The sequence below is a fragment of the Heptranchias perlo genome, chromosome 33, assembly GCF_035084215.1.
Source record: "Heptranchias perlo isolate sHepPer1 chromosome 33, sHepPer1.hap1, whole genome shotgun sequence".
Classification (NCBI taxonomy): domain Eukaryota; kingdom Metazoa; phylum Chordata; class Chondrichthyes; order Hexanchiformes; family Hexanchidae; genus Heptranchias; species Heptranchias perlo.
The window spans coordinates 4370636-4495028 of record NC_090357.1 but is presented as its reverse complement, the minus strand read 5'-3'; the positions used below and the strand labels follow the sequence as shown (position 1 = coordinate 4495028).

The 124393-nt window shown below is 45.0% G+C and overlaps 2 protein-coding genes and 1 long non-coding RNA gene across 12 annotated transcripts; 1 reads left to right on the top strand and 2 right to left on the bottom strand.

Moving 5' to 3' along the window:
- Positions 1-13519: 13519 nt before the first annotated feature.
- On the bottom strand, positions 13520-69522 carry ube4a (ubiquitination factor E4A (UFD2 homolog, yeast)). Of its 7 annotated transcripts, XM_067970887.1 has the most exons (23): positions 69430-69522; positions 67896-68025; positions 66750-66956; positions 63935-64020; positions 59160-59321; positions 54498-54680; positions 53036-53148; positions 47335-47487; positions 46716-46875; positions 45456-45658; positions 43514-43705; positions 40754-41087; positions 38413-38539; positions 37203-37510; positions 35769-35901; positions 32916-33103; positions 25626-25726; positions 24006-24119; positions 23058-23232; positions 19971-20151; positions 18954-19101; positions 17160-17317; positions 13520-17016 (listed from the first exon to the last, which is right to left on the bottom strand). In XM_067970887.1, the coding sequence occupies exons 5-23, from the start codon at positions 59281-59283 to the stop codon at positions 16884-16886; spliced, it is 3228 nt and encodes a 1075-aa protein (XP_067826988.1). In that variant the 5' UTR covers positions 59284-59321; positions 63935-64020; positions 66750-66956; positions 67896-68025; positions 69430-69522; the 3' UTR covers positions 13520-16883. The 7 variants fall into 7 exon arrangements, with proteins under 7 accessions (XP_067826988.1, XP_067826987.1, XP_067826983.1 ...); XM_067970886.1 differs by lacking the exon at positions 63935-64020; XM_067970882.1 differs by lacking the exons at positions 63935-64020; positions 66750-66956.
- Positions 69523-69771: 249 nt separating this feature from the next.
- On the top strand, positions 69772-70649 carry LOC137301401 (uncharacterized). Its single transcript, XR_010958285.1, has 2 exons — positions 69772-69932; positions 70467-70649. It is a non-coding gene; the product is annotated as an uncharacterized lncRNA (long non-coding RNA).
- Positions 70650-72340: 1691 nt separating this feature from the next.
- LOC137301399 (Na(+)/H(+) exchange regulatory cofactor NHE-RF3-like) lies at positions 72341-109680 on the bottom strand. Of its 4 annotated transcripts, XM_067970878.1 has the most exons (13): positions 109390-109666; positions 109013-109106; positions 107648-107725; positions 96047-96074; positions 93175-93239; positions 91049-91260; positions 85303-85504; positions 84230-84366; positions 80738-80942; positions 78694-78890; positions 75774-76022; positions 74584-74916; positions 72341-73520 (listed from the first exon to the last, which is right to left on the bottom strand). In XM_067970878.1, exons 2-13 carry the CDS (start codon positions 109095-109097, stop codon positions 73485-73487), a joined length of 1827 nt encoding a protein of 608 aa, XP_067826979.1. In that variant the 5' UTR covers positions 109098-109106; positions 109390-109666; the 3' UTR covers positions 72341-73484. The 4 variants fall into 4 exon arrangements, with proteins under 4 accessions (XP_067826979.1, XP_067826980.1, XP_067826982.1 ...); XM_067970879.1 differs by lacking the exon at positions 109013-109106 and having other exon boundaries at positions 109390-109664; XM_067970881.1 differs by lacking the exons at positions 78694-78890; positions 80738-80942 and having other exon boundaries at positions 109390-109680.
- Positions 109681-124393: the final 14713 nt, after the last annotated feature.

Here is a 124393-nt window from a genome sequence, read left to right as displayed (position 1 = left end):
CAGCAGGTTAGGCCGCATGTAGATCTGGTTTTTCTGAATTCAGCTGCTCAGGAAAATCTTGTTTGCACATGCAATGGGCACTGCACACCTCTTTTGATGCCTATACCAGTATGATGGGTGGCTCACCTCCGGCTCAGAACGTGCACGTGAACGCCACCCACCATATTGGGTGCTTTGGCACTTGTGTTACGCTTGTAAAATGGGCTCAGCATCATCGAGTTTCTAGGCCGCTCTCACGGGGCTTTCAGCATCTGAGAGCTACCAATGGACCAGCCATCCCGCTAGTCACTGGGGATAAGGATCCAGGGCCCCGTGGAATGGGGAATGGTGGAATCGACTTGCCCAATTGTCATCTCCCAGGATAGCAGCACATGCCAGGTCCCTGGCTACCCCCTCGGAGCACCACCAGTGGAACCTGGAAGATGAGACTAGGCTGCCCAGGAACAACAACAACAACTTGCACTTATATAGCGCCTTTAATGTAGTAAAATGGCCCAAGGCGCTTCACAGGAGCATTAACAAAATTTGACACTGAGCCACGCAAGGAGATATCAGGACAGGTGACCAAAAGCTTGGTCAAAGAGATAGGTTTTAAGGAGTGTCTTAAAGGAGGAGGGGCATAGAGGCGGAGAGGTTTAGGGAGGGAATTCCAGAGCTTAGGGCCCAGGCAGCTGAGGACACGGCCGCCAACGGTGGGGCAATGAAAACTGGGGATGCGCAAGAGGTCAGAATTTGAGGAGTGCAGAGATGTTGGAGGGTTGTAGGTCTGGAGGAGGTTAAAGAGATAGGGAGGGGCGAGGCCATGGAGGGATTTGAAAACCTGGATGAGAATTTTTTAAATCAAGGCGTTGCCGGATTGGGAGCCAATGTAGGTCAGAACACAGGAGTGATGAGTGAACGGGACTTCCAGAGATCCAGCCTCCATGAGAGGAAGGTCACCTCAGTCCGATGACCCTTTTGTGGAGTATGAGCAACCAAACACCTCTCACGACACAGTCCTCATGTTGCACTAATGGGTGAAAGAAAGCAACGTGTAGCTAGCCAGGCGAAGCACAGTGTTAGGAAAGAGTAGATTGAGTTGTGTTCACTTTGGACTTTATTGTAATGAAATAGAATGTGCACTGATGTTGCACTTTGTTATTCATGGAGTTCTTGGATAAATACTTGAAGGGGAAAAATTTGCAGGGCGATGGGGAAAGAGCAGGGGAATGGGACTAATTGGATAGCTCTTTCAAAGAGCCGGCACAGGCACAATGGGAACATAGGAACAGGAGTAGGCCATTCAGCCCCTCGAGCCCGCTCCGCCATTTGATAAGATCGTGGCTGATCTGTGACCTAACTCCATATACCTGCTTTTGGCCCATATCCCTTAATACCTTTGGTTGCCAAAAAGCTATCTATCTCAGATTTAAATGTAGCAATTGAGCTAGTATCAATTGCCGTTTGCAGAAGAGAGTTCCAAACTTCTACCACCCTTTGTGTGTAGAAGTGTTTTCTAATCTAACTCCTGAAAGGTCTGGCTCTAATTTTTAGACTGTGCCCCCTACTCCTAAAATCCCCAACCAGCAGAAATAGTTTCTCTCTATCCACCCTATCCGTTCCCCTTAATATCTTATAAACTTCAATCAGATCACCCCTTAACCTTCTAAACTTTAGAGAATACAACCCCAATTTGTGTAATCTCTCCTCGTAACTTAACCCTTGAAGTCCGGGTATCGTTCTAGTAAACCTATGCTGCACTCCCTCCAAGGCCAATATGTCCTTCCGAAGGTGCAGTTCCCAGAACTGCTCACAGTACTCCAGGTGCGGTCTAACCAGGGTTTTGTATAGCTGCAGCATAACTTCTGCCCCCTTGTACTCCAGTCCTCTTGATATGAAGGCCAGCATTCCATTAGCCTTATTGATTATTTTCTTCACCTGTTCATGACACTTCAATGATCTATGTACCTGAACCCCTAAGTCCCTTTGGACATCCACTGTTTTTAACTTTTTACCATTTAGAAAGTACCCTGTTCTATCCTTTTTTGGTCCAAAGTGGATGACCTCACATTTGTCTACATTGAATTCCATTTGCCACAGTTTTGCCCATTCACCTAATCTATCAATATCGCTTTGTAATTTTATGTTCTCATCTACACTGCTTACAATGCCACTAATCTTTGTGTCATCGGCAAACTTAGATATGAGACTTTCTATGCCTTCATCTAAGTCGTTCATAAATATTGTGAATAATTGAAGCCCCAAGACAGATCCCTGCGGGACTCCACTAGTCACATCCTGCCAATGTGAGTACCTTCCCATTATCCCTACTCTCTGTCGCCTTTCGCTCAGCCAACCTCCTAACCAAGTCCGTACTTTTCCCTTAATTCCATGAGCTTCTTTCTTAGCTAATAGTCTCTTATGTGGGACCTTATCAAATGCCTTCTGGAAGTCCATATAAATAACATCCATTGACATTCCCCTGTCCATTACTTTAGTCACCTCTTCAAAAAATTGAATCAGGTTTGTCCGGCATGACCTACCTTTCACAAATCGATGCTGGCTCTCTCTGATTAACTGAAAATTTTTGAGGTGTTCAGTCACCCTATCCTTAATTATAGACTCCAGCATTTTCCCCATAACAGATGTTAAGCTAACTGGTCTATAATTCTCTGGTTTCCCTCTCTCTCCTTTCTTAAAAAGCAGAGTGACATGTGCAATTTTCCAATCTGGAGGGACAGTTCCTGAATCTAGAGAACTTTGAAAGACTATAGTTAGGGCATCTGCAATGTGCTCACCTACTTCCTTTAAAGCCCTGGGATGGAAACCATCTGGTCCTGGGGATTTGTCACTCTTTAGTGCTATTATTTTCTTCATTACTGTTGTTTTACTTATGTTAATTTTATTGAGTCCCTGTCCCCGATTCAATATTAGTTTTCTTGGGATTTCCGGCATGCTATCCTCTTTTTCTACTGTAAATGCTGATGCAAAGTAATTGTTCAACATGTCTGCCATTTCCCCACTTTCAGTTTTTAAGGGGCCAACACTGCTCCTGACCACCCTCTTTTTCCTATTATAACCATAAAAGTTCTTCGTATTGGTTTTGATATCCCTTGCGAGTTTCTTTTCATACTCTCTTTTTGTAGCCCTTACTATCTGTTTGTGACCCTTTGTTGATCTTTGTATCTTTCCCCATTCACCAGGATCTATGCCATTTTTTGCCTTTTTGTATGCCCTTTCCTTATGTCTTATACTGTCCCTTACCTCTTCAGTTGTTCATGGCTGTTTTTTTTGGCAAGTAGAGCCCTTGCCCCTCAGGGGTATAAACCGGTTCTGTCATCAGTCGTTTTACCCATTAACAGATTTACCCAGTTTACTGTGGACTGTCTCTGTCTCTTCCCATTGAAGTCGGCCTTACCCAAGTCTAGAATCTTAGCAGCTGATTCACTTTTTTCCCTTTCAAACACTACATTGAACTCGATCACGTTATGATCGCTATTGGATAGATGTTCACGCACAGTTAAGCTGTTAATGAAATCTGGTTCATTACTCATTACTAAATCTAGTATGGCTTGCCCCCTTGTTGCCTCTAGGACATACTGCTGTAGAAAACTATCCCGGACACACTCAAGAAATTCACTACCTTTCTGACAGTTGCTAGTCTGCTTTTCCCAATCTATGTGAAGATTAAAGTCCCCCATTAAGACCACTATGCCTTTCTTACACGCTTGTCTAATCTCTGCATTTATTCAATCTAGCATTTCAGAGCTGCTGCCAGGGGTCCTATACACAATTCCCACTGTAGTCTTGGATCCTTTCCTATTTCTCAATTCAACCCATAAGGTCACTGTTGGCTGCTTACCTCTCGTTATATCCTCCTTTATCATTGAAGTGATTTCATCTCTAATCACGAAGGCTACTCCTCCCCCTCTTCCATTTTCCCTATCTCTCCTGTAGACCTTATAACCTGGTATATTTAGTTCCCAATCCTGACCATCCTGCAGCCATGTCTCAGTAATAGCTATCATGTCATACCCTCCAATTTGAATTTGTGCCTGCAGTTCATTTAATTTATTCCTTATACTCCATGCATTCGTATATAGAACTCTTAGTTGGGCCACACACCCGAGCCTGACCTTCAGCTTTGATGCTGGGTTAATCGCCTTACGCCTTCTAGTTTTCACTTTATCTGTAGTGCCTAAAGTACACTCTTTCTGCTGCTCTACGCTTTCCCCTTTCACTTGTTCTTGAACAACTATTTGTATCGTAAATTTCCCCTGGGTCTTCCCCTCTCTTGCTGCTTTCAACTTTACTCTCTTCTGACTCCCCGCTCAGGTTCCCATCCCCCTGCCACTCTAGTTTAAACCCTCCCCAACAGCTGTAGCAAATCCCCCTGCGAGGATATTAGTCCCGGATCTGTTGAGGTGCAACCCGTCCGGCTTGTACAGGTCCCACCTTTCCCAGAATCAGTCCCAATTCCTCAGGAATCTAAATCCCTCCCTCCTGCACCAACCCTCCAGCCATGCATTCATCTGGTCTATTCTTCTATTCCTATACTCACTAGCACGTGGCACTGGGAGTAATCCTGCGATTACTACCCTTGAGGTCCTGCTTTTTAACTTATTTCCTAACTCCTTATATTCTGCTTGCAGGACCACATCCCTCTTTTTACCTATGTCGTTGGTACCGATATGGACCATGACCTCTGACTGTTCACCCTCCCCCTTCAGAATGTCCTGCATTGGGCCGAAAGGCTTTCCTCTGTGCAATATAATTCTGATGCTTTGAGTTTAGAGTCATACATGAAAAGGTGCACTCATTTAGTGCTGATTTATTCAATCATGTGATTACTAACCCAGTCAGATAGGAGCAAACATGTGGCAGCATGTTGTAGGATGAGTAGTGGGTTGGGGGAATGTTCCTTTATTGAGAAGTGGGGAAAGGAGCTGAAACTGTGGTGTCAAAGATAGACTGTGTTAAACAGAGGAGAGCTCAAAATCAGAGCCAGGCCGTTCAGGGGTGATGTCAGGAAGCAGTTCTTCACACAAAGGGGAGTGGAAATCTGGGACTCTCTCCCCCAAAAGCTGTTGAGGCTGGGGGTCAATTGAAGATTTCAAAGCTGAGATTGATAGATTTTTGTTAGGAACATAGGAACAAGAGTAGGCCATTCAGCCCCTCGTGCCTGCTCCGCCATTTGATAAGATCATGGCTGATCTGTGATCTAACTCCATATACCTGCCTTTGACCCATATCCCTTAATACCTTTGGTTGCCAAAAAGCTATCTATCTCAGATTTAAAATTAGCAATTGAGCTAGCGTCAATTGCTGTTTGCAGAAGAGAGTTCCAAACTTCTACCACCCTTTGTGTGTAGAAATGTTTTCTAATCTCACTCCTGAAAGGTCTGGCTCTAATTTTTAGACTGTGCCCCCTACTCCTAGAATCCCCAACCAGCGGAAATAGTTTCTCTCTATCCACCCTATCTGTCCCCCTTAATATCTTATAAACTTCGATCAGATCGCCCTTTAACTTCTAAACTTTAGAGAATACAACCCCAATTTGTGTAATCTCTCCTCGTAACTTAACCCTTGAAGTCCAGGTATCATTCGAGTAAACCTACGCTGCACTCCTTCCAAGGCCAATATGTCCTTCCGAAGGTGCGGTGCCCAGAACTGCTCACCGTACTCCAGGTGCGGTCTAACCAGAGTTTTGTATAGCTGCAGCATAACTTCTGCCCCCTTGTACTCTAGTCCTCTGGATATAAAGGCCAGCATTCCATTAGCCTTATTGATTATTTTCTGCACCTGTTCAAGACACTTCAATGATCTATGTACCTGAACCCCTAAGTCCCTTTGGACATCCACTGTTTTTAACTTTTTACCATTTAGAAAGTACCCTGTTCTATCCTTTTTTGGTCCAAAGTGGATAACCTCACATTTGTCTACATTGAATTCCATTTGCCACAGTTTTGCCCATTCACCTAATCTATCAATATCGCTTTGTAATTTTATGTTCTCATCTACATTGCTTACAATGCCACCAATCTTTGTCATCGGCAAACTTAGAAATGAGACTTTCTATGCCTTCATCTAAGTCGTTCATAAATATTGTGAATAATTGAGGCCCCAAGACAGATCCCTGCAGGACTCCACTAGTCATATCCTGCCAATGTGAGTACCTACCCATTATCCCTACTCTCTGTCGCCTTTCGCTCAGCCAACCTCCTAACCAAGTCCGTACTTTTCCCTTGATTCCATGAGCTTCTTTCTTAGCTAACAGTCTCTTATGTGGGACCTTATCAAATGCCTTCTGGAAGTCCATATAAATAACATCCATTGACATTCCCCTGTCCACTACTTTAGTCACCTCTTCAAAAAATTCAATCAGGTTTGTCAGGCACGACCTACCTTTCACAAATCCATGCTGGCTCTCTCTGATTAACTGAAAATTCTCGAGGTGTTCAGTCCCCTATCCTTAATTATAGATTCCAGCATTTTCCCCACAACAGATGTTAGGCTAACTGGTCTATAATTCTCTGGTTTCCCTCTCTCTCCTTTCTTAAAAAGCAGAGTGACATGTGCAATTTTCCAATCTCGAGGGACAGTTCCTGAATCTAGAGAACTTTGAAAAATTATAGTTAGGGCATCTGCAATGTGCTCACCTACTTCCTTTAAAACCCTGGGATGGAAACCATCTGGTCCTGGGAATTTATCACTCTTTAGTGCTATTATTTTCTTCATTACTGTTGTTTTACTTATGTTAATTTTATTGAGTCCCTGTCCGCGGTTCAATATTAGTTTTCTTGGGATTTCCAGCATGCTATCCTCTTTTTCTACTGTAAATACTGACGCAAAGTAATTGTTCAACATGTACGTCATATCCCCATTGTCAATGACTATATCCCCACTTTCAGTTTTTAAGGGGCCAACACTGCTTCTGACCACCCTCTTTTTCTTAATGTAACTATAAAAGTTCTTTGTATTGGTTTTGATTTGCTAAGGGTATTAAGGGTTATGGAACCAAGGTGGGTTAATGGAGTTGAGATACAGGTCAGCCATGATCTATTTGAATGGCAGAACAGACACGAGGGGCTGAATGTCCTACTCCTGTTCCTATGTTCCAGTGATGAGGTGTGCCCTCATTCCTCTTGCAGTAAATGTTGTCCGAGTCTCCTTTGCTACATTCTGTGCTCCTCCTCCATGATAATGGCATATAAATACCGAGTGCCATACCTGTTCCTGAGAAGCCCTCCCTGTGGGTCGAGGGCGGGGCGAATCTCCCAGTCAGAAGCAAAAAAAAAATTGCCGCAGAGTGGTTCCCAGCTGCATAAAACTCCCCACACTCTTTGGGCTCAGAAATTTCTCAATGCGGCTTGTCTCAGATGATGTAGCTGCACCTTAAAGATCTCACTCCTGGTTAGCCCAAGTTAGCTGTGTGAGTGTAGAAGCAGGAAACTGAGAGTCACAGCAGCATGGGCCCTCGTTATCATATACTTAAACAAGGTCTCTGTGGGGCTCAGTGGGAGGATTGCAGGAGGGTCCAAAAAGTTCAGGGTGGGGGAAGAGAGCGATTTTGGGGGTGGAAAACAGGTGCAAACCACCACAGAAAGTTATTTGCTCCACTTATATGCTGGTGTGGAAATTCATCCCCAACGCCTTTAATATAGAAAACATTACAGAGAGCAAGGGAATAGAGATTGGGAGAGGTGAACTCCCAAACTTGAGATTGGGAACTTGGCCAAAAAGATGAAATTTGAGAATTGTTTTAAAGGTGGAGAGGGAGCTGGAGAAGGAGGCTAGACGTTTTGGGGCAGAGAAGTTTTGGGGGGGGGGGGAAGGAAAGAGAGGTTTAGGGGGAAAAAAGAGGTTCTGGGTTGTGGGGAAGAGAGGGGAGAGGTTTGGGGGAGGGGAGAAGAGGTTAAGGGTGGAGTCGAGGTGTTTGACAGTTCTGGCACGCTGGTCTTTTCAGTTGATGCAATCCTACAGAGAAATCTATCAGACCAGGAAGGTTCAAGGGTCAATCCACAATCTGTGCAGTTAGTTAATCTCAGCAACTGATGGACTGCATCTGCACGAGACTCACAAACAAGCAGTTGCAGGCACTACAACTGGCTTCAGTGGCCCTGCATTAAAGTGAAGGGAAGGGGGGAAGCTGCAAATCCAGCTCCTCTCCACTGACCCCTGCTGGAAAGTGTGGTGAGTAGTTGAAGACAGGGTCAGACCCACCTGCGCTACCCCCTTGAAATCTTGCAATATTACGCCCACCCGACACCTGCGAAGATAGAGCCAGACCATGATGGCAATATGGCTGCTGGGTGGATTTGAATGAATTGGAGGCTACAAGAGCTGTTTGCCAAGCACCTGATAGGAAAGCCAACTCATCTAGCTTTCAATGCGTTGTGTGCAGCCGTGTTTGTCTGTGTCTGGGATTGGGCTCCTGCCATCCACACACCCACAATGGAACACATCCGTCAACTCAACGGGAGACTCTATCAAATACTGTTTAGGGTCACACATGAAGACCACAGGGTGAGGTATCATACAGCTTCCAATGCCGATGGAGCCATATCCCAGCCTGAGTTGAGGAAAGAACTTGCATTTATACAGCACCTTTCATCACCGCAGGATGTACCAAGGTGCTCCACAGCCAATGAGGTATTTATTGAAGTGCAGTCGCTATTGAGTTTACACCTTCAGGAGAGATGGTGAGGAAACAAAAAAAAACGAGGCAGGGTTATTCTAATCCTGCTGGAGTAATAAATACTGCCATGAAAGCACGGGTTAGGATGCCTACCAGATAAAGTGGTGAGCTATCAAAAACCACCCAGGAAGCAATTTCAGGAGAGCAAGTGGGCCTACCTGCGTGGCAGAAGGATAAAAATCATTTGATTTCTCTCACCACCAATTTTTTAAAAACAAAAAGCTAAGATTCTGAAACAGGTAATTAGATTGAAAAAGAACAAAAGAATTTCCAGTTCCATTGAAAGGCCCACAATTTAAACATTAACTCTTCTGTTCCACCACAGATGCTGATCGACTTGCTGTGCTTCCAGCATTTTCTTGTTTTCTTTTGATTAACTTGAATTTATACAGCGCCTTTCGTGACCTCAGGGTGTCCCAAAGCGCTTTACTGCCAATGAAACACTTTTGAAGTGCAGCCACTGTTGTAACGTAGGAAACGCCTGATCATATCACTCAGGACGTCAGAAAGAACTTCACATCTAATAAATTTGTTTTTTTGAAGCAAACTCGCGGTTGGGTAGGGAAACAACCGCCATTTTACACACAGCAAGGTCCCGCAAACAGCAATGAGATAAATGACAAGATTAGTCTGTTTTCGGTGGTGCTGGTTGAGGGAGTAAATGTTCGCCAGGACATCAAAAAAACACTGTTGTTCTTCAAATAGGCTCTTTTACAGCCACCGGATCCGGCAAAGTACAGCACTTCTGACCGTGCGGCACTCCCTCAGTGCTGCACTGGAGCGGCAGCCCAGAGTGTGCGGTCAGGACTGGAGTGCAGCTCAAGCGGGCAACCTGCTGACTCACGGGTGAGAAGTGCTGCCAGCTGAGGTAAAAGTATAGAAAGGACATTCTATTGTGCTGCCGACACTATACCCCAGTATCCTTGGAAATGGGTTGGTGACATTCCATAGCAATACATCACTAATAAAGACTTACATTTATATTGTACCTTTCATGACTTCAGGATGTCCCAAAGCGTTTTACAACCAATGAAGTACTTTTGAAGTGTAGTCACCGCTGTAACGTAAGAAATGGAGCAGCTAATCTGCGCACAGCAAGCTCCCACAGATAGCATCGAAAGAAATTACCAGATTATGTGTCTTAGTTGTTGTTTGAGGGATAAATGGCAGTCAGGACCCGGGGAGAACTCTGCTGCTCTTCTTCAAAATAGTGCCGTTGGATCTTTTACATCCACCCGAGGCGGCAGGCGGGGCCTCGGTTTAATGTCTCATGCAAAAGATGGCAACTCCAACTGTGCAGGATTCCCTCAGTACTGCACTGGGAGTGTCAGCCTAGATTATGGGCTCAATTCTCTTGAGTGGGACTTGAATCCACAATCAATGCAGTCTGCTAAATTTAAGCCATTTTGATGGGGTTCCTGAATGTTCATCCATCCCCACAGATTGGGACGGCCCAGTGAACAAATCCCGAAGCAGGGAATCAGGACTTGGGGCACCATCCACTCTTCTGAAAGACACCAACTCCACTCCACAGGCATCAAAATGCACAGTAGCCATTTTAATGTTGTTTCTGACTATCTTTAATATGTATTTATTTTCTGGTATAAACAGCAGATTACAGGGCTGCTGCAGCTAATGCATAGTGCACTGCATCACAGCTCTGTGGGGAAAGCAAATAATTTTCTCATTTAAACCAATCAATAATTTAACCATAGAAAACTATCTTACATTATTTGACAATCACGCAAGCCTAACAAGACTAAGTCACTCATGTATCGAAACACACCACTCGATGCACATTTCACCTTCTATTACAGGGGGAAGAGGGTTAGGAATGACTCTCGTTTATGGGCAAATCTGGTTTGCAGAGGAACGCTGCTGGATCCATGGTTCCAAGCACATATTCAGGGTGTGCACACAATACAGCACCAGAGCTTCACTGATGTCAACCTGTCAGGGCTGAGAGCAAAACTACAGACCAGTGGTGCATGCTCAACCCAAAATGACCCATTTCAGATGCGGAATTTTAGGGACAAATCAGGAAATGGTTCAGACCTGAGCTTAATGCAGTATTTATTTATTATTTTTTTTATTATTTTTAAAACTTGATACAGTTTAACATCAAAGCCCAGGTTTATTACCTACTTCTCTGGTCTTCACAGCCGTTCCTAAACCAGATTATTAAACAGGTGCAGCATTAGAAATCAGCGTGGAATGCTAATTGTGTTCGGAATCTTGCATTCCATCTCTGTGTTTGGCTAGCCTTGTCCGCCCAGAGAGAAAATCCCATCCACACTCAAGGACAGGTCCACTGATCACTAATCATCCAACCCAGCCCTATTCAAGAACGATCCACTAAATAATCATTAAAACGCTATTGCAAAAACAGCTTTCAGTTAGAATCTCCCTCTTACAGGTCCTGTAAAACTTTGAGACGATCTTGAGAGATCTGTGCCATGCCCAGTTTGGATCACTACGATGCAAGAGAGGTGTTCAGCATAATGAAAGGAGCATCGAGGCTGATTCTTAGTGTCGGAGAATTGCACAACGAGGAAGCTCTTGAAAAACTTAGGAATTTCAATCGTAAGTTGGCAATTGTGAAAAATCTCAGATAGGTATACAAGATATATAGGAAGCAAACTGCTCGGAGGTTTATGCCATTCGCTACAAGATGCAGAACAGCTGGAGTTGGCTTGTCCTCAAACCCTTTGGGAGAATCGCAGGTGCCTACTGTAGGCTGCACCTCATTAATACACCAACATATTGAGTTTCCAGGTTTCCCACTTGTCAGAATTTAAAAGCAAAATACTGTGGATGCTGAAAATCTGAAATAAAAACAGAAAATGCTGGAAACCCTCAGCAGGTCAGGCAGCATCTGTGGAGAGTGAAACAGAGTTAACGTTTCAGGTCGATGACCTTTCTTCAGAACTGCCTTTGCTTTTGATTTAGTGTTTAATTCACTGCCACTTCTCTTCCCGGAATGCTCACCTTGAAGAAGTTCTGCTCTTCTCTCCAACACCACTTCTGACGAAACCTGAAACGTTACCTCAGTGTCTTTCTCCACAGCTGCTGCCTGACTTGCTGAGTATTTCCAGCATTTTCTGTTTTTGTCAGAATTCAACCTACTGGTATGCACCTGTACCTTCCCTTAATATATAAAAGCACAGAATATTCTCAGCGTCTATAACCCCCAGTTTCTATGGAAATCTTTTCTACCTATTCAGGCTCCCTGGTTCTGCATATTGGGTGTTGCTGTACTCTGCCAGGGTCACTTGCAAGCAAGGAATTCCCAAACTCTTCACTGGTCTCATGGTCAGTAGGAGCTAATCCTTGCCAAGTCCTGTCACAGAAGTGCTGCAGTGGTTCCAGTTGTGCAGGGTTACATGCCTGAAGCTGCATTAAGTTGCACTAAATGCTGGCCTCGCCAGCGACGCCCACATCCCGTGAACGAATAAAAAAAAAGTTCAAGAGGAGCCTTAAAATTACCCAGAATGTGGCAAGATCAATTAATGACAGCATCGTGATTATAAATGCTGCTTCACATCAGTTTTTGAAGAAGAAAGTTTTGAGGGTTAGCACTCCCCTACTGGATATCTCATCCCCCACCCTAGTTTTAAAAAATAAATCCCCAGCTCCCTCTGATGGCTCAGAGCTAATTACTCCACTTGGTGCTGTACTATGAGCTTCGATACTTTATGGGGGTAATTTTGGCGATTGTGTAAATCGAGCGATATCGGATCAGCCGCCCATTATACACCTCTCTCGATCGGGAGACACGTATAACGGGCGGCTGGTCTGATATTGCCTGTTTTACATGATCGGCCAAAGTCAAAATTACCACAACCCCCCCCCCCCCCCCCCCCCCAATCAATGCTGAGTTAACTGATGGTGGGGGGGAGTGGTGCGCTACAATTGACTACAGCATTCCCAGGCATTTGGAAAGAGGACTGAGGCGAGAGAGAGAACAAAATACAAAAAAAAGTTCCTACTCTTAACTGTGAAAATGCAGTGTGTGGATGCCAAGTGAAGCCAGCGCTGGGCTTAGCTGCAGTTGAGTAACCCCCACCCCGCCATGACATCAGCTACAAGGTTCCTTTTGCAGTGCACCCTGTTTCTTACAATAGTCAGTAGTTTGTTTGGTCCATTTTCAGTTGGGCTGCAAGGTTAAAGTTACATGTGTGCATTTATCTTGCAATCTGATAACACAAAGGTCAAGTTATTACTTCACTTAGCACAAATACTGTTAAAAGAAGCTAAGTGTCCTTCTTCAAGATAAACCACCTTAGCATCACCAGCACTTTTAACACAACACACGCAATAACTTCAGTGGCCCACAGAATGGAACTCAACGGGACTCGAAGAGACAAATACCTGGGATGCAGTTACCCTGACACGTTACCTTGCTCTAATAGGTAGAAACTGTTAAGGAGCTTTGAACTCCCAATGCTTTGCATCCGGCTATAAAAGATGGGCCACTTAATAAAACATAAAATAATTAGTAGCACGTTTCTGATGAATCTAAAACTTGTTTTAATGAACACAAGTAAAAAGACCCGACTGGGAGTTCAGCTCAGCTTGTAGACAGGTCACTCCCCAGTAAATCAGGTGTGGGCAGAAATCATTCCACGTTTCAAATGCTTGAACCTTCTCAGCTACCGTACGTTTCAGCAATTTGCTCATGGAATGGTTTTCCAATGGAGCCAAGTGAGGAGAAGCACGGTGAGACGTACTAAGGAGAAGATTCAGCAGGGACAGAACATGCCATCAGTCCATATCCCCAGTCAAGGAGATGAGTAGTACTTAGGGTGGGACAGGAAGAATAAATAGAGGCACACAGAAAAATAGTTTTAAAAAAAGGATAACACTGAACTCCTCTGGAGTTTTAATTTTGAATCAAGTTTTTTTGATGTACACTGCTTTCAATTTATGAATTCTTTCCAAGTACACAGGCAAAATTAAAAGCATCTATGTGCAAGTGCCCCAACATTCCCAAAGGAATCGGGAGTGTTAGATTTACCGAAATGCTGAATATCCCTTCCCTCCTGAATAATCAATGTAGTGCCCCTCACAGAAGCATGAAAATTATCAACAGTGACAAATTATTCAGCCCAACAGCCCTCTTGCATCCCACATTCAGTACCTGCTCTCTCAAGACTTTATGGAGAAATAGGATATCATAACTTCGAAGTTTAGACACTAGCGTAGCCAAGTGACTACAACTCTAGAGCACTGGATTCACATCTGGAGTTTAATCCCATTCCTCAATTCAGTGGCTCAAGGCTCATCAGTGCCAGACCCCTGAGGACAGCTGGGATGCAGAACAAAGGGGAAAGCCAAGAGAAAGTTTAGCTCACCCCTCTCTGTGCAATTCAGACCTTCAAACTAGCAACTTCTTACAATTTGTGAATAAACTTCCTCTGAAATGTCTTCAAGTCTGTTCAAGTCCAAACAAGTGGAGTCACAAGCATTTCGTACCATGGTCACGAGTAATTTAAAAAAAATACTCGACATCCATTGTCACAGAGTGACACTATGAAAGGACATAGCACAAAGCTTTGAACGGTAGACGGAAAGGGGATTCATGCCTAGTTAACTTGTCGATTAAGTTGTGAGTGCGGATTTGAACGATCAACTACATCGGTTCCATGTTATAGCTCTGCCGTTTCCAGTTTGGGAAGTATAAAATGAGATCAAGTTCACTGACAAGATAGTATTAAACAGCTGACTTACCTTCAAGTCTTTTAGACAATTGCCATATCTTAATCCTACACTAAGCAAGAGTTCCTACGTCTGAAAATAGCAGCAAATCAAATGTTCACATTCTATGCCTCTTCCCTCCCTTGCCTCCCCAACAACAATTAGTATCTCTCTGCAAATTCCTGTGGAAAAACAGAAAAAAACGTAAACCTCTTGGGAGGCAAAGTGAAAGGGTACAGAGCTCATGGAAAATCCCCAATAGTCTTTCTTTGATGGCCCACAAATGGGGAGAGTGGTGTGTTCCCACTCAACGGAACATGAGGCCCGTAGCAGCCCATAGCCAGTAAGGTACTGTATGGAGATAGATGGGGCAGTGGGTTTAAAACATGCATGTACAAATTTGTACAAGAGATGAACAGTCCTAAAGGTGTCAAAATTAAACTTGATGCAAATGGCCAGAGAGGACACTCACTCAAAGACCCAGTGAACAGGACGGGACCAAAGGCTTTTGAAGCCTGTGGAATCAATAACATTGCTCTGACACTGCCTCAACAAACTTCACTGTACACCACCCAAGTACCAGTCCATTCACAAACTTAGTTTTTTAAAAAAATTGCTTATTAAAAGTGCTATTATTTGGTGGCACTCTCATGAGATAAAAATTTAAAGCATGTCTCAGAATACAAAGAACACAATGTATGAAGTGACCATCACCATTCCTTTAGATTCACTGCTCATGGGTTATAGTTGAGTTGCTGTTTATTTGAAAAAAATAAATTCAACAACTATCCCTCACATAGACTTAAGTACTTCGCAGTTGCTACAGGTTACTAAGTTTCCATAAACTTGGGCGTCCATATCCCTGACACCATACTTTACATCAACCCAGTACAATTTAGGTATTGTTTGCTCACCCCAATACAAAGTACATAACCAAATATCTAGTATCCATTCTCATCTGCATCAGGAGAAGGTGGTAAGGAGTCAACCCAAGACTTGGGAATACATGGGCCACTGACAGTACAATCTTTTAGATCAGTGATCTGAAGGATAGGAAAAGAAGGTATCTGCAAAAATCATTCCCTTGTACACAAACAGTACTTTCTACAAAGAAAACTATAAGAAAACTGAGATGCTTTTACAGACACACAGTAATCCTTTACCCTTTTTATATTGCTGTCTTTGGGAGTTCCAGTAAAGGCATCTTATACTGGAGAGATTTTATAAGGCAGCCACAGCCAACACAAGTTGGTTGAAGTTTTCTGGTACAGCACATAGGTTCCCAAACTGGGATCTGCAAGGGGATTCCAGGGGTGCCGCAAGGTCACTGGGTTTTTGTCGGTCAGGGTTTGGGGTACAGTTTTTTGTTGGTGAGGATTCTGCATTCTATACTTCACTATTTACTAGTATATTAGTTCGGCTGCTGTAAACTAATAAGAAATAAAAACTGTCCTGCAATAGTCTGTATTCCTTTAGGTCGCTGACAGGAGTTGAGAAGGGGTTCCCAAGGGTGTGGCAAGACTTGCAGGAGAGGTCATGGAACATGTCAACGTTTGCAGGGAGTCCCCCACACAACAGGTGTCGTGGACAGCACCTCAAAAGGGGTTCTTAGTGTACCAGATTTCCCAGAAGCTGCTCCATGCGAATCCTGGCATACAAGTTTCAATACCAGTTGATTCCTTACCAATTAAGTGACACAACAAAGGTTACTTTTTCTTCTCTTCAGGACTCATTGCAGAGTAACGTTACAGCAACAACACAATGGTTCTGGTCTTGGCGCATGCACAATAACTATGGAGATCAAGCTCACTAATGCAGCAGTGTAACCATTAGTTGCTTCGCACTTTACACAGGACCTCGAAAACCCTTCTAGCCAGGCAGCTAAGTGAACATTAGTGTCCAGGCAGAGCCTCCAAAAAAAGTGGTTCTGATGGGTTAAAGAACAAAACACACAGGCCTGGAAATGATGCTGTGCTATAGTAGCATGCAAAATTCCTTTGTCTGCTATTTAAGTAGAGTCCTTACCCCGTTTAAAATAAGCAAGTTAACGTGCCCGTTAAAACAGCAGAAAAAAGGAACTTCAGAGAAGCACATTGAGTGCTCGTACATTAATACTGCACAGCATAATTTCAAAGCCACTAAATGTCTACCAACTTTAAAACAAGCATAGTTAGTCATGAACTCCTTACTCGGTAGACTTATTTTACAGGTCGTCTCACAGTTCTGATTTCCAGTCAGCTACATCGATAGGGAAATACCGAATACTAGGTGCTAATGTTGGCAGCTGGCTGCTTAAGAGCAAAATGGGACTGCGCTGGACCAACCTCCTGCACAGTTACGACAAGAACGTTCGGTTACATTAATCGGTAATGAACAGGGATTGTGACGATGGATTAAGATATGCCGTTTAAGTACAGTCCCTGCATAGTCCCTGGTTCAGCAGGCAGGTATCAACAGCAGTGAATGTTCCATAACTGTATGCTTTTGTTTGTTTTTTTTTGGTTTTTCACTATGTCTGCCCGTTTTGATCCTTCTGTCGTTTCCTTTCTGCCAACCACTGCTGAATTTTCTCTCTTATTTCTGAGTTTGCTTTGATCTGATCCATAGTGAGTGGGCTACGATTGAATGGGTCAGTTTGGTCACTGAAACAAAACAGAACAAAAAAGTGCTGAGAGTGGATTTAAAATACAAGAGGGTAAAGAACGCAAATGAAATTCACTTCCTTAAAATTCTGCAACAGCGGTGCACTGTAATTAACTTGCTTCTTTGCACCCGAATCCCTTACCTGAGGAGGTGCCTAGCTATAGTTGACCTGTCGACTGTCACCCGGGAAGAGGGCAGTATAACGGGATCAGTCATCACTGTGCTCATTATCGGATCCAAGAATTCATCTGGTGCATCTACGAACGTCTCCTCCTCCTGCTGCTGCAGGTCTGCAAGAGACTGAGGCAGAGAGCATCACTGTTACCAGTGGTCAAGAATGGCATCGCAGGAAGAGGCAGCAGTCACCGAACACACACACTGCCCAAATATAGCTTTGTTTGGAGCTACAGACTCTGAGGACATGGAGAAAAGACCAATGGCAGCAAGAGAACAACAGCGCCAACCTGTTCACAGGATATCAAACTGCAAGCGTGATTTATGAATCTCAAACCCTTGACCAGAGGCCCACAAAACTTTTTTTTTTCAGTTAAATTAGTACTTGGTCTTATCTCAGAGGAGCTTTACAGCAACCAGCATAAAACAAAAACCACCATACACAACTCATTTTAACCGTTCCTCAGGTAGCTTCTTGTACAGTTGAGACACCACACCTACCAGTTCAGTTCATTGTTTTGGTGTTTGGGGGGGGGGGGGGGGGGCGGGGGGGAGTCTGGGAGGGGGTGGGGGCTGAAGTCTGTTTCCGTGCCTCTGAACACCTGCAGCTCTGCTTATTGAGGCTTATTTTACTTAAAAGGTGACTAAATAGTACAGTCAGCTTTCAAAAGCAGAATGGCAGTACAGGAGGCTGCTTTTCGGAAAAAAAATAACTGAAACTAAGTTGAATAAAGGTAGAATTTCTAGCCAGCAGAATCGTTGCATTGGGTGCAGTAACGTTAAGATTAGTGGCAGTCATGCTTTCACCAACACCAGCTGCATTGTGCTCCAGTTTTAGCTCCATTGCAGTACTAAGGGTGCAAATGTATGGCAGCATTCAGGGTCACAAGAATGAGACAGGTCAGGAAGGCCATTCGACTGATTTTGGCTCTGCCCCATAAATAGTGAAACACTCAAGCCATTCATGTGATCACCAAGTTTAGGAATATTATACATCAGGACTAAAAACACAAATTAGTGAACTTTGTCAAAAAAAACCTGCAGTTTCTAAGTCACAAAAAAGGATCTCGAGAAAGATCATTGTCTATATACATAGCCATGATGTGGAGATGCCGGTGATGGACTGGGGTGGACAAATGTAAGGAATCTTACAACACCAGGTTATAGTCCAACAATAACCTGGTGTTGTAAGATTCCTTACATATATACATAGCGACAGAGGAAACTACTCTCATTAAAATCCAGGGTCTAGATGACAAATATATAATGCTCCGACTTTGCACCTGAACCTCTGCCAACTCTCATAGGAATTAAAGTTTTGCAGTTCAATTATCCTCTACTTAGCATTTCCTCCAGTGAGGTGCACACTATTCTCTTCTCCCAACCCTTTAATAGTCCTTCCCGGGCCTGGCATCTTGTACGGCAAGAGGCAACCTCCAACGTCAATCGTGGGCATCCAAAAGAAGACACCGATTCACTTTACAACCTTCTCCTTCTTCCCACAGGGAGGGTTGCTAATGTCCACCAATATCCACTTACAGTAGGACAGTTAATTAAGAATGCAACAGAGTGGAGAATTCAAAGCACTATCCCATTGCTGCATGGTATTGTCATGTCAACCTCAACGAGGCCCCAAAAAGGCTCTTCATCCATTAGACTTCGTACCTTCTGAAGACTTCTGTACCTTTGCTGCCCAGCGACAGTCAAGCCAATAAATTACCTGCGTGACTAGTTGAAGACACATGATATTCCTGTGACCTACCTTTATTTTATCAGCCAGTTCACTGAAGGCCATGATCATGTTGCCAGGCTTCTTGATCTTCTTCAGCACCCTCACAGTCTGTGCAAATAGCATTGGGGAATAGGAGCGCCCATCCTTTGGCACAGTAGCACGGAAACACTCTTTCACTCTGGTGGAGGAAGAGGAGGGGAGAGTTAAGAATTAGAAGCTTAGGCAACTGAATCATTTTTAAATGTTTTGCTTGGCTTCAACTCCAAATACTACGGCAGGCCAAGCAAAGCTTGCTGTATTTGCATTCTCGCCCACTAATTAAAACAAAAATTAGGATGTGGAGTGTTATAGCATGCAAGTTAGTGCATTTAAACATAGGAGATCCCATCAACAGAATCAAAATTATGACTACAGCAGAAAATCCAGCCAGTGTCATGGAGACCGGGCCCTTCTTTTTGAAGAAGTCAATTCCAAAGGAGATCTTGTGTGTTTGATGATAGTCATTCTGTGTTGTTTCCTACATGCCTTCTGCTGGCTGGTTAGACAGACAGACAACACTGGCAGAGACTTGGGAGAAGGTCAGTTGCCTGCTCTCTCATGACTTTAATTTCCTTTGTGTGTTATTTTTAACGCACTGGATTTTCACAATGGAACAAAAATCCGTGTCCATCCAATTTTGAAGTAATTGCTACCCTGATAATTTTAAAGTACGTTAAAATAGTGTACATATCACACAGAGGAAATCAAACCCAACAATTGGCAAAGGATATATACAAAGAAACTGAAAGGATTTGGGAGAAGCATTTTGTTGTATTTTCCATTGTCTTGGATCCTAATTACAGTAACTGCTCTGATGTAGACTATAAGGTCCCCAGGACAAAGTAACAGGACACCCATTGTATATTTTACAGCATTCTCAGCTATCAGAACCTTCCTTTCAGTCTTTAGTAATCGAGCATCAACTTGGCATATCCCAATTAAGAGAGTCAGGTTCCAGCTATTCGTTGCGAGATAGAAGTTACATTTTGATGAACTGTTGTCACTTACCCCAAGTTCAAGTAGATGGTGCAAATATCAGACACCAACTGTTGCGGCTTAAAGTCAAATTCACTGAAATCCTTGACTTTGAGGGCACCCATTTTAGGCCCAACTAAGTGCTGAAGAAAGTAGTTCAGCATCGAGATGATCCGCTCAGCAAGGATGGGGTGCACACACAAGGACTTGATTTCTGCCAGAGAGAATCAGGGTAGGTAACTAAACCAATCGCAGTTTGTTGGCACCTTTCAAAAAAAAAAACCATTTTTTTCTCCAATTTTCTCCTCTCCTTTAGGTGCTGACTCTTAGAATCAGAGAATCTTAGAGCACAGAAGGAGGCCATTCGGCCCTTCGTGCCTGTTAACTTTGAAAGAGCTGTCCAATTTTCCCATGCCCCAGCTTTGTCCCCCATAACCCTGCAAATTAGTTCTCTTCAAGTGCACGTCCAATTGCCTTTTAAAAGTTCCTATGGAATCTGATCCCACCGCCCTTTCAGGGAGTGTGTTCCGGATCTTAACAACCTTCCGTGAAAAAAATTCTCATTTCCTCTCTAGTTCATTTGTGAGTTATTTTAAATCTGTGACCTCCGGTTACCGACCCACTTGCCAGAGGAAACAGTTTCTCCCAACTTACTCTACCAAAGCCCCTCATAATTGGAGGGGTAAAGTTCCAGGGGCACTGACCACACTCTCGACCTGTGCCCAAAAGCCCACTGTTCATCTGTTTGTCCAAATATGGACTGTCGGCAGACCGTTTGACTGAGGACAACATCACAGTCCGAGCTCAGTCCTGTCCTCATCCAACATCCATGCACACTTTCCAGCACAGGTCACTGAATAGTGGTCAGGGACAGAAACTCTGCCTGATTATTCCCCCTCCCCAGCCCAGGGGCACCGAGCCCAGTTGCAACAATTCTAACTGCTGCCCTGGGTGAGATCAGCTAATTCAGTACAGACCAAGAATCAAATTAGTGCACTTATTTTTGTTAGGTAAGGGAATCAAGGGATATAGAGTTATGGCAGGTAAATGGAGCTGAGGTACAGATCAGCCATGATCTAACTGAATGGCGGAGCAGGCTCGAGGGGCTGAATGGTCTACTCGAATGGCCTACATTCCTACTTCAGCGCCACATAAAAGATGGCTTGATATTGTAGAGGTGTGCTTCTAAACATAGTAGCATAGCAGTAATGTGTAGTGAATTAGTAATGAGCCAGCACCATGAATGAGTCCAGAGTAAAAGTAGGAGTTTGAACTTACCTCAGTGACAGCCAATTCAGAACATGGGGAAAAGGCAAAGTAACAGTGCGCAAAGTAACAGTGGGCAACACGGAGGGAATATTCCCCGGTATGTCATTATCCTACAATCCCATCTTATAACCCATAGCTTTTAACTTATTTCATTAAAATATTTCAGAATAAAAGTTTACACTCAAGCATTCACATGCAAAAAAAGTACTTTCCATCTGTAAATTTTAGAGCAGGCTGCCAGCTCACCTTGGGATAAGTGCTTTCCTAACTGGACATCTTTGCTATACTTCTCTAGTGCAGAAGCACATTTCACAGCAGACTCTCTGCTCTCACTGCTTTTGCTTCCCATTGCATTCGGCAAGCAGCATCAAGACAGCTTGAGCCAAGGATTAGCGCTCAATCTTGACATTTTCACATCTAAGCCTCAGAAATGAAACAATCACTGCACTCAGATTAGGAGGCAGAGAACTGAACTGCAAGTTTATAAGTTTTAAAATAAAATCAGACTTAGGTTGATTAATACTTGAGGGCAAGGGGATGTCTTTAATACGAACAGATGACTGGCTTCCTAATCAGGCTGCACATGGGGAGCCTGAAGCACTGAAGTGTGATGTCTCAGCGGCCTAACAACTGCCAGCTCAGACTTCCCCTGCTGCTGAGCCTATTACAGTCAGTCACAGGTCGTCTGAGGTCACGCGATGCTCACCGATTTCAAAATGTCAATTTCTATCCTCAAAACAAAATCAGATTGTGGGGGGGATTTCCAACAGTTCTTTGTTTTAAAAAAAAATAAATTGGACTTGACGTCGAGGGGCATCAAAAATTAACCAGCTAGGAGGATTATTCAGAAATATTGGGGAAAATTCAGTGCGGCTGCCCTTGGGGGGGTGAGGGTTGGTGAATCTGGAGTACACCTATCTCCGATTTGTGCTCCCATTCTAGCAAGGCTCTGCTCAGGGAGCACAGCTTCCCACAATCTGCCCTGCTCTCTCGAAGTAAGGTTTGAAATTGATGTCGTCACCAGTTTCTTTTTTTAAAAAAATGGGTAGCTTTCCATTATTTTACATATTGACCCCCCTATTTCCCCCCACCCGCCGGGCCCAAGGCCTGCAGCAGAGGAGGGCAGTCGCACTGCCCCATCCCAGGCCGCTGCCAGTGGCTACTCTGCAGCAGACTCTCTTCCAATTCTCCTGGGAAACACCACAACCTCATCTTTGGGGAGATCAGGGGGAGGGCTTGTAAGTTAAAACTACGCAGACTCCATGGGGCTTCTTAGCAATGACAGGTTTTAATGCTACAGTACTTCACTCATGCTCGGATTGGTATTTAGGGCATTTCTTCTGCTGGACGGGGGCTTGTTTACTATAAAGTTGTTCTGCCTTCCAACTTTATAGAATCGTACAGCGCAGAAGGAAGTCATTTGAAAGAGCTATCCAAATAGTCCCGATCCCCTTTTCTTTTCCCATAGTCCTGCAAAGCTTTCCTTTTCAAGTATACATCCAATTCCCTTTTGAAAGTTACTATTATATCTGCTTTCACCATCCTTTCAGGCAGTGCATTCCAGAGCATAACAACTTGCAAGCTGTTATTCAAGCAAGGAGTTTAAATTCAAACGATACAACTCCATTGCATCATATTTTGTCCTTCCCAACAGCTTAAGAAAAGGAAAACAAGGCATATTTTACATGCCCTACAGATTTATCTGCCTTTGGGCCTGTAAACAACAGGAGATTTAAACCCGTCTGCTGTTTACAAAAGTCCAAATGGCACAACCTTTAGAGCCAAATCAGATCCAAAAAGTCTGCTCGTCCTTGTCTTTCTTACGGTGGCTAATATTTCAAAAGCACTGACCTGAAGTAAGGAATGCCAAGGTGCCAATAGTCTCATTAGACATGATGTTGTGGAATCGAGCCAGCTGCCCAAACATCTGAAGGCTGCCCTCCTTTTCCCTGCGAGCCTCGGGAGGTAAATTATCCCAGTCCCCTCGGTCCTTCTCGATTTGTTGGATCTTAATCTTGCTCAAATACTGCAAAGTTTAACAAAAAATAAAACCCTCAAATAACAAACTGCAGTGTCCTGTGACACAATTGTCCAACTTAAAATGCTTTCAGAGGCAGAAACAGAAGCCATTAATCCCAGGTCTATTATACCACTTGGCAGTTTTCTGCAATTGGCTTACTTGCTAGTCTCTACTGAATGACTTTCCTTTTGAAAAGACCAATCGGAAATGCAAACATTTATAACCTCCCTGCTTGCCCCAATGGTTTATTGGATAAATACACTATGTGGTGAAGTACTCAGCTTTACAGGAGCAGAAAGTAACAGCTGCAATCCTTGGTCTGTGCTGTTAGCTAATTTCACCCTGGGCACCAATTCAAGCACTGCCACCGGTTTAAATGACCCTGGGCTTGGAAGTCGGGGACGGGGATGGGCGGGGTGGGGGGGGGGGGGGGGGGGGGGAGTTGGCCAGGGTTCCTGCTCCTGATCACGATTCAGGGACCCCAGCTGGAATGTGGACGTCCTGTCAGGACAGCATTGGGCTCAGCTGTGATGCCCTTGACAGTCGAATAGTCTACTAACGCTCACAAAGAATTGCCACTGGTGAGAGGTAACAGGGGGCTGCTGGTACTTGTGAAACTATATCCCAGCAATGAGTCAGTAACTTCAGAAGAGGAGGGAAGAGAGTTGGAAAAAAAATATACGGAACTTAACTCCTTTTTTTTTTGAAGGGGAGAAGAGTGTTCACCAGGCTGAAATGAAACCGCAATTAAAAAAAAGCAATTGGTCTGCACAAGATACCTGGATAGCTTCATCCAACAGAAAGATGGCATCATTGATGAGCAGATTGAGAAATCGGAGAAAAAGAGGCGGGTTCATTGCCTCCAGGTTGTCATATGCATAGTCAGCTAAGGTCTGTAAAACAAACAGAAGACACCAGAAATAGTTCAAAGTTGCATGTCTGAGAACTATTTTGACCATTCCATCACTTAAGTTGTTGAGAGTTGTAAATAAAAAAAGCTTACTTTAATAAAGAACTTGCATTTATATAGCGCCTTGCATGACCTCAGGGCGTCCCAAAGCGCTTTATACATAGAATTACACAGAATGTACCGCACAGAAACACGCCATTCAGCCCAACTGGTCCATGCCAGTGTTTATGCTCCACACAAGCCTCCTCCATCCCTCTTCATCTCACCCTATCAGCATATCCTTCTATTCCTTTCTCCCTCATGTGTTTAACCAGCTTCCCCTTAAATGCCTATGTTACTACGAGACACATGATGCATTTAAGGGGTGATTACGGAATCCTGTAGTCCCAGCTGGGATCTAAACTCAGGCAGATTGAATCAGAGAATCGGGACTGCAATGTTGCCCTATTTCCATGCGCTATCTGCATCAACTGCAGTCAATTAAGTACTTTTTTGTTTTTTGAAATGTAATCATTATTGTAATGTAGGAAACGCGGCAGCCAATTTGCACACGGCAATGTGATAATGATCAGATAATCGTCAGACCATAGATTTAAAGTTAAGGAGGTTCTTCACTACCATGTTAAGGTGTTATAAAGCATCCCCATTGGACCTAGATTTACATCTCATCAAGATGAGGGATATTAGTGCTGAAGAATGCAACACTTTCCATTTCAGAAAACCATGTGTCAGCATTAAGCACACCAAGGTCAGCAACAGCACAGTTAGGAGCAGAGTGAAGCTTGTTCGACTCTGCCCCCCATTATCCCTTGGTCATAAGGCCAGAAAGCACCCCCTAGTGGTGCATCAGTGCGACATGGTACAAACTTCAAACCCGAGACAAACTGTTCTAACTTTAAAGTAAACTTGACGGGCAGCTTCCTTTGCATCACCCACATACAACAACTGCTGCAAAAGGCTCACCAGGGACTTACGATAGTCATGTAGAAGTTGGCACACATTTCAACGTGTAGATTCTGACCTGACATTTCCAATGAAAAGCCAGCAATCAGAACAAGTCCAAGTAGGGTGAAACATGATCCCTCGCTACAACTGGCCCGTGTAATTTCCATATCTTCTTCATTCCCTCCTTCCCACCCCCATTTATTTTATGCCTGCTGCAGCTGGCTGACTACAAACCCTACCAAAGGTGTGAGAAGTGGTTAGCATGTGTTAGATAAACTTAAGATCATTTATTCAACTGCACCCATTACTTTACTGTTCTGGGTTTAAAGTTACTACACCACACGTCAATATAGAAAACAGAATAAAGATATTCTTGAAGTATTACTTAACACTGAAGGCGATGTTCTTAAATATTTTAAATGGGTTGAATTAAAAACATTAAAATTGGAGGATATTTAATACAGAAGGTGGGTGGGGGGGGGGGGGGGGAAGGAGGAAAGAGAAGACAATATATTTTAACACACTGAATAAAAATAATACAGACCTTGATGCTTTGCCTGTAGTTTTCACATCCCCACATGTATTTTAGGATAGGATACATGGGCCGCCTGTAGTTAAACTTTTGTTCAAACTGATGAGGGTCACCTAGTAGCAGATGAAAATATCAGTGGAGTGCTCAGTTTCAGAATTAAATCTACTTTATCGCTGTTTAGGAGTGAGCTAACTTGAGTTGTGAGCTGCTTTGGATATGAGCCAGACAGAAAAGGCAGATCTGGAACATTTACAAAGCTCAGACATACCGTCGTCATTCAGGTTTTCAGTACGGTATTGGGTGCCTGATGCATGGACAAATCTGATGTTCACATTCCTGCCAGCTCACCAAAATATCACGGAAAGGGATGGGATTCTGCCTGTCCTCGCTCACTATCCAGAAAGAACCTTCATTCCCATCCCATCACAGCACCCAGCTGTTCTTTAAATGATACCAGGGTTTTTTTTTTCTATATGGAAGTCTATTCAACAAGTTAGTCACTCCGTGTGAAGACTATTGACATCAGTCCTCCATTTGCCTTTCCCCTGTTTGATCCTGTGGTCCCTTCTCCTATTTTCATGGTTTAGTTTGAGATGGTGTTCTGGGTTTACCTTTTCTATACAGTTTAATACCTTATAAAGATGAGGTTCCCTTTCAAAACTGACAAAACAAACATTCCTCCAATCTTTCTTCATCACTCAGTCCTCTGACATTACAGACCAGTCTTGTGGCTCCCGGGCTTGAATGGCTGCAGGGCATTCTGGAGGGGGAGGGTGAGGGTGAATAGCCAGTAGTCGTGGTCCATATCGGTACCATAGGTTAAAAAAAGGGAGGAGGTCTTGCAAAGTGAATTTAAGGAGTTAGGAGATAAATTAAAAAGCACGACCTCAAAAGGTAGTGATCTCAGGGTTACTACCAGTGCCACGTACTAGTGAGTATAGGAATAGGAGAATAGACCAGATGAACGCGTGACTGCAGGGATGGTGTAGGAGGGAGGGATTTAGATTGGGACCGGTTCTGGGGAAGGTGGGACTTGTTCAAGCGGGACCGGTTACACCGAGCAGGGCCGGGACCGATGTCCTCGCGAGGGTGTTGGCTAGTGCTGTTGGGGAAGGTTTAAACTAGAATGGCAGGGGGATGGGAACCTGAGCAGGGAGACAGAGGAGGGGGAAACAAGGATGGAAACAAGGATAGAAACAAAGGACAGAAAGGGAAAAAGCAATAGTGGAAGGCAGAGAAAACAAGGGTGAAAAACAAATAGTGCCATAGTGCAAAATAAAACTAAGGTGACTCAATCTTAAAAAGACAAGTCTAAAGGCATTTTGTCTTAATGCGCGAAGCATTCGCAATAAACTAGATGAATTAACAACAGCGCAGATAGATATTAACGGTTATGATATAGTTGCGATTACAGAGACATGGTTGCAGGGTGACCAAGGATGGGAACTGACAATCCAGGGGTATTCAATATTTGGGAGGGACAGGCAAAAAGGGAAAGGAGGTGGGGTAGCGTTGTTAGTAAAGGAGGAAAGATATTGGCTCGGAAAATCACGATGTGAAATCTGTACAGGTGGAGCCAAGAAACACCAAGGGGCAGAAAACGTTGGTGGGGGTTGTCTATAGGCCCCCAAACAGTAGTGGAGATGTAGGGGAGGGCATTAAACAGGAAATTAGAGACACATGCAAGAAGGGTACAACTATAATCACGGGTGACTTTAATCTACATATAGATTGGTCAAACCAAATTAGCAATAATACTGTGGGGGATGAATTCCTGGAGTGTGTACGTGATGGATTTCTAGACCAATACGTTGAGGAACCAACTGGAGAACAGGCGATCCTAGACTGGGTATTGTGCAATGAGAAAGGATTAATTAACAATCTTGTTGTGCGGGGAAGAGTGACCATAACATGATAGAATTCCTCATTAAGATGGAGAGTGAAGTAGTCGAATCCGAAACTAGGGTCCTGAATCTAAATAAAGGAAATTACGAAAGTATGCGGTGCGAGTTGGCTATGATAGATTGGGGAACTTTACTGAAAGGGATGACTGTGGATAGGCAATGGCTAATATTTAAAGAACGTGTGCAGGAATTACAACAATTATTCATTCCTGTCTGGCGTAAAAATAAAACAGGAAAAGTGGCTCAACCGTGGCTTACAAAAGAAATCAGGGATAGTATTAGATCCAAAGAGGAGACATATAAAATTGCCAGAAAAAGCGTCAAGCCTGAGGATTCGGAGCAGTTCAGAAATCAGCAAAGGAGGACAAAGAGATTGATTAAGAGGGGAAAATTAGTGTATGAGAGTAAACTAGCAGGGAACATAAAAACTGACTGTAAAAGCTTCTATAAATATGTCAAGAGAAAAAGATTAGTGAAGACAAATGTAGGTCTCTTACAGTCAGAAATGGGGGAAGTTATAATGGGGAACAAAGAAATGGCAGAACAATTAAACACTACTTTGGTTCTGTCTTCACAAAGGAGGACACAAATAACCTCCCAGAAATGTTGGGGAACCAAGGGTCTAGTGAGAGGGAGGAACCGAAGGAAATCAGTATTAGTAAAAAAAAAAGTGCTAGGGAAATTAATGGGGCTAAAGGCTGACAAATCCCCAGGGCCTGATAATCTACATCCCAGAGTACTAAAGGAAGTGGCCCTGGAAATAGTGGATGCATTGGTGATCATCTTCCTAAATTCTATAGACTCTGGAACAGTCCCTACAGATTGGAGGGTGTCAAATGTAACCCCACTATTTAAAAAAAGGAGGGAGAAAAAAACAGGGAATTACAGACCAGTTAGCTTAACATCAGTAGTGGGGAAAATGCTAGAGTCTATTATAAAAGATGTGATAACAGAACACTTGGATGGCGTTAACGGGATTGGACAAAATCAGCATGGGTTTATGAAAGGGAAATCATGCTTAACAAATCTAATGGAGATTTTTTGAGGATGTAACTAGTATAGATAGGGGAGAATCAGTGGATGTGGTGTACTTGGATTTTCAGAAGGCTTTTTATAAGGTCCCACACAAGAGGTTAGTGTGCAAAATTGAAGCACATGGGATTGGGGGGAATATGCTGGCATGGATTGAGAATTGGTTGACAGACAGGAAACAAAGAGTAGGAATAAACAGATCTTTTGCTGGGTGGTAGGCAGTGACTAGTGGGGTACCGCAGGGATCAGTGCTTGGGCCCCAGCTATTCACAATATATATCAATGATTTGGATGAGGGAACTAACATTTCCAAGTTTGCAGACGACACAAAGCTGGGGTGGAATGTGAGCTGTGAGGAGGATGCAAAGAGGCTCCCATGTGATTTAGACAAGTTGGGTGAGTGGGCAAGAACATGGCAGATGCAGTATAACGTGGATAAATGTGGGGTTATCCAATTAGGTTGTAAAAACAGAAAGGCAGATTATCTGAATAGTGATAGATTGGGAAAAGGGGAGGTGCAACGAGACCTGGGTGTCCTTGTACACCAGTCACTGAAAGAGAGCATGCAGGTGCAGCAACCAGTTAAGGAAGGCGAATGGTATGTTGGCCTTCATTGCAAGAGGATTTGAGTACAGGAGCAGGGATGTCTTACTGTAGTTATAAAGGCCCTTGGTGAGACCACATCTGGAGTATTGTGTGCAGTTTTGGTCTCCTTATCTGAGGAAGGATGTCCTTGCCATGGAGGGAGTGCAACAAAGGTTTACCAGACTGATTCCTGGGATGGCATGTCTGACTTATGAGGAAAGATTAGGTTGACTAGGCCTATATTCACTAGAGTTTAGAAGAATGAGAGGTGATTTCATCGAAACATATAAAATTCTAACAGGACTAGACAGACTAGATGCAGGGAGGATGTTCCCGATGGGTGGGGAGTCCAGAACCAGGGGTCACAGTCTCAGGATATGGGGTATGCCATTTAGAACCGAGATGAGGAGAAATTTCTTCACTCAGAGGGTGGTGAACCTGTGGAATTCTCTACCACAGAAGGCAGTGGAGGTCAAGTCATTCGATGTATCCAAGAAGGAGATATATTTCTTAATGCTAAAGGGATCAAGGGATATGGGGAAAAAGTGGGAACAGGATACTGAGTCAGACGATCAGCCAAGATCATTTGGAATGGTGCAGCAGGCCCAAAGGGCCGAATGGCCTACTCTTGCTCCTATTTTCTATGTTTCTATGTTCACATTCTGACCGTAATTGAACACAGTAATCACTGGTCCCACTAATACTTAAATGTAATCTTCCTGCCAGGTTATTTTCTCAGTTTCTCTGGTGTCCCAGTAACAGTCATCAACGAAGTCAAAAAGGGCACTCACTCCCAGGCCTCCGGCAATGCTGCTGATTTGAGATGCACGAGCATAGCTGAATGAGGACCCCCCTTCCATTTTCCATTACCCTGTATAGAAACACATGACTCCTTCTCGGCAATTTCCCACAGTCACAAATTCAATGCATAGTGAGGCTCAGGCATAAACCCATATCCTTTTGCTGCGTAGCACTGCCTCAGTGTGCATCATTCATACTCATTTTCAGAAACAGCCAGAAATTTTTACCAGTAGAACTTTGAGATTGGGCGTTCTTGGACTACCAGATATATCTGAACAACTTGCCCCAGCACTCACCCCCATCCTGCAAACACCGCAGCAAGATTATCCATTGAGTAGCTGAGCCATACTGATCAGAAAAGTACCATGTTTGATCTTTGGTGAGTGCAACTTTATCTGATGTCACTCCACTCAAAGCGAGGTGGTGGTAGAGGCCGTATAATTAGCCTCAACGCCCCGGGTTAGAAAATGGCTTGGACTCCCGGTAGCTATCCAGCAACCCTTAGGCTCGCACTTTAAGAATGGCCAGGGGGCACCTAATGACTATGAAACAGTACCCCAGCAAGGAAGAAATGCTTTCAGAAGACAAGGAACAAAATGAATAGCTCACACCAATGGGCAACTTCGAGGAGCATTTTTCGAACACACTACATTTCATTCCTTAAACACCCATTTCAGTTCAAATGGCAGCCCAACTCACGCAGCAGTAAGCACCACAAGGAACATTAATATCAGTCACAAAATAAAGCATAGCGACTCGATCCAAATATCGGGGTTGTGGATAGCGAGATGAAAAAGATCGGAAATAAACACCTTCCTTCATTTGCCATCTTCTAGGCTGGCAGAGTGAAATTCAAAATCCTCCTACTGTAAAGTGACTCAGTTCCTAAGATTTATGCCTTATTGGCCCCTCTGGCACTCTCCATTGCAGTATTAAAAAATTATATCCTCACTTGTGTCATTTATTCCAATACCACGCCCTCTACACATTTGTCAAAGGTCACAAGATATAGATGTGGATGGTCATTCATGTTATCTTAGCTCAACTATCCAGAAAGTACCTACCTGTTACACCGTCCAACTTGCTCTTAAATGATTCCAGGGTTTTACCACCATTATCCTACCCAAACGTCCATTCCAAATATTGGTCACACTTTATACCTCATGACATCAGCTCTAAATTTGGCATTTGTCAGTATGAACTGCGTCACCATGTCCGACTGTCAACTGTTTAATCTGACGTAATAATTTACTCTTTCTATGCCATTTACTTATCTTGTACATCTCCATCTCCCACCATGCGAAGTTTCATCCAACAAGAACTTCACAGTGAACAGCGCTTTGTGCCACAACACACAAAGGTTTTGCCTAAGCTCGACAGTGAATAGTTTCATCGTTTGACAAACCAGCAAAAGACTTCAGCATCAGCCTTTCAAAAAAAAACCTTCAATAGGAACTCTTGTTCATTTCTTTCTGAACACTGCTCAATGTTGGCCCTAAAAATACTTACTCAGCTACAGGATACATAAAAAACAGGTGATTTTACAGAACCAAAAAATAAAAGTCTGCCAAGTTAAGAAAGGAAGCAACAGCCAAGAAAATCATTTACTAACCCAAAATGTTCAACTTTTTGAAGGAGGCAGCTACATTTTTGGGTTAAAAATCACTAAGGTTTTAAGTTGCTTATTAGAGCAGCAACACAGAATTGCTCTTTTTATTTAACTTAAAAAAAATTCTCGCCCACCTTCTTCTGAAGGTGCCAACTCTTGCTGGGTTACAGTTCCACATGCTCCAATGTCCCTTTGGTACCTCACCGAAGTGACCACTCTTCATATGTAGCCTAGACAGACAGTGCTACACAACTATGGATAGCATCACAGTCAAGCCCAACCCTGTTCCCATCTAAGATCCATGCATGCACTTTTCAGTAGCAATTCTGCTTGATTTTTTCCCCCTCCCCAGCTCAGAAGTTGCTGAGCCAATTAATAATTCCCTTGCTGCTGTCCCAGATCAGATCAACACAGTCAACGCAGTTCAGAGTTTGGACCTGGGATCTTCCTGCTCTGCATGATTTAGTTACAAAGAAGGCAATGCTATGAAGAAGCACAAACATTAACTTTAACACAACAGGCAATTCTACAGTTACTGCCTCCGCGTAATCCGCATTTACAGGGTATGACCAGACAGTGCCATACCCCGTTCACCCTTTAGCAAAAATCTGGAAGTGCAAATAGGAGCCACATGGAGCAGATCTGTTCTATAACATTAATGTAATAGGATCAAAATAATTGAAGATCAGCTCCTCCAAGTATTTCCTGTCAATATTAAATTTAAACTTGACAAGAGGCCCGGGGGCAGGGGGAAAAGAGGGGGGGGTTGGAAGTTGTTCCTTCTTTGGATCGGGGAGCGCAGGGTGGGAAGAGAGAAAAAGGTTTACAACTATGAAGAATCATTTGGCAAATCTATAAGTGCCTTATCCTGCAATACAATAATACAATACTGTAGCTCACTGTGCAAGGCGCACCCATCTGTTCATGGCCTATAGCCTGGTCCCGCTCTACTGTCTATTCTGAACACTTCAGAACTGCTCCCTTATCGGATTCCTGGTTGCCCACTTGTCTCTGTCAGGCTCCTGACCCACGCTCTCCCTCTTTTGGCCTGTTGCTACCTGTTTGTGTGCAGCAGTGGCAGTGCGTGGAATAGTCAGTGTGCATCAAAATCAAATTTCATTCTCTCTGGGGAATCATGGCGATTGATGGGAGTCTGATACGTGGGGTATAATTTTGTTTCAGGCTACTTGGTTGGAAAGTAGGGGAGTAATTTCATACATGTGCCATCTTATTAAAAGAAAGGCTATAGCGTCTTTCATGACCTCAGTACATCCCAAAGCGCTGAACAGCCAACGAAGTACTTTTGAAGTGTAGTCAAAGCTGTAATATATATGGTATTTACCTGACACTGCTACTACCTTTCGAACATACCTGTGAATTCAATGTCCACAAACACTTTGATAAGTGCTTCAGCGAGATAGTGTGCGTGCCGGTATGAGCAGAAGACTCGCTGCCGGTGGAATATGCTGCTATTCATTGGTTTCTGCGTCTGCTCCATGTGAGGCATCACAGCTTCAAGGACCTCAGCCAGCTTCGCTCGCAAGTGAGGATTCTTCATCCTGAGGCATGATGGGGAGGAGAAGAAAGAGGCTTGCTGGTCAGCCAATTCATATCTTTCAGCATAATCCAGCTATTGGGATTTAGATCGCACAGACAAGTAAAATTGAACAATATCAATAAAAAGGAAATGCCCATAAAATAATCAGTGTTGTCACTGGGTTTACTTAGTGTCGTGCTATCAATACACTACAGAAAAATATCTTACTTCAGCCAATGTTTTTTGCGTGATACTTTTTAATTCATCACTTCAAACTGCTGTTACCATTTTCACCCCCAAAGGCCTGTAACCACCATTTCACCGTTGTGTTTTTCACCGTACTCCAATTTGCCTCCATTCTGAAGATATTGACCCTCGCTGGGGTATGCTCACGTGGGTTGTTCTGCAATACCCCGCCCAACCGGCCATCCCTGCATGGCCCTTTACAGCAAGTGTCAGCGGGCTATTTCACCGGAGAATAGCATTGGTGAGCCTAATCCCACTCTCACTGCACACACACTTTCTAGGGGTCACTGGGTGCTAATTGGAAATGGGAACCTTGCCCAGTTCTCCCCTCCCTAATTGCTGAGGCCAAATGTAGTCCCTCCTACTATTACCATCCTGCCCGAGATCTGCAAATTAAGCACAGACTGGGGATCAAACTTGGGACCATACTCAAACTGTGTGGCTCAGTTACCTACCAAACAATTGGGGTTAGCAACCTTATACTGTATAGTTCAGAGTATTCCTTCCAGATGCATCCTAAGTTTGGAAGAACAGAATGTACAACTGTAGTGTTGGCTCTTTCTCCACAGTTCAAAAACTTCACATGCCTAACCTTACACTTTAATGAAATCCTAGTGACAGCACTGACCAACATTACAGATAAAGAATCATAGAGAGTTACACAATGTTCCAAACTTTACTGCACAGAATGTTATTTACTTGCGTACTATTTTTGCTCCCAAGTGTCCTAGGAATGCAGACCTATACAGAGCATTAATGCTCATTCCTTACTTAAAGCAGTTATATCTGCCGACATTATTTGTTTAGGGACAATTATTTACACTGAAATCTGTCAGACAGCTTCCCGAGTGCAGCAGGACGTTTTCCAATCGGTTCGAAATGGGTGTGTATGCAGCCCAGAAGGCCTGGTTGGTAAAATTTCTGTGCGTGGGGCTCGAGCTGGGAGACCCGATCTACATTGCCAGTGGTCACTGGCCGCCTAGAGAGAGAAGCGATGCCAGCTTGGGGCGGGGTGGGGATCTCTTTTTGTGCTGCTGAAGCAAATCTGGCAAAACCAATTACCCTATAGCAACCTGAATTAAATTTGCCGGGAGATTCACAGGAATCTCTTCTGACTGTGGTGTGTGCAGCGGCAGAAGGACTGGAGAGGGGAAAATTGTGCAGTTTTACCTTAAACATCTAACAACTAGAGAACGTAGAAATGCAAAATATCTCCTCCTCCCAAAAAAAATCCTCAGGTATGAGGAGAAACAATGGTTGAAATTCCCACAATGGTCAGCAAGAAATGCAAAAACTTAAGTTAATCCTATAATGAAGTTTCTTTCAGTGGACTTTTTTTTTAAAAAAAGGACTGTGCTTAATGGATAGTTTACTGTTCTCAATTCAGTGCATTGCTTCGTCTCTCACTGCCTTTACTAGGCCTGCCGCAGGGGTTTGGGGAAAGAAGGTGCACTCACTGTGCCAGGGACGGAGCATGCCAATCTGTGAGTTGTTGGCAATTTCATGAGAGTCTGTGTTACTGAAATTCTGCAGAACAGAGCCCATCTCACCGACGAGCATCAGTGAGCTGAAAACTACAGCTTCCTCTTGTGGAAGGAGACTGATACTGCAGCTTAATTCACTCTGCACGCTGTGTCTTATTTCCAGAAAAAAAACTTAGTCAACACATCCCACGTACAACCCTACACAATTGCACCAACAGTACTCTTTAACTGATACTCAAGGAGGTACAAATGAGCAGTGGATTTCCTCTTCAAAAGGTTTCCACTTAAATCTCTGGACAATATTTCTGAATCAGGTAAACTTACCAACTTAGGGGAAGCCCAAGCAAGAATCTAGATTGCAAACTAAGCTTGGGTCTCTAAGTTACCATCTCTAGCACTGTAGCTGCCGAGACACCTACTGAAAATGTTATTTTAATAATTAACCTTGCTTAGGAAGAGCAGGCGGTGAGTTAGGTACCAACCCGAGACCCAGGTCTGAATCCAGCCCAGATCAATAGAATGAAAGTCTGCTCTGCCTGAGTGGTAACAGTTTTAGGTAAAATGAATTTGGGCAGTCTCAATCCAATTCGTAGTGGTCACAGGCCCACAGAGACCCTAATTCAGAAACTAAATGACAAATTCATGCCAGGAGGCCAAAAGATGGCTGGTGCGGGAAATGTATACATGCCGCACTGGTGGAATAGGGGGTGCTCTTCTGAGGTTGGAGGCGAGGTACATTTTTGGGCAGAGCAGAGGGAGCATCACTCAGCATTCATCCATGCTGTAGCTCCCTGGGAGTGCTGACACTTGGTGCCTAAATGGGAAAGTGCGGCATCCTTAACTTTGATCAATATAAATTTCCAACGTAAAAAGCACAGCAACATCGAACACCTGCACATGTCACTGGGTGATATACGGCTCGACAATGAATTCTGTAAGTGAGTACCCAGCTTTTACCTCTCTACGTTACCCATGAACACAGTGACAAAGTTTAGAGGCTGCTCCAGGGAATCGCCTGCAGTTTCTAGAACGTCGTCTGCAAACCTTCGCAGGAAAATGAAAAAATCTCCCAGGTTGTCGGCAAAGAACTCTGTGACAAGGAAATAAAATAGTCACTGAATCAAAAGGGACCAGTGCACAAAATGGATTACAATCTCCATCATTAAATTTAGATTAAATAGATTCCGATGAAGAAGGCCCTTCCGTCCATTAGACCGTACCCTTCCAGAATACCAACCCTATCATCATTCCATTACCACTTTTAATGCCCACCTGTTCAGGTGGAGGCAGGTCTCAGTGCAACATCTAACTTTGTCAGTTTGCAATGCAGAGTAGCTCTGCTAAAACAGACTATTCGCCAAAAAAATCATCACTGCGAGGACCACTGCAACTGACCGTGAAATATACCACAATAAACCGTCACGCCGAAACTGAATCTATACACTTTGAAAAGCACACACGCACCAGCTCCGAGACGACGGACTCCGTTACAACTTAGGAACGCCACACATTTAATACTGGCTAAGCAGTGGTCAGGGAGTGAGGGCAGGTGTTACTGAGCCAGTACCTCAAGTCAACATGACAGGAACCTTGGAAGAAGAAAGGAGCAAGTAATCTGACATGGTCGACAGGACTGTACGATTGGTTGAAAGGTGAGCAAAGGGCAGTAACTCTGCCACACAGCAGCAAGATGCTGGCAGAATGAGATGCCTGAAACATGACCGACAGCTACTACTAATACCAGGTGAACAATTCTACTTACAGTTTAAAAACCTAGGCCAGTGTTTGCTTATAAATAAAAATTATAGTTGACCTCCCGAGGCAGTGCTCACAGGTATTTAGGGGGATGGGATTGGAAGCAGTCGAGAAAAAAGCCTGGGACAAAGGAGAATAAAAAAATTTAGGAGGATAAAAAAGGTAAAAACAACAAAAAAAAAGCCAAAAATAAAAGTGGAAAAATAAAAACAAATAATGCACTTGCATGTTCTTGTGGGAATCTGATTGGTCTAAGGTGTCATATAGTTATCAAGGAGAGGCGAGCAACATTAAAGGCTCATTTTAGTAGTACACATATTGATGGAAGATATTTAATAATAATTTAAACAACAGTCAACAAAACCACAAATATCTGCACTGTATTGCAGTGACCAAAGATGAACACATCCTGTATATCATAGGAACAGGGGGAGGCCATTCAGCCCCTTCCACCATTCAATTAGATCGTGGCTGATCTGCACCTCAACTCCATTTACCTGCTTTTGTTCCATATTCCTTGATACCCTCAGCTAACAAAAATCTAGCAATCTCAGTCTTGAAAATTTCAACTGACCTCCAACATCCACAGCCATCATCTCCAAGGTGCCCAAACCTCTGATAAGACATGCTATATACCTGGGACATGAGCAAGCATGCAGTATTCCAGGTCCTGCAGAGGGAAGGTCACTTCCATGTAGTCTGTTCCTTGATTGCCTAGAGAAAACTGCACCAGTATCGTTGCGGTGGAGATCTGCAAGTTCATACAGTTCTGGAGCATCTGCGGCTCGGTAGCAGCTGCTTTGGTCGATAAATAAACAGTCATCAGCCGTTCGAATTGCTCACGCAGGTTGTCTGCAGCTGGGCTGGAGGACTGCTGCGCCTCCCTCCAGGCAACCTGCAGCCGGTGCAGGCTCTGGTTCATCTTTATCATTTGATCGTGTAACCTGTGGAAGTAAAGAAAACAGCTGTAGCATCGAGACACTAACCCTGCAGCAGTAGGGCGACGCTAGAGGCACCCTGGAGAGATGGGGCGACGCTAGAGGCACCCCGGAGAGAGACACATCAAACTTCATATATTTATTAAAACATCAATGTCCATTTAAAAGAGGTGTTAAGAGTTTTTCCACAATTTTAAACATTGGGAAGGGAAGAGAAATGAAGGAGTCAGGGGAATAACTGAGGCAAGGATTTGAGGAACCTTTCTGCACCTCTACTTTGCCCACTATCAGCCAACTAATGAGGGTTCATGGTCTGTCCTCACCAACCCCCCCCACTCCCCTTTTAAAATAAAACCTTTCCATTTTTCTCCTTCTCCCTGGAGGCTCCCCGACTCCCCTTGGGAGATAACTGATGGATCAAAGGGACAGCTTGCTTCCATGTCCCCCGGTTTCAGTCACGGCAGGGCACAACTGACTAGATGCTCACTTTGTCTCTACCTTACAGAATGAGTATCCAGGTGTACCATACTGTCTTATTTTAACATTCTGAACATGTGATGGTGAGCAGCTTGCTGCACCTCTAACAATGTCGTATTCCTTAATGTACAATACTGTTACTGTCCTATTTGGTCACATACGTTCCTAACTAAAAAAACAAAACTACGGAGATTTGTTGACTCCTGTACCATTGGCTCAGTCAGTCGAATATTTGTGTCCAATAGTTTGTTGCCTAAGTCACCCCAGAACTACATTTCATTACCTTTTCAGAGCAGTCAAACTTCCCTTTTTGTGGAGAGAGGGAGAGGAAAAGAACAGCTGCTGACACGATCCAGTTTCACTTTAGACGCGCTTTCAGGTGTGCAATTTCTTATTTTTTTTAAATATAGTCCTACTCGCTCTCTCAGTACCTGTGAAAGCCCAAGTGTAAGGCGAACTGAGTCAGGATTAAATTCTCCGTGACCAGGTTGTATGTTTGAGCGAAAGATGGCTCCAGTCCCTGTGGTATTGGGATCAAGCAGGTCTCCTTGTCCAAACCTACGGCAAAGAAACAAAAAACCTTCAGAGGAAGTAATACCAGAATAGATTTTCCTGTTAAAAAAAAATCATTAAATGTAACCTTTTAGAGGGATAGAACAGCCTTCCTGAATTGAAGCATTAAGAATTTGCCCAATGGCTCTGCTGTATGAGATATCATAGCCTAGAAATTTGTTAAAATGGGCGTGGAAGTGTTTAATATGAGGGGCAATACGTGCGCACGTAATCTGAGTCCGTATGAGACACCTGCCATATTGATATCGGCATCAAAAGAGGTGTCCAGGGCCGTGCCTGAAACAAGTGTTTGCATATGCAAATAGGAGGCCAAAACCTGTTTGATCCCCTCTTTGCCAAACTGGGTTGCCCTGAACAGAGCAAGACATTTATCTGAATGTGCAGTCGGAATAGCAGGAGTGCTAAAACCACAGGTTTTAACGTGGAGTCAGGAGGAGTGGTGGCTGCCAGCCACAGCTTGCACCACCCCACCCCCCCCCACCCACCACCAATCGCTGCCTCAACCAGTCTCCTGGTCACCTCTCTCCTGATCGCTCCCCACTCTTGCAAGACCTACCTGAGGGTAGCAGCTGGCGACGCAGCGGCATGAAATTCAAATGATCTTTGCCGGCGAGCTGCCTGGGGACATCCAGCAGGCGTCTGCAGCTCACCGGTCTGATGTAAATGAGGTCCGAGACCCAATATCGGGTGGGCCTTAGCACTTCTGTACCAAATACAGAAACTCATGCTGACAAATGCAGCAGCCATTTTGCACACATGAACCCTCCAACGTCAATGAGATATATGACCGGTTATAGCATGTCTTTGGTGATGTTGGTTGAGGGAAGAATATTGCCCAGGACACAGAGAACTGGAATGATACTTGAACTTACAACCTTCTGACTCAGAAGTGAGTGGTATGACTAGGCCAAGGTACTGGTACTGGTTCACCTCATACTGGGACTATTACAGTTGAGACATTAATAGCCAGTCTCGTATTGGTTACCCCCAGCAGAATGTGAAATAACAGTCAGGAGCCAGTAAGAATCTGGGACTGCCCTCAATTGCAAGTATAATCAAACTCTACATCAATGGGTGAATTTGCACTCCACGATTTTAGAGTCAGTGGGAAGTTAAACGGGCTTTGCATCTTTGCTGAATTTGACTGCGTAAATCAGGTGCCCAAACCGACTTCCAAGTGAAGCAGAGCAAGACGACCAACCCCAGTGAATGTCATTCAGCTTCGTTCTGGTGTCAGTTCGGGGCCCTTATGACAGGTTGACTGCATTTACACCGTTAACTGCACCATTGATATGAAGCTGAACCACTGCCTATCAATGCTACATCGTAGTGTGCAGTCACCCAAAATTACCCCCAGTAAAGGAGAAACATTCGAAATATTCGGCAAGAATTTCATAGCATGAACAGTCATTACACACAAAGCAACAATCCACAACCAAAAGTCACGCAGTTCCTCAAACATCGATTCTCATGAGAAGTGCAGAACAACTCACTTTCCACATCTGGAAATTCAATCGCAATGTACACATCAATATTTATTGTTGCTTCAGTTAAAGCACATTGAGGCACCTAAAGAATAAAATATGACATGGCAACAGCAGTGATAGTTTACAGCACGTTTTCCAATTCGGGTGCCAGGATGTTAAGGTCATCAAAATTGCTGTCCATTTATGATCAGAATTCTGTATTTCTTTATACGTGTTGAACTACTAGCACCTCATTTCTGTTGCTATATACAAATATAATAAAATGTCTCCTGCAATGATGGCACTGTTTTCTTTTGGGTGGCCTACACAGTCTTTCAGATGTTAACACTGGAGGGAATTGGGACTGTGTCAATGTTTGCATGGGACTAATTTGAAGAGGGTTCCCCCAAAATAGGGAAGTCTGAAAACCACTAAAATATAAGCTTCTTTTTACTCTCAATTCACTCATGCCTCTGGTGAAGAGCACACTGCCAACAATGAGACACAGTTGGGGCAAAGCAGCCCCACCAGGGAACTTTTGTTGGGTTTAGTTTTCAGTTCCATGCTCTCTGCACATTGCAACAGAGACAGCCAGAGATAATTTAACAAAAAAAACTGAGTTGCACCAAGATCTCATGCAAGACGACACGTTGGCAAAAATATTGATGTCAACTCCCAAACGGCCGCCAGATAACTAAAAGCAGAAGCCACCCATCTACCGCTCTGCTCGTACCTTTTATATGCACGTTTCTGCTTTTCTGCTCCTCCTCATTTAGCTCCTTCAAGGTACAATAAGTAGGGTTAAAGGACAGCAGCTTAGGAGACTTTGGTTTGCAGAAGGGTTGACACAGTTTTAACAAAGCAGCAGCAAGGTTCAGGAAGAAGGCGTCCGATGCATACATTTGGAAGAAGAGCTCGGGCATCTGATTGGCCCAGATTTTTGTCCGTCCTGAGTTGGCATAGAGGCAGTTTCCGAGCCAGGAAAGGATACAATGTTTGGAATCAGGGGAAAGCTGGATGAGGTTTCGTAGAATCTGATAGATTTTGTCATGAAATTGCACCATGAACTGCAAAATGAAAGTAAGAACATTCTGAACATCCTTTGCCAAGATGAGATTGTGTAAAACAAAAAATACAATAACACCTGGAGTAACCAGCAGGAATGCTAACACACAATTGGTGATGAGGCTGTCTTTGCTCAGTTTGATCTCTGAGTTCTTGTGTGCAGAGCAAGAAAGGAGTGCAACAGATATACTGAAGATAAAGACTTAGAACTAAAAATACATATAGACGTATAGGTCATGTAGATAACAAGTACTGAGCTATCACCTACTCCACATATTTGATAGGAGTACCGCAGTAAAGAAAGAACGTGCATTTATACAGAGCCTCATCATACCCTTGAGACGTCCTAAAGGACTTTACAACCAATGGATTACTTTTTGCTGTTACATAGGCAAATCCAGCAGCACAACTTCTACACAGCAAGGCCCCACAAACAGCAAATGAATGAAAGGTAGAATTGGTTGGGGGAAGGGATGCTGGCCAGGAAACTGGCAGAACTGCTGCTCTTCAAATTGTGCCATGGGATCTATTATGTCCATCTGGGCAAGTGGACAGGGCCGCAATTTAACCTTCGGCAATGCAGCACTCCCTCAGTACTGAAGCTTCAGCCTAGATTAGGTGCTCGAGTACGTAGTGGGACTTGAACCCACAACCTTCTGACTCAAAGGAAAGTACTACCAACAAAGCCAAGTTGATACTTCTAATTTAGAATGGAAATACGTTACAATGTACCCCTTGAAGCATAAATCAACTTTCTTTTTTTTGGGGGGGGGGGGGGCAAGGGCAGGGGAATAAGTTAATTATGAGCAAAAGGTAGTCATTAAACAGAAATTGAAACCTGGCCTGACGGGGACGTACTATTCTTTTTTAGCAGAACACTTGGAGAACTTGGGCTAGTCAAGGCGACTAAGGGGGAACATGGGAGAAGTCTATGAAATAATAAATGGGCTAGAAAAAAAAATCCAGATGCAACTTCAAACTAAGCTGTGATATTTGTTCAAGGAGGTACAGGCTCAAACTAGCAAAAGGCAAATCTGGGACTGAGATCAGAAAGTTCAATTTCAGACACCAACATGTGGAATGGACTGCTGGGTGGAATGGTGGAGGCAAAATCCCTGGGATAATTTAAGAAATAGTTAGGTGCTGTGATGTGGGGGAGGGGAACTGCAGGTTCTTTCTGGATATACGAGCTAAAATGGGCTTCTTGATACGTCTCTATTTTGTGATCTTGCAACGGCGATAAGACAAAATCAAAAAGAAAAAAGATTTTGCATTTATATAGTCTTTCACGACGTCCTAAAGTGCAATGAAGTACTTTCTGAAGTGTAGTCACTGTTGTAATGTAGGAAACGCAGCAGCCAATCTGCGCAAAACAAGGTCCCACAAACAGCAATGAGATAACGTCCAGATGATCTGATTTTAGTGATGTGGGTCGAGGTCTAAATATTGGCCAGGACACTTGGGAGAACTCATCTGCTTTTCTTCGAATAATGCCGTGGGATCTTTTATGGCCACCTGAGAGGGCAGAAGGGGGCCTCGGTTTAACGTCTCGTCTGCAAAACGGCACCTCCGACAGTGCAGCACTCCCTCAGTGCTGCACTAGGAACGTCAGCCTGGATTGTGCGCTCAAGTCCCTGGAGTGGGATTCAAACCTACGACCTTCTGACACAAGAGGTGAGAGTGCTACCACTGAGCCACGGCTGATGCCTAAGTGAAATGTTAACACCAGATAACCAGACTCAAAGCGTTCAAACCAGTCGCAGAAATTCTCAGCAGGTGGGTTTTCCAGAGCAGGTGTCACAAGAGAAATTTAAATGTAGTGAAATTTAAATGAATGATAGAGAACATTAGAGGCAATCCATCAGTACAGGAGTAGGACCAAGAGGAAGCCTCTCCAAGAGGGAATGTTGAATCAAAAAAAAAGCTAACTGCAGAATTACAGCAAATTAAAGAAACTCTCGGGCTACGCTAATAGTTCTGTTGATATGTGTACTATCCAGTATGGAACCCAACAATTCCAGAGCAGGAAGGCCCTATATTCAATTCCAGTCTTTTGTGAGTTATCTAACCTCAGCAGTGGCAGCTGCTTTACAATTGGTCTGAATGTCCCAGGGTTAGGTCAAGAGTGGAAAGGAAAATACATTTTTTTTTAGGGTTTCGGCACCCGATTGCTGTACAGCAACTCCTGCTAGATTGGGGTTGCAGAGGGTGGGGGAAGGTAAGAGGAGAGAAACTGGAGTCAGTACCCCTGTACTGATGGATAGCCTCTGAATATTCTGCATCATAGCTCTTTTGAGCCCTCCCACCAGCTGGAACAGGATTGATACGGACAGAAGTGCAGTCCACCCATTCAGCCAGAGGGCAGTGTGAGACCAGACAACAGATGGGGAGGAAAATTACACCACACCGCAGCCCTCAAAGAACCCACCTGGTGAATGTTTGATTCTTGGACCTTGATCTCCTGAGGACTGGACCTTGAGGGATTCAGAAAATACAAGTGACTCTCTACCAGTCCTGGGGTTTTCAGCAAACAAGAAATGTTCAGGACAGATCCCAGCAGGGTCTGCTGGTACAGGTTACCATTTTCTGGATCCTTTGGTTGAATATGCTCCAAGAAAACCTGTTGATCGAGATAAACAGCAATCACTTTCATTGAAACTGAAAGTTTTTTAAAAATTCAAATATAGAATTTAAATATTCAACATTGTGATGTTAATTCTATGTTTACATACTAAAAGTAATCAGCAGTTGCACAAAATGCACGTACATTAAGAGTAGGAATTCCTAAACGCACAGTACAGAAAACTGGCTGTAATCTCCACCTCAGACTAAGAAAGGCGAGCAAATTTTTTTGAAAATCAGGTTTCTGCTCCTGACCACCAACCAGTGACCCCTGCTGGAAAATGCACACGTAAACTCTGGAGGTGGGGGGCAAGGTCACAACCAGTTGTGATGCACCCCCAGTAAACTGCTTCACAAATGAAAAACAGCCAGCTGGGCAAATCACCACAGGGCAATTGGCAGCTATGGAATCATTCCCCAATACAAAATCAGGAATTTGAAGAGAATTGAGAAGTGAACTGGATCGCAGGCTCAGGTACAGTCCTGGGGCAGTCTTCCGTCACACAGGCTACTCATGGTTTAATTGTGAAGCACTGATACGTTAATGTTTTACACACAGTGGGGTAATTTTTAAACCTTGCTTTGTAAGCAGGGGAGCCGTTCCCACCAGAATGGCAGATCAAAAATCTGGGTGTACACTGCGCACTGTTTTCCATCCAATAAAGCTAATTATCAGAAAACAGTGGGCAGCGTCCGTCCAACTTTCTGATCTGCGCTCCAAGCGGGCCAGGCCCCACACCGAAAGCATGAAATCATAAAATTACACCTTTCATTAGCAGTCTGGGATGGTTTACTGACAATTGGCAGCAGTACACAGGGAACATTTTCTATACTCACTGGAGATGAATTTAACTCCTGGTCCAAAAGCTCATAGTTTAATCAGGATTAAACGGAATTTAAAAACACGAGTGCAGCCACTCTGAGGGCTGTGCTCAGAGTCAGTGTGCCTGGGTTAGAAACTCTTGTGATCTGGCTATCTTCAGCTTATTTTAGAAGATTTTATCTGCACCACCAGATGGGAGTGTACCGCGGCACTACAAGCAACATAGTGTATAGACAGAAGAGACTAAGATTTCTTTTCTTTCGTAATGAAGACCTATCAAATCACAATGCATGGCTCCCATTGACTCGTGACTATCCTCCTAGGCATGGAGGGAGGTGAAGAGAGGAGGGAACTGAGGAGCAGAGTCCCTTTGGAGTCCAGCTGACTCCAAGATGACACGTTTGGTGATGAGATTGAAACTAAGTTGAACCTCAGCGGCAGACTCAGATGATCTGATACCTGATCCAAGCTGGTCTTCAGTACACAAGGACATTGCTGATGATTGACTAGCCAAACTGGATCACTGATGGGACTTAGAGGGCAGACCTGTCTCTGAGGGCCAGTCCCATTCAGCTCCAGATAACTCTTCAAGCAAATGCCCAAATGAGTAGGGCATGTACCAGGAAGCTTACCAGTGCTCTGTACGAGTAAGCTGCAGCGTTTTCGCTAACTGAAGTCCAGCAGTATCCTTACATACTTAATGGTAACCTACCTAAGTTTTATGGGCTTTGCTAAGCAGGGTGTATCCCTACACACACAGACTTTACATTCCATATCAAGCAAACTGAAACTCTACCTGTGCGAGTTTCTCTGTAGCTTGGTTTGGATGGGTTTCCACACACGTCAGATATCGAGCCAATCAATAAGAAAAATCCCAGCAGCTGCACATATAAACAGGACAGGGAAAAGTTTAGAAATTTCTTACTTGTGCCAGATCAGGCTGTCGGGTGACATAAAGAAGAATGTCCAGGTAGCCGTAAAGAATTATTTGGCAAAGGTCCAACTCCTTAATGCGATGCAATAAAATGTCCAACACTGGAAATATGACTTCATTGAAGGTCCGGACCTCTTCATCTGCCTTTAAGGCAACTATCACTTCATCCATAAACTCAGCAACTTCCTCAAAGTCTGTATAAGTAACAGAGAGATTATACAGTGTATCTCATGAAAAATATAGAGAGTAAACGATAAAGAAAAGGTAAATCCGTGAGAGCAGGACAACAGCCACAGGTTTGTACTGGTAAAAGGCAGTCTCAGCATTGATATTAAAATTGTTCTTCACATAAAGAGCGACTAACACGTGGAATAGCTTTGGGGGCAAGGTAATGGAGACAAAAGCTTTGGAATTATTTAAGAAATAATTGGAAATTCTTGATTCATTTTGGATGGATGAGGCAAGATGGGCTGAATGGCCTTTCTCACCCGTATCTAACTTGTCATCTTTAAAATGATACTTGGCCATGTTTAAATGGGAACACACTGCCGATGTAAAGGCCACTACTTTGGGGATTTTTAAGCTCCACACTAACAACGATGTTAAAGCGGACTCTACTCACTTAGGCAATCTGAGTTGTTTGGCCGGAATTCTGTCTGCAACTAATTTAATCAAAACAACACCATTGTTAGACTCCATGCAAAGTCTGGGGTCTCCCAGATATTCTCACTTAGAACCACAGAAGCTTACAGCAGAAAAGGTCATGTGTTCCTGTCTACGCAGACTCTTTTTAGAGCAAGCTAAAATTAATCCACTGCCCTGCCCTCACCCCATAGCCCTGTACCTTCCCCGGCTTTAAATATTTATGTGCTGTTCCCTTAAAAAATTCAATGGTCTCTGCCTCAACCACACCCCGTAACAAAGCATTCCTTGCTCCAACAATCATTTGCATAAAGAAATTTACTATTTACTTACTAAAGAAATGACTTGAGTATTAAAATGACCAATCTTTTGATTACATCATTCAACTACTGGGCTGTGACTACTGAGTGCCGATCACTTTAAAAGTACTTCATTGGCTGTGAAGTACATTGGAACATCCTGAGGTTGTGAAAGGCGCTATACAAATGCAAGTTGTTTTTATTCTAAAATGCACAGACATATCCTCTTTCTCCAATACATGCTACATAATTCAGGCCTATTTAGCATCTTGCAAACAGAGAAGTATCGCAGCTGGAATTATTTACTTACGTGGTCCACTTACGCCTTCAAGAAGCAAGTCAACGACTTGTTCATAGACATTCTGATTGACGTAGATCTCAGGTGTGAGGAGGACAGTACGCGTGTTATTTACAGTCAGAACCTTACAACGAACTGCATAAGTCAACAGGTTTTCTGGGACCTTGGTAATCTGTTAAGAAAATAGATTTTATAAATTGTGGAATAGAGAAAGTGCTTTGATCATCCAACTTTGTTCAAAACAATAAAAGATAGCACTAGCACATATCTTAATTCACAGACTGAAAGAACTTACAACTTTCTTTTCCCCCCTCCATCATCAATTTTCTCACCTCCTCTTTAAAAGGTGCAGTCTCCTTACTGGACTAGTTTCATGGGCAAAAGGTGGCCTCAACTACCATGGTTACCTTCATGTGCGAGCTGAGACAGTCAGTGAGGCCAAGCTGGAATGTGATGCCCCTCTCATTGAAAATTCTGCCAATACTCACTATCTAGGCACATACATGATGTAAAGAAAGGTTCCTGCGCCCATGGATTCATACACTAGCAGGAGAGGATGAAAGGAGAAAACGGACAAAAAAAAATCAACAAGAACTATCTGGACAATGGCAAAACCCTCAGACTTACATACCTCTCCCTTTACTCTTTGAAAACAAGCAAACAAGTATCTAATGATATCCTTCTCTCCAGCATCTCGATCAGCTGTCATATTAATAATGTTCCCTGTTGTCATGCAGATCAAGTGAGTCCCTGGTTCCTGAATCAGCATCCGATTGAACAAAGCCTATTAAAAGCAAACCACAATCAGAACTTAATGTTCATCATCACTGACTTCAGATAGATGCATTCAGGTCCCAATCTGAGTACAGAATTCCAAGTTCAAAATTGTTTTTCATTCACTCCCAATGTTTTGAATTCCTTGTCCACAAGTAAAAACAAAATGTTGATCCAAGCTTACAATGTTGCTCAATACTCAACGTGCTAAATATAGTCTGAAAAAGGTGCTGTCTCTAAATAACATGCTGCCAGTAGACAGGCAACTGAACTGTACTAAATGCTAACTGGGAAACATTTTATGCTTTAATCAGAATTTCTACAAGTTGCAGCTTAAATGAGCAAACTTGCAAGTCTCTGCACCAGTGCCTAGTTAACCATTCATCTACTCAAACTAAACAAGAAAAATAAAATTTGAAACCAAGTATAAAACATAACTTTGTTTTTCCATTTTCAGTTTGTTTAAAAAAAACTTGCTTTTACACGGTGCCTTATCACATCTCTTAAATGTCTCAAAGTATTTCACAAAATAAATTAGGTTGAAAGGGTCACAAGGTTCCTGAAGCAGCATACGGTTGAACAAAACCTATTAAAAAAAAAATCAGAACTTAAAGTTCATTATCATTGACTTCAGATAAATGCATCAGGTCCTGATCAGAGTACAGAATTGTTCTATTTTTGAACTACAATTTGTGAATTTCCAGATTCAAGATCTAGATGCGTTTTTGAAATTTGACTGTCTGTCAATGTAAGCAGAAAATGCATATCAAGCAGTCTTTTCTAAAAGGAATCTAATTTTGAGAGGCAGCACTGTTCCCATTGGAGGAAGGGTCAAGGACCAGAGGACATAGCTTTAAGGTGATTGGCAAAAGAACCAAAGGTGACATGAGGAAAAACTTTTTTTTAAACACAGCGAGTGGTTATGATCTGGAATGCACTGCCAGAGGGGTGGCAGAGGCAGATTCAATCATGGCTTTCAAAAGCGAACTGAATAAGTACTTCAAAAGAAAAAATTTGCAGGGCTACGGGGAAAGGGCAGGGGAGTGGGACGAGCTGTATTGCTCTGGCATAGAGCCGGCACGGACTCGATGGGCCGAATGACCTCCTTCCGTGCTGTAATCTTTCTATAATTCTATGTACATACAGATATAGGATGGCTGCCAATTGTGAAATTACAGATGTGGAAACATTAATTAATAGAACAGAGTTATGGAACATACAGGAACTTTAAATGGCACCTGCAAATCCACATTACACTAAGTTTTAGATCTTGACTGAGACAGAGTTATGAGGGAGGGGAGAAAGATTCACAATGCAAAGGCAAGGCAGTTCCATGGGTGTGGGAGGAAAATTATCTCAGGTTATTCTTGTGTACCTCCTCACCGTCAGTAACAGCATAGCACAGGCAGAGGCTAAGACACAGTGTACCTGCCTTTCCTCCAGGTCAATGAAATAGGATATAACATATTATGAGTAAGGTAGGGGGGGGGGAAGGGTAATTAAAAGATGGGAAGAAAAACAGCTTGAAATCTCGCTCAGATGCTAAACAGCAAAGAAATTTATCTGGCAGCTAGCTGTCACATAAAAAAAATTGTGGGGCCTAGGTGGACAAATGAGTTGTCACTAACATTCTATCTCTGGGACCAAGGATCGAATCAAGCCCAGACCGCTGAGATATAAAGCTTTGGCATTTCTGCACTTAAGAGTAATGGGTCCATTTTTGGTCCCCATACATGATAAAAGAGATCAAAGCAGGGGAGAAGGGGCTAGAAATCATTCTGGCCATGCTCAAGAGCTCTTAGTTATGAGGAGAGGCTCCAAGAGTTAGGGCTATTTACTTTGGTGAAACACAGGCTTAAAAGGAGGCAACACTGAAGCATTTAAAACAATGAAGGGATTGAATTCATCTGGTTGGATAGGAATGATAGGATTAGAGAGCATCCATATAGAAGCGAAGAGTTAGATTACGTGCCAGGAAATGTTCCTTTTCCAGAGTCATTACCCTCCGGAAAAGTTTACCGAAACAGGTGGTGGGTTTTGATTCACTACAGTCCTTTAAAAGAGAACATGGTAAGTTCCTGAGGGAAGAGCACGTCGTCAGTTGAGAGTGTGGGAAGTCACAGGCCACTTTTTTTTTTATTCGTTCACGGGATGTGGGCGTCGCTGGCGAGGCCAGCATTTATTGCCCATCCCTAATTGTCCTCGAGAAGGTGGTGGTGAGCCGCCTTCTTGAACCACTGCAGCCACCTAGACCTTTGCTCGAATGCATTAAGGAACTGGAGAGGAATTTCTCCAGTAATGTTCCTGAATTGGCCTCAGGTCTTTTGTTCCTCCCGGGCGGGCTGTGTTGAGGGAGTGGGTAAATGGTGCACACAGTTACACCATATCTGGATGGAGAGTACTCATGTGGCCTGACGGGTCTTTTTCTGTCCTTTTCATAGGTCTGTGTCTGGCCTTAAGGCCACAACTGGAATACTGTGTTCAGTTTTGACCTCTGCATTACATGAAAGGATGTAGAATTATGGGAGGGAGTCCAGGGGAGGCTACGCGGCTGATTCCTGAACTTGAGGGTTGAGTTATGAGGAAAGTCTGTGGACCCTAGGGCTTCACTCTCTGGAGAAAAGGATATTGGAGAGGGGTAGACTTGATGCAGGCCTAGAATTTCACAGTATTTAGAAATTAGATACAGGGAAGTTCTTCAGTCAGGCACAGCTTTCAACGACTAGGGGGACACAGTTTAAAGCTAGAGGAATCAATAGAAAATAGGAAATGTAGGCAGCTTTTTTTTTTAGTAAGAGGGTGATAGAATTGTGGAACAGATTACCATCAGGGTGATGGAACAGAAAACTACAGCAAGTTTTTAAAATGACTGGACTGCAAATGTTACACCTTTGTTCTAAGAAGAATGGGAGGATAAACCCAGCAACTTCAGGCCAGTCAGTTTAACCTCGGTGATGGGGAAGCTTTTAGGAACGATAATGCGGGACAAAATTAAGTCACTTGGACAAGTGTGGCTTAATAAGGGAAAGTTATCATGGGTTTGTTAAAGGCAAATCGCATTTAATTAACTTGATTTAGTTTTTTGATGAGGTAATAGAGGGTTGATGAGGGCAATGTGGTTGATGTGTATATGCACTTTCAAAAGGCATTTATGAAGTGCCACATAATAGGCTTGTCAGCAAAACTGAAATCCATGGAATAAAAGGGGCTGTGGCAGCATGGATACGAAATTGGCTAAGTGACAGGAAACAGTAGTGGTGAATGGTTTTTCAGACTGGAGGAAGATACACAGTGGTGTTCCCCAGGGGTCGTTTCTCGGACCATTGCTTTTTTTGTTATATATTGATGACTTGGACTTGGGTGCACAGGGCACAATTTCAAAATGTGCAGATGACACAAAACTTGGAAGTGCGGTAAACAGTGAGGAGGATAGTGATAGACTTCAAGAGGACATAGATAGGCTAGTGGAATGGGTGGACATATGACAAATGAAATTCAACGCAGAGAACTGCAAAGTGATACATTTTGGCAAGAAGAATGAGGAGAGGCAATATAAGCTAAATGGTACAATTCTAAAGGGGGTGCAGGAACAGGGAAACCTGGGGGTATATGTGCATAAATCTTTGAAGGTGGCAGGACAGGTTGAGAAAGTGGTTAAAAAAGCATACGGGATCCTGGGCTTTATAAATAGAGGCATAGAGTACAAAAGCAAGGGAGTTATATTGAACCTTTATAAAACACTGGTTCGGCCACAACTGGAGTATTGCGTCCACTTCTGGGCACTGCACTTTAGGAGGGATGTGAAGGCCTTAGAGAGGGTGCAGAAAAGATTTACTAGAATGGTTCCAGGGATGGGGGACTTCAGTTACATGGATAGACCGGAGAAGTTGGGGTTATTCTCCTGAAAGCAGAGAAGGTTGAGAGGAGATTTGGTAGAAGTGTTCAAAATTATGATGGGTTTAGATAAAGTAAATAAAGAGAAACTGTTCCCATTGGTAGAAGGGTCGAGGACCAGAGGACACAGGTTTAAGATGATTGGCAAAAGAACCAAAGGCGACATGAGGAAAAACTTTTTAACACAGCGAGTAGTTATGATCTGGAATGTGCTGCCTGAAAGGGAGGTGGAAGCAGATTTAATTGTGGCTTTCAAAAAGGAATTGGATAAATACTTGAAGGGAAAAAATTTGCAGGGCAGGGGAATGGGACTAACTGGATTGCTCTTACAAAGTGCCGGCTCAGGCCCGATGGGCCAAATGGCCTCCTTCTGTGCTGTAACCATTCTATGACAATGAATTCCTGTTGGGAAAGGGGATACAGGGTATTAGTTCCAGAATCACAGCAAGAGCCTAATAATAGGTATAGATGGGTAGGCTAGACGGATGGATGAATGAACTTGTGTAAAACATTATTATGTTACCATATGTTTTTAATTATTGCTGCCCCAGGTGAGGTCAGCTAATGTAGTACAGCCAGGGATCTTCTAGTCTTTTCCCAAAAATATTTAACAATTATTACTGCTCTCTGTGGTTTATTGGTGTGCTACATCGCATAGTTTACATGTTTATTTTCCCCACTGCAACACATACAATCCATTGTAGGAATCTCTCAACCCTATCAATGATCTATATCTTTTAGTCAAATGCTCCGAGCAACATGTAATCATCTTGGTGTAATTGAGGCTAATGAAACAGGCACAGGATGGACGTGAACCATCAGGACATAGATGTGCCAACTTTAATTTCCCCTTATGAAACAAAAAAATCTTTGTTACTGAAAGCAATATTACACATCACTGAACAATCACCAATATTCATCAAAACAGATTTAACAGCCCCATGACCAGTAAATAATGATGTGGAGATGCCGGTGATGGACTGGGGTTGACAATTGTAAACAATTTTACAACACCAAGTTATAGTCCAGCAATTTTATTTTAAATTCACAAGCTTTCGGAGATTTTCTCCTTCCTCAGGTAAATGTTTCTCCTTCCTCAGTAAATAATGAGACAGTGAAACACTGCATGAGCAACAATTTATACTTTCTAGTTACCAGCATTTTGTCAAGTTGAAGGATTCATACGATGCAAGAATGATACTCAATTGGTTTTCAATCTCCCAATTTTCTCCCTAAGGTCTTGATTCATGCTGAAATACAGTTCCACAGACAATGGACACCCTTGGATACTTGGCGAGATGCCATTTGGCACGTGAGAGTGAATATTAGCAGGCTAGTTGACCATGGAAAACCTCAAAGCTAAACCAGATTCCGTGCTTAGCTGACAGAGGACAACAATCAGGAGCAGGGAGCTTATGATTTTTTTCCTTCTAGCCCAGGGGCACCAAGGCAAATTGCAGTGCTCCTACTGTTGGATTGACAGAGATCAGCTAATTAAGTCCAGAATCAAGCCTGTGTCCTTCTGAGCTACATGGCTTAATACTATGCTACAGTGTCGTAATCCAATAGGGCACTGTTGTGCCCAGAGAACAACTTTAACACAGAAATTAAAACGTATCTCCCAGGCAATAGAAAGAACTTCAACTGTTTGAAAATGTTTATACCTGTTCAACGTTGTTCATGTCAAGCCAGTCCTGCCCATCCAGGTCTGTGGCCATATCCTCTAAGAAGACACAGCGTGGTGGAATCCCATTCCCTCCCTTCAGATTGGGGTCACCTAAAAACACATCATCCAAAGTACCTTAAAATGAATGTCAAAGCTGAGCTATTTAGCTTATATAGTCTACATAGGCAAACATGCTTGCTACAGCTTAAGCGCAAAGGGGAGCAAGAGGGGAGCGAAAGCGAGGAGAAGGTGGCAGTAGTGGTGTAGCGGGAAGAGAATGTCAAAAATTACAGTAAATATAAATGAGTGTTAGCAGCATCGAATATGTAGAACAAGTGCAACACTAAAAGGTAACAAATTGCTGCAGACTTCGGAAACAATCTCTTTTACTCATCTAGATCAATTTATATTAAATACATATTTAAAGATAAATATATATTTTTTAAACTTTCAGCGCTGTGTAGAATTCACTTCCCCAAACTTCTAAGGAACATAGGAATTGCAGGAGAAAACAGACTAAGGTCCATCTAGTTCGCCTTCTACCATCCTGGTAGTCGCATGATAGAACGATAATGGAGTTGTTGACTAATCATAGCAATCAATCTCTATCAATTAGTCTACAACAGACAAGAGGCGAGGAAAACCCCAGTGGTGGAGAGCTTGGGGAACCACAGGTCCAAAGTCATCTGTTCATCCCAAGCAAGCTACACTTACCACGTCATGTCATAAATTTTTTTTAAAAACGGAGATTAGACTAAATCAGGCGCACTGATTTGTATACAGTCTTCCGTTGCTGTTTAGCATCCCTGAGGGATAAGGTGTCCTTTCTGAATGAGTAATCTCGATATTTGGTATCCTTGTAGATGCACTGGGACATTGGCCCTGAACTAGGTATTGACAGCAATAATCACCACACTGCCAAGGAACAAGGTGACAAGCACAGATATGCATCCTTGAGGATTGATAAATGATGAACAAAATGAGTCGGTAAACCAAAACCCAATTCATAAGCTGGAGAATCAAGACAGTAAGTCAAAACATATCCAGAGAATTTCTGCACAGCAATGAATTTATTTAGGACTTCAGGCTTGTGAACTTCTCAACCGTCAAAACATACTGGTCCTAGTGGTCACAGGTGCACAGCACAAAAAAGTGTCCCTAACTCGGCACAAACTGGCAGCCTCACTCAGCGAGTGCTCAGAATGGCTCATGTGAGAAATGGAAAATAGAACACTGGTGCAGTAGCGGGTGCTCCTCTGAGGGTTGGAGCTGAGGCATATTGCTGGAGCAGAGTGGAGGAGCTTTACTCTGCATCTAACCCACGATATACCTGGCCTACTAAGGTTTCCTACTGCCACTGGTGCATGAAATTGAAATTGTTCCATTCCTCGGCACTAACAACCCTCACCTTGAGGAGCACAAAATTCATTTTAAAAAAAATAAACATGCTGGATACTCACTGTTGTCAAGTGTAATAAGAAAAATGCGCTGAAGCATATGATTGATATTGAGTTGTTCACATATTTCCTTTTGAGAGCGAAATGCACGGTTGGAGTCTGTAATCGAGTCATTGTCGATGCTCTCAATACTACTGATGTCCGAATCTTCACTGTCATAACCTTCCTCTGTAGATGCTTGACAGTCTGGAGTATAAAACATGTAACAAATTATGCAATCACAACAGGACTAGGAGCTCACTGTAAGAAAAACATGCAGGGTTCGAATGACAGTTTAAACCTTTTCCCAGTTTGTTCCTGTGCTGGGCTAGCTGATCTCAGCCAGGGCAGATGTTTAGGTGCTACAACTGGCCTTAGCATTCAGGGTTGTGGAGAAGAAAATCAGTCAGCTTCCGGCTCTCAATTGCTGCTCAGAAACCACTTCTTGAAACTGTGCATGCAGATGTCTGAAGATCACAGGGTCAGACTTAGTTGTAGCCTCACCCCAGAGGGCTTACTTCCTCTTCTCTCCTACAGATACAAATTTGTATCCCTTAACAGGAACTTTTACACCCCTGGGCTATCAATTACTACCTTCAAACCTTAATTGTGCCTCAGGTGTATGACATCATCATAGAGGGATAGGGAAAGCACTCAAAATGTGGCTGAGTGGTCCCTTTCAGTCATAGAAGTCTCATCTAAGATTACTTAGCCCCACAGATATAGCGAGCACATTGGAAGTAAATCCTGGCAGAAATGTGAGCTGACTTGCCTCAGATATTCATATGTCTGGCCATGAAAGCTTCATATCCTCTATTCCATCCCAACTTATCTAAGTGTTTTGCTAAGCCATCTGAACCCCTCTCATCAGCCTTGTCTCTTCTTCTCTCACTTCTGCTGCCATTTATTTCTACTTTCCAAAATTCTTTCTTGCAGCTTAGAAACTCATATCTCCTGTACCAACAACTTCAACTTCTACTCCCACAATCACCCCATGTGTTGCACTTGATTGCTCTTTCTGTAGCTTCCCATATACCCTATTTCCTGCCGGATCATAACGCAGGCACTTCATTACATGTCACTGGATCTTGGGATTTCTTGGGTGTATATCGCAACTGCACCATACCAAACCTGAACTCTGCCATAATGAAGCAAATAACTGCAGCCGTATCTTTGTGCAGTATACAGTAATATTAGTCAAATTTCTAGGCAGACCTCTTTCTGCTTCTTAACAGGATTTCTTTTCCACAATGATGGTCCGTCCAGTGGAAAATCACCTTCTCAAACATTTAACTGCCACTCTCCAAAAGCTGCAAGTATTACTCCTTTATCATAACTTTCTGAAGGGACATGTACAGCTCTTTTTACATTCTTGCACCACGTTCTCAGTGAACTCTTTCTTGCTGTCAAGCACAGTAAGATTTGTCTACGAATGCCCTTATCAGTGGTAACAGGGCCCCTCTCTGTTTCTCAGTTGTGTTAACACTTCCCACTCTAGTCACACGCATCACAAGTTCTATGACTCCTCTTGGCTATTTTACATTAGGAGAGAGCCATACCTGATGTATGTTCTTCCCACTGTTGACAGTGCTCCTGAATGTAAAGGTTGCAATCTCAAGAGTTCTAACAGCATCAGAGGCCTACTTTTTCAAAGGGCAAGAGTTATCTCTACTTAGCTGTTAACAGTAGGATCTTAGCAATACCAAGACACAGGGGAGAGCAGAGCATGGAGGCCATTACTGTTTGGGATACCATATTTTGTTGTTTTTTAAAAAAAAGTGGCTTTTAGCGATGTTAATTCAGCCCTGCTTTGCATCTGGCTGAGTAACTCCTCCAGACCCGTAATTCCCCACACATACACATGGAGCAGATCAGCAGTCCCTGCTTAAACCAAACTGTTAAAGTTGGAAATTCTCTTTTGCAAAGGGATTTTGATGGTGAAGCTAATATTTTAAAATGTGCTTCAGTAAAATGCAAACATTTGTTAGATTTTAATTTTATGGTTCATGTCAAAAGTAGTTGAAGCATCTTCCTTCCACTCCCTCCCATTTTGGAGTCAAATCGGACTCATCTTTTTGCCTTTCAAATGCTTGCATCAGTAACCCTCATTCAACATGGCCTTTTTTTAAATAGTACTTTATACCCATTTCCAGCATTTTAAAATATATCAATAGGCAATTAAACCTATCAGCTCTAATTTAATGGAAATGATTTATATATTTAAATGCTTGAGCTCTTATATTGCAGCTTACAAGAGGACTTGGGAGAGCGGCCCAAAAGCACTGCTCTGCTGAATTTAATTTCAATCACGTCGGTTGCTTCCCCATGAACTGACCACAAAAGAGAAGCACATGTGGAGGGAGGCCATGGCAATTGGACACCTAGCATGCATGACATGACATGACAAACTAGCGATGTCATGATGCACAAAAATGTATATGGGATGGTGTATATAGGCGATGAAATCATCAAGGGGCATGCCTAGATCATATTACTGCCAGCACAACACATTTATTAGATGCAGTTAGACTGAAGGGAAGGCACTGAGATCTGGGAAACTGACACTTCCTGGCTGCGAGTCTAACAAAATGCATCAGTTTTAGCTTTATCTAGCCACCAAGTATAGGAGATCTGGACAACAGGAGACGGCAGCTAAGGAACAATATAAAAGCAACTTGATGTAGCGAAACATCCCAAGGTGTTTCCCAGGAGCAGAGTGAAGTTAGGAAAGGTGTATGAAGACGAGACAGGCTTTGAGGTGGCTTCTGAAGTTGAGAGATGTAGCAAAGCAGAGCGCGGTAGGAAAATGATTCTGCAGTGTCGGGCAAGGATAGCTAAAGGCTCTAATACCGTTGGTAGAGCAAAGGGGTGAGGAAGGATGCACACCAGGCCAAGTCAGAAGAGTAGGAGGTGCAAATGGGGATGCAAGAGCATCTCTGGCTGTTCTCCCTTCTCTTTCAACATGCTCTTACCTGTACTGGTCAAAACTACTGTAAAGGGAGTAACTCCAGCCTGACCCCATCAGTTGTGCTAAAGGATAATGAATTACACCACAGGTACAGTAGTGTAGTGGTTATGGTACCAGAGGTCACAAATTCAAATCCGTTATAGAAACATAGAAAATCAGAGCAGGAGTTGGCCATTCAGCCCTTCGAGCCTTCAATATGATCATGGCTGATCCTCTATTTCAATAGCACATTCCTGCTCTCTCCCCATCCCCTTGATGCCTTTTGTGTTTAGAAATCTATCTAGCTCCTTCTTAAGTATATTCAGTGACTTGGCCTCCACAGCCTTGTGTGGTAGAGAATTCCATAAGAGATAGGAGCAGGAGTAGGCCATTTGGCCCCTTGAGCCTGCTCCGCCATTTAATGACATCATGGCTGATCTGATTTTTACCTCAACTCCACTTTCTTGCCTTTTCCCCATATCCTTTGACTCCCTTGCTGATCAAAAATTTGTCTAACTCAGCCTTGAGTTATTCAATGACTCAGACTCTACAGCTTTTTGGGGTAAAGAATTCCAAAGATTCACGACCCTCTGGGAGAAGACATTACCCCTCATTTCTGTCTTAAACGGGCAACCCCTTATTCTGAGACTATGCCCCCTAGTTTTAGATTCCCCCATGAGGGATAACATCCTCTCAGCATCTACCCTATCGAGTCCCCTCAGAATCTTGTATGTTTCAATAAGATCTCCTCTCATTCTTCTAAACTCCAATGAGTATAGACCAACCTGTTCAATCTTTCCTCATAAGACAACCCTTCCATACCCAGAATCAACCTAGTGAACCTTCTCTGAACTGCCTCCAATGCACGTATGTCCTTCCTTAAATAAGGGCACCAGAACTGTACGCAGTACTCCAGGTGTGGTCTCACTAGCACCCTGTACACTTGGAGCATGACTTCCCTGCTTTTATACTCCATCCCCCTAGAAATAAAGGCCAATATTCCGTTTGCCTTCCGGATTACCTGCTGCACCTGTATGTTGACTTTTTGTGTTTCATGTACGAGGACACCCAGATCCCTCTGTACCGCAGCATTTTGTAGTGTTTCTCCATTCAAATAATATTTTGCTTTTTTATTTTTCCTCCCAAAGTGGATGACTTTGAATTATGAAATTGAATTTTTAAAAAAAGTCTAGTAATTTGTTGGCTGGTACCAGTAAAAGTAATCATAAAAGCTGCCAGGCTGTTATAAAAACCCAACAAGTTCACTAGCTGGACTGGTCTACATTTGACTCCGACACTATGTGGGTGATGCTTCAAGGAATGGGCAATAAATGCTGCCTTGCCACAGCTGCCCAGATCCCTGGAACAAAGTATCTTTGTTAAAGAAGGAGACATAAAGATCACTGCGAACCAATGTTTAGATTTTTGACTAAAAACAAATTAGCAAAATTTAAATCTCAACAAAGTGCTTTTCAGTTCTATTTAAAACACGTTGGAACCTCACCTGGTTCTGGCATTCACATGAAACACCTTCACAATATACACCTGAAAAGGCAAGCTGTTATGCAACATACTCGCTGCCTGCATTTTTCAAGGCCATTGTTCTATTCCTACTTTAACATACCCAAAGATAGCAAAACAAAGGGAGCCCCACTAGCAAGATGAGGTACACTAGTGTTTGCAACGATCTGCTAGTAGCTGGGAAGCAGACAGCCTTGGAAGCTCTGAAGTATGCTTACCTGTTGCTACTGGATGGAAGTGTTGTTTCTGGACGGAAGCAAATTGTTTGGCATCGGCCACAGAACTGAAGAGAGCTGCAAAGGGGTTGCTGGATATGTTGTTGTTGTTCTCCTGGTCAGTCATTTCTCTTCAAAGCCCGCTCCATCCAGCTCCAAAGCAGGCTGTGAGTAAGACAATACAAAGTACAGATGAATCATCCACTGCTGCTAGGCAACGCTGACACTCAAAACTATTTTGGCATGTCACAATATGTATACACAACTGCACAGTAAAACCCTAAATTGCACAAATGTGCTCTTTTACTGGAGAGAATCTAACCACCTGTGTGAAAACCCATAACAGTCAATCATCCACACTTCTCTGTTTTGAGTAAACAAGCTTTCAGTAAACCCTTCCAGCTAATCCAGAAACACCTCTGCCTACAGACTGCAGGGAGCCAAAGGCAAGACTCTGTCTTGAGTTCTTCTTGACACTGAAGATGGAGATTGACATCAGGAAAGTTGCAAAGACAGAAAAACAATTACACGTTTTGTGATTTATAAGATTGCTCCTTTTATGTAATGCATTTACCTCAATAACACGTCACTGCACTTCAAAGTAATTCACGGTACGTAAAGCACTTTGAGGTAAGGCGCTACGTAAATGCATATCTTCCTGAAGCCAATACCTATGCCAAACTATACATTTGCAAAGCTTTATAACCTACCCACTTACACACCCTTCCAACACACCAACTTGCAGATCCCTGCAGAACCAGCCAGTTGTACTTCAGAGTATTGAGATACTTCTGCAGTTATGACCATAAGACCATAAGAAATAGGAGCAGGAGTAGGCCATACGGCCCCTCGAGCCTGCTCCGCCATTCAATCAGATCATGGCTGATCTTCAACCTCAACTCCACTTTCCCGCCCAATCCCCATATCCCTTGATTCCCCTAGAGCCAAAAATCTATCGATCTCAGTCTTGAACATACTCAATGTCTGAGCATCCACAGCCCTCTGGGGTAGAGAATTCCAAAGATTCACAACCCTCTGAGTGAAGAGTGAAGAAATTCCTCCTCATCTCAGTCTTAAATGGTCGACCCCTAGACTCTCCAGCCACCTCTCAGCATCTACCCTGTCAAGCCCTTTCAGAATCTTATTTGTTTCAATGAGATCACCTCTCATTCTTCTAAACTCCAGAGTGTATAGACCCAATCGACTCAATCTCTCCTCATCGGACAGCCCTCTCGTCCCAGGAATTAATCTAGTGAACCTTTGTTGCACCGACTCCAAGGCAAGTCTATCCCTCCTTAGGTAAGGAGACCAAAACTGTACACAGTACTCCAGGTGTGGTCTCACCAAAGCCCTGTACAATTGCAGCAAGACTTCCTTACTCTTGTGCTCCAACCCCCTTGCAATAAAGGCCAACACACCATTTGCCTTCCTAACTACCTGCATGGTAACTTTCTGTGCTTCGTGGACAAGGACAGCCAAATCTCTCTGAACACCAACATTTAACAGTTTCTCACCAATCAAAAAATATTCTGTTTTTCTATTCTTCCTACCAAAGTGAATAACCTCACATTTCCCCACATTATACTCCATCTGCCACCTTCTTGCCCACTCACTTAACCTGTCTATATCCCTTTGCAGACTCTTTGTATCCTCCTCACAGCTTACTTTCCCACCTAGCTTTGTAATGTCAGCAAACTTGGATATATTACACTCGGTCCCTTCATCTAAGTCATTAATATAGATTGTAAATAGCTGAGGCCCAAGCACTGATCCTTGCGGCACCCCACTAGTTACAGCCTGCCAACCTGAAAATGACCCGTTTATTCCTACTCTCTGTTTTCTGTCCGTTAACCAATCATCTATCCATGCTAATACATTACCCCCAACCCCATGAGCTAGCTGTCCACTAGTTTTTAGTGATTTCTGCACTTGGATCCCCAAATCTCTCTTCTCCTCCATAGTTCCGAGCTTCTCACCATCTAGAAAATACTCTGATTTATCTTTCTTAGGTCCAAAGTGGATGACCTCACATTTTCCCCACATTAAACTCCATCTGCCCCAGTTTTGCCCACTCACTTAATCTAGCAATGTCCCTTTGCAACTTTCTGCTCCCATCTACACCACATTCTGTGTCACTTAGTATCATCAGCAAACTTGGTTATACGGCTCTCTATTCCTTCATCCAAGTCATTAATAAATAAAGTGAAAAGCTGCGGCCCCAGGACAGATCCCTGGGGGACACCACTAGTCACTGTATGTGCCCATTATCCCTATTCTCTGTCTCCTACCTCCTAATCAATTCACTACCCCCACTCATAGGGCTCGATTTTCGCACCCCCGATCGGGTGCGTTCGTGGCGGGGGGGGCTGCGAAAATCGGGGATTCCCGGGGCGGGTCTGGAGCCCGGCTCCAACCCACCCCATTTCCGGGGTTCCCACAGACACGCTGACATGCGCGCGCAGCCCCCGCATGTGGGACTCCCGCCGGCAATTAAAGCTGGCGGGGTGCCACTTAAAGTACTTGAACAGGTACTTCAGGTTGTTTACAGACCTGATTAACCTGTTATTTTAGCAGGGATCGGATTTTGCAACTGACTGAGACTGTTTCGCGTACTGGGGGAAACATTCCCAGTTCAAATGGACGTGTTGCAGCCATCAGCCTGTGGCAGCTGCAAAGGTCCATTTGACAGGTCGGGGGTGGGGGGCTATCCTATAAATCACATATTCATTGTTTTCCAGCATTAAGTCTTGCTGCTCACCCTGACATATTGCTTAAGCAACTCAGAAGCTCATGCACACAAGCACCTGTAATTGCTGCAGCACTCCACTTCTTTACAAACTGACAATACAATAATAAAGCACAAGCATAAAAAATAGATCCAGTTATAATATGTTCTGACCCACCAGATTCATAGAGAGATCGGTAAACTTCAGTTCATCCAAAACTCTGCTGCCCGTACCTAGTCACGCACAAAGTCCTGTTGCCCACCACCGTCCTTACTGGCCAACACTGGCTCCCAGTTTCCCAATGCCTTAAATTAAAAGTTCTCATTGTTGCGTATAAATCCCTCCATGGCTTATCTCTGTAACCTCCTCTAGTTGTTCAATCCTCCCGAACTCTCCAGTCCTGACTCCAGCGTCTTGTGCATCTCCCCTCCTTTTGCCCCACGACTGGGGGCCATGCCTTCAGCTACTAAGCCCCATGATCTAGAATTGCCTCCTTAAACCTTTCCACCTTCCTCTCCTCCTTTAAGACTTCGACCTCAGTGAATCACTTTGGGGCTCTTTCTACATTAAAGGCATTATATAAACGTAAGTTGCTTTTTGTTCTGCAATGCCTGAGTGTTGAATTCAGCCATAACAAGCCTCTACAGTAAATTACAGACCTGTTTAAAATCCATTCAACGACCTGTATTAATGTTGAATATTTTGATACCAATGTCAGCTGTGGCTCAGAGGTACCACTCGCACCTCTAAGTCAGAAGGTTGTGGGCTCATACTCCCACTCCAGAGACTTGAGCATAAAATCTAAGCTGACACTTCAGTGCAGTACTGAGGAAGTGCTGCACTGTCAGAGGTGCCGTTTCTCAGATGAGACGATAAACCGAGGCCCCGTCTGCCCTCTCAGGTGGATGTAAATGATCCCATAGCACTATTTCCCGGTGTCCTGGACAGTATTTATCCTTCAACCAACATCACTAAAACAGATTATCTAGTCATTATCCCATTGCTGTTTGTGGGACCTTGATGTGTGCAAATTGGCTGCCACGTTTCCTACATTACAAAAGTGACTACGCTTCAAAGGTACTTAATTAACTATAAAGCGCTTTGGGACGCCCTGGGCTTATGAAAGCACTATATAAATGCATTAAATTCAAAAAAAATCCAGAGATGCTGATTTCAGGCACCCACACAAATGATGGTTATATAAATATATAGAACGACATAGAATTTACAGCACAGAAACAGGCCATTCGGCCCATTATGCCAGTGTTTATGCTCCACACAAGCCTCCTCCTACTCTATCTACTTCATCTCACCCTATCGACATATCCTTCTACTCCTTTCTCCCTCAAGGTTCCGGCACAGACACGATGGGCTGAATGGCCTCCTTCGGTGCTGTAAATTTCTATGATTCTATGTACGTATCTAGTTTCCCTTTAAATGAACCTTTGTCGTAGGATGCACTGCCATTTTGTCTTTAAGACCCTCCTTTGAAGTATGCCTATGTGCCAATTTTTACCCCCAAATAAATTCTTCCCTTCTGTGAAACACTACATTGATCTCTCAACCTTTGAGAAACACTTGTTAATGTTAAAAACAACTTTCTAGAAGACCAAAAGTATGTAAAAACAAGCCAAAAAAGAGCTAGGACAGATTGAATTTCACAAAGAATGATTAACTGGATTTTTAAAAAAATCCAACTTTCTCCCCTCCTCCTCTGAGGGTGCTAACTCATGCTGGGGTACGGCTACAAGGGCACCTGCAGCTCTCTGGTAACTTGAAAGCTTTTCAGCAAGTGTTACACCATAGTGGATCACGTGCATGAACTCTGACTGATTTTCCCCTTTCTAACAAAGGCACTGAGATCAACAGTAATGCTCCAACTGCTATCCTGGCTGAGATCAGCTAACACAGCACAGGCCAGGGATTGAACTGGCCGCCTGACTGGTCTGTAAAAGGCTCAGTGCCACAGTGGACAGTGTACATATTAACTAAGTCAAATTAATTCTTAATCACTTTCGTTTTTTTAAAAAGAGTGCTGATGGAAAGACTTACTCTTTAAGGAGGAAGATCTGTGTTTGTAGCAAACAGGTTAGAATGACGTCCAGATGTTCTTAGCTGTGCTTGTGGGACATTGAAATCTGACAAATCAGATACAAATACAGATTCTAGAATTCCACATCAGGAAAGTTTTAAAATATCAGGGTTGGAAGAAATATGACAACATCAGAAGCACATCTTTTCAGAACTTGGCTTCTATACAAAAACTGGAGTGTAGCCAGAGTAAACAATCACCTGGAGTGGCTGTACAACTTGTCTCCGAATTGTAGTGCTTCTGACCAAGCTGCATCTCTGCACTGCAGAACGACGCATCTAGGAACAGAAGCCATACTGCTGCATGAACTCAGAATAACAGTATAAAAACGCAAGGCAGCAAATTGAGGTCGGGACTAACTGCTGCACTGCAAACCATAAGCACAGTGAGCAATGCCTTCTGGTCACGTTTAGAATCATAGAAAGGTTACAGCACGGAAGGAGGCCATTCGGCTCATCGAGTCCACGCCGGCTCTATGCAAGAGCAATCCAGCTAGTCCCACGCCCCTGCCCTTTCCCCGTAGCCCTTCAAATTTTATCCTTTCAAGTACTTATCCAGTTCCCTTTTGAAGGCCATGATTGAATCTGCCTCCACCACCCCCTCGGGCAGTGCATTCCAGATCTTCAGGGAGGAAGAAAAACCTGGACATCAAGCAGGAAAGGAAAGCATAGTTGAAGGGAATGCTTTTCAGAGAAAGAGGTGGGAAGGCCCCATATCAAAAGGCTCTAGAGATCTGCAATGTATATAGGATATCAAATATCATGGAATGAATCGCAGGCTAACAAGGAAGTTGAAGTAATAACCAAGAACAAAACACAGATTATAAATATGGTGACCAAGATTAATTTGCCATCTTGCAATCTATTTCTGAGTATAATGGGCTATGCATTAACTTTCATGCTTACTTGCTGCTTTTGGTAGTGTTGCAGACTCTCAGTGCAGTTTTAAGGTAACATTTTTGCAGAAAGAGGATTCTATCCCTTCATAACATCGATACCTCTGGTTTAGTAGAAATTACATTAGTGTAAACAGATACAGAGGATCATTCAAAGCTTATCTCATCTAAAACAGGTCTTTCATGCCAGAAATTCCTGTAATATCAATAAACTGCAGGGTGAGGAGGGAGGGGGAAAATATAGACTAAGACTAGAACACCACTATATTGGCTATAGTGTATGCTTACGCTGTGGGCAGGAGGATGATGGTAAGGTACTCCCCTAAATCTTTTCTCTACTAACGTACAACTAAAGCTTTCTAGATTTAGGTAAGCAAGATATATCCCTACAGGGAGAAAGTGTGCAATCCATATTGTGCCAATAGAAACAGTACTACTGGTGGATGGCAATTTCTCAGTAGCTTAAATTGGGCACTCAAACAGTGATTGGTTCTGACGTGGAAACCTATGCTGACTAAGAAAAGTCATTATTCAAGTCCGAGCACCGACAGTGAGTCAGACTATTCAACTATAGGGGCATCACGGACAAGCCTGATCATGTCCTCACCCCATGTACACAAGCACACTATCAACAGAGCTAGTTAATGATCAGGAGCAGGTAGCTTCCCCACACCCCAGCAATGGATTTTTCTGCTCCCTAGCCCTAGGGCATTGAAGCCAATTGTAGTGGACCGACTGTTGCCCAAGATGGGGGTCAGCCAACTCAGCAAAGAAAAGGGAAATCAGGATTTTTAACTACGCCAGTGATTTCTTAAGCATCACTGACATGGTCCTCTGCCATAACATGCACACCCTGAAGCCCATTACTGGCCAAAAAAACATACTATAGCAAGTAAATTTCCCATCTGTGACAAACGAATCAAACAAGAATGGGTCACATGTGTGTGACTGAAATAATCTTAGCCTCAGCCCGTTTACTGCTGAAACCCTCATCCATGCCTTTGTAAGTTTCAAACTCAACTATTCTAATGCTCTCTTGGCTGGCCTCCAGGGGCACTGAGATCAAAGTGCAGCGACCCTATCACCATTCTGGCTAAACCAGTAAACTCAGCACAGATGGGGAATTGAATCTGGAGTGTGCCTGGTCTGCATGGTTCAGTAATGCACGATAGCAGAGTATATATCTACTAAACCATGAGGGAAGTTAGCATCAGCTGTTCTGAAATCTAGGTCAGGACAGGCACCCAACCATTCCTAAACATGTCTATCACTCTAAAAACCAGTGAACACGGATTCACATTATGCAGATACATATGAAACACAATGTACAGCCCACAGTACTCGTGACCACACAATGGTGAAAGAGCATTGCACCACCAATAGGGTTGCGAACTCTCTGCGATTGTCCTAGAAATTCCAGAAAGTAAAGATTAATCTTGCACATACTGCTGCGAGCAACACGGGAGAAGAGTATTAGGGGCATTAAAAAAAAAATCATTTTCTTTGAACACTTTCAGTTATTAGTTATAAAAATATTGGAGGTGGGCAAAAAGGCTATTTGACTAACCGACAAGAATCAGGTAACGAGGAATTGGACGTGATGGGCGACCAATAGCAGGAGTGTGGGGGCGGGGTGGCTGGAAGTCATGTCAGGAAACCACTGGGAATCGGTCCAACCAGAGTTGGCAACCTTAACCACCACATGTTCAATACCATACATCAAGTTACTTTTTTCCCATACTATACATTACCCTGACAGAAATGGTGGGCAGGTGACCAGCATCCCATCCTCTGCCCCCACCCCAGACTCTGCAAGCGAACACAAAGAACTGTGCCAGAAGCAGTGACAGCAACTTACCTCCTATTACCCCACCCCTTACCTCATTACGTCTGGGAGACAAAAAGAACATTTCCATTCTGTTTCCTCATCAAGATCAGACCACGGCACCTGCGCCCTCACTCCGAGTCACTGTATAATTGATTTTCCACACAGTATTTGAAGGAACAGTGGGATTGAGCTACAAGCCCCTCATAAAGTTTGCAACAAAGTCAAGAAGATGCAACACTCAATAGGAACACAGGAATTGCTAGGCAAAAAAAAAGGTCCATTTAGTTTGTCTTCTACCATCCTAGCAATCGCATGATAACAATGATAATGGAGTTATCGACTAATCAAAGCAATCGATCTCAATAAATCAGTCTACAACAGACCCATGACGCAAGGAAAACCCCAGTGGTGGAGAGCTTGGAAAACCACGTTAAAAAATGTCTTGCATTTATATGACCTCAGGACGTCTCCAAGCTCTTTACAGCCAATGAAGTACTTTTGAACTCTAGTCACTGTTTTATTGTAGGAAACGCAGCAGCCAATTTGCACACAGTAAGATCCCACAGCCATATGATAATAACCAGATAATCTGTTTCAGTGATGTTGGCTGAGGTATAAATATTAGCCAGCATACTGGGGAGAACTCCCCTGCTCCTCTTCGAATAGTGTCACAGGATCTTTTACATCCACCTGAGAGGACAGACGGGGCCTCAATTTACTGTCTTAACCAAAAGACGGCACGTTCCCCTCCAAGTCACACACCATCCCGACTTGGAGGGGAACGTCGCTGGGTCAAAATCCTGGAACTCCCTTCCTAACAGCACTGTGGGAAAACCGTCACCACATGGACTGCAGCGGTTCAAGAAGGCAGCTCACCACCACCTTCTCAAGGGCAATTAGGGATGGGCAATAAATGCTGGCCTTGCCAGCGATGCCCACATCCCATGAACGAATAATAAAAAAATCCAACAGTACAGCACTCCCTCAGTACAGCATCAGCCTGGATTTTGTGCTAAGTCTCTGCAGTGAGACTTGAACGCACAACCTTCTGATTCAGAGGTGAGTGTGCTACCTGAGGTCCAAAGTCACCTGTTCCTCCCAAGCACACTACACTTACCACATCATGTCTCAAATTACTCATATACTATATCCCAAAATGTTATTTTCCCCTCTAATTTGCACTTGAATGAATACTTACTGCTTCCACGGTCTCCCTAGTGAGCCTGTTCCAAAGACTGACCACTCGCTCACTGAAATATTGTTTCTGAAGATTAGTTTTGAATTTATCCCTCTTTCAAGCACAAGTCGGGTCCTCTGGTTCTACTGTTCTGGACAAGGTGAAATAACATGTCACGGACTTCATAATCTAGTCCCTTTAAAATCCTAAAAAATCAAATCACACCACCGCTGACCCTTTTCTTTTCAAGTGAGAACAAGCTCAATTTACACAATGTCTTTTCATAATCCAATCCAATAATACCCTACCAATTGCTGGGCAAACAGATACAATATTCTCCAGAGTTTAGATGCTGAGAGGCTGTTTCCCCTGGCTGGAGGGTCTAGAACTAGCGGGCACAGTCTCAGCATAAGGGGTCAGCCATTTAGGACTAAGATGAGGAGGAATTTCTTCACTCAGCAGGTTGTAAATCTTTGGAATTCTCTACCCCAGAGGGCTGTGGATGCTCAGTCATTGGTTATACTCAAGGCTGAGATCGATAGATTTTTGGACTCTAGGGGAATCAAGGGATGTGGGGAACGGGCAGGAAAGTGGAGTTGAGGTCGAAGATCAGCCATGATCAGGGACGGCTCGAGGGGCCGTACGGTCTACTCCTGCTCCTATTTCTTATAAATCTATATTCTGTTTCAATTATCTTCTGACTTATTGTGAGCGAGGGCAATTAAACAAAACAGGATTCTGGGGGGGGGGGGGGGGGGGTGGAAAAAGAAAACTCAATGCAAAGTAGTAAACATCCTCATTTATAGCAACAATGTCCACGAAGGTCTTCAAAAACTTATCAGGAAGAACCGGTGATAAAATTTACAGGTTTTCAATTAGTAGAAACCCACATGAGAGGTCAGTGAGCTGGTCTCCTTTAGGCTGCAAGGATCAGAAACCAACCTCTCGAACAGGGGAGAGGGAGGGGAAAAGATACGTAGACAAAATATATAATTTACCCCCCTTTTCCCCATCCAAAAGAATATTAGAAATAGAGTTAGCAGGAAGCCTGGTGCCAGACACCCAGTGACTGGCTCAGTGACAGAAATAAAGCTGCCTGAAAACCTGGGCCTACACGACACACAGTAACACCCCCAGGGCACAACAATAGGAACTCTTTAAAATTAAAATATTTTAATTAAAATATCACAGAAATATTGACAGCAATCAGTCAACGTTAAAATATATATTTTTAAATTACCAATTGACCACCACAGAAAGTTGGGGAGGGGAGGAAAACACAACAAAAAATAAATAATCAATACATTAAAATAGATAATAAAGAATATAACAACTAAATTTAAAGCAGGCCCCGGGGGTGGGTGTAAATAAACCCCAGTCACCTGGCTATTTGAGGACGCGGTTTTTCCGTCACTGAGGGGAAACCTGACAGAGGGGAATCGATTTTAATTAAATATTATTTTAGGAGCGAGGGATTTTTTTAATACTGTTTAAACTCCCTTGATCCCGAGGCCTGCGGCTGCAGGGAAATGGGCCCCGCTCGAGCCGCGCTTACCTGCGGTTGCTGGCGGCTGCGGCCTGCGCTCGACCGTCCGTGCGCGGAGAACCGGGCTCGGCGCGTACGTACCCGCCCGCCTTCCTTCCTTGCGTGCGCGTTCGTGCCCGCCCGCCTTCCTTGCGTGCGCGTTCGTGCCCGCCCGCCTTCCTTGCGTGCGCGTTCGTGCGTGCCCGCCCGCCCGCCCGCCTTCCTTCCTTGCGTGCGCGTTCGTGCGTGCCCGCCCGCCTTCCTTGCGTGCGCGCACGCGGACTCCCGATGCGCGTACCCTCACACCCACCCCCGCCCCCTCGGCGTCCACGCCACCTTAAAGGGGCAGTGGCCTCCAGATTTAAAGAGATAGCACACACCCTTCCCTCCATTCCTTTTCTACTGCCACAGCTACTTGCATTGATATGGCACCTTGAAGGTAGTAAAACGCCCCAAGGCGCTTAGCAGGAGTGTAATTAAACACAAATGGACACCGAGACAAAGCATCGGTGACCAAACACTTGGTCAAAGAGGTAGGTTTTAAAGAGCGTCTTAAAGGAGAAGAGGTGAAGAGGTTTGGGGAAGGGAACTCCAGAGATAGGGCCTAGGCAGCTGAAGGCACGGCTGCTAATGGTGGGGCAAAGGAAGCAGGGGATGCACAAGAGGCCAGAGTTGGAGGGACACAGAGTTCTCGGAGGGCTGGAGGAGTTTACAGAGATAGGAGGGGCAAGGCCATGGAGAGATTCGGACATGAGGATGAGAATTTAAAAATCGGGAGCCAATGTAGGTCAGAAAGCACAAGGGTGATTGGATAACGGGTCTTGGTGCAAGTTAGAAAACGGGCAGCAGAGTTTTTAAGATGAGCTCAAGTTTATGGAGGGTGGAAGATGTGAGGCCAGCTAGTGGAGCATTGGCAGAGTCAAGTCTGGAGGTAACAAAAGCACAAATGAGAGTTTCAGCAGCAGATGGGCTGTGGCAGGGGTGGAGATAGACGATGTTACGGAGGTGGAAGTAGGCAGTCTTCCTACATTATATGTATTAAATATTCTCTCATTTTTTTTTGATAGGGAATCCATGAGTGAGGCCGGCATGTAATGGAGAGGTTTTAAGAATGACGCCATAAATTGTAAAACTAATTTTATTATTGTGATGCAATCCCAAAAGTTAAATTGTGATGAATACAAAAATTTCTGTCTTTATTATATATGATCTTGGACAGAAGAAATCTGGATTAAAAATTGCAGCATCTCTGTCTTGTCTCTGGGAGGTCTGTTTGAGGTGTCCTTGGTTCTGTGGCAGTTAGTATATAGGTGGCCAGTACACATGATTGGCTGCATGACAATCAGAGCTTGTCAACTTATTTAATGTGAAAATCTTTCCTAGAATAATTTTATTATCTCAATTCACATTTAGTTGGCCAAAATACAGCCTGTTTAATGGAGATCCAACTTGTGTGAATTCCTCTTGATGATTGAAAATGTAATTTCCAACAGATGTCAGGTGTTAGAACCGGGCTGTCTGAAAAGTTGTGAACATCAATGAGAGAAGACACATTGCCTGGACCATCAAGACACTGTTGATGTGAGTCTGACCATAAGAACATAAGAAATAGGAGCAGGAGCAGGCCATACGGCCCCTTGAGCCTGCCCTGCCATTCAGTAAGATCATGGCTGATCATCGACCTCAGTTCCACTTTCCTGCCTGATCCCTTGATTCCTCTAGAGTCCATAAATCTATCTCAGCCTCGAATTTACTCATAGCATCCACAGCCCTCTGAGTGAAGAAATTCCTCCTCATCTCAGTCTTAAATGGCCGACTCCTTATCCTGATACTATGCGCCCTAGTTCTAGCCAGGGGAAACAACCTCTCAGCATCAACCCTGTCAAGCCTCCTCAGGATCTTATATGTTTCAATGAGATCACATCTCATTCTTCTAAACTCCAGAGGGTATAGGCCAGATCCTGTTTGTTGAAGATAATTTTCATCAAGGCTTCATCAGTGCAGTACTGAGGGAGTACTGTATTGTTAGACATGCCATCTTTTGGATGGACTGTTAAAGCAAGACCCCATCTCCCTATTCAGATGGAGTAGAAGACTCTATTCAAAGAAGAACAAGGAGTTCTCCTGATGGTCTGTCCAACATACCTCCATCAATCAGCACTGACAAAACCAGATCTTCAAAAGTAATTGTGAAGCACTTTGGAACATCTAGAGAGCTGTGATAAGATGCTATATAAATACAAGTTATTTTTTTCTTTCTATATCAAAGAAAAATATAATTATAAAGCAGATACTTTATTGTGATCTTCAGCCTTCTAATTGTTTAGCTTCTCTACATAAAAAGGGGCAATAGGAGCTCCTAAGAATTAACTTTTCTTGTTTACCAACAGATTCTGTTTCTAAGAACTTGCTGAGAGGAGCTGTAATAATTACAGACATTGACATTGTTTTTAAACTTACCCAGTTGGTGTAAAGTATAAGTTTGATTATTGCACTGTTAGTAATTCACCAATCTTTCTGCTTCTGTGTACTTTTTTATCTGTAAAAAAATCTGCAGAGCAGATTTAGCCTGTGCATAATGGTTTAATGGTGATATGTTCCTGCCTACTGAAGTGAAAGGGGATTGTGGTGGACATCCCACATATTCTCCAGTCCGCGATTTTCTCCGATTCGGAGTCAGCTATTAAACCCAGGCTATGCTAACCCAGACACAGAAAAGTATACAGATGTAGATTTTAGTTCAATAGAGACATCTGGAAACTGATATCCTGCTGTAAAAATAAATTAAAGATGTTTGGGAAAAGCCTGAACTTAACATAGATTACAGTCCTGTAATTACTCAGTGCCACACTCTAAAATAAATAAACCTTATATACTGGTGTGCATAAATATTCCTCACATATATATTAATGTTATCATATAAAAGGAGCTTGGACCAACATAATTTTTAAAACTTTAAATATTTTATTGAAATATTATATAATTGCTTAGCAACAGCAGTGCCCAAGGTGAAGAATTTGAGGATCAGTTCTGCTGTCAATGGTCCTTCTTTCTTGTGACCAGTGCAGGCTGGAATACCATCTTCTAGTGAGGCATGTCTGTTGTGCGGTGCCTTTAACAATCCTAGTCCAGTGTGTTAGTTTCACATGGGAATGTTCTGTCATTTCTGTTTTGTTGATGGGCAGCAAGTGAGAATGGGAGAGAGCCGGGCAGTGGGACCAGTTTTGGATTCCTCTTACAAACAACTGGCACAGACACCATGAGTGAAACGGCCTCCTTCTGTGCTGTAAACCTCCATATGTTCTAAAAACGCCAGGGATCATCAATTTAATATTCCTCCTTTCCACTCTCCATCTTGATATTGGTTTGTCAAATGCTGGCCAGCGCAATGTTATGAGATGTAAAATGATTAATACAAGTGGTTGAAGTATTTAAAATTTGCATATGGAGTATCAGGTATTAAAGAAGATCTACAGTGTTGATGCACCATCAAAATGGTCCAAGACACAACACACTTCTGTTCCCTCGCATGGTACGTTCCTAATTTGACTGTGCTGTCAGTAGTGACACCAAACAGGCATTAGGGATCTCCCAGCAGACAGGTCACAATAAAAATCAGGGGGCACCACACCACAGCTCACTCCCTTACAACCAGATAAAGAGCAGGGTGACCGATTTAAACACAGGTCACCTGCCTGCCCTTATGACCTCCAGATTGGCACATTTCCTTTTCCACAATCCTCACTCTGCAGGTGCACAAACATCGCCTAAGAAACGTTCGGCAATTTTTTTTCCCCACACTGACTCTGGATAATCTTTTCTTTTTAAAAAATAAAACCTCATGTCTGAAGTTTGATGATCTGTGGTTCTCTTAAGGAGGGCGCATTAGAAATTTAGAAAAACAAAATGCTTTTCATCGCACGAACAATGGCTGTTCAGCATCATCCAGCGTTTTCTTCCCATCCAAATAATCCCAGGGATTAATACAGTGCAGTGAGTTCTCCACATGTCTTTTCCAGTGTCTGTGGCTGTTTTAGAATAGGAGGAGACTGCTGCTTGGAATAGTCTGATCAATACCCGTAGCTTCACCAAATCGAACCACTGCGCTTCAGCTTGAAGCCCTGTCATCAAAGAGGAAAAGAAAAAAGAATTTTATGAGCAGTGCGGCAGGGAGGGAAAGTTGCAGTACAGCGGGGGAAATATTTTTACTTCTGTGTAAAATGGGTTTTCTCTTAACTTTTGAGATTAGGTCAGGCTGTTCATCAGGAGTGGAGTTTCTGATTGCAGCCAGGTCGGGCGCTGAACTAAACAGAGGAGGAGTGTCAAGTTGCGTAGACTGGGCTTGTATTCCCCTGAATATAGAAGGTTAAGGGCTGATCTAATCAAAGTGTTTAAGGTGATTAAAGGAGTTGATAGGGGAGATAGAGAGAAACCATTTCCTCTGATGGGGGGAGTCTAGAACAAATTAGAGCCAGGCCGTTCAGGAGTGATGTCAGGAAGCACTTCTTCACACAAAGGGGAATGGAAATCTAAACTCTCCCCCCAAAAAGCCGTTGAGGCTGGGGGTCAATTGACAATTTCAAAACTGAGATTGAAAGATTTTTGTTAGGCAAGGGTATTAAAGGCTACGTGAGCAAGGTGGGTAAATGGAGTTAAGATACAGATCAGCCATGATCTAATTGAATGGCGGAACAGGCTCGACGGGCTGAATGGCCTACTTCTGTTCCGATGTAGGTCTAATCACCAGGCTGTGCTGTGATGTAACCAGAACAATTGTGAGGAGTGCTACAACTGGCTTAATCATTTAACCCTCTAAGCCCTGGTATCGTTCTGGTGACTCTGCGCTGTACCCATTCTTAGGTCTTCACCTTAGTTTCTCAATAAAATAAAATATTGGATCCTTCAGCACCACAGCTGAGATCAAGACTTCACTTCAGGGAAGCTCTCCCACCCTGTTCGATATTAATACACCTTCATTATATACTTCATTGGCACTGAGGGAGTGCTGCACTGTCGGACAGGTGAGATGTTACACCGAGGCCCTTTCTTCCCTCTCAGATGGACGTAAAAGGTCCCACGCATTATTTCGCAGGGGAGCTCTCCCCGGTGTCCTGGCCAATATTCATCCTTCAACCAACGTCACTAAAACAGATTATCTGATGTAAATAGTCTTGCTGGAGTTACCTTGTTAACAAGCCGAGTACTGCTGTCTTTTTTGGTGGTTTTATTTGTCTTTTTCCTGGTGGCAGTGTGGAAGACAATCCCTTTCTCTGCATTCTCGGTCTTCCCGGTTTCGTTGTCTTCGCCAGCTGGCTCTCTGCTAATCGGGATGTCGTTGTCCTTACAGTGCCAATATTGGTTTTTATTCATGACAAGGAGAGTCACCTCCTGGTTGTTTTCTTTTATCTTCATGAGGACATCCTCGTAACGGTCCTTCTCGATGTTCTTTCCATTTACCTCAATCACCATGTCACCATCCCTGATTCCTGCTTTGTGTCCAACATCTTCAGGCACAACCTACAAGGATCGTCACAGAGTGAGAAATCAGAACAACAACAACTTGCATTTAGATAGCGCCTTAAACTTAGTAAAAGATCCCAAGGCGCTTCACAGGAGCGATTATCAAACAAAATTTGGACACCAAGCCACATAAGGAGATATTAAGATAGGTGACCAAAAGCTTGATCAAAGAGGGAGGTTTTAAGGAGCGTCTTAAAAGGAGGAGAGAGAGGTGGAGAGGTTTAGGAAGGGAATTCCAGAGCTTAGGGTCCAGGCAGCTGAAGGCACGGCCGCCAATTGTGGGAAGATGAAAATCGGGGATGCGCAAGAGGCCAGAATTGGAGGAGCGCAGAGATCTTGGAGGGTTGTAGGGCTGGAGAAGGTTACAGAGATAGGGAGGGGCGAGGCCATGGAGGAATTTGAAAACAAGGATGAGGATTTTAAAGTCTAGGTGTTGGTGGACCGGGAGCCAATGAAGGTCAGCAAGCACAGGGGTGATGGGTGAACAGGACTCGGTGCGAGTTAGGAAACGGGCAGCAGAGGTTTGGACATATATCGGCCATTCCTTCATCGTCAACGAGTCAAAATCCTGGAACTCCATAACTAACAGCATTGTGGGAGCACCATCACCACACAGACTGCAACGGTTCAAGAAGAAGGCCCACCACCATCTTCTCAAGGACAACTAGAGAATGGGCAATAAATGCTGACCTTGCCAGCGACGTTCACGTCCCCAGAATTGAATAAAAAAATATTCAGAAGCCAACTGAGTCATTCCTGTTGATGAGTGCCTTTATAAACGTGGGCCCCCATAACCCTTTTCACCAGTAAAGTTAAAATTTCCAGCCTCTTCCACCTGCAAGAGGAGGACTAACCTGCTTGATGTAAGATCCTGGCTCATCTGTGATGCTGTAAAGTTGAAATCCGTACCCTGTGGAGGCCTTCACCAAATGGCAAAGCCTGGGTGCGGGAGCAGTTGCTCCCGGAGTTGTAGGCAGGCACGGAGGGGGACCAGCTTGCTGAGGTGATGTGTGCTCCTCAGTTGGATCGTCTGTTGTCTGCTTCAAATCCATTTGTTCTTCAACATCTTTATCCTCGGCACAAATTAAAGGGGACAAACCCAGCTGCGTTGGACAAAAAATGTCACTTAATTAAAGAGCTCTTGGCTCATACTACATTCTATAGTTGTCTAGTGCTCACTAACATTCATTCCTCTTATTATTGTGACCCATAATTTTTTAATAAATGGGGCAAAGATTTTGTTTCTCAAATTGCCAGCAGCTATTGGTAAAGCGACTGAATACATTGCAGCCTTTTTAAAGGTGTCAGCCGTGGCTCAGTGAGTCAGAAGGTTGTGGGTTCATAATCCCACTCCAGAGACTTGAGCACAAAATCTGGACTGACACTCCCAGTGCTGGTACTGATGGAGTGCTGCACTGTCGGAGGTGCCGTCTTTTGGATGAATGTTAAACTGAGGCCCCGTCTGCACTTTCAGGCGGGTGTAAAAGATCCCATGGCACTATTCGAAGAAAAGCAGGGGAGTTCTCCCCGGTGTCCTGGTCAATATTTACCCCTCAACTAACATCACTAAAAAACAGATTATCTGGTCAATATCACATTGCTGTTTGTGGGATCTTGCTGTGAGCAAATCGGCTGCCACAGTAACATTACAACAGTGACTACACTTTAAAACGACTTCATTGGCTGAAAAATGATTTGGGATGTTCTGAGGTCATGATATTACGCTATATAAATGCAAGTTCTTTCTTTCTATCTTTAATTAGGCAATTAGGGATGGGCAATAAATGCTGGCCTCGCCAGCGACGCCCACATCCCATGAACGAATAATAAAAAAAAAACAGCACCAAGGAATTTTGTGAGACCGAATGGAGTCTGATTATCTGAAGTTGTTTGAGAGCTGAGTTCGGGTCCAGTTGTACTGTTACTTTTGCAACGTTCTGAAGCTTCCACTTCACAGTGACAATGAAGTTTCGGAAATGGATGCCGACCTGACTCTGTGAGACCTGCGTTACCTCCCCCACCTCCCCAAACCCTCTACCGGATGAGGCCACTTCACAGTGACTGGGCTTGGCATCACACAGTTTAATTGCAATGCAATGTCAAGTTGAGTTTAAAAAGTGCTCAAGGACTCCAGTGAATCTCCTGGCATGTTACAGAATGAAGCAAAGTTTCGTGCAAAGTTTTGAGAGGATTGAGCATTACATGGGGGGAGGGGGTTGGTGGTAAGGGAGGGAGGAAATCTTTAGTCTTTACGCTCTGACCATCATGGTGTGTGGGGCAGGCTTGATAGACCAGCTGGTCTTTTCCTGCCCGTCAATTTCTTATGTTCATATTTCTACCTGTGCTCCCAAAATATTTAAAATTTACTACATGGGAATGGAGTTCTGTGCCTGTGCACAGCTCTCTTCAGGCTGAGAGCTGGATTTGCAGCCCGGCAGTACAGACAAGAACTATCATGTGTGAGCCAATACTATAGCTACTGAGGTCTTGAGATTTTTGTTGGGTAAGGGGATCAAGGGATATGGAGCAAATGGAGCGGAGATACAGATCAGCCATGATCTATTTGAATGGCGGGTCAGGTTCGAGGGGCTGAATGGCCTACTCCAGTTCCTAAGTTCCTTTGCTTTCTCAGCCACTACCTCCTCCTCATATTCTCTGTATCGCAGTGTGAACCACTGAGCTTTCCCTTTGTGTCTCACTATGACAAGAGGGCTGAGCCAGGCACTCACCATGTGACTATTCACACCCTACCTGATAGAAAATAATTTTTGTTAGGCAAGGGTATTAAGAGTTACGGAATAAAGACGGGTAGATGGAGTTAAGGTACACATCAGCCCATGATCCAATTGAATGGTGGAACAGGCTCGATGGGCTGAATGGCCCACTCCTGTTCTTATGTTCCTACAAATCCATGGAGTTCCCCCTTGTCCAATGCTAGCTGGACACTTTTCCTTTATTGTTTTTCCCTTTGGTGTACAGACATTTTAGTAATCTGTTCCTGCGGTATAATTACAGCTGTAGTTGCTCTTTATAATCTGTTTATTATCGAGAGAGAAGACTTAGTTCTCTCATTTTTGCTTTAATGGGCCAGATATATACGGGAAGGGAGAGGGGAAACCTGGAAATGTGGGGAACGGAAGGACCTCATTTGAATTTTTTTTTCTCCATTTCTCGGCCGGCAGCCGACCAGATCGATTGGCTATGGGGCGGGAAGGCCTGTGGAACCAGACTGCAGCTGGGGGGGGGGGATTGAGATCGCGGGGGACCTGGAGATCACGGGGAGGGAGGCCGATCGCGGCAGGTTAGTTTGAGGGTGCCGGGGAGAAGCACTGCTGCTCCTCCTGGCCTTCGAGCAGTGCCATAAAAAGCTTTTACCTGCTGCATCCGGCCGTTCTTGCCTCCCTTCAGCTGCCGGCTTTCCCGAGCCTTGGGAAACCCGGCCCACAGCCATTAAATCTAAAGGCTGCTACAATCTGACCCACCTCTTGAGAGCAGATTACTCGCCTGCCCCTCAACCTGCCCCGGTTAAACCAGAAGTAGGTGCGTTCACAATGGGTTGGGGTCGGGTTCCACATTTTAAAGAATTTAACCCCCCCCCCCACTCCTGGCTCCTCTCCCGCATGTCCTAGGGGGTTAAAATCCCCCCCCCCCTCTCCCAATATGTTTCTTTTATACACAGGGGAAGGAAAGTAATGACAGCTATCTCTTTCGGTAGACAAAGACTGAGTGTTGAAAGCCTCGATAGAAATAAAACTAAAGAAGGGAAAGACTCACAGATGTGAAATATTTATCTCCTTCGGAGTCGATGACTATTAGGGTGGTCTGATTCCCACTCTGCCTGATCTTCTTCACCACGACGTCATGTCCTAGCCCCTCAATGTTCTCTCCGTTCACAGCCAGCAGTCGGTCTCCTTCCTTCATCCTACATTTCTCTGCCGGACTTCCTGCATCCACTTCCCACAAATAATGACCTGGTAAAAACAAGTCAGCTTAGACGTCGTTACCATAACAAAACGATGGCCGTAAGGAACCTACAACAAATTGGCTTTGGCCAGTCCCCAATAACTTGTAAACCAACGCACAAAATTACCCGCAATTTAGGAATTGCTGGACGAACAAGGACCAGGGCCCATCTAGTTCGCCTTCTACCATCCACACGATGCAACGATTAATGGAGTTCTTGATTAATCATAGCAATCAACTTCTATCAATGAGTCTACAACCGACCCAGACATGAGGTGAGGAAAACCCCAGCGGTGGAGAGCTTGGGGAACCATTTGCCAGGGGTTACCTCCATGTTAGATGGCTGGTCCTAAACTGAGAGCCTTAATCAGAGAGACCATATAAATGGCATGGAGCATTGACTGGAAAGTGAAATGAATCTCAAACGACTTCAGAGAACGTCACTCCAATCAATCTCTCAGCGTTCCCAGGTGTCAGTTAAAAAAGCCACAATGTATTTTGTTACCTTATCAACATACTGCACAAAAGCATGTTAGTAATTTGTAAAACAAAATATCTGCCCAACTACTTTTTATGTTTTAACTTCAAGGCTAATATAATAAGGGTATTGTTGCTGGGGAAATATTGAGAGAGCTTTACTCTGTATCTTACCCATGATGTACATCCCTGGGAGTGTTTAATAGGACAATGTAGAGGAAGCTTTACTCCGTATCTTACCCATACTGTACCTGCCCTGGGAATGTTTGTAGAGGGAGCTTTACTCTGTATCTAACCCGTGCTGCATCTGCCCTGGGAGTGTTTGATGGGACAGTGTAGAGCGAGCTTTACTCTGTGTCTAACCCGTGCTGTACCTGCCTTGGGAGTGTTTGATGGGACAGTGTAGAGGGAGCTTTACTCTGTATCTAACCTGTGCTGTATCTGGAGAGCTCATGTTAATCACAAAACCCTCACCCCCCAAAATTTTAAATTTTAAAAGAAAAATATCACTATAGAAGAATGACAAGTATCTGATAATCATTGAACTCGTCGTCCAACTTCTATGATTTATTTTCCTACTGCTGTCAATTTAACTGAGATGGGTTGTAACTTTTACTAAAATGTTTTTGCTTTTAGCGTATAGGTAAATTAGGAAAACTGGCCAGTTCGCATTGCACGTGGGGGAACTCCATGGATTTGGAGGATGTGAGTGCTCACACGATGAGTGCCTGGTTCAGCCCTGTCGTCAGAGACACCAAGCAAAAGCCAGGTGCTTCTCACTGAGATACAGAGACTGTGAGGAGGAGGGAGTGGCTGAGAAAGCACAGGAACTTAGGAACAGGAGGAGGCCATTCAGCCCCTCGAGCCTGTCCTGCCATTCACTTAGATCATAGCTGATCTGTATCTCAACTCCATTTACCCGCCTTTGTTCCCTATCCCCTGATGCCCTTACCCAACAAAAATCTACTGATCTCAGTCTTGAAAATTTCAATTGACCCCCAGCATTCAAAGCCTTTTGGGGGAGCAAGTTCCAAATTTCCTAACCCTAATGCAGCGTTTGAAAAAGTGCTTCCTGATTTCACTGCTAAATGGCCTAGCTTTAATTTTAAGATTATGCCCCGATTCTGGATTGTTTCTGGACTATTGTTGTGCACTCTATCGTGTCTGCTTATAGAACAATATCGCAGAGGTCAAAGAGTAAGCTGACTCTTCAATCGAGGATTGGTGGATGAACGAGTGGGAACAGGATGGAACCAAGAGAGGATAGAGTAGGAGGTGGAGGGGAAAATAAATGAACTTCATGCAAATCGAACTGCGGCTCAACACTACGAATCTCTTGGCTCCACTAATGGCTTCCTGACTACAATCAGGCCCTTACCGATTGTCCCCGAAACAGTTTTCTCAGTTTTCAACAGGAATCCGTAGCCGCAACTCCCTTTCACCAAGTAAAGTTTTCTTGACTTGAATGGCAAGTGTTTGAAGCAGGCCATCGCGGGAACCACCTTGATGCCCCTGTCCCTGTAGTAAGCATCTGTCTTCTGATCAGCCACCAGGAAAGTTATCGAGTCTCCACTCTCTTTCATCTACATGGCATTAGATGTGGGTCATTAGACATGGGGAAACTTCATTGCAATCACCCCCTTGTAGTTAGGCACCGGTGACATCACTTGCAAAAAACTGTACAGTGTCCCATATTTTAAGGTGTAAAATACACTAAGTAAATAGGGCTTGTTACACTGAAGGCTGTCCATAGTCTGTAATTTGCCAGTGACCATCATTTCAGAGTGTCTCTAGTATCTTTTATAATGTAAACTATTTGGGACTGTCACGAAGTGTCCGTATTTTACTGTTGTTTGTCGTTTGCGAATGTCTGTAGAATTAGGTTTCATTGTATCATGAAACATGGGCATTACTTAAACCGGTCGGTACAATCCATTACAAGTTAATCATTTTACAATACTTGCCTTATCGTGACTCAACAGGGGTCATTTTAATCTAATCTACCCGGTGGGAAATGGAAGGGATCGGATTTGCTGCCCATTTTTACACCCCCGCCCGTTTTATGTGTCCATTTTCTCACTTGTTTTGGGAGACAGCAAAGCCCCTTTAAGGAAACATGGGCACTGCCCCAGCTAGCTGCTTGTAGAGACTAGTTGCTTATTCAATGTTTAAATGACAAGGTAAAATCACTGACCTTCTTTGCATCCATACCGTATCCATAATTTTCTAATCAGGATTTATGAGGTGTGTTTATTCCATTTCAGTTACAGAATTCATTCTCTTTCGATCTGACCTTGACTATATTTTCTTTTTCACAAACAGTAAAAAAGCAGTCAGACCCAACAAACAAAAGCACTTTTTGAGTGATTTCAACCCCACTTACCCACTTTCTGACCCTATCCCTCAAGCCCTTCTCTCTCCAGAAGTGTGTCTAAATGCTTCTTGAACCAATTTATATTGTCAGTTCAGTGTGGTAACTTGTACCAGAAAAGTGCAAAAAGTGGATATAAAACTAACGCCAGACTTCCCTTCTCTGACCTAACTTCCTAATTTTTAAACTCATGTATCCACACTGCAGTAAACAGTAGGCCTCTGCAGAGCAAGGTTGTGAATTTGCTTCACGTTCTCGGAAAATTTCAATTTGTTCAGCTTGAAGCCTCCTCTTTTCTGAAGAGGTCAAGCTCGACTTGCTCAACCTTTCCCGTAACCTCGGTTCCCGATATCTTGAATCGCCATCGTTCCTCGCCTCCGAACCCTCAAAAACAATTATGGGGGGGGGCAGATTTTCCATGAAATGGCGTAGCCCTGGCCGGTGATTTGCTGGCCGTTAGTTTTGATGAGTGAGAAGTCATGGATTGGGAGGCGGTGGTCTATACAATTTCCCAATTCGTGCTCCGGCAAGCCAGAGGAGCACAGAGGTAGCAAGTCTCCCTGAAGGTGACCAATAACTGTGCACAGTCCTCCTGATGGGGTCTGATCAGTGCCTGACACCATCATTTGATTTCTTAAAAACGCATTCCCGGGATGCGGGCGTCACTGGCCAGGCCGGCATTTATTGCCCATCCCTAGCTGTCCTGAGAAGGCGGTGGTGGGCCTTCTTCTTAAACCGCTGCAATTTGATACAACTAAGTGGCTTTCTAGGGCCCTTCAGAGGGGAGTTAAGAGTCAACCACGTTGGTGAGGGACTGAGGTCACATATAGGCCCAGACCGGGTAAGGACGGCAGGTTTCCTTCCCGAAAGTAAGGATTTGATTTTAAGGGTGTTAGTGAACTAGTTGTGTTTTGTACAACAATCTAATAGCTTCATGGTCACTTTTACTGATATCAGCTTTTATTTTATTTCCAATTGCTTTTAAAACTGAATTCTCATTCTCAAACTGCCATGGTGGGATTTCAACTCACGTCTCTCTGGATTATTAGACCAAGCCTCTGGATTACTAGTCCAGTATCATAACCATTACACTACTGTACCCATCTTTGAACTCTATCCCTCTGCTAATGCAGCCCAATACATAAGAGATAGGAGCAGGAGTAGGCCATTTGCTTATTTGCTTCTTCATTGTAGTCAGGCACTGAGCTGATGGCTTCATTGATTTATCCGCTGTAATCTCTTATCCTGAGCAACACATTGCACCACTGTTCCACTTAACACAGACTCACTCTTTTTTCCTTTGCGCACATACTAAATAGTTTATCCTTATCCACACTGCACTCCATCTGCCACCAGATTGACCCAGCTACCTAAACGATCCAAATCCATCAGAATCTGGTTCCATTGTCTTTTACTATTTGCACTAAATCCTTTTGAGACTCGTCCCACGTCATTTTGGTGTCTTGTGGAAATTTGGTTTATCTGAGTTTTCAACCATGCAACAAAGTCAGAGAAAGATTGCAAACACTGGCTCAGCTATTTCCATGGTGAAACCTTCTCGTTGAGAACTCGTCTACTGATGTCAACTCAGCACTGGTGAGTTTTTAGTCCTCACCCATTTCAATAAAGAAAGAACGAACTTGCATTTATATAGTGCCTTTCACGACCTCAGAATGCCCCAAAACGTTTTACAGCCAATGAAGCACCACTGAAGTGTAGTCACTGTTGTAATGTGTGAAATGCGGCAGCCAATTTGTGCACAGCAAGATCCCGCAATGACCAGATAATCTGTTTTTTAGTGATGTAGGTTAAGGGATAAATATTGGCCAGGACACCGGGGAGAACTCCCCTGCTTTTCTTCGAATAGTGCCATGGGATCTTTTACATCTACCTGAGAGGGGAGACCAGGCCTCGGTTTAACGTCTCATCCGAAAGACAATACCTCCGACAGTGCAGCACTCCCTCAGCTCTGCACTGGGAGTGGCAGCTTAGATTTTATTCTCAAGTTTTTGGAGTGGGGACTCGAACCACCTGCACGTTCCCCACCAAGTCACACACCATACCGACATGGAAATATATCGCCGTTCCTTCATCGTCGCTGGGTCAAAATCCTGGAACTCCCTACCTGACAGCACGGTGGGAGAAACTTCACCACACGGACTGCAGCGGTTCAAGAAGGCGGCTCACCACCACCTTCTCAAGGGGCAATTAGGGATGGGCAATAAATGCCGGCCTCGCCAGCGACGCCCACATCCCATGAACGAATAAAAAAAACCCCACGACCTTCTGACTCTGAGATGAGAGTGCTACCCACTGAGCCACGGCTAGAAAATTAATTTCTTTGTAAACTATAGGTTTTTTTTTTTGAGGGTGGATCTTCCCATCTCCCACAATGGCGACAGCATGGTAGTGACATCGTACAATCATTGGCAACCAACAAGACGAAATGGCAAAGTCAATCAACAGGTGAAATGGGTGGAGCCTGCCGAGGTGCCTTACCTTTTTGGTGACTTGGAGATGAGTATAATGCTCTACATTGACTCCGTTAACCTCGATGAGTCTGTCATCCAACTCCACTCCGGCCTTTTCAGCAGCTCCCCCAGTGTGAACATTCAACGCAAATGGACCTTTGGAGCCTGAATTCATCCAAAAGAGAATATAAGTTCATAATCTTTAATGGATTGACTTCTCCTCCTATTTTTCAGTTGGTTGGGGAGGATTAGATTCTTTGGGGGTAATTTTAGCTTTGGGCGATATCGAATTAGCCTCTTATTAGATGCCACCCCTGATTTTCCTTTCCGTTGAAGTTGACGGAAGGGAACGTTATCCTGGGTGTACAATGGGCGGCCAATTCTCTATCGCCCATTTTCAGCTATCGCCCAAAGTTAGAATGACCCCCTTTGTCTTCCAGTGCAAGCCGATTATCTTGAACTGTCGTCCTCCAGTCAAGAGGGAGACCTCCGAGCACCAACTCCGCTCCAAACTTCGCCAGCAGAGCGCGAAAGTCAGGATTCGGACTATGGGACCGTGTGGAGTCCCACAAAAAGAAAAGTTTGAAAAGCATAGTGTCAGTGAACCCTCCAAATGGCTGGGTGAATAAATCCATTGATCTATGCTGAGTTAGCTGACCTGAGCCCGGTGCTGTGCTAAATAAGCCTCCGCACCTCTCAGCTAGAGAAAGGAAGAAGTCAGCCAGACTTCCCATTCCTGATGGCTGTTCAGTAACCCCCCCCCCCTACCCCTACCTTACTAAAAGTGTATGCGTGTGAACCTTGGATCAGGCTTGGCTGTGATAACACAACTGGCATCCCATGATCAAATAGGCAATGGATGCTCAATTGTACAGGCTCAAACATGAAGCTCGGTGAGGTATAGAGGGGCCATCAGCACCGGTGGAAAAGTACCCAGCAAGAGTCAGCACCAAGGGCAAGAAGGGGAAAGCATACAGTCCAAGTTCAGCTCAAGGGAAAGAAACAATGCAGCTGGTCACATGACAGGACGATTTCTAACTGACCAGTAAAGAGTCGGGTGGGGGGGTGATGGAGAGAGAAAAACAACGAGGGAGAAATTACCTTCAGAAGAGCACAGCTCAAAGTCAAATCCATTGGGGCCTTTTTCTATGTAGCAGAGTCGTGGTTTGCCACACAAGGTCCCGTCTTCAGACTGTACGAGTTCCGCAATGTTCACATTCCTCATTTTTGCATCTTCATAGGCAGCTCCATCAACAACCAGAAATGTGATCTTGCTCCCACTCAGCCTTATTTTCTCTACAACCTTCCACAGGGAGGATAAGAAACATGTTATGAACACCATGCTTATTTTTTTAATTATTCTGCTTAGCCCAAAGGTTTTTCCTTGTGGCTGAAACTCTAATCCATGCCTTTGTTACCTCCAGACTATTCCAATGCTCTCCTGGCTGGCCTCCCACCTTGTACCCTCCATAAACTTGAGCTCATTCAAAATTCTGCTGCCCATATCCTAACTCGCACCAAGTCCCGTTCACCTATCACCCCCTGTGCTCGCTGACCCACATTGGCTCCCGGTCCGGCAACATCTAGATTTTTAAATTCTCATCCTTGTTTTCAAATCCCTCCATGGCCTCGCCCCTCCCTATCCCTGTAACCTTCTCCAGACCTACAAACCTCCGAGATCTCTGTGCTCCTCCAATTCTGGCCTCCGCACCCCCATTTTTCATTGCACCACAATTGACAGCCATGCCTTCAGCTGCCTAGGCCAGCTCTGGAATTCCCTCCAAAAACCTCTCTGCCTCTCTACCTATGTGTCCAATGCTGTGCACCAAACTTTAGGAAGTATGTCAAGACTTTGGAGGTTTAATAAAAATATTACCAGGGATGAGAGATTTCAGTTATGTTTTTTTTTTATTCGTTCATGGGATGTGGGCGTCACTGGCAAGGCCGGCATTCATTGCCCATCCCTAATTGCCCTTGAGAAGGTGGTGGTGAGCCGCCTTCTTGAACCGCTGCAGTCTGTGTGGTGAAGGTTCTCCCACAGTGTTGTTAGGAAGGGAGTTCCAGGATTTTGACCCAGCGACGATGAAGGAACGGCGATATATTTCCAAGTCCGGATGGTATGTGACTTGGAGGGGAACGTGCAGGCGATGTTGTTCCCATGTGCCTGCTGCTCTTGTCCTTCTAGTTGGTAGAGGTCGCGGGTTTGGGAGGTGCTGTCGAAGAAGCCTTGACGAGTTGCTGCAGTGCATCCTGTGGATGGTACACACTGCAGCCACTGTGCGCTGGTGGTGAAGGGAGTGAATGTTTAGGGTGGTGGATGGGGTGCCAATCAAGCGGGCTGCTTTGTCCTGGATAGTGTCGAGCTTCTTGAGTGTTGTTGGAGCTACACTCATCCAGGCAAGTGGAGAGTATTCCATCACACTCCTGACTCGTGCCTTGTAGATGGTGGAAAGGCTTTGGGGAGTCAGGAGGAGAGTCACTCGCCACAGAATACCCAGCCTCTGACCTGCTCTTATAGCCACAGTATTTATATGGCTGGTCCAGTTAAGTTTCTGGTCAATGGTGACCCGCAGGATGTTGATGGTGGGGGATTCGGCGATGGTAATGCCGTTGAATGTCAAGGGGAGGTGGTTAGACTCTCTTGTTGGAGATGGTCATTGCCTGGCACTTATCTGGCGCGAATGTTACTTGCCACTTATGAACCCAAGCCTGGTTGTTGTCCAGGTCTTGCTGCATGCGGGCTCGGACTGCTTCATTATTTGAGGGGTTGCGAATGGAACTAAACACTGTGCAATCATCAGCGAACATCCCCATTTCTGACCTTATGATGGAGGGAAGGTCATTGATGAAGCAGCTGAAGATGGTTGGGCCTCGGACACTGCCCTGAGGAACTCCTGCAGCAATGCCCTGGGGCTAAGATGATTGGCCTCCAACAACCACTACTATCTTCCTTTGTGCTAGTTATGACTCCAGCCACTGGAGAGTTTTCCCCCTGATTCCCATTGACTTCAATTTTACTGGAGCTCCTTGGTGCCACACTCGGTCAAATGCTGCCTTGATGTCAAGGGCAGTCACTCTCACCTCACCTCTGGAATTCAGCTCTTTTGTCCATGTTTGGACCAAGGCTGTAATGAGGTCTGGAGCCGAGTGGTCCCGGTGGAACCCAAACTGAGCATTGGTGAGCAGGTTATTGGTGAGTAATGTCGCTTGATAGCACTGTCAACGACACCTTCCATCACTTTGCTGATGATTGAGAGGAGACTGATGGGGCGGTAATTGGCCGGATTGGATTTGTCCTGCTTTTTGTGGACAGGACATACCTGGGCAATTTTCCACATTGTCGGGTAGATGCCAGTGTTGTAGCTGTACTGGAACAGCTTGGCTAGAGGCGCAGCTAGTTCTGGAGCACAAGTCTTCAGCACTACAGCTGGGATGTTGTTGGGGCCCATAGCCTTTGCTATGTGGAGAGACTGGAGAAGCTGGGATTGTTCTCCTTCAAGCAGAGAATTGTAAACAATTTTACAACACCAAGTTATAGTCCAGCAATTTTATTTTAAATTCACAAGCTTTCGGAGATTTTCTCCTTCCTCAGGCAAATGTTTCAAGATCTCTTGAAACATTTGCCTGAGGAAGGAGAAAATCTCCGAAAGCTTGTGAATTTAAAATAAAATTGCTGGACTATAACTTGGTGTTGTAAAATTGTTTACAATTGTCAACCCCAGTCCATCACCGGCATCTCCACATCAAGCAGAGAAGGTTGAGGGGAGATTTAATATAGATGTTCAAATTTATGAGGGGTTTTGATAGAGTAAATAAGAAGAAGCTGTTTCTTCTGGCAGGTAGGTTGGTAACCAGAGGTCACAGATTTAAGATAATTGGTAAAAGAACCAGAGGGGAGATGAGGAGAATTTTTTTTACACAGTGAGTTGTTATGATCTGGAATGCACTGCCTGAAAGGGCGGTGGAAGCAGATTCAATAGCAACTTTCAAAAGGTAATTTTATATATACTTCAAAAGGAAAAATTTGCACGGCTATGGGGAAAGAGCAGGAGAGTGGGACTATTTGGATAGCTCTTTCAAAGAGCCAGTACAGGCAATATGGGCCAAATTGGCTTCTTTCTGTGCTGTACGATTCCAAATCAGTCAAACAGAAAGAGAAAATCAGAGGACAGTCGCCCTGGCTCACTCTCATAGTCAGTGAAAAGCCCAAAGATGAAGTAATCTGCCCTCATTTGGACCAGGGTATAGTTGACAATACCGGGAGATATAAAGAGCAGAGGAGGCTGAGTTGTGATTCTATCAGTGATCTCCGAACCTGTCTTAGAAAATAACCAAAGTCCTCCAGTGGCTCGACTGGCACTGTGCATTGTATGATATGGTATTGGCCCACCTTCCATCCCCAACCTATGCAGAGGTGGCTGACCCCAGTCTGGTACTGTTGGAGTGCTTCGATTGCCTGCAGGGGCTCTGGTCAATGCAGGGGGATTAAAATAAAAATCATCCAGAGTTCCTGCACCCGATTACTGTATAGCAGCCTCTGCTGGGATACAGAGATAACTGCCAACTCTGCGGGTAAATGGAGTTGAGGTACAGAACAGCCATGATCTAATTGAATGGCGGAACAAGATCGAGGGGTTGAATGGCCTCCTCATTTTCTTATGCTGTGGACATTGAGTGAAGACTATCTAAATCAGGACTACCTAACCACCACCCCCCCCCCCACTTCCTCCCGCCCACTCCGTTCTCGTCGGGTGGGCGGGGCTTAAACCGGAGCTCATGCGTCAGGAGGTGGCAACACAACAAGGCTGAACCAATGTAAAGACAATGCCGTCTTTTGGATGAGACGTTAATAACGAGACCCCGTCAGGTGGACGTAGAAGATCCCACGGCCACTATTCGAAGAAGAGCGGTGGAGTTCTTCTGGTGTCCTGGACAACATTTATCCCTCAACCAACACAGATTATCTGGTCATTACCTCATTGCTGTTTGTGGGATCTTGCTGTGCGCAAATTGACTGCCACGTTTCCTACATTACAACAGTGACTACACTTCAAAAGTACTCCATTGGCTGTAAAGCGCTTTGGGACGTCCTGAGGTCATGAAAGGCGCTGTATTCTTTCTTTATAAAAGGGGTTCTGATACCAGGAACTCATCTCCGTCCAACCCCATATCACAGGTACTTACCCTGAAACAACTTGAGTTGGCAGCCCCCTTGTGAAAGTCTTTCACAAAAAGTACCTGACTGTAGGTGAAACACTTTCAGATGTTTCAATATGATAAGGTGCTGTATGAAGTGAAGATTATGATAATAAATCTCATCCTGTCGGTGGTTATCTTCAATCAAAGAGTCAGTAACACAAAATTAGCTTGTCTGATTTGGATTTAAATCTGCAAAGAATGTGTCTGCAGCCAGCTAGAGCTTCAGGCTGTTTATTATCCCATCGCTGTTATCTCTTGCGGTTTCGATTTTAATGAAGCTGTTAAACATTCCCAGGTCAGTTACAGCAAAGGTTAAAGGCAGACTACAGCTCACTCTGAGCTACCCCAGTAACATAAGCCAACCCCCACCTCACCCCAACCTGCCCCAACAGTGGCCTCTTCCACGTCTCACAGCAGTCAATTCCATCCCTGGCAGCCACTGAGTGAGGCTTTGCAACTGAAGCTGTCCCACCTTCTCGAGGGCAATTAGGGATGGGCAATAAATGCTGGCCTCGCCAGCGACGCCCACATCCCGTGAACGAATAAAAAAAAAACACTGAATTATGGGCAGCTTCGTGCAATGGGCCTACAATCATGAGCAGCTGGGTTGGGGCCTTCCCATACTTATTTCATTTAGAATCCTTAACTTGCTCCAGACAGACCAGGTGTTCATCTCATTTCATGGTGTCAGCTGTGGCTCTGTGGGTAACACTCTCGCCTTAAAATCATGAAGGTTGTGGGTTCAAGTCCCATTCCAGATACTTGAGTACAAAATCGAGGCTGATGCTCTTAGTTCAGTACTGAGGGAGTGCTGCACTGTCAGAGGTGTTGTCTTTTGGATGAGACGTTAAACCGAGGCCCCGTCTGCCCTCTCCGGTAGATGTAAAAGATCCCACAGCACTATTTGAAGAAGAGCAGGGGAGTTTTCCACGGTGTCCTGACCAATATCTATCCCTTAACCAACATCATTAAACAGATTATCTGGTCACCATCACATTGCTGTTTGTGGGATCTTGCTGTGTGCAAATTGGCTGCCGGCTTTCCTACATTACAACAGTGACTACACTTCAAAAAGTACTTCACTGCTTTGGGACGTCCTGAGGTTGTGAAAGGCACTATATAAATGCAAGTCTTTCTTTCATGAATCTGAAGGCAGGTTCTGGGTGTGAGAGGAAGATTCAATGCACCAATGAAACCCCTTTCAGGGAGCGGAGACATTTGCCATCTCCGTGTGGGTCAGATTATTAAAAAAATTCTCCGCACCTCTCTGCCTCTTTTCACCCCTCCCTCCCTACCTGAGGGCACTGATTCCTGCAGAAATACGGTTCCACGCGGGCCAGCAGCCCACTAATACCTCACCCACGTGGACATTTTTTGTGTAATGAGTCCAGGCCATGAGTAGGGAGACCATTTGAAAGCAAAGGGCATCACATAGGGTTGCCAACAACTTCAAGGTTGACGTGGAGTCTCCAGGAATTGAAGATTAATCTCCAGGATACTGCTGTGAGCAAAAAAACCCAGGAGAAAAAAAAATCACTGGGACATTAAAAGTAAATTGTTTCTTTTTTTTTCCCATTTTCTTTGAACGCTTTCACATATCGGGAGAGGAGGGGAGAAAAACTGAACCAAAAAGTAAGCCTGGTCTTACCTTGGAGTGCTCCGTGTTATCCACGTACTCTCCGTTGACCTCCAGTATCCTGTCGGCGTCCCAGAGCCCAGCGATCTGAGCACAGCTGCCTGGCTCCACTTGTCGGATGACGTGTCCCTCTTTCCCCTTCTCAGTTCGCAAGTAGAAGCCAAACACCTCAGTGTCCTTCTTAGTCAGGACACAGACTCTGGGCTTGAGAGAGATTGGCAATTCTGAGGAGACGTATTGAAAATAAATAATATAAACATAAACCGCACCTCCTTCAGACTTGCACTGTGATTCAGAGCGGGTAACGAGGATTAAAAAAAACTGCGGATGCTGGAAATCTGAAGTAAATACAGAAAACGCACGGCATCTGAATAGAGAAAAGACAGGTTAATTTTTTGAGTGGGTGCCCTCATCAAAGCTGGCAATAGGTAGTATAGTGGTGATGTTGTTGGAATATAATCCAGGGTCCTGGGCTAATAATCCACAGAACGTGAATTCAGTTCAAAAAAATCTGGAAATAAAAAGCTGGTATCTGTAAAAGTGACCCTGAAGCCATTGGGTTTGTTGCAGAAACCCAACTGGCTCACTGATGCCCCTTTAGGGAAGGAAACCTGCCGTCCTTACCCGGTCTGGGCCTATATGTGACTCCAGTCCCACACCAACGTGGTTAACTCTTAACTGCCCTCTGAGGTGACCTCGCAAGACACTCAGTCGTATCAAACAGATAGCAGTTCAAGAAGGCCCTACCACCATCTTCTCAGAACCTCTAGGACTGGCAAGGAGGGTAGGAGGAGAACAGACAGAGGCCAACTTTGGTCAGTCCTGTGCAGCAATGTGCCTTTCCATCACACTCCTGACTTATGCCTTTCCACCATCTACTAGGCACAAGTCAGGAGTGTGATGGAATACTCTCCAATTGCCTGGATGAATGCAGCTCCAACAACACTCAAGAAGCTCGACACCATCCAGCTCAAAGCAGCCCGCTTGATTGGCACCCCATCCACCACCCTAAACATTCACTCCCTTCACCACCGGCGCACAGTGGCTGCAGTGTATACCATCCACAGGATGCACTGCAGCAACTCGCCAAGGCTTCTTCGACAGCACGTCCCAAACCCGCGACCTCTACCACCTAGAAGGACAAGAGCAGCAGGCACATGGGAACAACACCACCTGCACATTCCCCTCCAAGTCACACACCATCCCGACTTGGAAATATATCGCCGTTCCTTCATCGTCGCTGGGTCAAAATCCTGGAACTCCCTTCCTAACAGCACTGTGGGAAAACCTTCACCAGACGGACTACAGCGGTTCAAGAAGATGGCGCACCACCACCTTCTCAAGGGCAATTAGAGATGGGCAATAAAGAGATGGCCAGCGACGCCCACATCCCATGAACGAATAATAAAAAAAAGTGAAAATGACCAAATAATCTGTTGTGAGTGACGTTGGTTGAGGGATAAATATTGGCCTGGATACTGGGGAGAACTCCCCTACCCTTCTTTGAAATAGTGCCATAAGATCTTTTACATCCACCTGAGAGTGTAGACAGGGCCTCAGTATAACGTCTCATCTGAAAGATGGCACCTCCAACTGTGCATCACCACCTCAGTACTGCACTGGAGTGTCAGCCTGGACATTACACTCAAGTCTCTGGAGTGAGACTTAAACCCACAATCATCTGACTCAGAGGCAAGAATATTACCCACAGCTGACACCTGGAAGGAGAGCCATTGCTTTACGGTGACTGAATCTCATTTTTACTGGTGGCTTCAGGATGGCATTCTGCGATTCTGTTAATTATTCCATGAAAACGGCAAACTAGGTGTCCTGGCCAAGAGTTTTTATTGGGATATTTCCACTTTTTCAAGGCATTCTTCCTGATGTTAATGAACATGGACACGGCTCTGATTTCCAGATCACCATGGAAACATTTTGACCAGGATCCTCCAAACAGAAATTAGATTTTTTTTTTGTTTTCTGATCCAGTTATGTGGCCTTTGCTTCACTGATATAATTTATCTCATCGCCCAGGACAGCATTTCATTGCTTTAGCCCTGGGGAAGGTTAATGTTTAGCTCTTATCTGCCATTTACAGCATCTAGTGTTTTCAATAAAATAAATTAAGTTTAATTTACCGAGATCATCACATATGACCAGAGCAGGATTATCGATTCCTTCCTTAGGATTAAAAGTAAATTTTCTGAAAAATAAACAGGAGATTAAAGAAAAACATCAGTTTTATTCTTTTAACAATCACAGAATCTTACAGAAGTGAAGGAGGCTATTCAGCCCATTGTGCCTGTGCTGGCTCTTTGAAAGAGCTATCCAATTAGTCCCACTCCCCTGCTCTTTCCCCATAGCCCTGCAAATTTTTCCTTTTCAAGTATTTATCCAATTCCCTTCCAAAAGTTATTATTGAATCTGCTTCCACCGCCCTTTCAGGCAGTGCATTCCAGATCATAACAACTCGCTGCATTAAAAAAAAATTCTCCTCATCTCCCCCCTGGTTCTTTTGCCAATTATCTTAAATCGGTGTCCTCTGGTTACTGACCCTCCCTCCAGTCTCTCCGTATTTACTCTCTCAAAACCCCTCATAATTTTGACCACCTCTATTCAGTCAGAGATGAATGAGAAATAGGAACATTGAGGAATGAGTTGCACCCAGGGACTAACACCAGGCAGTAATCTGAGGGATTGATATAACCTCAGGAACGTAGTTACGTTTTTATAAGGAAGTTGCTTTGGGTTCAATTGGCTCGGAGCTGGATCAATGTCGGTTGAGAAGCAGGATTGAGAATCATAAAGATATTGAAAGTGCTGCTTGATTTTTTTTTGTGGGGGGGGGGTTGGTTATGGAGAGAAATTTAAGGGTGAATGATCTGATTGTACACTCCTGCTGCACAGCCAATTCCGGAGCATTGTGGGTTATACACTTGCAATTTCCGCATACGTGCTCCTAATGGCTGAGGCTCCGCAGCGGAAACACACAATCAGAAAATATTCCCTTTAGTGTTGAATTACGGTATCAACAGCGAGGGGGGAGAGGAGAGACAATAACTAGAGATGGGCTTCAGTGGAGCAGGACTCAAGGGCTCTGGGCGGAGGCCCACTGTAACACTTAGTCCCAAAGGTGAAAGGTCAATATCTAACCCACTATAACACCTAGCCCCAAAGGTGAAAGGGCAGTATCTAACCCACTATAACACCTAGTCCCAAAGGTGAAAGGGCAGTATCTAACCCGCTGTTCCAACCAATCCCCACAAGATCCCTCGAGCTGCACTGGATGCCCATTTGGCCCCCACAGCTCATTGGTTCTATTTAAGTGAGGCTGGGGCCTGGGAATGGATCCGGACTCTTCGCCCCCGGACCGGACAGGCTGCCGACGGCCCCCCCAGCTGTTAAAATCACCCCCATCGATTTTTAACATCTATCTCGTCTCCAACGGAAACACCACTATCAGATTGAATTACAGACTTTCCGTTTTCTTGTGCAGTTGACTGAGAGGATAATGTAATTACACAGTCAATTTACATTCAACTGAGTAAATAGCTCATGATATTCAATTAGATCGTGTTTGGCTTGGGCTCAGTTGATGGGAGATACGGTGACAGGCGAGTTACTGCGTCTATAAAACTTCCCGAAGGTGCTGTCTACTTACAACCTTCCGGACTCAAAATTGAGCTCAACAATTTCAGATCAGAACCACTGCTCCCATTATTTCAGACAGCGGGTGCTGGTAATGGTTCTCCTGTTGCCATTTACAGCTCCTCTAGACCCATCTTTTCTTTCTTTACTTGTCCCATTCCCACCCCCCTTGCCTTGCACCATCATCTCTTTTGTCATTGAATCACTCCCGCCCTCCACCCTATCACAGACCTTCCCTTTGTTCTTTCCCCCCCCCACACTTCTTTCCCGACCTCTGTACTCGTTTATAAACTGTTAAATCTCGAACTTCTTCCAGTTCTGATGAAATGTTAACTGTTTCTCTCTCTCTCCACAGATGCTGCCCGGCTTGCTGAGTGTTTCCAGCATTTTCTGTTTTTATTTCAGATTTCCAGCATCCGCAGCATTTTGCTTTTGAATAAAAATTCCCTTTTCCCGTGAACAGATGGAATTGTCAGGCAGGGTCTAGGTGCTGGCTCAGAATTACAAAGAATGGACAGCACAGGAATAGGCCATTCGGCCCAACAGGTCTATGCTGGTGTTTATGCTCCATGTGAACCTCCTCCCTCCCTAACCCTATCAACATATCCTTCTAGTTCCTTCTCATTCATGTGCTCATGCATCTATGCTAGTCGTCTCAACTACTCCTTGTGGTAGCTAGTTCCACATTCTCACCACTCTCTGGGTGAAGAAGTTTCTCCTGAATTCCTTATTGGATTTATTAGTGACTATCTTATATTTATGGCCCCTAGTTTTGGTCACCCCCACAAGTGGTAACATCTTTTCTACGTCTACCCGATCAAACCCTTTCATTATCTTAAAGACCTCTATCAGGTCACCGCTCAGCCTTCTCTTTTCTAGAGAAAAGAGCCCCAGCCTGTTCAGCCTTTCCTGAGAAGTGTATCCTCTCAGTTCTGGTGTCATCCTTGTGAATCTTTTTTGCACCCTTTCCAATGTCTCTCTCCTTTTTATAATATGGAGATCAGACTACTCCAAGTGTGCTCTAACCAAGGTTCTATACATCACTAAATGCAAGACAGAGCCGGATACACTTTGCCAAAAAAAAAACATGAGAGGCATAAACGACAAGAGTGTAGTTGGGATTTTTTTTTGAAGTTCAGGAGCAGCCAGGTAGTTGGCCCTCTCTGATCCTGCAGGTTCCTACATTCCCTGTGAGGCAGTTGATCATTTGGACCTTGCTCTGCGAGCAGATCATCGACTTGAACCTCAGTCCAGAAATGCCGCAGTCCCGAGTTGGAACGTATGGCACAACACTCCCGCCCTCTTCCATCTCCCTCTTAATACAGTGCAACGTATAATAATCAATGAGAAATCAATACTTACGGGGATAATGCTGCTGTGTCCTCGATACCTGCAAAGAAAAATAAAAGAAGTTTAAGAAGGAGATGCAGCACTTTTCTTACACAGGACATTTCTTTAACACACATTTTTTGCTGAAATGGTCTCAAGTGGCTGAATGGCCTACTCCTATTCCTATGGCCTCCATAAATACTGGTATCAGTAATAGTGACCATGAAACTGCCAGATTTTCATAAAAAAACAACTGGTTCACTAATATCCTTTAGGGAAGGAAACCTGCCCTCCTTATCGGTCTGGGCCAATATGTGACTCCAGTTCCACACCGACGTGGTTGACTCTTAACTGCCCTCTGTAGTGGCCTAGCAAGCCACTCAGTTGTATCAAACCAGCTACTACCACCCTCTCAGGGTAAGTAGGGCAATAAATGTCGGCCTCGCCAGGACACCCACATCCTGAGAATGGAAAAGAAGTCCTCGGGCAGGCCATCACCAAACGGGAAGTCCCCAAAATCAAATAAAACCTTTCCAGAAACAGAAGCGGAGCAAATAACGATGAATAGTAGCTGGTTAGAAAAAAATTTCAGAAGTTCTTTAAGTGAACCAAGGTCCTGCAACAGGCAACCTACACTCCAAGTCTCAAAGTAGATGGGACCAACATATTTGTAGATTCAATCGGTTTCAGAGAGAATCATAAGGATTAGAAAATAAACAACACAACTTTATCACTTAAAAAGGGTTAAGAGCTGGAAACTATTGGACAAATTAATTGTAGGGAAAGTTCTGAAGTGATTTTGAGAGATCTAGTGATAGAAGCAAAGAACTGGCATTTGCTCTTCGTGTCCTCGGGATGTCCCAAAGCGCTTCACAATCGATGAAGTACTTTTGAAGTGTTGTCACTGTTGTAATGTGGGGAAACGGGATGTCATGGATTTGGAAAAGCATGGATTCAGGAAAGGGAGGTCGTGCTTTAGCTGAACTGCTGGAGATTTTGGAAGACAGGAAACGCACTTAGTATTGTACACTTGGACTGTCAGCAAGGTTTCATTTTGGTGATTAATGGCTGACATGAGGAGTCACAGAATAGGAGAGGGAGTTTTGTGCTGGATCGGAAATTTGCTTAATAACAAGAAACAAATAGTAGACTTAAAGGGGTCTTTCAAGTTGTAAAGGAATTCTTGGGGACAGCCTTGTGTGCATATATATATATATATATATAATGATTTGGATTGGAGGTTGTAAGCAAAATCTCCAAAATTATATGAAAATAGGAGACAGGAAATAATGAAGTGCAATGCAACCAGATTCAGAGGGATTTCGATCTTTTGGGTAACTGGGCCAATAGGTGGCAGATGCCGTTCAATGTGGGTAAGTCCGTTACAGAGAATTGCAACATGGAAACAGGCCATCGGCCCAACCATTCTGAGTTGATATTTGTCCTTCTCGTAAGCAGTAGTCCTAATCCCACAGACCTGCTCTGTTCCCATATCCCTTTTCATTCAATTACCTATTGAACCTATCCTCAAACATGGATATGGTCTCTGCTTCAAGTCACTAACTCTGGTCATGCATTTCACAGCCTCACAACCATCGGTATAATAAAGGTTTCTCCTGCTCTCCATCCTAAATCTCTGACATTTAATCTTATATCTATGCCCCTTAATCACTATCAACTTTGTCCCAAGCCTTCCTCAATTTAAATGCCTCCGTTAAATCACCCCTTAACCTCTTTCTGTTCTAACAAAAACAGCCTCATTTTTTTTTCAAGTCTTCCTTTGTATTTGTATTTCCTCATACCGGGCAGCATCCTCGTCAATCTGCTGTACCCACTCTATCACCTCTGGAACCCAAGACTGCACACAGTTTATGTTCTATACCTCCTGCCATTAAGCCCCAGTGTTGCATTGGCTTTTTTATGACCTTATCCACATGAGATGCCTCTTTTAATGCCGGTGACCATGACTCCCCCTATTCTCCCTGCTCTTCCATATCACATAAGTAGAAGTATAAATTATTACTTTTCTTTTAACCAAAATGTACTGCTCACATTTACTGTCACTGAATTCCATCTGCCACTTTTTTGCCCATTCCATCACCTTATCAATATTCCCTTGCAGCTCCCTTTGGTCATCAGAATTATTTACTGTGCCTCCTATTTTAGTATCGTCTGAAAATCTGGACACCACTCCCTCCAAATCATTGATGTACACAGTGAACAGAAGCAGTCCCAGAACAGAACCCTGTGGGACACTGCTACCTGCTTCCAAACACTCTGAGAAACTGCCCTTAACTCTTGCTCTCTGGGGGGCAATTTTAAACCTCTCCTCCCTGTGGAAACTGCGTGGGTGGGCGGGCGGGCAGCTAAAACCGCCCAGGTTACTTATCCGCCCCAGAGCAGACAGGTTTCGATTTTCACCTGCCCTTGTGAACAGGCAGCAAGGACACCCACCCAAAGCTGACGGGATCCTTTTTAAACATTTGCATGTGGGGTCCGATGATGTCATGAGGACCCAACTGCAATTTTTACTCAGTGCCAGGCCCAACCCAGGCCCAACCCAGGCCAGAGCTGATCGGGGCCAGAAGAGGCCCAAGAAGGGAAGATTTTACTTTTTTTTTTTTACTTTCCCCATGTTCCTGTTCCTCCAGGCCCTACAAGCAAAGCCGTACCCCTGAATCTTCTCCAATAGAATTGAAGATATGAGGAAAGGTTAAGGAAACTTAAAGGAGGTTGTTTTCTTTGGAAAATAGGAGACTACAAGGTGGTTTCAAGATTAGAAAATGTTTGACAAAGTTGATCAGGTCAATTTATTTCACGTGGTGAAGGGTTCAAATCCCAGGGAACACAAATTAAATATGAGGAAGTTAAGACTAAGAAGGGAGAACTTAATACAATTGTGGAATTATTTACCAGAGAAAAGTATTGAAGTGGACGGTATAAATGGGTTCAAAAGACAATCAGATGTGTTTCTGGAGAGAGAAGGAACTGAGGGACGTGGTGAGAGGGTGGGTTTGTGGAGTTGGGGGCAATGGTGGGACGGTGGGTGCGTGGGTTGGGGGATATGGTGGGTGTGTGGGTTGGGGGACACGGTGGGACGGTGGGTGTGTGGGTTGGGGGATACGGTGGGACGGTGGGTGTGTGGGTTGGGGGATACGGTGGGTGTGTGGGTTGGGGGACACGGTGGGACGATGGGTGCGTGGGTTGGGGGATACGGTGGGTGTGTGGGTTGGGGGACACGGTGGGACGGTGGGTGTGTGGGTTGGGGGATACGGTGGGTGTGTGGGTTGGGGGACACGGTGGGACGGTGGGTGCGTGGGTTGGGGGATACGGTGGGACGGGGGATACGGTGGGTGTGTGGGTTGGGGGACACGGTGGGACGGTGGGTGCGTGGGTTGGGGGACACGGTGGGACGGTGGGTGCGTGGGTTGGGGGACACGGTGGGTGCGTGGGTTGGGGGACACGGTGGGTGCGTGGGTTGGGGGACACGGTGGGTGCGTGGGTTGGGGGACACGGTGGGACGGTGGGTGTGTGGGTTGGGGGACACGGTGGGACGGTGGGTGTGTGGGTTGGGGGATACGGTGGGACGGGGGATACGGTGGGTGTGTGGGTTGGGGGACACGGTGGGACGGTGGGTGCGTGGGTTGGGGGATACGGTGGGACGGTGGGTGCGTGGGTTGGGGGACACGGTGGGTGCGTGGGTTGGGGGACACGGTGGGTGCGTGGGTTGGGGGACACGGTGGGACGGTGGGTGTGTGGGTTGGGGGACACGGTGGGACGGTGGGTGCGTGGGTTGGGGGACACGGTGGGACGGTGGGTGCGTGGGTTGGGGGACACGGTGGGACGGTGGGTGCGTGGGTTGGGGGATATGCTGAGGCGGTTGATCAATCAATAAAGGAGAGGCCTGTTGGGCCATGATAGCATTTTCTTGTTGCAAAAATTCTGAAATTTCTACATCCTTGGCAGTGACAGCTCCCTGCCCCGGTGATTATTGAGAGCTTGGCTGAAAGTCACTTGTATGAATGAGCTTCAAATGAATTGTGCTCCTGACCTGCAACGAGGTACAAAGGGTCCTCTGTTCTCAGAATAACAAGCCGGATATTCCTGCTGCTCTCCTGCAATTGGCATTTGCTGAACCAGCAGCAATAAGGCTGTGCGTGTGGATATCGTGTCGAACACCTTGCCTGGAAACCAAATCATAGGTCCCTGGAGCCAAAGCAAGTCAGAAGAAGTCACGCCTGAACTGCACAGTGCTCTGGTCGGACCACTCCTTCAGTCATGCGCTCAGCTCTGGTCACATGGACACGAGGGAGATGTTCAGGCCCTGGGGGCAACGTAAGGAAGATCCCGGGACTGATCCCTAGCATCAGAGAACAAAGTTATGGGAAAAGGCTGGAGAAACTCAAGAAAGAACTTGCATTTATATAGCGCCTTTCATGACCTCAGGACGTCTCAAAGTGCTTTACAGCCAATAAAATACTTTTGAAGTCTAGTCACTGTTGTAATGTAGGAAATGCGGCAGCTGATTTGCACACAGCAAGATCCCATAAACAGCAATGTGATAATGACCAGATAATCTGTTCTAGTGAGATTGGTTGAGGGATAAATATTGGTCAGGACACCGGGGAGAACGCCACTGCTCTTCTTCAAATAGTGCCCTGGGATCTTTTACGTCCACCTGAGAGGGCAGATGGGGCCTCGGTTTAACATGGGAACAACACCACCTGCACGTTCCCCTCCAAGTCACACACCATTCCGACTTGGGAATATATCGCCGTTCCTTCATCGTCGCTGGGTCAAAATCCTGGAACTCCCTTCCTAACAGCACTGTGGGAGAACCGTCACCACACGGACTGCAGCGGTTCAAGATGGCGGCTCACCACCACCACCTTCTCAAGGGCAATTAGGGATGGGCAATAAGTGCCGGCCTCGCCAGCGACGCCCACGTCCCATGAACGAATAAAAAAAAATCTCATCCGAAAGGAGGCACCTCTAACAGTGCAGCACTCCCTCAGTACTGAACTGGGAGTGTCAGCCTCGGTTTTGTGCTCAATTCTCTGGAGTGGAACTTGAACCCACGACCTCCTGACTCAGAGACACTGAGCCACACTGACTCTTACTAAATAACTTGGGTTATTTAGCCTTGAAAGGAGGTGACCCCATGGAAGGAAGATACTGGGGCAAAGGGGGCACAGGGTGAAACTGGACGGTTGACCCAGGAAGTTCTTCACACATAATGTTCAACACTTTGAACAAACATTAGGGTAAGCTGGTGCAGGGAAAGCCCTTGGAATCATTTAAGAAACAGCCTGACATTGAGCCCATTCTAGTTCCCCGGTCACAATGAACATCCTCACACTGATCCAAGTGTGACAAAGCCCCTCGGCTTTTCCTTGACTGCAGCCTGATGGTTTTTCCAACTGAGAGGATAACAGACAGAACCCATCCCAGCCAACAGTCAAAATGGGTGTGAAAATTATGGGAAACAGCCCAGGCAGAAAGGTTTATGCATTTACTGATGGCCTCTTTCTACTGCAAGACAATGAGGCTCAGTAATTGGAGTCCCAGTGCTCAGCGATTCCCCGCAGCAAAAGGCAAGGTGTTTGAGATTTGTGATTCAAAAGTTTGTTCCTGACTGGGAATCTTTCCTGATGGCTGAGGACGGTAACTATAGATCAACACCCGCCTCATCCCCCCTACAGGCAGCCTGAACACCCACCTCTTCCCCCTACAGGCAGCCTGAACACCCACCTCTTCCCCCTACAGGCAGCCTGAACACCCACCTCTTCCCCCTACAGGCAGCCTGAACACCCACCTCTTCCCCCTACAGGCAGCCTGAACACCCGCCTCTTCCCCCCTACAGGCAGCCTGAACACCCACCTCTTCCCCCTACAGGCAGCCTGAACACCCGCCTCTTCCCCCCTACAGGCAGCCTGAACACCCACCTCTTCCCCCTACAGGCAGCCTGAACACCCACCTCTTCCCCCTACAGGCAGCCTGAACACCCACCTCTTCCCCCTACAGGCAGCCTGAACACCCACCTCTTCCCCCTACAGGCAGCCTGAACACCCACCTCTTCCCCCTACAGGCAGCCTGAACACCCACCTCTTCCCCCTACAGGCAGCCTGAACACCCGCCTCTTCCCCCCTACAGGCAGCCTGAACACCCACCTCTTCCCCCTACAGGCAGCCTGAACACCCGCCTCTTCCCCCCTACAGGCAGCCTGAACACCCACCTCTTCCCCCTACAGGCAGCCTGAACACCCGCCTCTTCCCCCTACAGGCAGCCTGAACACCCGCCTCTTCCCCCCTACAGGCAGCCTGAACACCCGCCTCTTCCCCCCTACAGGCAGCCTGAACACCCACCTCTTCCCCCCTACAGGCAGCCTGAACACCCACCTCTTCCCCCTACAGGCAGCCTGAACACCCGCCTCTTCCCCCTACAGGCAGCCTGAACACCCGCCTCTTCCCCCCTACAGGCAGCCTGAACACCCGCCTCTTCCCCCCTACAGGCAGCCTGAACACCCGCCTCTTCCCCCTACAGGCAGCCTGAACACCCGCCTCTTCCCCCTACAGGCAGCCTGAACACCCACCTCTTCCCCCCTACAGGCAGCCTGAACACCCACCTCTTCCCCCCTACAGGCAGCCTGAACACCCGCCTCTTCCCCCCTACAGGCAGCCTGAACACCCGCCTCTTCCCCCCTACAGGCAGCCTGAACACCCGCCTCTTCCCCCTACAGGCAGCCTGAACACCCGCCTCTTCCCCCTACAGGCAGCCTGAACACCCACCTCTTCCCCCCTACAGGCAGCCTGAACACCCACCTCTTCCCCCCTACAGGCAGCCTGAACACCCGCCTCTTCCCCCTACAGGCAGCCTGAACACCCGCCTCTTCCCCCTACAGGCAGCCTGAACACCCGCCTCTTCCCCCCTACAGGCAGCCTGAACACCCGCCTCTTCCCCCCTACAGGCAGCCTGAACACCCGCCTCTTCCCCCTACAGGCAGCCTGAGAACCCATCTCTCCCCCTACAGGCCGACTGAGCACCTATTTCACTGGCAGCCAGAAAAAAGGGATGTCTGTGTCTCAGGAAGTACCCCTCATAGCTGCCAACCGAGGGCACCACATACCACCTTGAAGCAGGTCCCAGAGCTTCTGCCCATCTCATCTACTTCGTAAGTGCTGCCAAAGTTGGGGTTTGCCATCAGCAGCTCTGCTATATGGTGAAGGAAGCCACAGACTAAAGAAAAAGCCGACAACAGACACCAACCCCACAGAACGAGACATCACAATGGAAGGCCACGAAACAAATCCAAAGAAAACACAGAGATAGAGCAGCACATGGCAACGGAACCAAGGGCAAACATGACAAGATGCCAACTGACACTTAACACTTACTAGAACAAACTGCTACGGGTTTGCACAAGCTGCTTTTCTAAGTAATTTTTGTCTTGTCAGTTTTCTCTCCTCCCCTCCCTTCCTGAAGATGTCAAGTGTTAGTTGGGGATTTAATAGGAACATAGGAATTGCTCGATGGAAAAAGACCAAGGTCCATCTAGTTCGCCTTCCGCCATCCTGGTAGTCGCACGATACAACAATAATGGAATTATTGACTAATCCCAGCAATCAATCTCGATCAATGAGTCTACAACAGACCCAGAAATGGGGTGAGGAAAACCCCAGTGGTGGAGAGCTTTGGGAACCATAGGTCCAAAGTCACCTGTTGCTCCCGAGCATGTTCCACTCACGACATGTTATGTCTCAAATTACTCAGATACTGGATCCCAAAATGTTGTTTTCTGAAAGAAATCTACCTACTTTACATTTGAATGAATCGATACTAACTCCTTCCACCGTCTCCCTAGGGAGCCTGTTCCATCGATTGGCCACTCGCTCACTGAAATACTATTTCCACAGATTTGTTTTGAATTTACCCCCCATCATATAGATTTTTGGACTCCAGGGGAATCAAGGGATATGGGGATTGGGCGGGAAAGTGGAGTTGAGGTCGAAGACCAGCCATGATCTTATTGAATGGCGGAGCAGGCTCAAAGGGCCGTATGGTCTACTCCTGCTCCTATTTCTTGTGTTCTTATGTTCAAGCACAGGCCGTGTTCTCTGGTTCTACTGTTCTGGACAAGGTGAAATAGCATGTCATGGTCTACATTATCCAGTCCCTTTAGAATCCTAAAAACAGTAATATCACCTCTGAACCTTCTCTTTTCCAGTGAGAACATACCCAGTTTGCATAAATTGATAAGCACTGAGCAAATCCTGGCTCCTTGCCCAAACGGCCATTGTTGATGTCTGAGCCCAGAGAGGGAGTGTTGGCAGTCTACCCAAATTATGGAGGCATCACAGCTGAGTTGGATCCTGTCCTCACTGGACATCCAGACACGTGCACTCCCAGTAGGGGCTGGATAGTGATCAGAGACACAAACTATCCGGTAACGCCTGCTAGAAAGTATTCGAGTGTGGACATTGGGTAGTGATGGTTTGGATTTCCCCACATGGTCCAATACCCTGCCCACACTCGCTGCCCAGCCTCACACATGATGAATGGATATTGGATGGGATGCAGATGGTGGCCAAAGCCCTTGGAGCCGTAACTAGAAGGAACTAATGCCCGCAGGACAGGAGGGGGTGAAATGGGATGAAATGGGATGCACAATTGGGCAGACGAGCAGAGGGACGGCAACATGGTACTTGCCCCTATTGTGGTGACCATCATCCGTCCAGAAAAGGACTGGGGCGTTCTGAAGGGTAGGGACAAGTCCGGTTCAGTTAACAGATTCTCTGATACCAAAGCATCACTGTGTCTGATATTAGGTCAGATGCACTGACCCATCTTGTTCCACACTGAGAGGTTTCACATCGATGTATCAAATTATTGCAGAGATTACCCGTCGTAGGACTTTCTCCGATTGCCACATCTGAATCTTCCACTCGATTCCCAGTCAAAAGTACATTTAACAAAGATGAATAAAGCAAAGATGACATTCAAAGTTCAATTAAGGGGTTCACCTTCCCTCCAGAGTTACACAAATTGAATGGAGCCAATTAGCTGGGCCAAATACACTCAAACTTCAGTGCGGTTTTGGATGTATGTCAGTGCAGACGTGGTGATATAACTCAAGCCTTCTGACCACATGAAGGCAAGAGAGATGAGAGGCTTCACAGGAGGTGCAGAATAAAGCAGCCGCTTGATTGGCACCCCATCCACCACCCTAAACATTCACTCCCTTCACCACAGGATGCACTGCAGCAACTCGCCAAGGCTTCTTCGACAGCACCTCCCAAAGCCACGACCTCTACCACCTAGAAGGACAAGGGCAGCAGGCACATGGGAACAACACCACCTGCACGTTCCCCTCCAAGTCACACGCCATCCCGACTTGGAAATATATCACCGTTCCTCCATCGTCGCTGGGTCAAAATCCTGGAACTCCCTTCCTAACAGCACTGTGGGAGAACCTTCACCACACCGACTGCAGCAGTTCAAGAAGGCGGCTCACCACCACCTTCTCAAGGGCAATTAGGGATGGGCAATAAATGCTGGCCTTGCCAGCGACGCCCACATCCCATGAATGAATAAAAAAAAACAAGCCAGTGGACCTTGGGAACTTTAAAAAATGTAATTGTAACGTCCTCATATGTTGGGAGCAGGCCCTCATTCACACTAATTGTCTACTGAAACTAAAACTGAGCCTCCCCCCGTGTGGGCTGTATGGAGAGGTGTTTGTCCCAGTTGCACAATCCTCCTGTTGTTGGGCAGATATTGTCACACTGCAGCCATGACTCATCATGCTCGATCGGTCTGAATCCAGTATGATGATACTGGGGATGTGAAACAACAACAACTTGCATTTATACAGCGCCTTTAACGTAGTAAAATGTCCTAAGGCGCTTCACAGGAACGATTATCAAAGAAAATTTGACACCGAGCCACAAGGAGATATTAGGACAGGTGACCAAAGGCTTGGTCAAAGAGATAGGTTTTAAGGAGCGTCTTAAAGGAGGAGAGAGGCGGAGAGGTTTAGGGAGGGAATTCCAGAGCTTAGGCCCTAGGCGCCAATGGTGGAACAATTAAAATCGGGGATGCGCAAGAGGCCAGAATTGGAGGAGCGCAGAGATCTCGGAGGGTTGTAGGACTGGAGAAGGTTACAGGGATAGGGAGGGGCGAGGTCATGGAAGGATTTGAAAACAAGGATGAGAATTTTAAAATTGAGGCATCGCGGGATGGGGAGAAACTATAGTTATGCAGCGATTTGAGGCACTGGTTCAGTTTCCACTGGAGCAGAAAAAGCTAAGAGATTTAAATTGAGTTTTTTAAAATTATGGATAGGGTGAGTAGGGAAAGACTGTTTCCTGCTGGAAGGGGAGTCAGTGACAAGGGCGGCAGCGGTGGGGGGTGTGGGGAGGTCATCAATATAAAATTGCCATATTCAATTCCACAGAGGAATGTTGGAGCATTGGGGTGCTTTGCCACAGGGAGTGATTGAGGCAGAGACCATTGCATTGTTTAAGGGAAAATTTGACAAATATTTGAAGCAGAAGAAGATACAGAGCCATGGGGATTGAACGTGGAAGTGGGATTAGTTTTGGATTCCTCTGGTACAGTCACGATGGGCTGAATGGCCTCCTTCTGTGTTGTAAACTTCTGTGGTTTCTGTGGTTTTACAGTTCTCTAGGACAGAGTATAACTGTCCCCTTGGTCTCCAACAGGGCGACACAATCATTACGTAGAATTTACAGCACAGAAACAGGCCGTTCGGCCCAATCGGTCTATGCCAGTGTTTATGCTTCACACGAGCCTCCTCCCTCCTTACTTCATCTAACCCCATCAGCATATCCTTCTATTCCTTTCTCCCTCATGTGTTTATCCAGCTTCCCTTTAAATGCATCTATGCTATTCGATTAAACCACTCCATGTGGTAGGGAGTTCCTCATTCTCACCACTCTCTGGGTAAAGAAGTTTCTCCTGAATTCCCTATTGGATTTATTAGTGACTATTTTATATTTATGGCCCCTAGTTTTGGATTCCCGCACAAGCAGAAACATCTTCTCTACGTCTACCCCATCAAAACCTTTTATAATTTTAAAGACCTCTATCAGGTCACCTCTCAGCCTTCTCTTTTCCAGAGAAAAGAGCCCCAGCCTGCTCAGTCTTTCCTGATAGTTGTAACCTCCCAGTTCATAGTATCACAGTAGGTACAGCACAGAAGGAGGCCATTCGGCCCATCATGCCTGCGCCGGCTTTGGTATCATCCTTGGAAATCAGAATTTGAAACATCACCATTTAATTTCAGAATACTGAGCAGCTTCATCAGAACAACAGGGAGCGTTTGAGGGGAGGGCAGGGGGAAAATCAGCTCGCAATCTGCTTTACCGGCCTCCGGGCAGGGGGCGTGGGGGGGAAGTTGTGTGACCTCAGGCGTAATGGCCCAGAAATCCGATGGCCCGCGCACCCGATTTTGGGTGCGAATGAATCTTTACCCCAGTGGCCGTCACGTTAACTCTGTCAACGCACCAAAATAAAAGGGGTCCATCACTCCACATATAACAACCTGTCAGAGGAGAAACAGTTAGCAGCGGGATGACATCATTGCATCAAGTCATTTTGTCTTTATTTACAAACCTTGTGTAAGGCGATTCACTGATCTCATCGAGGTACAATCCCCCTTCCTGACCACCATTGCCTTATATGGCGGGTGACCTGTTTTGTCCAAATAAAATGGTTGAGTTACATTCTCTTTAACCTGGGTCCTGTTTATCTCCCTCCGTTCTGCCAGGGGTTAAAACATGGTTTACGACAGTGGAAAACACCCATCTGACGGTCACTGCAATTTTTAGATCTCATGTTATAGTTATAAGAAAGTCCAGAGGGAGAAGGGACCATTCAACCAATCAGTCCCATTCCACCCAGACCCCATCACAGACTTCCCCCCACTAGTTGTTCCCTGTTTTAAGGACACTAAATTTTTTTGTCCTAATACCCCAAAAGTAAGCAGTGTCGATAATCTCTCTACCATTGCTGCTAATTTCTCTGCCAGCATTGTTAATTTTTCTCTCCCAGTTAATTCCTCTACGAGGTTCCTTAATCTTTACCAATATAGTTAATCTCTCTACCAGCGCAGTTAATCTCTCTACCAGCGCAGTTAATCTCTCTACCAGCGCAGTTAATCTCTGCACCAGCGCAGTTAATCTCTGCACCAGCTAATGTATCTGTTAATATTTCAAGCACCCTGCCTGTGAGATGGGCAGTGCAATTTATCAATGACCTTAAGATTCAGAAGATAAGGCTTCTCATATTGAGCTCAGACATTCCTCCTAAAAACCTTTCACCTCAATCAATACATTTCAAAATAAGCAAAAGGACATAAGATACACAAGCACCTAAGAAAGGGTGTGTGTGTCTGTGTGTGTATCCTCGTGTTTGTGTGCATGTCTGCGTGTGCATGTGCATGTGTGGGCAACAGGACAACTCCAGTATTTGGAGCAGTGGGTTGGCAGAAGACAAAACCCACAGCAAAAAAAGAAATTAGGGGCACATTCTCCTTCAATCGATACACCTAAGAACTTCTTAAACTTTTAATTTTTATGGATTTCATCCAGCTCTTGGCTCTGTATTAAACATACAATGATAGTCATTACTTCTTGTTTTCCATTATATGCTGTGTAAAAATAATTGAACTCGCGATCAACGGACCCTAAAAACTTATACAAATGTCAGTTACTGTACCTTTAAGGAGCCTCAAAACATCGGTGTCCTAAGTGTAGTCACTTAATGCTAGACCTTTGGATTCTTCTTGTAGAGAGGGCCCCAAGTCTAAAGCTACTAACTACATCCTTATCCGTGGCTGCACTTTGGAGGATGACACTTCCATTTGTTTTATAACGCGTGCCCTACGGTACAGGAAAGTATCCCAGTGCAGACGACTGTCCGCACTTGGATCTGAGACTTGTTAATTACAGGAATCAATCGGACCGTCACTGCGATCACCTGGGCTGTTGCAGAATAAGTCCACCGACACTGTGTGATGTGAGCGTTCCGTATGAGCAGTTTTCCGATGAGGAGGGAAGACCATTGGTGCTCTCTTTGGAAAGTAAGAAATGTGTGTTTTATTGCACTCTTGTTAATTATTAATACAAAATAGTTTAGATTGAATCTGAGAACACAGAAGATCGGTGTAGCTTACCATTTTGGAAAAAAAAAAGCAAGCCAGCCTCTCTCTCTCTCTCTCTCTCCCCCCCCTCGCTCTCCTTCTGCCCCAGCTCACCTTGCTAGCTGCCCACACAACACTACAGGGCAATTATTCACAAATTAAAAAACATAATCACAAGCATCGCTGAATTTTTAAAAAAGCATTTTCTACGTACCGTTCTCCTGCTTCATGCTGGATGTTGTTTTCTGGAGACACTGCTGGTTCCGGGGAGGGTGAAGGTACAGCTCAGTTATAAAGGAACTCTTATCACATGAACAGAGCGAAGTTTAATGTCCTACTGCAGGATGTTTAATGTTTAAACACCATCAGATTACACTGGATCTCACACAATAGAGCTACACCTCCTCTGCTTTTAAAGAACTGGGAAAAGTACCGTGTCTGTCACACTGGCAGTAACCGCCTTGTAATTTAGTTTCACGCAATGATTTCCAGGTTGCTAACAGGGCAAGGAGCAGATCGCTGCCCCCTTGCTGCACACGTAAGAGTTCAGTTCAGCACCCAGTTACGTGAATGGGAGGCTCCCCGCTTTGCACATCGCCAGCCTCCTGCCCTGTCGAACCGCTTCCAAAATCAGGCAGGTGGTGCACTACATCAGCAGGTGACAGACTTGGCTCAGTGGGTAGCTCTCTCGCCTCGGAGTTAGAAGGTCGTGGGTTCAATTCCCACTTCAGAGACTTGAGCACATAATCCAGGCCACCAGTCCAGTATCGAGGAAGCACTACATTGTAGGAGGTGCTGTCTTTTGGATAAGACATTAAACCGAGGTCCCACACGCCCTCTCAGGTGGATATAAAAGATCCTGTGACATTATTCAAAGAGGAGTCCTGGCCAACATTTATCCCTCAACCAACATCACTAAAACAGGTGATCTGGCCATTATTGTTTGTGGGATCTTGCCGTGTGCAATTTGGCTGCTGTGTTTCCTACATTGTAACAGTGACTATTCTTCATTGGCTATAAAGCGCTTTGGGACGTTGTGAAAGGTGCTATATAAATGCAAGTTCTTTCTTCATCAGCTGTTGGCGTAAGACTGTCGAGGCCTTAAGTACCAACTATTTCAACTACAGAAGATTTATCGATATTCTTTCTACATCACTTGTTCTGTAGTTTATGTTAAAGGCAACAGACCAGTAAAGGTGAAATTGACAAAGCAACAAAAATTGAATGAAATGGTCCGTCACAAACACATAAAACGTGAAAGAATTAATGAGCAGCTCACTGTAATAACACAGAAAACCCTGAGAGTTCTTCGGGCAACATCACAAGGTTAAAAAGATCCATTTCATTATCACCTAATTGGAGGGTGCAGGGAAGAACATTCCTGGACTAAATCTGAGGTCACCTTCAATCACTATTTAATCCAGTCCTGATGCTGTGATAGTGTACGATTATAGTATTATATGGAATGTATAGCACGGAAACAGGCCGTTTGGCCCAACTGGTCTATGACAGTGTTTATGCTCCCCACGTCCCTCGTCCCTCACACCACACACCACACCCTGGATCAGCTCTCTTATAAATGGATACAAGCGAGCCCCGCCCAATTGATACACACCACCTGAATACAATTAGCATTAATTGATATAAATCGAATGTATACAATTAACATCAGATCCCAACTTTTGAACTTCAATGAGGCCCTCTCCTGCCTTGGGGTCGCCAACCCTCCAGGAATTGAAGATTAATCTCCAGGACACTGCTGCGAGCAAAACTCGGGAGAAAAATCGTAGGGGCATTAAACAAAATTGTGGTTTTTTTTTCATTTTCTTTGAAAACTTTCATTTATTGGTTATAAAAATATTGGCGATGGAGAAAATAGATTGTTTGACTGACAGTCAAGAATCATCTAATTGGGCAACAAAGAGTCTATTTGCGTCCCAATTGGCCGCAGAAAGGCAGGGTGTTGCCAGGATGGACGTTTTGGGATGACCAATGGGGGGGGGCCGAGGCGGTTGGAGGTCTTGTGATGAAACCTCCAGGAATACATCCAACCAGAGTTGGCAACCCTCGACCTTCCTGGTGCGAGGACTTCCCTGGCTGGCCTGACCATGCCTGTTAAAATGGCAGGTGGCCATTCGAGGATAGGGTGAGTGGATCGCTGCAAGTATCTTAACCCCACCTCATGCCCCGTTCTCGTCAGGCGGGGGTGGGGGGACGGGGTTAAAATCGGGGCTTACGTGTGTATAAAAGATGTTTTTATTCCAGACGTTAGATGCTCGTTTACAGACCCACAGATTCCCACTGCTTCTGTTGTCTCAGGTTTGATGAATGGGAACACTCACTAATGCCTGTGTTGGGCAAGGACCAGGGTCAGGTCAGCCTGACAATGGCCCACCCGATCAGATAAAGGTGATGGAATTCCTCCTTTACTGGTTGCCAGTGCAGCCATTAATTTTTAACTTTTCTCTTTGGAAATAAAAATATTTGCCCGACAGTTCATTGCTGAATCCGTCCAGGTTTGTCACAAACATCTTTCTCACACCACTGTAATTTAATAACAGTGCAGCTTTTGGATAAATAGCAGTAAAAGGAAGCCTGATAACAAGTGGTTTCAGCTGTGGCTCAGTGGGTAGCATGCTTGCCTGTGAGTCAGAAGGTTGTGGGTATCAAGTCCCATTCTAGATACTTAAACACAAAATCTAAGCTAATACTCCCAGTGGAGTACTGCATTGTCAGAGGTGCCAATCTTTTGCGTGAGATGTTAAACCAAGGCCCTGTCTGCCCTCTCATGGTGGATGTGAAAGATCCCGTGGTAATATTTTGAAGAAGTACTGCATTCAGTTCTGGGCACTGCACCACAGGAAGAATACACGGGGCTGGGAGGGGGTGCAGTGCAGATCCATCAGAATGATACTGGGGTTAAATTATGAGGACAGGTTGCATAGACTAGGCTTGTATTCTCTTGAATATAGAAGATTAGGGGGTGATCTAATTGAGACAATTAAAGTATTTGATAGGGTAGATAGAGAGAAACTATTTCCTCTAGTGGGAGAGTCTGGAACAAGGGGGCATAACCTTAAAATTAGAGCCAGGTGATGTCAGGAAGCACTTCTTCACACAAAGGGGAGTGGAAATCGAGAACTCTCTCCCCCAAAAAGCTGTTGAGGCTGGGGGTCAATTGAAAACTTCAAAACTGAGATTGATAGAATTTTTGTTAGGTAAGGGTATTAAGGGTCACGGAACCAAGACGGGTAAATGGAGTTAAGATACAGATCAGCCATGATCTAATTGAAAGGTGGAACAGACTCGAGGGGCTGAATGGCCTCCTCCTGTTCCTATGTTCCTAAGAGCAGGGGAGTTCTCCCCGGTGTCCTGGGCCAATATTTATCCCTCAAACAACATCACTGAAACAGATTATTTGGTCACTATCACATTGCTGTTTGCGGGCAAGTTGACTGCTGCTATGTTTCCCTACATTACAACAGTGATTACACTTCAAAAGTGCTTTATTGACTGTAAAGCACTTTGGGGCATCCTGAGGTCGTGGAAGGCGCGATATAAATGCAAGTAATTTTCTTCTTTTACTGGGGGCCAGGTATATATCACAACCAGTCAGTCAGTGGGTTTCATTACACAGAAATGCAGATCCCACATACACAAAAAAATGTAAGACCCTCCCCATGCACAAAATTCCAAGATCCCATCCATGAAAGTTTCAAGCCCTCCCCTCCTCCCCTCCTCTTCTCCCACCATCCTTTCCCAAACCTCCCCCAAAGCTTCAGATTTGATAAGATCGCTCAGCATTCTGTTTGCTGTGTTAGTTGTTCCTCTATAATGGCTGGACTTGGTGAGCAATAAGTTTGCTGTCTCTCCCGCATCTCTTTCAGCCTCCCCCAGTCATCATTAGTGATGACTCATCTTTCTTCCAATGTGTTGGACCTTGTGCTATTTTAAAACTCTCATCCTTATTTGCAAATCCCTCCATGGCCCTCGCCCCCTCCCTATCCAGGAACATAGGAACAGGAGTAGGCCATTCAGCCCCTCGTGCCTGCTCCGCCATTTGATAAGATCATCGCTGATCTGTGATCTAACTCCATATACCTGCCTTTGGCCCATATACCTTAATACCTTTGGCTGCCAAAAAGCTATCTATCTCTGTAACCTCCTCCAGCCCTTACAACCCTCCGTGATCTCTGCGCTCCTCCAATTCTGGCCTCTTGCGCATTCCACGATTTTACTCACCCCACCATTGGCGGCCGTGTCTTCAGCTGCCTAGGTCCTAAGCTCTGGAATTCCCTCCCTAAACCTCTCTCCTCCTTTAACCTACCTCCTTAAAACCTACCTCTTTGACCAAGTTTTTGGTCACCTGTCCTAATGACTCCTTATGTAGCTCAGTTTAAAATTTTGTCCCATTACGCTCGTGAAGCGTTTCGGGTCGTTTTACTACATTAAAAGCATTATATAAATGCAAGTTATTGTTGCTTACTTGCACTCAATTTCTGTCTATTCGCTGGGGTTCCTTGGCCACTTTGTTAGACTAAACTGTTGCCATCGCCCCCCCCCGCCGCCGACTGGTTTAATATAGTTGCTGAATCCAGACCATTTATGCAGATTAGAATTACTAACGATCCCAGGACTGATCTCTGGGGCATCCTGAACGAGGATAATAAAATTTTGATTTGAACACTTGGTTTTGGTTTGTTTGGTTTTTAGTTGTTAAGCACACCCCACCCCCCCCCCCCCTTCTTATAAAAGGGGGGCCGAATTTAGGAAGAAAAAAAAAGAAGAAAGAAAAAAAAAAGATGTCTTTCAGAAAAAAAACTCAATGTCTTTAGGAAGAAAAAAAGAAAAAAAAAAGAAAAAAAAACCTGATCCCTGGGGCACACCCATTAGTACGTCCCCTAAGCCCCTCTCCCCTAACCAGTGCCTGCTGCTTCCAATTCAGCCAAGATCTTATCCACCATTAAGTTCTACCCAGGTGTCAATGAGTCTTGATTTCAACATAGTGAGGATGCAGAAAGTCGAAAGAAGTTGGAGGACAGTGTGTGTGGAGCTTAGAAGGAACAAGACAGCAAAGGTTCAGGTAGCGTTAACAAAATAGAAAAAGACAGAAAGATTGCAATGGGGAGAGACGACAGGAGGCTGATCCTATCAGAACACAAGCTGTTTTTAAAAATTCATTCTTGGGATGTGGGCGTCGCTGGCAAGGCCGGCATTTATTGCCCATTCCCTAGTTGCCCCTTGAGAAGATGGTGGTGGGCCTTCTTCTTGAACAGCTGCAGTCCGTGTGGTGAAGGTTCTCCCACAGTGCTGTTAGGTAGGTTGTTATAGGATTTTGATCCAGTGATGATGAAGGAACGGCCGATATGTGTCCAAGTCAGGATGGTGCGCGTCTTTATGGGGAAATTGGAGGTGACGGTGTTCCCATACGTCTGCTGCCCTTTTCCTTTTAGGTTGTGGAGGTCGTGGGTTTGGTTTTTGTATCCCGTCCAGAAGTACAAAGTGCCTCCCAAAATATGGGACCAGTATTTGAGTTTTGGACAGAGTTTGCGAGCTTTGCTAGGAGTGATAGTCAGCTCTTTCTGAGCAGGCATTTTCTGCTATCATTTTAATGCACAGAGATCCGCATTTCCTGTTATGTCAATAGCCACTTCCTGTTTACCAAGTTTATCGGAACCTCTAAAGTTGACAAAAATAGAGTTCTTGTCTTGGTCAGTGCATTTATCTAAATGTATTTTAAATATTCGAGTTTAAAATGGAGGTTGCCCCTTTGCAAATGCAAAATGGTAATTTGGAGAGACTATCCATGAGTTATTTACACTGCGTGGCTATTCATTCCCCAATACACAGTTATTCACATCGCACAATTATTCACACCCCATCACATGATTATTTACATCACACGGTTATGTGACAAAACACTGCAAGGCATTTTAAAGGGAAAGTCATGGTCATTGAGCAGGGCATTGGAGAGAAGTTGGGGGATGTGACCAAAGGGTCTATCAAGGGGTTAAGTATCGAGGAGGCTTTTGAAGGTGGGGAAAGAGGTGGAGAGGCAAAGGGGTTTAGGAAGAGAATTCCAGAGCGTAAGGGTGAGATGACTGAAGACTCTGGCACCGAGAGATGGTCGGGGGGAGGGAGACATACAACAGACCAAAGTGGGAACAACGTAGGATGCCAGGTGGGAGAAGATTGCTGATTGGGTGGAGCGAGGCCATGGAGGGATTTGAGGAGGAGGGTGAACTGCATGGGGTTGTGCTGAAGAAAGACTCATGGGGCGTGACGGGCAGGGGGAAGTGAGATCAGAGATCAGTGAGGGGAACGGCAGTCAAGAGCACCCTAGTAGCTCTTAGAAGCTGGTTACAGTGCAGCATCTTTTAAAAAAAATTCATTCTTATGATATGGGCATCGCTGGCCAGGCTGGCATTTATTGCCCATCCCTCGTTGTCCCTTGAGAAGGTGGGCCTTCTTCTTGAAACAAGTTGTCCAACTGAGTGCTCAAGGAGGGGGGGAGGGGGTGAAATCACAGGAGAAACCTACCCTGAAAATTTAAAATTAAAAAATATATCCGACATAAGTTAAAACTTAATAATTGAGGCTAAATACCTCCCCCCGCCCGCCTGCCCAGTTTTCTTGCTTTAGCTCCCCTGATTGTTCCTCCACCCTCTCCAACTCCTGAAGTGAGGAGAGGAGAGGAAACAGAGAAAGAAACAATACCTGTGAGCAATTCCAGGGAAAATTCTGGGAAATTCCTTCTCGCAGCAGATCAGGGATGGGAATTTTTGTTATGCGGCTTGTTGCTGTTCACCTAAAGCCTCCTCAGCTGAGACAAGCCAAGCAGAATGGATTGTGAAAATCTAAAGCCTTCCTGGTGTGTATGGCTCCATGTCACGTGTAAACAGCTCTTAGACGGTATCACAGTATCACTGCATGTTACAGCACAGAAGGCCATTTGGCCCAAAGCTGTCGTGCACTCATCTGTACAAGGTCTGGACTGGTACATCTCGGTGTCCTTTACGGGTTCTGTTTCTCTTGTGATTGCAAGCTGTAATTGTCCACTGCTTCTTTCCATTGGTCGATGTAAAGATGAAGGCAGCTTGTAAGGGGTGATGGGATTTTTAAGTTTTGTTTAGAAAGAATCAGGATGAACGAGCTTCACCTCGTACAAATTCCAGGCTTCCGCACCATTTCCCTGCACAAGAACAGCGCGGGTTTGCAAAAAAAGGCAAATCAACTGTATAAATTTGGCAGCAATTTCCAAACTTGTTTCGTCTGTTTTACTTAAAGATACGGCTGTGTCTATTTACACCACTGTGGTGCAAAAACAGAGAGGGAATTGGAGGACAATTCTCACCCAACACTTTGTCTAATTTGATCAATTCTGCTGTTGAGTAATTCAAGTTCTCTGCAATGTGTAATTTGATCCAGTCATTGTCAGGCAGGCTACAGAGTTCAGAGAACGCACAGTGCTAACACCACCGAGTTCAGAGAACACACAGCACAAGACCGGAGATCAGAGGACGCACAGAGCTAACGTTACTGATTTCAGAGGACAGCGCCAACACTACCGAGTTCAGAGAACGCACAGCACAAGACCGGAGATCAGAGGACGCACAGAGCTAACATTACTGATTTCAGAGAACAGACAGCGCAAACACTACCGAGTTCAGAGAACGCACAGCACAAGACCGGAGATCAGAGGACGCACAGAGCTAACATTACTGATTTCAGAGGACAGACAGCGCCAACACTACCGAGTTCAGAGAACGCACAGCGTTAACACTAACGAGTTCAGTTAGGGAGGGGCGAGGCCATGGAGCAATTTCAACATGAGGATGAGAATTTTAAAATCAATGTGTTCATGGACCGGGAGCCAATGTAGATCAGCGAGCACAGGGGTGATGGGTGAATGGGACTTGCTGCGAGTTAGGATACGGGCAGCAGAGTTTTGGATGAGCTCAAGTATATTGAGGCCAGGAGAGCTTTGGAATATTCAAGTCTGGAGGTAATAAAGGCATGGACGGGGCTTTCACCAGCAGATGGGCTGAGGCAGAGGCGGAGACGGGCGATGTTGCGGAGATGGAAGAAGGTGGTCTTGGTGATGGAGAGGCTATGGGGTCGGCAGCTCAGCTCAGGGTCAAATAGGATGCCAAGGTTGTAAATAGTCTGTTTCAGCCTGAGACAGTGGGTAGGGATGGGGGTGTCTTGTCAGAGGCGAGGGAATGGAGTTTGTGGCAGGGGCTGAAGACAATGTCTTTGGTCTTCCCAGTGTTTAATTGGAGGAATTTGCAGTTCATCCAAGACTGGATGTTGGACAAGCAGCCTGACAACACAGGCATTTCTGGTGCTCGACCTTCGGGCTGCGCTTTTAGTGAACGGCAGCGCGGAGGGCTCGCGCGGAAAGTTCGGAGTCTTGCGCATGCGCGTCAGCGAAAGAGGAAGTTCTCATCCCCTGTCACTATTCACAGCGTAAAGATACAGCTCAGTGTAACCCTCAGTATAACCTGAGCTGAAAGTGCCCGACGAGGGAGTTTTGAAGAAGCCTGAGCTGGAAGTATTTGATGCCAGGAGTGATAATGTGCTATTACCCAGCACCGCCATTCAATAAGATCAGCCATGATCTTATTGAATGGCAGAGCAGGCTTGAGGGGCCGATTGGCCTACTCCTGCTCCTATTTCTTATGTTCACCAACGTCCCGCTCCCTAAGGAGCACAGGGAATGTGTTCATCTTAATTAGGCTAAATAATTTTGACTTTGGCCAATAGCGTAGAACGGGTGAAATCGATTCAGGCCCCCATTATACATCTCTCCCCATTTTCATTTCCACTGAATCATAGAATGAGACAGCACAGGAGGCCATTCAGCCCATCATGTCTGTGCCGGCTCTTTGAAAGAGCTATCCAATTAGTTCCACATCCCCCACCCCACCCACCATTCTTTCCCCATAGCCCTGCAAACTTTTCCTTTTCATGTATTTATCCAATTCCCTTTTGAAAGTTACTATTAAATCTGCTTCCACCGCCCTTTCAGGCAGCGCATTCCAGATCAGAACAACTCGCTGTGTAAAAAAAATCTTCAAATTTCCTCCCTGGATTTTGTGCCAATTATCTTTAAATCAGTGTCCTCTGGTTACCAGTGGAAACAGTTTCTCCCTATCTACCCTATCAAAACCCCTCAGATATTTGAGCACCTCCATTAAATCTCCCCTTAACCTTCTCTGCTCTAAGGAGAGCAATGTTTGGATTGTTGTCAAATGGGAATGAAAATCAGGAGAGATGTTTAACGGGCGACTGAACCGATATTGCCCAAAGTCAAAATTACCCCAGTCCGTGTTGATTTGATCGTCTTTTATCTTTGTACCACCCGTTTCCGTTGGGATTGGGGTTGTGCTGGGAACGGCACAGGCTACATGCACAGTGAAACACGCATTAAAGCACAGCAAGTGAAAGCTTTTTCATCTGCCCTCATTGTATTATTCCTTCTACCTCTTTCATGCAGGCTGGGCTGGCCATCTCCTGCTCCGATCGAGTACTGCAGGCTTTCACTGTGAAGCTCTGCAGTTAACCATTAACTGCTGTGTTCTCCTCAATGACTGTTTTTACATTACATGGAATTACATAGAATTTACAGCACAGAAACAGGCCATTCGGCCCAACTGGTCTATGCTGGTGTTTGTGCTCCAAATGAGCCTCCTCCCACTTCTCTTCATCTCACCCTATCAGCATCTCCTTCTATTCCTTTCTCCCTCATGTATTTATCTAGCTTCTCTTTAAATGTATCTACACTATTCCCCTCAATCACTCCTTCTGGTAGCGAGTTCCACATTCTCACCACTCTCTGAATAAAGAAGTTTTTCCTGAATTCCCTATTGGATTTATTAGTGATTATCTTATATTTATGGCCGCTAGTTCTGGTCTCCCCCACAAGTGGAAACATCTTCTCCACGTCTACCCTATCAAACCCCTTCATAATTTTAAAGTCATATTGTGCATGTCCATTGCTCTTTTTCTGTCCTTGTAGCACAATCATTGCTGAGAGTTAAATCGGTCACTTCACAGCGTAATTCTCCGGCACGTGGGAAAACAGGAATAACTATTGGACGTGTGTGAAATGGCCGAGTGCCCCTCCCACCCCAACACTTGCCAGTAAAGAGGCGGAATATTGCACTGGGCGAGGGTGCATTTTCCCCGTCCCTTTACTTGTGCGGATGAAGTGGATGGGGGTTAAATTGGTTAACCCCTCGAATCCGGGCGCGGGCGCCGCGGTGTGCGATCAGCCTGCGCCCGATGGTTCCGACGCAGGCAGCATGTTAGATTCGTGCTGCCTGCTCGTTCAGCTGACAGCATCGAGGCCTAGCTTCGCCGTTCCCTCCAGCTTCACACTTCTCACCAGCGGTGGGGGGGGGGCCCAAATCTCACCTGAGTTGCTCGCGCCTCTTAAAGGCAGCCTGCACCTCTTAAAGGCAGCCTGCACCATATATATATAAATGCAAAATATAAGATACAGGTCCGCAGGTAGTCTGAACGGAGACCAGACATCACACACAGATGCAGGTCCCGTCCCTATGCTTATAAACTGATGAGTTATGTTAAAACATTGAATAAAGGTTGCGCACTACTAAATCCCACATCGTCCAATCTGCAGGCCAGACCTCACCAATCTGCTGATCTGAGTTTGTACCAGGCCTGCGAGAGAGCATGCACCAAGGTTCACTGCTGATGCACTGGTGACCTTGGTGCAAGAGGTGGACAGAAGGAGGGACATCCTATATCCGCATGAGGCCCACCAGACACATGTTCCCGAGGCAGCGGGGGTCGAAGACATTGCCAGGCGCATAGCACCACGAGCGTGGATGCAGTGCAGGAAGAAGTTCAATGCTTTGATACGAGTGGTCAAGGTGAGCGAGGTCAACTGTCAAGTGGCGTCTCCTGCCAACTGCACCACTGGCCGCATCCACTGCTCCATGCACTACACCCCCCAATCACCCACATACCAACAAACTCTTCTAATCAGATGCTTCCACTCACCCTCACACATTACCACTGTTTCAAGCCACACACCCACAGCTCACAGATCACACACACTGGTAGCTATTTAACCATGACAGGCACATCATCCAAACATCCTGCAGGACACTCACCGACACACGTTCCGCTTTCTCACAGGAGAAGGTGGCGCATACCGAGAGGCAGAAATTGGCAGTGGCATTTAGCCCCTCGAGCCTGTTCCACCCTCCTCAGTGAGATCATGGTTGATCTGTGACCTAACCCCATATACCTGCCTTAGCCCCATATCCCTTAACACCCTTGGTTAACAAAAATCTATCAATCTCAGACTTAAAATGAACAATTGAGCGAGCACCAACTACCGTTTGCGGAAGAGCGTTCCAAACTTCTCCCACCCTTTGTGTGTAGAAGTGTCTCCTAACTTCATCCTGGCTCTAAGTGTAAGGCTATGTCCCCTGGTCCTAGTATTCAAATATCGGACACCTCCAAAAACATGTACAAATGCATCAGCAGCTAGAAGCAATAATCCAGCAACTAACCTATAAATCCTGCAAGGTCCCTTTAAATAGTGCTTGGGGTGGAGGGGGGTCCTCCAGGCCGTCTATGACACGTTTAGCTGGTCGTGGTTAAGACAGTGCGTTGGCTGCAGCATTGTACCAAAATAGTGTCTATCCCTTTAAATCAGCGTTGCACACTGATCTAACGCGTATTCTCCTTACTTTACATGCGGCCGGCGTTCGTTATCTGTGCCTGCGCGAACCCCTTTACCAAGCTGGCGTCCGTCGCATGTCACGCTAGAAGTGCGCGCGCGCGTGTTCTGGACGCCATTTTGGAACTTCAGGAGGCCACGTAGCGCCTATGCAACGGTCACTACGCGGACGAATATCTAGTCCGATATCTTAAACATTTAACAGGCCATTCGGCCCAACTGGTCTGTGCCGGTGTTTATGCTCCACACGAGCCTCCTCCCACCCTACTTCATCTCACCCTATCAGCATAATTCCTTTCTCTCTCAATTGAAAGACTAAAAACTGAGACTGATCGATTTTTGTTGGGTAAGGGTATTAAGGGTTACGGAACCAAGGTGGGTAAATGGAGTTAAGATACAGATCAGCCATGATCTAATTGAATGGCGGATCAGGCTCGAGGGGCTGAATGGCCTCCTCCTGTTGCTATGTATCAGCGTTGTCTTTACAGTGTTCTCTGCCTGTACTGCACAGTACAAGCATACAACAGACAAAAGGAGGACACTGTGGAGGTGCCCAACTGAGGACAAACATCGTACATGGGATAGTTTCACACAGCCCAGGGCTCCGGGCATCCCACAGGCCTTTCAAGGAATCAGGACAGACCCCCAGGATTCCCAGGGTGTTTGGGTCAGCGATATTTATGAAGGAAAAAATACTCTGTCTCCAAATGGCTCAGTTTTGTAAAAGCAGCACTGAACCATTCTGGCCATAGATCCAATTCCTGCTCTTCACTAAATTAGCCGATCTCAACTGAGACAACAACAACAACTTGCATTTATATAGCGCCTTTAACGTAGTAAAACGCCCCAAGGAGCTTCACTGGAGCGATTATCAAACAAAATTTGACACCGAGCCACATAAGGAGATATTAGGACAGGTGACCAAAAGCTTGGTCAAAGAGGTAGGTTTTAAGGAGCGTCTTAAAGGAGGAGAGAGAGAGGCGGAGAGGTTTAGGGAGGGAATTCCAGAGCTTAGGACCTAGGCAGCTGAAGGCACGGCCGCCAATGGTGGAGCGATGAAAATCAGGGATGCGCAAGAGGCCAGAATTGGAGGAGCGCAGAGATATCGGAGGGTTGTAGGGCTGGAGGAGGTTACGGAGATAGGGATGGGCGAGGCCATGGTGGGATTCGAAGAGCAGTTGGTGCAGTATAATCGGCCTCAGCCCCCTGGGTAATGGAGGAAGGGCATCAGCCAGGACTCCTGCCCACGATCGCAATCCACTGACTCCTTCCATAAAGTCCGCACTTCAATACACACGAACATAAGAAAAATGACAGACAGGAAATGTCGAACTGGTCCATCCAGTTTCGTGCCATACAGTTGTGATGCCTTGTCCCGCACAGTACACACATTTCCCACCCCTGCCATATAATCTCCCGGGAGAGGCAAAAAGCCAGATAACAACCCAAGCCAATTAGGGGGATCTGGAATATTCCTCTCCGACCCCCTTAGGAAATCAAAACTAGTCCAGGAGATCACATTGGCTCTGATTAACATTACCAGGTACCTACCTCTTGTACGAGACGATATCCACTCCAGCCAGAAACAGGTCCAGCTCCCGCTCGAAGGAATTCAGCGAATCGGCAACCTGGACCACAGGTCCACTACTCTCTGGGAAAGGGAGCAGCTCCTGACATCCAACCTAGATCTGACTGGCTGAGGACAGGATTATTCCCAGCTGTTATGCCCCACCCCGACGGATAGCCTGCGATCTGGCACTATCTCGGCTCATGTGTAGAATCGTCACTTGGTGAGATCCAGCAGGACTGTCAGTACCTGTGGACACTGCCCCCTACTCTCCTCCCCTCACCGTACCCCATTAAAGGACTCAGCACTTCAGGAGGCGGGGGGGAGGAAACTGAAGGAAAAGTATTGCATTTGTTATTTTTTTATTTGATGCTGGTTTATACAGTAAAAGTCAACACCCTCCCAGAGAGCTACCTTCACAATATGTACTCAAAGTAAATCGTCAGGTAGAAAACATGAGCAGAAAGATTTATTACAGCCTGTGTCAGCTCTTGGAACCACCTGATACTGGAAAAGACCAGTGAGCTCCCAATCTACCAGACTCTGTGATCAATTCGCCCCAGTTTAACCCTCGGAGTGCTCCGGCAGAGAGAGCTCCATCAGAGAGCGCTCCGGCACAGACGGAGAGCTCCAGCATGGGCAGGGAGAGCTCTGGCCGGGAGAGCTCCACCAGGGAGAGCTCCACCAGGGAGAGCTCCACCAGGGAGAGCTCCACCAGGGAGAGCTCCACCAGGGAGAGCTCCACCAGGGAGAGCTCCACCAGGGAGAGCTCCACCAGGGAGAGCTCCACCAGGGAGAGCTCCGGCCCGGACGGAGAGCTCCGGCACGGATGAAGCGACAGACAGGGGGATGAAGTGGACGTCTGAGCGCCGGGCTCTGATTCTGTGTTTACGATTGGATGCGGTAATCAAGGACAACGGAAGAATCTCACAGCGCGAGGTAACACTTCCTGATTTAAATCAATGTGGAAATGAAAATCTGGCACATTCTACAACACGCGGCCAATCCACTGCCCCTGTTTTACGCCCAATAGGCAATCTGAAAAATCTACCCTCAGATGTCTCACTTTTAAAACCTTCCTCCCTCCAGACCCACCTCATGTCTTGAATAATTACTTTCCATGAAGAGATGTCTAATTATCCTCCCGTGTCGCAGGTTATTGTTAGGCAAAATGGTGGGGGGATAAAACACAGCAGAAAGTTTTCGCTGAACTGGTTTGTAAAATCACAGGGGAGTCGAACAGCTGCAGCGACCTGTCTGTAACCGGTTTGGAAACTCCAGCACCAGTCAGAACACAAGTTATGGCCTCTACTCCACGCTTCAAAAACTAACTAGATCAAAAAGGGGGCTCTCTGTATCTCCACTCCACCTCCCCAACTAACGAGACCAATGGCTGCCGCCCACGGTTGAATAGACTGCTGACCTCCCCCCCCCGCCGCCCCCATGTTTCTGCTCGCACATGAGGAATGCCAATTAGGGCGAGGTACCAGATAAAAGGGGTAGGAACATTACCCAGGAACACAGGGCGGGCAGGTCAAGCTGAACTTTGCTGATCTGATGTCTCTACTCTAAAATGTTACACCAGTATAATAGTGGGCGCTCCTCAGAGTCAGGTCGCTGGGCAGAGTAGATGAAGCTCTACTCTACATCTGGCCTGCGCTGGGAATGCTCGGTGCCTGATAGGGAGTGTCGAGTTCCCCACTGGCGTGATGAGCCCTGGACCCAATTCCCCTAATACCCTCCCCTTACCGGCCTCCCGTTCTCTTCCCTCCATAAACTCCCAGCTCAATAACAACTCAGCCAGAGCACGCAGGGATCGGAACGAAGTTGCGACACATTCTCTGGACATTACGGTATTCAAATGTCTCTTGTGGCTGGTCCATGTGGGAAACAGCTTAACACCTCCCTGTAACTGGAGAAGGAGGGTCAGTGGCT

Coding starts and splice junctions, on each gene's coding strand:
- ube4a (XM_067970887.1), bottom strand. CDS start 59,283: ATGACTGACCAGGAGAACAACAACAACATATCCAGCAACCCCTTTGCA. Junction 41,088..43,513: donor AAGAATCAAACATTCACCAG/GTGGGTTCTTTG, acceptor TTCATTTTGCAG/TTCATGGTGCAATTTCATGA. Junction 19,102..19,970: donor ACCATCTACTTGAACTTGGG/GTAAGTGACAAC, acceptor TTCCTCCACCAG/AGTGAAAGAGTGTTTCCGTG.
- LOC137301399 (XM_067970878.1), bottom strand. CDS start 109,097: ATGGTCTTCCCTCCTCATCGGAAAACTGCTCATACGGAACGCTCACAT. Junction 84,367..85,302: donor TGAGCTGTGCTCTTCTGAAG/GTAATTTCTCCC, acceptor GGATGAATTCAG/GCTCCAAAGGTCCATTTGCG. Junction 76,023..78,693: donor GAGATAAATATTTCACATCT/GTGAGTCTTTCC, acceptor TGTCCAACGCAG/CTGGGTTTGTCCCCTTTAAT.